The sequence below is a fragment of the Panthera tigris genome, chromosome X (genome assembly GCF_018350195.1).
Source record: "Panthera tigris isolate Pti1 chromosome X, P.tigris_Pti1_mat1.1, whole genome shotgun sequence".
In the NCBI taxonomy this organism is placed as follows: Eukaryota; Metazoa; Chordata; class Mammalia; order Carnivora; family Felidae; genus Panthera; species Panthera tigris.
The window spans coordinates 87,457,380-87,582,646 of record NC_056677.1 but is presented as its reverse complement, the minus strand read 5'-3'; the positions used below and the strand labels follow the sequence as shown (position 1 = coordinate 87,582,646).

General features: G+C 48.5%; 1 protein-coding gene across 1 annotated transcript; it reads right to left on the bottom strand.

Moving 5' to 3' along the window:
- Positions 1–12,327: 12,327 nt before the first annotated feature.
- Positions 12,328–97,737, bottom strand: FRMPD3 (FERM and PDZ domain containing 3). Its single transcript, XM_042974946.1, is given in 16 exon segments — positions 12,328–16,224; positions 17,829–18,146; positions 18,149–18,649; positions 34,082–34,226; positions 43,861–44,040; positions 45,710–45,799; positions 47,830–47,956; positions 48,286–48,422; positions 53,347–53,466; positions 54,850–54,981; positions 57,717–57,824; positions 62,241–62,345; positions 72,990–73,035; positions 76,597–76,699; positions 79,798–79,952; positions 97,590–97,737. Coding segments are annotated over 15 exon segments (5,280 nt in total). The 5' UTR covers positions 79,946–79,952; positions 97,590–97,737; the 3' UTR covers positions 12,328–13,204.
- Between the last annotated feature and the right edge of the window lie 27,530 nt (positions 97,738–125,267).

The window sequence follows — 125,267 nt, the reverse complement described above, 5'->3', positions numbered from 1 at the left end:
AAAAATAGAACGGACTTCAGAAATCATCTAGTCTCCTAGCTTCATCCTACATATGGTGAAACTAAGACCCAGAGATGCAAAGGGATTTGTCCAAGTGGCAAAGGCAGAAAATACTCAAAGCAGCATCCTAGCTTTGTTATTGCCATTTTCAGCAGTGTCCATGGAGGACCTCTCCTACTGACCCTGTGTCATACTTTTAAGAGTTCAGGAATTTAATGTAGGCCCAGGTGTATAGGGGTACTTGGAGAAGGAAGCAAACTTCAAGGCAGAATATTAGTAGTCTTCCATCATAGTTCATTCATCAAATATTTACTGAGTGCTTTATTGCATGCAAAGCACTGTGCTAGGCATTGAGGGGACTAGAAGGTATTAGGGCCCAAGGAATTCATCCATTCAATACATATTGAATACTTAAAAAAAATTTAATGTTTATTTTTGAAGGTGTATGCGCATGCATGTGAGTGGGGGAGAGGCAGAGAGAGTGGGGGACAGGACCCAATACAGGGCTCGAACTCATGAACCTTGATATCATGTCTTGAGCCAAAGTCAGATGCCGAACCGACTGAGCCACCCAGGTGCCCCAATTGAATACTTTTAATACTGTCCTGGGCACTGAGAATATGGCAGTAAGCAATCAAAAATCCCTGCTCTTGGGGTTCCTGGGTGGTTCAGTTGGTTAAGTGTCTGACTTCAGCTCAGGTCATGATCTCATGGTTCATGGGTTCGAGCCCCACATCGAGCTCTGTGCTGACAGCTCAGAACCTGGAGCCTGCTTCGGATTCTGTGTCTCCTTCTCTCTCTGCTCCTCCCCTGCTCATCCTCTGACTCTCTTTCAAAAATAAATAAACATTAAAAACTTTTTAAATAAATCCTGCTTTCATGGAGCTTACGTTCTTGAACAATAAATGTGTAAATAAAGACAATGCATAATATGTCAAATGGTGATAAGTGCTGTATAGGAAAATCAGGCAAGGAAGTGGGATAATGTGCCAGGATGGTGGTAAGGGAGAGGGAGAGTATAATTTTAAGTGGGATAGTCAGAGAAGGCCTATCTGGGAAGATAACATTTGAAGCAAAACCTGAAGGGGATAAAGGAATGAGCCATGTTGATATCTGGGACAAGCTGAGTGAAAAGCAGGTGCAAGGACCCCAAGGCAGGAGAGTGTCTAACTTGTTTGTGGAATAGTAAAATGGTTGGTGTGTCTGGTGCAGAGTGACTGTTGGGTCGGTGGGAGTGGGGCACACCTGTAAGAGAAAATATGGAAAATAAGGCCTGTGAGATAAGGGCGATTAGTGAGGGGCTGCTGATCATGGACCTTGTAGGAACTTGTAGGCCATTTTAAAGATTTCTGCATTTACTGAGTAAGGTGTTTTTGTTTTTGTTTTGTGTGTGTGTGTGTGTGTGTGTGTGTGTGTGTATGTGTGTTTTGACATGATCTGACTTCCCCTTTAAAAGGATCACCCCAGGGGCGCCTGGGTGGCTCAGATGGTTAAACATCTGACCCTTGGTTTCAGATCAGGTCATGATCTCATGGTTTCGTGAGTTCGAGCCCTGCACTGGGCTCTGTACTGGCAGCATGGAGCCTGCTTGGGATTCTCTGTCTCCCTTTCTCTCTGCCTCTCTCCTGCTCATGCTACCTCTGTCTTTTGAAAAATAAATGAATAAAAACTTTAAATAAATAAATAAATAAATAAATCACCTTAGCTGAGAATAGAGTGTAGGGGAAAAGATAGGAAGCAGGGAAACCAACAAGGGGTTGGTTTCTTAGTAGAGAAAATGAGACATTTATATAAATAACTATAAGCCACAGTACAATTTAATACACGACCATAGAGAAGCCTCTGCTGTGGCTTAGGGGTACTTAAGGGGTGCCTAAAATGCAGTGGTTCAAATAAGAAAGATAACTTCTCTCTTACATCACATGCTGGCCACTCTAGGCCAGTGGGAGAGTTATGCTCCATGCAAGGTCATAAGCACATCCACATTCCAGCTCATGTGAAGGAATAAAGAGGTCCAGGGAAGGGATTTCCTTTTAAGCAAGTCAGTTGGAATTTGTCCTTTTCACTTTCTGTCATATCCTTTTGACAAGAGCTTTGTCACATGGCAAGAGCTTAGTTGCAAGTCACACCTAACTGCAAGAAAGACTAGGAAATATCTTGTTAGGTGGCTTTGCACCTAGGCAGAAGAGGAAAATGGATTTTGGAGGTATAACTAGACATCAGCCATAAGATCCAAACAAAGTGATACGTGGACTCAGTGGTAAACGGTATCACTGCTGCATGGTGGAAGTACATGAGTTAGGCTGAGGAATGGGGAGGGTTTTGGGAAGAGGCTCTCCAGGCTTGAAGCACAAGTGAGGAAGCAGAGAAAGGTTTTAAGGAAAGGGAAGTAGGGGCATGTGGGTGGCTCAGTCGGTTGAGCATCGACTCTGGCTCAGGTCATGATCTCATGGTTCATGAGTTTGAGCCCCACATCAGGCTGCTCTGATGGCTGTGGAGCCTGCTTGGGATTCCCTGTCACCTTCGCTCTCTGCCCCTCCCCTGCTTGTTGAGACTTTATTGTTGAGGTACTATATTGAGACTTTATTCTGCAAGTGATGGGGGAGCTATCTTTCGGGATTAAGGGAATGACATGATCATAATTGTACTTTAAGTAAATTTATCTGTATAGGATGAATAATAGGGAAGAGTTTGGAGGCAGGCAAAGGAGGTTGGGAGGGTAAGTTAGGAATGTCCTCAATTGGGCCACTAGTTATAGGGTTTAACAAGAGGGTTGGGAGAAACGTTGTGAATCTCAACCTTTTGGAGATCACGGGCCCCTTCAAGAATTTTATGAACACTAGGGATCCTCTCTCCAGATAAAAGACCATAACTCTGGACCCATTAGATTAAAGCTCAAACACCCTCCTCACCGAAAGGGCCCCCTCCCTCTCCCACCCTGTAGGGCAGGTCTGGTTTTGCCTCCTTCTGAGACCCCTAGCCATTATAGGAGAATCTAAATTCATCCATATGTTTGCTCAGTCATTTCTTCTACAGGCATTTTTCTTGTGCAGCAACTATGGGCAAACTACAGCACTCAGCCTTTGGATTACAGAAATGAATAAAGCACAGCACTTCTCCTCATAGAGTTTTAAAGACTTAAAAATGACTACCTGAGTAGCAGACAGAGAAAGAAGACTTCATTCCCTCCTCCCAAACCCTGCAGGACTTCAAGAAAACAGTGGCAACAAAACCTTCCTTTCCAGGGCCTGCCACTTCAATCCCAGCACGTGGGATTTCCTGCCTCAGTTTCGACGAGCTTCCTTGTCTTCTTCAAGCAACCTTTCCTGCTGTTGCTAGGCATTAGCAGTTCTTTCAAAAGATTTTTCTCTTTTCTGTCTCTGGCCTATGTTCTGAGTTTTCCCTTGGGAGGCTAGTGTGACCCGTCCTCATCGTTCATACCCCACCTTCACTTTTTCAGCCAACTCCTCATTCAATGCCAAAGTGATGGCAGGTGGGTGTCTCACTTATAAGCATAGCAGAGGGCTTTAAAGGCCACTGTAAAGCACATCACATCTGTAGAGAATTCCCAGTGTGCTGTAGCCCCACTGAGTTCACCAGCTGGCCCTTCCATTGGGTCCTGAACTCCTGGACTCACATTCTCTGTGTCTTCAGTGAGCATGTAAGCTCTTTGAGGGCAGAGACCATGTATCTCCCATAGCCCCTAGCATAGACCCTTGGAGTGGATGCATTTTATTTTATTTATTTATTTTTGAGATATTTTTTAGTGTTTATTTATTTTTGAGAGAGAGACACAGAGTGCAAGTGGGAGAGGGGCAGAAAGAGAGGGAGACACAGAATCTGAAGCAGGTTCCAGGCTCTGAGCTGTCAGCACAGAGCCCGATATGGGGCTCAAACTCACAAACTGTGAGATCATGACCAGAGTCGAAGTCGGACACTTAACCGGCTGATCCACCCAGGTGCCCTGGAGTGGGTGCATTTTAAACACTCAAGGACTTGAACTGAAGATCTGGATTGGCACTGAAGATCAATTAGGAGGTGAGTATTCATGGCTTTTCAAAAGGATTTGATGTACGAGTACTTTGAATGAGGAAAGGATATATATGTAAATCATGATTTTATTACAAAAGTCTACCTGTTTTTAAGATTTATTCATTAAAAAATTTTTTTAAATGTTTATTTTTGAGAGAGAGAGAGAGAGGCAGAGAGCAAGCAGGGGAGGAGCAGAGAGAGAGAGACACACACAGAATTTGAAGCAGGCTCCAGGCTCTGAGCTGTCAGTACAGAGCCTGACACAGGGCTTGAACCCACGAACTGCAAGATCATGACCTGAGCCAAAGTGGGACGCTTAACTGATTGAGCCACACAGCCACCCCTAAGGTTTATTCATTTTTGAGAGAAAGAGAGTGCAAGTGGAGAAGGGGCAGAGAGATGGGGGTGGGGGGGGAAGAGGAGACAGAAGATCTGAAGTGGGCTCTGCACTGACAGCAGTGAGCCTGATGTGGGGCTCAAACTCACAAACCGTGAGATCATGACTTGAGCCGAGATCAAGAGTCAGCTGCTTAACCCACTGAGCCACCTAGGTGCCCCAACAAAAGTCTATCTTAAAACTAGTCCTGTTTCAGAAGATTTATCTCATAAAGCAAAGTCTGCTGTTTCACCTTAAGTAGGATTTGGTTGGACCCTTTAAATGCATTTTCTGCTAGGGTTCTCATGGCAGGTGGGTGTCTCATTTATAAACACAGAAGAGGGCTTTAAAGGTCACCTTTAAAGGTTTCCTGCTAATGCTGCCTTGATTGTTCAAAGTCAGCATCCCTGGAAGCTAGAATCATCTACAGATTTAAGAGATGGGAGACGTTAGCACCCCCCGCCCCCCGCAACCATCCCTTGGCAGAATGGCACTGGATAAAAACAGGCAGGGGCAAGTGGGCTCGTGGTTTGCTCTGGTGTTTAACTGCTATGAGCTTCGACGTCCTCCCGGTTTAATTACTGATTTGGGAAATGTTTGGGTGATGCTAGAAACACTTGCCTTTGTTTTTTAAAAGAAATGCTTACATAAAAGAATGTAGAAAAAATGTGCTTTTGAAAAGCTAATGGGCCCTCTAGTTCAACCCACTCGATTTACTTAGCAGGAACCTGATACTCAGAGGAAGTGAATGCCAAGGTCACACAGCTAGTTCTTGGAAGAGCTTCCAGTAGAACCAAAGTCTTCTGGCTCCTGGTGTACGGCTCTTGCTTGCAGCTCTGTGACAGACCAGGAAGCATGGGCTTGGGGCTGTGAAAACTGCAAGTCAAATCAAAGTCTTAGTTTCTGGTGTTCAGCAGGGGTAACGTCAGTCAATTTTCTACTTGGTTCTTTGAATTTTTTTCAGGTCCCTGGGGTCATTGTACAAATATTCATTCCTGCCATGCCAGGTTCAGAAAGGGTCAAGAATGTTGGTCCTTGCTCTCACTTTCCTACTAATTCCTCTGTCCTTGGTGGCCAAGAGTCCTGCAACTGTCATAGAACATTTCTTTTTGCCTATAAATCATACTAGAAAGCAGGAATTAATAGCCACTCCTAAGAAACTGCAAACCAGCTAGCCCATACTGCAGATTTATCCTCAGGGAGGGGCAGATGGCCTCCTTTGTTTACAAGTGGGCAAGCTGAGGAATTGAGTGATTTGGGTTCTAGAGAAGGCAAAGAGAACGGTGTTACCTCAATGGCTTGGCCACTCCCCACTGTCATAATCCCATAATTGAGAGAAGGGATTTCCAACAGCCATGTTACCAAGGTCACACAGCATGCATACCAATTAAAAGATCAGATTCATTGCATCCCTATTGGATATGACTATATGTAACATTGCAGGAAACCCTTAGGCATAAAACAAATTGCTGTATTTGTTAATCAGATGGCTTACAACCTAACATACGCTCATAATAATGGTTTTTGCTTGGGGAGAGGGAGTGAGGGAAGAGGTCATTTTGAAGGGAGGGTAAGCCTAGTGGGTTGTCAGCAAGTAGAGCATTGAGAAGCCAGAGGAACACATGAGGACCCAGGATGTCCTGGTGAGAAAGGGGTAGGGAGGGCCACCAAGGGGTGAGAAGTAAGGCCAACTTTGCCTCCTAAGCCATTTTTCCATGATCCTGGTAGCTGAACCATCCCCCTCCCCTGGGAGTCTTTGAAATTCATTTCTCTTGTTGCTGTCGGCATGATGCCATAGGTTGGCACACAGCTAGGGCAGAAGTGGGACACACAGGAACTAAACACTGGGCACAGCAGATAGAACTCCAAGCTGCCATTGGGTAGCTGGCTAAGAGTTTGGAGTTGAAAGCCCTTTCCTATGAGCTAAGCCTCAATGTTGAAGAAAAATCAGAAGTTCAAGCCTCCTTCAATTATAGCTGCTTCTAGCAAGGAGGAGAACAAAGACGGGATAGGAGGATGTCAGAGAAATGAATCAGGGAATTGGCCAAAGGCCAAGAACAGCCTTGGGTCCACCTGACCGTGTCCCTGCAGGACAGGGCTTCCGCACTGAAGTAGCAGGTGGGCTTCCCAATTTCAAAACGAAGGTCCAAGGGAGATGGGGCTCCTGCATATCCCTTTTGATGGGGACTGACCAGCAGATGGCTTTGACCAAGAAAAACCACGATTTGAAATAGGCAACCGGGCTTCTGGTTCCAGGCTCTTGGTGCAAGCTTAGTTTCCGGATCAATTGCAAAGGGGGCAGTTCCATTTGCTCTCATTAAGCTCATACAGCTAGGATGCAGGATTTTTATAGCTGGTTTTTCAGCACCACCTCATTAGTCCTCCAAGCCGTAGAGAGAGGCTGAAGACTCAGTCATCTTCATTTTAGAGAAGAGGCACAAAGAGGTAAAATGACTTGGACCTCATCATATGGCAAGTCAGCGGCCGTGCTGAAAATAGCACTGAGTCCTTATTCTGGGGAACCACTCCACTTAGCCCACACAGCCTCCCTGAATTCCTTGCTCATTGCAGGTGCCAAAATCTCAGGCTTGTAGGCAATCTGGCTCCCCTGTCTATTTTTGGGGCTGACCCTCTGCTAAAGGGTATAACAGGCAACATTGGAGGCAGGGGCTAGGAGGGAGGGAGGCTGACCCCACTTTGTCCTGGCATCCCATCCTGGCACCGTGTCATGCCAGGTCTCTTATTCCTGAAAAAGTGCCTGATCCCTACCTGTGTGCCCGGATTCACAGAGGCCAGTCCTGGATGTCCTACCCTCAGGGCCCATGCCAGCAGTTAGCTCACCTGATGGGCCTTGAGTGTGTCCAACATTTCCACCAAAGCATGTCTAGTGGTAGAGGATAGTGAACACTGTGTAGGTAGGCACGGGAATGTAGCCAGAAGTTTCAGACACAAGTCTCCAGTGTCTCTGAAATATGTTTTCTTTACAAGGCATGCAACTTTTGCATTCCTCTCCATATTTTTTTTAAAGTTTATTTATTTATTTTGAGAGAGGGAGAGAGATAAAGCACTAACAGGGGAAGGGCAGAGAGAGGGAGAGAGAGAATCCCAAGCAGGCTCCACGCTGTCAGACCAGAGTCTGGTACAGGACTCAATCTCACCAACCATGAGATCATGACCTGAGCCCAGATCAAGAGTTGGATGCTTAACTGACTGAGCCACCCAGGTGCTCCAAATGATATTTTCCTCTGGAATCTTTGAGAAAAATGCACATGCATATGGAATATGGGCCAAATCCCTGGGAGAATCAGATTGTAGTTTGAGGAGAATGGTGGTGGGGGGCGGGTGTTCCATAATTTTGATGGTAGTTTTTTGGACACACTGCTCTACCCACAAATTTCTATGCATAAATACCACTCCAACCCTCAGGTTCTGAGAGGCATGGGACACTAGGGAAGCCTGGCAAAGAGAGGTGAGGGGAGCAGGTGGGCTTGTGGTATCCCACACCTCACTCCTGAAAGTTACCAATGACCTGTTTGTTACCCACATGCTGCCTGGGTGCTGAACAGCATTTTTACAGGCCATCGTTTGATGAGTGCAGCTGCATCTGTGCCTCTGTTTTCAGGGGAACTGCCCCAAAGATGGGGCTGAGCTGAGTTCTATAGGGTAGCAGTTGAAAGCCTGAGTAGGTTTGAACACTGACCGGCTCACCACTTACCAGGTCTGTGACCTCGGGCTCGTGATTTAACCTCTGTAGGCCTTGGCTTTCTCCTCTGAGAAATGAATATGATCATAGTCTCTGTCTTTTAAGCTTTTTAAAAATATATGTATATTTTTAAGTAAGCTCTACACTGTCCTCGGGGTGAACTCACGGCCCTGAGATCAAAAGTCGCATGCTCCATCAACTGAGCCAGCTGCCCCTCATAGTCCCTCTCTCAAAGGATTGCTAGGGAAATTAAATGAGATCATGCATGTAAAGTACTTAGCACAGTGCCTGGCATATGGCAAGTGATCACACAGTTGTTTTTGCATATTTAAGGGCAGGGATCATCTTTTTGGTGTTGTAGAAGGCTCTCCACATAGTGCAGACTCCTATTCCTTTTAGCTGAAGCCATGAAAACAAGAATGAGGGGTCAACACCCAGAGGGAAAGACAGACATCACAGATAGGAGGGCTGGGGAGCTAAAACTAAGCTCCTTCCTACGTGGTGGGTCCAGAACCTACAGCTGGAAATGTCAGAGCATGCCCCCGTAATATTGGGAGTATGGGAAACACGCAAAGACTTGATGACATGGGTGAGAAGACTGGCCTCCATAATTCTCCTAACAGTGGCTTGCAGCAGGTCAGGTTGTTGGAAGAGACCTGCCTGGAATTCAACCCTTTTTTCTAGGGCCCAGAACTGAACCCTTGGTGGTTTATTTCCTCCTCTGACTCCATGGAGGACCTCCTCCTTGCTCCAGATGCACACCCACAGTCTGGCGTCCAGCCTACAGGATGGGGAATGGGATGCAATTCTTCCTCTCATCCTAGCTGCTGTTTGCAGGAATTTGAGCCTAAGATATACACTGATGCTTTTTCCCACCGCTGGTGGCTGATCTCCCCATGCCCCTTTGGCAGAAGGAGTTCTGGTTGAGGCAGGTCCTTTCAATTAATTTCTTTTGTTTTTAAGTTTTTAAATTGATTTTGACAGAGAGAGCGAGAGACAGCATGTGAGTGAGTGAGCAAGGAAGAGGCAGAGAAAGAGGGAGAGAGAGAGAATCCCAAGCAGGCTCCACACTGTCAGTACAGAGCCCATTGTGGAGCTTGATCTCATGAACTGTGAGATCATGACCTGAGCCAAAATCAAGAGTTGGTTGCTCAACTTAACTGAGCCACCCAGGCACAACCCCCCCCCCCCACCTTTTTAAATTTATTTTGAGAGAGAGAGAGAGAGAGAGCTTTCAATTCATTTCTGATGAAACTGCCTATTATCCATAGTGCTTTGACAACAGCTTGAAAAAAATGTGTCTCTGCCAAGACCATGGGCATCCTGGGTCCATGGCAACAGCATGAACCTATTTTCCTTTTTATAAAAAAAATTATTTAGAAAGAGAGTGTGCATGTGTGAGCATGAACTGGGAAGGGGCAGAGAGGGAGAGGGAGAGAGAGTATCCCAAGCAAGCTCCATGCTGTCAGCACAGAGCCTCATGCGGGGATTGATCCCACGAACTGTTAAGATCATGTGTAACCTGAGCAAAATCAAGATTCAGGCACATAACCGACTGAGCCACCCAGGCACCCCCATTTTCCTTTAACTGGCTGAAGCCAGAAAACAGGAGTTGGGCTCTGGGGACTCAGGTCTGGTAGGGGGTGGCTGAAGAGCACCAGCATCAGGCTCTGGCTCAGACCAAAGATGGCAAGTAGACCCTGGTGGAAAGATGGCCTCCCCCAGTGCTTCCGGATACTGCACAGAGGTCCTGGGTCCACAGAAAAGGAGACCACTGGTCACCTCAGGAGAGTTTCCAAAGCTTCCGGAAAGTAGTTTGTGAAAGTCCACTGAATTAATGGGACACTGGATGACTGACCTGATGTCTTCTTTGATAGGAGGCCAGGCTGTCCAGCCTCGTCGAGCTGCACTGGTCTGGATTAGCTATTTCCAGGGGCAGAGGGCCCTTTTCACGAGGTACAGAGGTCAGGGAAGGCTCTCTCGTGACGGTCATCTCATGCAACACTCACTCATTCTGCAAATCATTATTGAAGCCCTACATGCAGGGTACTATGTAGATGGGTTCCCAGGGTATAGAACCAGAAGGAGCTACCAGTGTGGTGCAGGGTGAGGGGGACCCCAAATTTCTGGACTGTCAAGTTAGGTAATTTTAAGTAGTAGTGAGTCTCACTTTACATTGGCACTGCCTTCCACTGAGTCCCGGCCTTGGGGTTGTGGGATACTATCCCTGGTGGGGAACTCCCAGAGGAGCTCTGTCACCGGGGCTAGGCCTGTCCCCCCTAGGGCCTCCTGAATGCAGAGGGGAGCTCTCGCTGCATTTTCTCTGGCTTTTCCTCTGTGCTCCACTCCCAAATCACTTGGGCCATGACCTGTGCAGACGTGAGAAGAGGGCCTGTGTCTAGTCTTTGGAAGTGATTATTCAGGGCCGCAGTACACAGTTGTATCATTTGTGTACCCGGCCAACAAGGCCAGTGGGGCTGGATGGAGCTGAGATGATGAAGCCATGTGCCCACAGGGCTAGCATCACCTAGAGGATGATTTTCTTTCTAATTCAACATGGGGGTGTGTATGGCAGGGCGAACATTTATCTAGTTGGCACAAACGTGCCTCATAGGCTAGTGGGGACCTGTGATTACCAGAAGAAAGTAAGAGAGCAGGAGAAGCAAAATCATTTCTCTCCATCAGGTAACCCTCTGAAAAGCCAGAGAGGCCAGCCCTGGTTAGGGTCCTGTTGCTCCTATCCTTTTGAAACACCTCCACCCCTACGATAAATTGCCAGTGGGCATCACAAGGGATTCACAGCAATAAGGCGGTCAAGCTACACTCTGAGGCAACTGGACACATTTCAGAGGAAGAGGCCCTATTTCCCAGTTCCACCCTGAGAGCTGGCCAGAAACCCTTCTGTCTGTTCCTTAACTCCCAGGCATACTCCCAGGTGTACTATGCACAGAGTGCACTGTGTTTCTGCGCCCCCCCCCCCAACCCCACCCCCTGCCTCCTTCATCTCTGAGGTCATGGCCAGGGTCAAGAGAAACGAGTACACAGTATTTCAATTCCAGTGACCACCGACAGGAGGCTTCTAAGCAAGGTCCTAAGCTCTCATCGCTCACTGGGGCTCAGGTAGAAGGGAGCAGAAGCTAGGGAGAGCTCTCAGCGAGTGGGGGTGCGCTACCAACAAGGAATTCAATGACACAAGGACACCCACAAAGAGGCACTGCAAAGACGTAGTGGGATAGTAAGATGAATAGATTTAATCATTCTTGTTTGAAAAACAAGACATAAATTAGTATATATATATATAATTTATATATTTTATGTAGTATATATACTATATACAGACATTAGAAAATGTGTCCTCTCCATGAGGCTGAGGGAGAGGTGAAGGATGGCGGTGAAATGACACAGGCAGGGCCTGAGTGGCAAAGGTGCAGGATCAAGAAGTTGGGAGAAGAGGAAGACCACGACAGCGCTCAGGCTTGTAGTGGTCACAGAGGGAAAGGGGTTCCCCACTGGCTGCATCTCTGGCCCATTAAACAACTTGGTCCTGTGGGAGGAAAAACAAGGAAGGGGGGTGCTGGCTCCTGCAGAAGGAGTTCCCCTCATCCTTGCCAGGAGAAATTACCACTCGGTGGTGGGGGGGAGGGGACTTTATTGCGCTGGGCAGGGGTTAAGCACAGTGTACATCTTTATAAAACTCACGTAAGAATGAGAGATTTCACACCGACCTCTCACGTAACGATGAAAGAGAGGCAGACACAGGGCACGAGCGTGTGGCAAACGGGAGGTATGGAGAGGTGGACAAGAAGCAATCTATACAGAAGAAACATTGGCTTTCTTTGTTCCCTACAGGGGGACCTTTGGTAGGGACTCCGTGTCTTCACTCCCAGGAAGGTTGTGGGGGAGGGGGAGGTGGGTGGCGGCAGCAGATGTGTGTCAAGGAGGATGCTAAACAGTGTGAATTCCCTTCCAGATGACTCCGGAGAGACAGACAGAGAGACAGACAGAGAGAGAGAGAGAGAGAGAGAGGTGCAGGACTGCACCAGGTAAGGCGCTCAGCTTCTTTTCTTAGAGAGACAAATCCACAGGGTCAATACACAGCCAAAAGCATATACTCAGGATTAACATATCACGCTAGCTTCCAGAAGTTTAAGATATAGTCATCGACACCCCCCCTCCCCCCACCCCCCTCCCCCCACCCCCCATCCCCAATCCGTAGCTAAGTCAAACTCCTAAGGACAGTCCGTCTGGTAGATGTTGAGAGAGGAACTGCACGCTTGTGGCAACAGCCCCTGTGCTGGGCCGGGCAGGCTCCGAGGCCTGCACTGGGTCTCCCCAGGGCAGACATTTTCACCAGGTACCTTACCCAGAACAAGTGGGGTGAACCCAGATGCTTGCTCCCTAGTGGACTGAGCCACCCTGCCCATTAGTGAGGGACAGGGCACTTTGGGGATGGCTGGTGTGGAGCTACTGGGCCTGGGGGTGAGGGCTCCCAAGCCTGCCAGCCTCTTGGGCTGGCTACAAACAGCCTGTGTGGCTGTTTTCTGCAGACCTGCCACCTGAGCACAGGCCCTCTAGGGTGGCTTCTGCCAAGTGAGTGTGAGCCCAGGGTGGGCGGGCACATCTGGGCCGAGTGCCCTTTCCCCTCCGCTGGGCGCTGTGCCCTGGTGCTACTGCCACTGCTCCCCAGAAGGGAGCAGATGCCAGGAGGAGCTCAAGGCCTGTGGGCCTGCCTGCTTCAGGCCCTGGCTCCCCGGGGCCCCAAAATGGAGCAGGAAGGTGGGCCTGATGTCACCTGTCAGCCCTAAAGAAGAGATAAAATACAGCTCTGCAGCAGGCAGGCAGAGTGACGAGGGGCCTTGGCCCTCACAGTGACGACCAGAGGCCAGGGAAGGGGTGAGGAAACCCAGGGTGGCAGCTGCCCGGAGCCCTCAGGGACAGCCTCAATCCGGGGAGTTTCCGCTCCCCAAAGACTGAAGGCTCTCGGACCCTGACTGGCCCAGTGGACACATACACTCACCACAAGATGCAAAGACCACAAAGCTTAAACCTGGGGCTGTGGTTGGGGAAAGGAGGGGCAGGCCTGGGCAGATGCCCTACTTGATAAGGGTTTTTAAGGAGCGGGTGAATGTGCTCATAACAGTCGCTGACGTTGGGGAGCCCGGTGGGTGCCCTGTGGCCGCCCCTATAGCTGCTGCCTGCTGCTGCTGCTGCTGTTGCTGCTGCTGCTGCTGCTGTTGCTGCTGCTGCTGCTGCTGGTTAAGGTTCCGGGTGGTGGACTCCTCAGCAGCACGCAGTAGGAAGGTGTAGTTCCTCACCACCTCTTCGACCTTGGCCAGCAGCTCTTGGCGCTGGGCCTCGGAGCGCACGATGAACACCAGCCGCACAAAGGTCTCGATGAGGCTGCTCAGCACCTGGAAGCTGCCCGTGATGGCTGCCAGCATGTGGGTCGGGCTCTTGTCCACGTTGGCCACGCGGCGGCAGGAGGCCCGGAGCTCCTTGAACTTGAGAGCCAGCTCGAGCTTGTACTCAGAGATCTGAGAGACGTAGGGCTTAGGGGCGCGGGCCTCGGGGCTGGCCACGCACTGCCGCAGGACCGTTAGCAGCTCATTGGTGTCCAGCCGGGCAGCCAGGAAACCATCAGGCAGGCCGTAGGCATGGGCCCGCAGGGCATTGATCTTGGCCAGGCTCCCCTCGAAGGTGGACACCCGGAGGTCAATCTCTTGGGTGCGGGCGGCCTCGGGGCTGCTGCTGCTGCAGGTGGCAGCATCTAGCACCTGCAGGGTCCTGCTCACCACGGGCACCACCTGCTCGTCCAGCTTCATGCCAGGCAGAATCTTCATTGGGATGGAGTAGGAGAGCTCGTCCTTGCCGTCACTGGCATCATCTGCCATATCGCACTTGCGGTAATAGAAGCAGTAGCGGATAGAGCAGCACTTGCTGCCCTCACTGTCCTCGTCCAGATCGGCAGGCTTCTGGTACACCTCTTCTGGCAGTGAGAATACTGCCATCTGTCTGGGGCCTTTGGTCTCAGGGGCGACCTGGACGTATGAGGGGTCTCCCAGGGTCGGTGACTCCAGTGACTTGTTTTTGGGACCCAGGCCTAAGGGGAGGCCTGCCTCTACCTCCTTGGCCTCCCTGGGCAGCATGCCCAGGGGTGGGTGTGGATAGATGTCCGAGGTCAGAGAGGCCCTGTCACCCTGGTCCAGTTCACTGATACTGTAGCGGCGCATCAGTTTCCTGTAGTTGGGAGCTCCCAGGCACTCACCCCCCGAGGCACACGTGGTCAGGCAGGACACACCGGTCTCGGGGTCCGATCGGCACTCTCGGGATTCCAGGCTGGTGGAGCGGATGCGCCCGACAGTGGTGGGGCTGCTGAGGCTCAGGCCTGGGCCAGCCTCTGGCTGCCTCTGGGTCTGGGTGACCCTGTCCCTCTCCCTCCCCCGGAGGCCAGGCACTGGCGTCTGGGGGGCCTGGGGCCGGCCCCCCCGGCAGATGCGCTTGCAGTCACAGCTGCGCCTCTGCTCACGGGACATGCCAGGCCCCTGCTGCACTGGGCTGCTGCGCAGCTGGCAGCTGCAGCGGCCTGGGGCTGGGGGTTGCAGGTACTCGGTGCCTGGCAGCTCCCCCTGGCTCGGCGGCTTTAGAAGTTCCTCTAGGAACTCTAGCTCATACTGCTTCACCTTCTGCAGCTGGGCCTGCCGCTCGTCGGTCTCCTTCTTCTGGCGAGTCGGAAAGGTGGCAGAGAATAAACTGCGGAGCCGGAAGGGCCCTCGGGATGATTTGGGCTTTGCGGGGCCCTCAGGGGCCGAGTGGGCTCCATCCAGGGTTGTTTCGAGCTTCCTGGAGGGCATGGTGCTCACCTGCCGGCTGGCAGCCTGGGGCCTCAGTGGGCTCTGGCCTCGAGGGTGGCAGCTGGGGCTCTGGCCTCGGGACTGGCTGCTGGGGCTGTGGCCTCGCAGCTGGCAGCTGGGGCTCTGTAGAGCCATGGCATAGCCGGCTCGGGGCACCAGGCTGGTCTCCTCGATCTTGCTGCTTTGGGGCATGCTCTCCAAATGCCCCTTCTCCCCCTGGCTGGAGACGGTGCCCAGCTTGTGCAGGGCAGGCTTAGCAGCCTCGGGCCCAGCCTTGCCTGCCACCTCCCCTATGCATGGCTTGCTCAGTGACTCTCGACTCGCTCGGGAAAGGTAGCTTTTAGGTGGGACACTCTGAACAGGTAGCCTGTCCTCTTGTGGGGAGAGATGCAGGCTGTCACCCCGGCTGCCTGCAGGCACCCTGGAGCCAGAGGAGACCTCTGGGCTCAGCTGCTGCTGGGAATTCCATGACGTCTCTGGAGCACTGGGGCTCATTTTGAACTTCAGATTCTTACTGGCACTACTGCTCATCATGCTAACTTCTGGCCTCCCCATGCTGGCCTCCAGCGTTCTCTCCCCACTGCTGGGAGGGTTCCCCAGGGCCCCACCAGGGGCAGGGAGGCTCTTAGTGTGAACCACCTGCTGTAGGGCAGCTGAGATGATAGCTGGGGTCACACTGCCTTTTGGGTCGAGGATAAGCTTGGGGCTCAACCTGACTTCTTTGGGAAGATTCTCCCTTAGCTCAGAGACCTGCTCGTCACTGAGGGATGGAGTGGCAGCCCTCAGTGACATCTCCAGGCCTGCCCTAGTGTGGCCAGGCCCTTTGTCTTCAGGAACTGGGGACAGCAGGCTCAGATTCTTCTGCTCACCAAGCTGTGGGGACAATGCTGGGTGCACTGCCAGGGCGTAGGTTCGCTCTCGCTGTGGTTGCGACTCCACCTGGGGCAGCTTCCTCCGAGCGCCAGGGGGGCCCGGACTCTGGCCTGTCACCGCTGGCTGCAGGGATGGGTTGGGATCTGGGCGCCCGAGAGAGTAAGGGGCCGTGAGTACAGCCTGGGCTGAACAGCTCTGGATCCGGAAGGGCAGGTCCTTGCGAGCCAGGAGGCTATCCTTGTTGAGGTGCTGGGCCAGGAAGTAGGTGGTGTTCTGGTGCTGCTTCATGGCCGACATCATCTCTGACATGTCTGTGAGCTCGGAAGAGTTGGTTTCGTGGCCTGAGTCCAGCGATGATTCAGGGGTGATTGTGGCCAGCACAATCAGACCTGGAGGGACAGGGAGAGGGCTTGCTGCACTTAGTCCAATCGAGTCCTTTTTCCAGCCATATGTAGAAAGTCTGTGGGGGCCAAGGGCAGCTAGCAGCATCTCAAGCTGGGGAAAGCCAGTCAGACCTGGGGGAGGTGGCAGGGGGCAGGGAGGAGGCAGTGGGAGGACGGTACTGGGCCGAGGGTGGGAGGAGTAAAGGGGAGGGGCAAAGGGAGGCAAGCTGGGAGTGAGCTTATAAAGGGCGGGAATCTGAAAAAGCAACAAAAGGGGCACCGAGAATATCTGCTGGGCAGTCTAAAGGCAAATTAACATGCACATCACATGCAGAACAACATGCTAATCATCACTATTTTTAGATTCAATAGCTAGGAAATGTTTGTTAATTGTCCTGAAGAGGGCTGGCAAAGCCACGTCCCTCTCTATCTGCCCTTGTCATTTGGCCAGTCCTTGCAGCTGAGGCCCTTTGGCCTGCACTTGTCCTCTCTCTGGCGACCATAGGGGCTTCTAGTCTGGGAGCAGTGAGGGCTTGGATCACCAGACTCGGGAGCCAAGAGACATGCTGGCCCCGGGGGGGCTAAACACATGGGAGCTGCCCAACACCAAGGATGATGCCCTTGCATACAGAAAATGTAGGGGTTGGTACTCTCCCTGGTCAGCCAGGCTGCCTCTGACCCCAATCTCTTCATCTTCTCTGTGCACACCTCCCCCCGCCTCACATGCCTTCTCTTGTGCTTTATTCCTCCCTGGGCCTTTTCTGTCGCTGTGGCATTTACCTGTTTTTTTTCTTTTTTTGAAGGTGTGTGTGTATGGAGGTGTGCATTGTGAATATGGGTGCATGTCTGACATGCATGCTGGTCTACAAGAAGCATTGTACGTGTGTCCATAAGAAGGACTGGCATGCATGTCGCATGGCTCTCCCACCAAATAATTACTAATAACAGCTACTACTTACGGATTGATGCTTATATGCTAGGCAGTGTTTTGCACGAATGATCTCATTTAATGCCCACAACAAACCTTACATGATATGGCTGTTGTTACCAAGCCCATTTGAAATGACAAAAGTGAGGCTCAGAGAGGGTAAAGTGCCTTGCCGAAGGTCACACTGAAAGTGAGTGAAGAAGCCAGAACTTGGGTGCATCTGACTGGGAGCTCATGCTCTTAGGCAAGATCAAGACCTCAGCCCTGAGCAGTGATGGCTTCTGGCTCCCCTGATCCTGGGTCACTAGGTGATTAGTTGGTCATTTTGTTTTTCTTCCAGTCATGTGCAAGGGAACTGTCTTCTAGATCTCTCACAATTTTGCTCTGATCCTCTATCCTGGCCTGGCTCCATAGCTATCACAGCCCCAATCCCTGGGGTCATCTGAAAGACATTTCCAGAGATGGAATGGTGAGAGCCAGAGCTCTAGCTGGAGCTGAGCAGCCGGCCCCTGATGCAGCATTGTTGATCGCCTGACCCTATCTGTGTTACCTCTGGCCATGCACTGCCCTGGCACACCACGATGACTTTAACCTCTGCTTGGGAAGAAGCAATATCACCTCATGGCCCTGCTTGGTCAGGAGAAGGAAAGGGAGGCAAGAGGGAGGAGGAACGGGCTATTACCTGCAGTCTGTGGGGGTGGGGGGTGTGGTCCATCCTCTGAGGCTGCCAGGGCTTCCAGAGCCTGCAGAGTGGACACCAGGGCATCATCTAGCTCCTGGGCATGATCTCGGACTGTCCGGGTCTGCACGCTGTCAATCAGTGTCACTGGAATCTCATCGTACAGGAGCCCACGCAGGTGGCGTCCTTGCTCCTGGCTCTGGACCGCCCGGCGCTTGGGGTCATCCTCATCAGAACTGTTGTCTCTGAAACCAGGAGGTGGGGCAGCAATGGCAGGCAACAGCAAAGTGCTCTCATCTTCCTCCTCCTCTTCCTCCTCGCTCCCGGGGGTGGAAGGGACATCAAGTCTACCATATTGTCATGAGAGGAGCCAGGCCTCCCACCTTTGGGAGGGCCCAGCTGCTCCTGGAGTTTGGCTTTGCAAGAGTCACAGTAGAAATTCAGGGCTTCAGCCCCAAGGGAATTGTCCAAGGTGTAGGACCGGGCCCTGCTAGCACAAGGCTCATGGTCTAGGCTGGCGGCATCAAAGTCATCAGGGATTACTTCGTAACCTTGGCCAGAGCTTTTGGATGTGGGGTCAGACTTGGTCCGGGGCCTGCTCTCCTCAAAGAAAATTAAGTTCTCATTGACATCCGTCCGGCTTTCCTGCTCCTTCCTTTGTTCCCGCATGTGGAGGTAGCAAAAGCTGACAAGCTCAGAGTCGGCAGGTGGGGGCGTGCAGCGGCTCGACTTCCTGGGGCTGGTGCCCACGCTGCCCACATAACTACTCTCCTTTTTCCCCAGGTGGCCCCCAGTGACAGGGCGGTAGGCGCTGTGCATGTAATCTAAACCCAGAAAGAGAATCAACAGATGAGCTGTGGTGCTGAGGACAGTGGCTGAGCTCCCTTGGTGTTTTTTGGTGTGCAACTGGATGGCAGGTAGTGACAGAGAGCATTACTTGGCTGCTAGAGATTAGGGAAAGGGGCAGCCACATTGCTGCCACCCCTGAGAGTAGAGTGAGTAGAATCGAGTGGCCTGGGCTGCTAACAGCCCCATCGCCTCTGAAATGGAAACTGGCATGGGGTGACCGGGGAAGGGCTGAGCACCTTGGTATCTGGATCCTGCTGGACTCTTACTTAACACGGGTGTGTCTGGTCTGAAAGTCAGCTGTAACCATACTTAAAGAAGTGTAATTTGTTTTATGTCCCCCCCAGAAGTGTCTCTGCTCCCGTCCCCACCTTTCCTAGAGCCTTTCCACCCCTTCCTCCCCCCTGCCCCTGCCAACCCAGTGTTCTGTTCCTCCTGTGTTATGTTGGATCTCTTCTAGCAGGAAGGAAATACATCCATCCGACAAGTTACTACTGCCTTAGTGGGAAGATGCCCGCACACAATGCCTGAAATTTGCATTTCAAAGAGGACTGTCAAGGAAGGACCCTAAAAGAATAAAGCTCTACTAGTAGTGTTCTGGGGCTTCTCTGAACATGTGAAGTATTTGGGAAATATGTGGGGATGTGCATCTGTGGGAGCAGGGTGGGGGGAGCATTCTTATGATTCCTCCAAACACATTACTTCTCTGTATTCACGCAGGGCCAGCCTGCCTGCTACACATACGTGGGGTAAAATGTTCTAGTCAACAGCTTTTAATGATGGTAGGTGTGCACATCTGAGAATTATCCATGGCGAATGCTTTTTCTCTAAATGGCTTCTTTCTCTCAGACTGTTTTGGGGGCCCTTCCCCATGTTATCTGTGAGAATGTACTCAGACAATGCCAATTCATTTTGTCATTGGCAGATAGAGAGGCAGATGGCAAGCAAGCACTAACTTCAGATAAAATCATCACACACGATTCCATTTAATCCTCACAGCAAGCCAGCAAGGCAGGTGCTGTCACTATCCCCGTTTATAGAGCAAGAAACTGATCCATTTGGTTATGTGACTTATCTAAGGTCACCTGAGTCCTAAATGTGGCCTGGATTTGAGCCCAGGTCTGCGGGACTATAAAGCCCATGGTTTTAACCATTGCCCTATCCTTCATTGTGGTGGTCGAGATGCTAGAAAAGAAACCTTCAAAATGCCTTTCCATTTCCAGTTTGACAGGGTCCGTGTGTCAGTATTGCTGTTTACTAGAGTTCACAACCGTCACAAAAGTGTGGTGCTGGCATCTCACAACAGAGCCCCAAAACACATGAAGCAAAACCTGACTGAATCAAAATGAGAAATTCAACAGCAATAACTGGACACTTCAATACCCCACCTTCAATAATGAGTAGAACAACTAAACAGAAGATCGACAAGGAAGTAAAGGACCCGGAAAACTATAAACTAAGTAGACATGAAAGACCGGACCTACGCCGGCTGACTCCATCTTGTTCTGTGTCCTCTACCTTGAGTGACTAGGTCCCCCACATGCCCCCTTTCCGGGAAAATCACAGAAACCTCAGACCACGCCTCCTCCCCTCGGGTAACCTCCCACTCACCCATTCAAACTTCCCGATCAAAACACGCCCAGCGACCTGCGTAACAGGACTCCGACCCTTCCCCAGCCAATCGGCCGAGGCCACGCCCCTTCCCCAGCCAATTGGCTGAGGCCACAGCCATTACCTCACCAACTGCCCCTAGAGCCCTATAAAACCTTTGTGCTTTTGAAACTCGTTTTCTCTCTCTGGTATCTCACCGCTGCGTCGGTGCAGGTAGGGGATTGAGCTCGAGCTAGCTCGAATAAAGGCTCTTTGCTCTTGCATCGGACTCGGCTCCCTGGTGGTCTTTGGGGATCAGGAATTCTGGGCATAACATTTGGGGGCTCGTCCTGGGTCCTCAAGACCCCCGAGGGACCCCCGACCCGGAGAGCCTGACTGGCCACAGTTAGTGTCTGTTCGTTCTGTCTTTTCTGTGTGAGCTCCTTTCTGAAATTCTGGTAGTGCCCGGCGTGGTCTAAGTGGACGCACTGGAGGACCACGGGCCGGGAGTTTCGGAAGACGTTCAGATCCTCCCTTCTGGAGGGATGTGGAATCCCCTCAAAGGTCTGAGATGGCGCGGGCGCTCCCGCTGGTCGGCGTGAGGCCGTCGTCTTTGGAGGGACGTGGAATCCCCTCATCGGTTTTGGAAGGACGTGGAATCCCCTCAAAGGTCTGAGACGAGGCAGGTCACTCCCGCCGGTCGGCGCAAGGCCGTCGTCTAGCTTTCAGTTTTGCTTCCATGGAGTTGGAAGACTTTCTAGGGGTCCTCTGTTTGTCTGTTTCTGTGTTTCTCTGTTTTGTTCTGTGGACTTACTGGACGGACATTATGGGGCAGACTCAGACTACTCCTCTAAGTATTATGATTGATCACTTTAAGGATGTGAGGGGAAGAGCTAACAACCTCAGTGTGGAAGTCCGAAAGGGTCGGTGGCAGGTTTTTTGTTCTAGTGAGTGGCCAGCTTTCAATGTCGGATGGCCACCAGAGGGGACCTTCGACCTCCCTACCATCGACCGAGTCAGGGGTATCATCTCTCGGCCTAAGACGGGTCATCCTGATCAGCTCCCTTACATTATCACTTAGCAGGACCTTGTAGAAGACCCACCCTCTTGGCTTAAGCCCTTCCTAGCCCCACTCCCTCCGGAGCCAAAACACATTCTTGCTTTGCAGGGGACAGAGAAGAAGGAAAACAAGAAAAGTCTTACCCAGCCTTCAACACCCCTCTACCCTGTCCTACAGGGGGGGACTGAAGAAGAATTAATTTTTCCTCCCCCAGATAACCCCCCTAGGATGCCGGAAGAACACCATCCTCCCCCTCTGGGGGAGGCAGACGCTGTTCCCAGAGCAGGAGGCGGAAACGCTCCAGTGGGAAGCCCGCCCTTTACCAGACAAAGGGCGCAGAGGGAGCAATCGGCCTCTGCCGCCAACTCCACTATTCTGCCCCTGCGAGCCACCGGACCCCCAGACGCGGAGGGGAATCAGCCCCATCACTATTGGCCTTTTGCCACTAGTGACCTCTACAATTGGAAAGCTCAGAATCCTAAGTTTTCCGAGAAACCGGCAGGGCTTATTGATTTATTAGACTCTATTCTTTTTACTCATCAGCCCACGTGGGACGATTGCCAGCAGCTTTTGCAGGTCCTGTTCACGACTGAAGAAAGAGAAAGAATCCTCAATGAGGCCTGAAAACTAGTTCCGGGCGCAGACGGGAATCCCACCACCAACCAGGCTCAGATAGATGCCTCCTTCCCCTTAACTCGGCCCCAGTGGGATTTCAACACGGCAGAAGGTAAGGAGAGGCTCCGGGTCTACTGCCAGACTCTAATGGGGGGTCTCCGAATGGCCGCTAGAAAGCCAACCAATTTGGCCAAGGTAGGAAATGTACAACAGGGAAAAGATGAACCTCCGGCTGCCTTTTTAGAATGGATCATGGAGGCATTCCGTACCTATACCCCCATGGATCCAGAGCCTCTGGAAAGCAAGGCAGCTGTTATCATGGCCTTTGTAAACCAATCGGCCATAGACATTAAGAGAAAATTACAGAAAATAAATAGACTAGGAGAAAAAAGTCTGCAGGACTTACTGGTGGTAGACGAAAAGGTATATAATAACCGGGAGCCTCCTGAGGACAAGCAGGCTCGCGCCATGGCGGCTGCCAGCAGTAAGCAGACTCGAGACCTGGCCAGAATACTACTAGCTACCACTGCTGACTTCCCCGAGGAACGAGACCGCCGCCTCCGGCAACTGGCAGATGACGCAAGAAAAGGTAAAGGAACCACCAAGGGGGGGAAGCAGAGGCTGCAGAAATATCAGTGTGCATACTGCAAGGAGATAGGGCATTGGGCCCAAGATTGTCCGAAAAGGGCCGGCGGGAAGGGAAGCAAGACTGATCCAGTAAAAGTCCTAGAGCTAGATGAACTGAGTGATTAGGGGAGTCGGGGTTTGGACCCTCTCCCCGAACCGAGGGTAACTCTTAAAGTGGAGGGGACCCCTGTTGACTTTCTCGTCGACACCAGAGCACAACATTCGGTCCTCTGCACCCCACAAGGAAAACTAGCCAGCAAGAAGTCCTGGGTACAAGGGGCAACTGGTATGAGCCAGTATTCATGGACTACCCGAAGAACAATAGATTTGGGGACGGGCCGGGTATCCCACTCCTTTATGGTAATACCAGAATGCCCCTACCCACTGTTAGGACAGGACTTACTGACCAAGATTGGAGCTCAGATAACTTTCAGACAAGGGGGGCCTCAGGTCACCGATGGCAAGGGCCACCCTATCCAGGTCCTGACCATGAAACTGGAGGATGAATACCGCCTCCACCAGGAGGCGCTCCCGAGAGAGGATAATATAGACAGATGGCTTCAAGAATTCCCCTCGGTTTGGGCAGAGACGGGGGGGATAGGACTAGCCACTCACAGGACCCTGGTCCTGGTCGAGCTCAAGCCAGGAGAAAGTCTGGTAAGGATCAAACAATACCCCATGTCTCAGGAGGCCCGGAAGGGGATCCAGCCACACATCCGGAGACTACAAAGCCTAGGGGTACTAGTTCCTTGCCAGTCTCCTGGGAACACCCCCCTACTGACGGTCAAAAAGCCTCACACAAATGACTACCGACCTGTACAAGACCTCCGGGAAGTAAATAAGAGGGTCGCGGACATACACCCAACTGTTCCCAACCCATATACTCTCTTGAGCTCCTTGGCGCCTTCCAGGGTCTGGTATACTATACTAGATTTAAAGGATGCCTTCTTCAGTCTGCCGCCTGCACCCCAGAGCCAACCCTTGTTCGCCTTCGAGTGGAATGATCCGGAGGAGGGCCAAAGTGGGCAACTCACCTGGACACAGCTACCTCAGGGATTCAAAAATTCGCCCACCATCTTCGACGAGGCACTACACGAGGACCTGGGTGAGTACAGAAGGGAGCACCCTGGCCTCACCCTCCCACAGTACGTAGATGACATCCTGATTGCTGCCGACATGGCCAAAGACTGTGAGCGAGGGACCCAGGACCTGCTGGCTACCCTGGGGGCCTTAGGGTACCGGGCATCCTCGAAGAAGGCTCAGATATGCAGGGAGAAGGTAAGTTACCTGGGATATATCCTGGAGGGCGGACAGCGGCGGTTATCAGATGCCAGAAAAGAAACTGTCCTAAAGATCCCTACTCCCACCTCCCGAAGAGAAGTGAGGGAATTCCTAGGATCAGCCGGCTACTGCCGCCTCTGGGTTCCAGGTTTTGCTGAAATTGCCAGGCCCCTATATGAAGCTACCAAAGAGGGGAAAACATTTAAATGGACTGAAAAAGAAGAAATTGCCTTTAATCGGTTAAAAAAGGCCCTCCTAAGTGCCCCAGCCCTGGGCCTACCAGACATTACGAAGCCCTTCCACCTCTTTGTAGACGAACATAAGGGAATAGCAAAAGGGGTTCTAACTCAAGCCTTAGGCCCCTGGAACCTCCTGGTGGCTTACCTGTCCAAGAAACTAGACCCAGTGGCTGCCGGCTGGCCGCCATGCCTAAAAATTATTGCGGCGACAGCACGCCTAGACAAGGACGCAGACAAACTTACCCTAGGACAGGAGATCTGGATCACGCCCCCACACACCATTACAGGGGTCCTGAAACAGCCTCCTGATAGATGGATGAGCAACACACGTATGACTCATTACCAGAGCCTCCTACTCAACCCTCCACGAGTGTGGTTCCACCCCAGTGCAGCCCTCAATCCTGCAACCCTGCTGCCCGACCCTGACCTAGGTGCTCTACTACATGACTGTGCGGGAATCCTGGAACAAGTACATGGATTCCAGAAGGACCTGACCGACCGGCCCCTCCCTGATGCCGAGGCTACTTGGTTCACTGATGGCAGAAGCTTTGTGCAAGACGGACACAGGTATGCGGGTGCAGCGGTGGTCACCGAAACGGACACTGTATGGGCGGAGGTTCTACCCTCCGGAACATCAGCCCAGTGAGCAGAGCTCATAGCCCTCACCAGGGCGCTGATGCTGGGAGCTGGAAAATGGCTTAACATCTACACAGACAGCCGTTATGCGTTTGCCACAGCTCATATTCATGGGGCAATTTATCAGGAGAGGGGGTTACTGACGGCAGAAGGACGGACTATAAAAAATAAGCAGGAGATACTTAACCTGCTTACGGCCTTATGGCTTCCTACCAAGCTAGCCGTTATCCACTGCCAAGGGCACCAGAAAGCTGATAACCCAGTAGCTAGAGGTAATCAAAAGGCTGACCAGGCAGCCAAGGCAGTAGCCCTTAACTTCAGTTCCCACCATGACCATACAACTGCCGGACCCAGGAGACCCACTTTTACCAGACCAGCCCAAATACTCCCAGGAGGAGTTATAGCAGATCAAGAAACTCCCCATGGCCCAGGAGATAAAGGGATGGTGGTATACACCTAACAAGGAGCTCGTGCTGCCAGACTGGCTCGGAGTCTCAATATTAGAGCACATGCATCGGTCTACTCACATGGGGGCTCGAAAATTAAAAGACTTAATCCGACATGCCAGAATCAACATTCACCAACAGGACACCAAAATAGAGCAAGTTGTATCTGCCTGCAAGACCTGCCAACTCACCAACGTGAGAGCCACATCAAATAAAAAAGGAACCAGGCTCAGAGGCACCAGACCGGGAGCCCAATGGGAAGTCGACTTCACTGAAGTCAAACCAAGAAAGTATGGTTATAAATATCTTTTAGTATTTAGAGACACCTTCTCTGGCTGGGTGGAGGCATACCCAACCAAGCATGAAACGGCTCAGACGGTGGCTAAGAAGCTACTAGAAGACATCTTACCCAGGTATGGTTTTCCTGCCATGGTAGGATCAGACAGTGGACCAGCTTTTATCTCACAGGTAACACAGGCAGTAGCAGTAGCCAAGGCAGTGGGGGAAAACTGGAAATTACATTGTGCTTATAGGCCCCAGAGCTCAGGACAGGTAGAAAGAATGAATAGAACCCTAAAAGAGACCCTTACCAAATTAACCATGGAGACTGGCGGGGACTGGGTGACTCTCCTACCGTATGCCCTTTACCAGGTTAGAAACACTCCTTACACTCTGGGTTTTACTCCCTACAAGATCATGTTTGGCAGGCCACCCCCTATTATTCCCAACCTTCTTGCTAAGTTTAAAGATCAAGAACTTTTTCTTTCCTTGAGAGGGCTCCAGAAGGCGCACGAGGACATTTGGCCACGCCTCCGTGCCATCTATGAGGCTGGCCCAACCCCGACACCTCATCAGTACAGGCCGGGAGACTGGGTCTACGTCAAGAGACACCACCAAGAGACCCTCGAGCCGCGCTGGAAGGGACCCTACATCGTGGTGCTGACAACCCCCACCGCTCTCAAAGTAGACGGCATCGTGACCTGAGTCCATCACACCCACGTTCGGCCAGCGGACCCCTCCTTGATCCGGAAGGACTTCGTCACGCGATGGGCTGTCAATCAGGACCAACACAACCCGCTCAAGCTCAAGCTACAGCGCATTTGACCCACCTAATATTGGTAACTCTGTTAACTCTGCTTGTCATTGCTCATGCTGCCGGTCCCCATGCCCCCCAAAACATTACCTGGAAGATCATAGACACCAGCTCAGGGACTGTGTGGGGGCCGTCCAACTAACGGTCCTCCGTACTCAGTACAAAATAGAAATGCAGCCGGTCCCATGATTGGGCCCGCAAGCTACATGACAAGGGGGGAATGAAAGAGCAGACCTACGCCGGCCGACTCCATCTTGTTCTGTGTCCTCCACCTTGAGTGACTATGTCCCCGACATGCCCCCTTCCCGGGAAAATCACAGAAACCTCAGACCACGCCTCCTCCCCTCGGGTAACCTCCCACTCACCCATTCAAACTTCCCGATCAAAACACGCCCAGCGACCTGTGTAACAGGACTCCGACCCTTCCCCAGCCAATTGGCTGAGGCCACAGCCATTACCTCACCAACTGCCCCTAGACCCCTATAAAACCTTTGTGCTTTTGAAACTCGTTTTCTCTCTCTGGTATCTCACCGCTGCGTCGGTGCAGGTAGGGGATTGAGCTCGAGCTAGCTCGAATAAAGGCTCTTTGCTCTTGCATCGGACTCGGCTCCCTGGTGGTCTTTGGAGGTCACGAATTCTGGGCATAACAGACATAGCAAAAAAAATCTACAGAACATGCCACCTAACAACAGCAGAATATACATTCTTCTCAAGTGCACCTAGAACATTCTCCAAGACAGGCCATATGTTAGGTCACAAAATAAGCTTCAATAAATTTAAAAGAAAGGAAATCATACAAAGTATGTGTTGGGGGGGGGCACAATGGAATTAGAAATCAATAATAGAATGCACTTTGGGAAACTCACAAATATGTGGACATTAAATAAAACATCCCTAAATAAACAATGGGTCAAAGAAGAAATCACAAGGTAAATTGGAAAATATTTTGAGATGAATGAAAATGAAGATACAACATACCCAAACTCATGGGATCTAGCTAAATTACTGTTTAGAGACACATTTATAGTTATAAACACATACATTAAAAAGGAAGAGATTTCACATCCATAGCCTAACCTTCCACCTTAAGAAACTTGCAAATGAGAAGCAAACCAAACCCAAAGCAAGCAGAAGGAAAGAAACAGTAAAGTTTAGAGGACAGAAAAACAATTGTGAAAATTGATGAAACTAAAAGTTGGTTCTTTGAAAAGATCAATAAAATTGACAAACATTTAGCTGTAGAGACCGACCAAAAAAAAGAGAAGATTCAAATTACTAAAATCAGGAATAAGAGGACCATCACTGCTGATTCTACAGATATGGACTTAATTATAAAAGAATATTTTAAGTAAGCTTATACCAAAAACATTAGATAACCTAAATGAAATGGACAAATACCTAGAAATATATGATCAAAACTGACTCAGGAAGACAGGAAACCCGAATAGGCCAATAACAAGAAAAATTGAGTTAGTAATTAAAAGTATCTACCCTAGGGCGCCTGGGTGGCTTAGTCAGTTAAGTGTCTGACTCCTGATTTCAGCTCAGGTTATTATCTCACAGTTCCATGAGTTTGAGCTCCATATGGGCTCTGTGCTGACAGCCCAGAGCCTGCTTGATATTCTCCCTCTTTCTCTGCCCCTCCTCTGCTCATACTCTAAAAATAAATAAATTAAACTTGAAAACAAGGTATTCATCCCACCCCTACTAAAAATAATGGCTTCACTGGAAAATTTTCCCAAATGCTCAAAGAATTTCTACAAATTCTTCAAAACCCTTCCAAAACACACACACACACACACACACACACACACACACACACAGAAGAGGGGGGAACACTTCACAACTCATTCTCTAACATCAATATTACCCTGGTATCAAAACCAGACAAAACATCACAAGAAAACTACAGAGCAATATTTCTTGTAAATACAGATACAAAGTTCCTCAACAAAATAGTAGCAATCTGAATCCAGCAACATATAAAAAGCATTATACACCATGACGAAATGGGATTTATTGCACGAATTCAAGGTTGGTTTAACATCCAAAAATCAATTAATGTGATACATCATGTTAATAGAATAGAGGACAAAAACCACATGATCATCTCAATAGACTCAGAAAAATAATTTGGCAAAAGATACCACCCTTTCATGAGAAAACTCAAAAAGCTAGAAATAAAAGGGAACTTCCTCAACATCATAAAGATTATCTATGAAAAACCCATGGCAAACATCATACCTGGTGGTAAAACACTGAAAGCTTTCCCCCTAACATCATAAAAAGTCCAGGACTTCTGTTTTAACCCTTCTATTCAACACTGTACTAGAAGGCTTAGCCAGGATAATTAGACAATAAAATGAAATATGAGGCATCCAGATCAGAAAGGAAAAGTAAAACTATCTCTATATGCAGATGACATGATCTTCTGTGGAAAAAATCCCAAGGAATCCACAAATTATTAGAGCTAATAAGCTCAGCAAGGTTGCATGATAAAGGACAGAACAAAAATTAACTGTATTGTTATATAGTAGCAATGAACAATCTGGTAATGAAATTAGGAAACAATTCTATTTATAACAGCACCAAAAAGAATAAAATAGGTATAAATTTAACAAAAGAAGTGCAGGACTTGTACAATGGAAACTGCAAACATTTCTGAAAGAAATTAAAGAAGGTTTAAATAAATGAAAAGACAGTCTATACTCATGGATTGGAAGACTCAATATTGTCAACATGAAAGTACTTCCCAAACTGATCTACAGATTCAACACAGCCCCTTATAAGAATCCCAATGGACTTTTTGTAGTAATTGACAAGGTAATTCAAAAGTTCATATGGAATCACAAAGGACACGGAATAACTAAAACAATCTTAAAAAAGAACAAGGTAGGCAGACCCACACTTCCTGATTGCAAAACTTAATACAAAGCAATGGTAATCAAGACAGTGTGGTACTGACTTAAGAATAAACACGTAGATCAATGGAATAGAATTGTGAGTCTAGAAATAAACCCTCATGTTTATGGTCAAATAGCCCAGTTTAAAAATGAGCAAAGGATGTGAATAGATAGCTCATGAAAGAAGATATACAAATGGCTAATAAATACATGAAAAGATATTCAACACCATCAGCTATGATAATGCAAATCAAAACCACGAGATACCTTTTCACATCCACTACAATGGATATATAAAAAAAAAAGATGGACAATAACAAGTGTTGGTGAGGATATGGTGAAATTGTATCCACCAACACTGTGGATGGTAATGTAAAATGGTGCAGTCCTGTTGGGAAACACTTTGGCAGTTTCTCAAAGTTAAACATAGAGTTACCATTTGACAAGCAATTCCACTCCTAGTTGTGTGCCAAAGAGAAACAAGAACATATGCGTCCATAAAAACTCATGCATAAAGGTTTATAACATTATTATTCATAATAGCCACAATGAAGGAAACCCAAATGCCCACCAACTGATGAATGGATACACATAATGTGGTCTATCTGCACAACGGAATATTTGGCTATAAAAAGAAACAAATACTGATATATGCTACAACACGAATGACCCTTGAAAACATTATGCTAAATGAAAAAAGCAAACCACATGAAGACTATATATTGTAGTATTCTTTTTATCCAAAATGTCCATGATAGGCAAAGCTATAGACCCAGAAAACCAGTTCATGCATGGCTGCTTAAGGCTGGGTGGTGATTAGGAAGGGACTAGGGGATGAGTGTTACGGGTACAGAGTTTGTTTTAGGAGGGGTCAAAAGTTCTAAAATTAAATTGTGGTAATGGGTACAAAGTCCTGTACGTATATTAAACATACTCAAAAACACTGAGTTGTGAAGTTTAAATGGGTGAATTTTCTGGCTTGGAAATTATTTCTCAATGAAGCTGTTTATATTCTTTAAAAAAAAAAAAAAAAGCACAGTGCTGGGCACAAAGTGAACTCTCAATTGTTATAAAAAGAGCCAAAAATGTGCTCTGTGCTTAAAAGAAATTTGTGAGTCTTCTCTCACATACTCCTGTCAAATCTCTACTGAGTTAGGTACTGTTATCTTCAGGTTGCAGATGAAGAAACAGACTCCGTTTATGGAATTTGTTCATGGCCACACAGCTAAGATATAGCAGAGCGGGGGCTAGAACCCAAGTCTCTATACCTTCAGGTTCTAAGCCCTTTCTGATTTCCATAGACCATGTTGCCCCTTTAAATATAGAGTCAATGTAATTATGTTGAGTGGGTTCAATTCAGGCCCTAGTAGCTGTATCCAGGGAACTCTGGATTGGCTGGGGGAATAATATGTAATGACCCTCTGAGCCTTGGTGAAGAAGCGCTCTAGGGCAGTGCTAAGCCACTAGCATGAAGTAGCAGTTCAGGTGGTTTCTACTCTCAGGCACTGTCCACAGGTCCTGGCCATGCACCAGGTGCTAACTTCCTATGAGCCAACTGAACAGTCAGCATAGCCAGCCTGGCAATAAGCTGACATCAGAGGTGGCTCCCAGGGGCATGTCCAATAAGTAGGTGGTGGCTCCTCTCTGACAAAGGCTGTAGGTCTAACACATCTCCCAACACCAGGCTGACAATGACTGTGATTTCCAGATCCAAGGAGCAGCACAGGGCCATGCGGAGGAGAAAATATGTCTGGAAAAGCCCAGACCTCCTCCAGACAGAAGGTTAGAAATGCAAGCAGAGCCAGGTGCGCTTGGCTGATGGTTAGAACAGCATGCCTCTCAGATTGCAAATCTGCTGTAAATTGCTCATCAGCTTTCCCCAAGGGGGATGTCCTAGTCTAGCTCTCTGTACTCAGCCACTCAGAAGATTGACTTTTAAAAAAATGCTTGCAAAGAACAGGATGGTGATCCAACTGGAGCTATGTTAAAAAATGTATGCAGTGTGTATACACACATACACATACACATAAATATATGCAGTGTGTGTGTACGCATGCATACATGCATAGAGTCAGTGCAACACTGAGTCAACCAGCTTTGACTGTCCTTTCTCCACTGTACTACCTTTGCACCTTTGTCAAAAAGCACTTGTCTATATATGTGTGGGTGTGTTTCAGAACATTTACTATACCAGACCACACTGCTTTCTAACCATGGGGGAAAAATCTGTGACTGTGGCTCCAACGGGGGCCCTGAAGCCTTATTTTCCTGGATTTCCCCATGATACGGGGGAGCTCGAGGCTGGAGAGAGATGGTTGCCCCTGGATCTCCCAACGGCCCAATACAGGTGAGAACTGGCATTTGCCTGAGACTTTCTCTAAGCTGTGTCTTTAAGCCCAGGTGCTGTTCTGTTGTGGCTGTGGAGTTTCCCCTATGTAAATCCAAAGGCACTTACTCTATTGATAATATCAGTTTAATCATCCGTCTGTATTCCCCGCACTAGACTGTAAGCTCTGTGAGGGCAAGGACCTGGTATATAATGAGTAACTGAGAAATAGTCTTTGGGTGAATGAGTGAAATACGTACTTTGGGGAAACTACTGATAAAGCCCAAGAGGTAATTCCTTCCCTTCCATGTCCCCATGTTCCTTTTTTTCTGGGCCTCCAAGTGAGAGGTGATGCTTTCTCTTTTGAGTTGCTGGTTAAACAAGCCTTTAAGCCTATCCAGCAGTGGGCCAAGAATACAGATCTGGACAGAGAGATCAGGCCCTAAGTGAGCTGGGGCTTTGGCCCTGAGGAAAAAGCCCAGATGAGGTTGGCAGGGTGCCTGTTTCCTATAGCCCTTTGCTAAATGACAACTGGGCACTGGGGCTTCTTTTCTGGGGTGAAAGTGAGGGCCCGTGGAGGAAACATATCTCAACGTTGTACCAGGAACTGATGGCCTGGCACTGTAACCTGGGTGGAGGGCTCCCCAGTGTGCACTCACAGTCCCCCCTTTCCCTTTCTTGGGGCCACGGGGTCAGATGCGCACACCAGCCCTCTACAAGCAGAGTACTTGGCGGTTGTTATCAACCCAGCACATAACAGTTCAAAAGGCCAAGTACTGGGCCCAGGCATGGACCCACACCCCTGGGGAGGTGAAGCGGTACAAACAAGGGAATACCATGGTGGTCCATCCAGCTCCTGCGTGGCGAAAGGCACTGTGTTAGAGGTAGCTGAGCCGCCATCATGCTGCAGGCCACAAGGGGGAAGCTCAGGAATCAGGGAGGGGCTCTAAAGCCATGCCTAGCACTTGTAGAAGCCTTCTTTCCAGGCTGCAACACCTTCCAGAGAATCCAATGAAATTGACTGGCCTTTGGCAAAGCCACAGGGATGCATCCCAGGGTATGTTCAGTGAGACTGAGGGGGAACAGGAACCCTGCGCCCTCACTTGGTGCCACTATCCCTGTGGAAAGAGAAATACTGAAGGACAGCGTTGGCTGATGGGGTGACAGAACCCTCTGGAAGGCAGGTGGGACTACAGAGTCATCTCTGGGGCCTTCTGAAAGTGGTTCCCCCAAAGGGCCCCTTCTTCCGCCTTCCCTTCTCCCTCTCTCTCCCCCTAACCAGCTCAGCCAAAGGTATAATTTACTTGGGAGTGATGCCAGGTGACATGGACAACACTAACACTGGTTTTGCCATCACTTGGCCATCCACAGGCTTGGTGATACGTATAGCTGTTCACTTCGGAGCTATTCTCCCTGGGGACATGCTGCAACATGGCCTCCTGGCTCCTTCTTATTCCTAGTCAGTCCCTTTGCTTCTCCATGTGGAGCCTCCTTCTATGCCTTGGGGTCACCCATCCTTTACCCAGTCTATGTTTGGGGGATTGCCTTCTAAGTCCCGTGGATAATGTTATAAGATGTCAACAAGGGCTTGTCATGATGTTTGCAAACAAGAAACGATGAGGTGACATGGTGTGGGGGGTTACACAGCTCTCTGGGAGCTGGGGCATCCATGGGGAGTGGGCTTCTACTCCCTAAAACTCCTTCATCTAGATGAGATGTGAGAACACTGCAGTTCTGGGCAGAGAAGAAATGGCCAACTGCAAGGCAAGTGGATGGAGAGGCTTTGGCATGTGAGGAGGGTGACTGCTAGGTGGTCAGTCTCAGCTTCCACCATGACGTTTGGGTGCCAGGGTTGGAGGAGTGCCTACCACATCTACGTGAGCCTTAGGTCTAATATGTGAAGCACCTGTTTCTCCTGCCGCTTTGGGTCCAGGGAGAATTATCTGGACTGGGCTGATCTTTCCCAAGGCCCCTGCTTGTGCTATCCCCAGGACAGCTCCGAGGGGTGGCTGCAGTGAGTTGTCTAACTGGGAAGCCTTGTGTTTGGAGGCTGTACTTGACCTTGTTCTTAATGGTCATCCCCTCATATCTCTAAGCCTCCTGCTGGACTGTACTCTGCACCTGCATTGAATTTCCTACCCCAGTCTCCCATGGCCTCTTTGGGCAGCTCTGTCGACCCCCCACTATGGTGAACAAAAGAAAGATTTTATCTTCACTTTCAACCTCCACTTTCCCTAAACCAGAACACCCATGCATCTCTCCCTAGATCACTGTACCTCTAAAGCTGTGCCTTAGATCCAGTGCGATTCTCTGATTCGTCCTGTTTATTCCTTATTCGCTATTTTTGTCTTACCTTCATTCACTGACTCAATCGCAATGTGTTGTCACAGGCATCCTTTGTGGGACAGGCCCATCTGAAGGCCAGCTGTCTTTCCCACTGGCTTGTGCTGGGGGGACCCAGTGGTATAGCGCTCGCTTCTGGGAAACTGGGTGCTGGTGGAATGGGGTGAGCCCTAAGGCAGCAAAGCTCCTCCCTCCATGTGTCCAGGGTGCAAAGGGCCTCTGGCATACTGAAAACTGAGGCTGAACCCTACCTGCCTTGATCATTGGAGGTGGAAGAGGCTGGCTGGCAGGCTTGGAGAAGACCATCTTCCTGGAGTCCAGCAGGAGACGGCAGTACCCCGCAATCAGGCAGGCAAAGTTGGTGGCTTCAGGCCACTCCATCAGCAGCACCAGAGGCTGCAGGAGAGATAAGAAGTAACATGAGGGTGTGGGAAGGAGCGGGGCAGATGCAGGTCTGGGAGGATAACATTGAAGAAAAGATGACTGGCAGAGGTATGGGAATCCTACTTTCTGAGCCCAAAATCAAGGTGTGTGGACTGACAGATCATTTCTTCTGATTTGAGAATCTATTTATACTAAACTCATACCCAGGTATCGAAATTAAATCAGCCTTTAATTACACATTTAATGAACTACCTTTACTGAAAAAAACCTAAAATTATGTAATATCATGTGTCTGTTGCGTGGCTGTATTTGTGTTTGTTGGGGCTTGGCAGATATGTGGGCCGGCTAGGGGAGGTGGGGTGAACCTGGGAGTCCTGGCTAGACTGGGGAACATCCCTGATGGAAAGTTCCTGAATGCACAAACTATCTCTAGCTCATCTCTATAACCCTCTCTGCCCAGAATAATTTTCCAGACAGGGACATTCTGTGCAGCAGTGTACCTTCGGGGCTCAGGCCTTTCTGGTTTGCAGCCCTGCTCAGACCTCCTTTCTCTTCCTTATTTTTTTTTAAATTTTAGAGAGAAAGCACACATGAGAGAGAGATTACACAGGGGAGAGGGGCAGAGAGAATCTCAAGCAGGCTCCATGCTCAGGGTGGAGCCCGATCTCATGACTGTGAGATCCTGAGCTGAGCAGAAATCGAATCTGATGCTAAACCAACTGAGTCACACAGGTGCCCTTCTCCCCTCTTTCCTAAGGTGTCCTCAAGATGCTAGCTGGTGTTCCCTAAAACAGTTCCTTGGTCAAGCACATGTGTGAAACACTGGGTCAAACAAAGCTATGCAGAGAGCTCAGTCCCTTTCAAATAGGAACATGCACTACAAAATGTCAAGAGGGGGGGTTTTAGGATTTCAACATTTCCAAATTATTTGACCAAAACCATCTATTTTCATAGAAGATCTTATGGTGGTAGGGTTGTAGTTTTTTTTTTTTTTTTTTTTTTTTTTTTTTTTTTTTTTTTGTAACCTACTTTGGGAAATACTAGCATACTCTGTTGACTTTTGTTTTTGTCCTTCAATCAGTCAAATTAAATCCTGGGGCTAACTGGTTGACTGTTTCAGAGATTTTGAACTGAAATATCAAAAAAAAAGAGACATAACCAAAAAAAATTAATACCTTTTTAAGAAACCCTCCCAATATCTGTATTATGATTTTGAAAGTGTGGCTTGAAAATAAGTTTGGGTCAGACTGAAGTCAGTCATGGGGGCATTCTGCTGGGATAGGGGAGAAAGACTGGCTGGAGAGGGAGCCATGGGGCCATGACTCACCTTGATTTTTGGGGGTTCCCAGACCAGGCATTAAGAGCTAAGAGAATTAGGATGGAGTGAATCCCTTCTCTGACCAGTAAGGTAGCTACAGCAACAGTCCAGATGAGAGGTGATTAGGTGGCCATAAAAAGGAAAATCATAGAAGACTTAGTTGAACTTGGTCACAACTGGAATAGCCTTCTTTGCCTGGATCATCACTTGGGGCACAATTCTGAATCCAAACCAGCTCACCTCTTAAATAAAGTTGCACAAGTTTTCTTTGCTGTCTCTCAGGATCCTGACATAGAGCTTAAGTTGAATATTTTGTAGTTTATACAGACCAGCGGTTGGCAAATTTTTTCTGTAAAGGGCTAGACAGCAAATACTTTAGGATACTTTAGGCCTTGTAGGCCATATACTCTGTTGCAATAACTTGGCTATTATAGTGTGAAAATAGCCATAGATAATCCATGAGCTAAACAGTGGGTGTGACAGGGTCCTAAGAAAACTTTATGTACAGAAATGAGTAGTGGGTCATGTTTAGTTTGATCTAGGAGTGAAGCTTCTTTCTAGCTAAATACAATTGTTCATTTTCATTTTCACACCTCCTATTTCATTTGCCAACAGTGATGCCCTTCTCCTTTGGAAATTCCCTCCGTTTCTGCTTCCGTGATGCTGGGTTCTGGTTCTGTAATTGCTGACCATCTCCATCTCTCTCTTTGGCTTGCTCTTCTTGTACAGCCTCCCCCAGATCACCATCTCCAGCCTATTTCCCTCTTGAACTCTTTTCCTATCTCACTGCTCCTACACTGCTATGTCTGTATCACACAGTCTTGTGCTGAGTTGAACCCTATCTTGAATTGTTTAGTTATTTTACATCCAATTACACTGCATGCCACGATAAGGCATTTGGATTTTACCCCACAGGCAATGAGTTAATGATGCTCCTAGAGAGCTCACTCAATGCCATCAGGAAGAAAAGGAACCATCTGTACACTGAGGATCAACTGACTCCTTTCTCCAGTGAGAAAGGGACCAGGCATGAGATGTTACCTTTGGGTCATTTTTTAAAAAGTTTTTATTTTAACTTCAGTTAGTTAACATACCCTTCAGGTCATTATTAAGAAGGGACAGAAGGAGTGTTTGTATTTCTAGTTAATGGACATTTCTTGGTCACAACAGAATGGTCAGCCTTGTGTACAACAAAGAAGAGACAGAAGGGGAATGGAATGGGGGAGGGGGAGAGTGCCTTGTCCCCTGCCACTAATGACAAAAGGATACACAGAGGTCTGGGTGTGGACAGCTGCTACCAACATTGCTATGAGGGCCCAAGACTCACTAGGCTTGCCTCAAGAGTGTTCACAGACATCATGGCCACTCCTGCTGCACAGCTTTATTTCAAGCCTGCATCATTTTCCTCTAATACCCAAACTTCTCGAGGTATCTGTGAATGGGTGACAAGTGTGCTGGGATCCTGAGCCCTCGGCCTCTGGGTCCTGTTGCCTCTGGCCACAAGCTGCTTCATCAGTTTGTTCTAGTAGGCCATACAAATTGTGGCACTTCTCATGATATGGAAAAGGTGGGGACACACTAACCTCAGGGCTTCCAGTAGCCTCCTGATTGGCCTTCCTGCCTCCAGTCTCTACCCACTTCACTCCACTTCACCTCCATATCGCTGCCTGGGTTTCTAAAACACGACTCTCCCGGGGTGCCTGGGTGGCTCAGTTGGGTAAGCATCTGACTCTTGGTTTTGACTCAGGTCAAGATCTCACAGTTTGTGGGTTCGAGCCCTGCCTAGGCTCCCCGCTGACAGCGTGCAGCCTGGTTGGGATTCTCTCTCTTCCTCTCTTTCTGCCCCTCCCCTGCTTGTGCTTTCTCTCTCTCTCTCAAAATAAATAAATAAACTTAAAACATGACTCTCCCTTAAAATTTTCAGTATCTCTTCACATAAAACCTACTGCCTTCTAGTGTTACACAAAACCCTTTAGGACCTGGACTCAATCTACAGCTCCAAGCATATCTCCCACTAGCTCTGCCTGTGCCCTCCTCCCATCCCTGTCCTGTTCTTTATGCTCCAGCAATGACACATTATTTACAGTTTTCCAGAGATGACATGTTCTTTTGCCACTTTCATATCTTAACCCATGCTGTTCTCTCTGGCTGAAATGCCCCCATGGCCCACTCTGCCCACCCAGCAAACTGCTACCTGCTGGTTGGATGACTCATGGACGGCATGGCCCACGGATAGATGCAGCCATTCATGCCAGCACAGGGCCCACACAAGTCCTGCCCTCATGGAGCTTATAATCTAACAGGAAATAAGACACAAACCAAATAACCATACAGATGAATAGGATTGGAAGGTGTGGTGAGCGCTTTGAAGGAAAAGTACAGACAGTTATCAGAACAGAGAATGTCCTAGATCGGTGTGTGTTGTGGGTGGGTGGGTGTGAACGTGTGCTCGTGTGACTCATTTGGCTTCTGAAGCTGGAGAGAGCTTCTTTGAGGAGAGGATGACATTCCATTTGACCAAAGTACAGGCTGATGGGCTTGACTGACTGATGGACAGACAGACAGTCAAGCTGGCTGCAGAGCAGTCTGACTCACTGATGCCCTGGCTGACAAATTGGCTGCAAGACAGGCAGAATGTCTGACATCCTGACTGGTTAGCTGCCCGGCTGCCTGGCTAATGGACAGATCAGAGACAGAGTGACTAACTGGCTGACTGACTTACCTGTCTGATTTCATTTCGGGTTCCCTCCCTATTTCTCACCCCAAATATAGCCTGGTGTGGATAATGAAACAGCACGAAGGCACAATCTTATGCAGAGAGGTCCAAGCACATCCCTAGCTGGCTCAGCACCGCACATCAGGAGTCAGTCCTCTGCGTGCCCACACAAGCCAACTGGGCCCCAGCATGGGCCAAAGGCAGCTTGTCAAAGGAGCACAGATGCGCTTTTTGCCAGCAGGGGTAAAAATCAAACCAAAGGCAGGCAAGCAAAGAGGTTGGATGGGTTTTCTTAGAAACCTTCAAAAACATTTTGTTTTAAATAGGATTTTAATGATCATGACATCTAATGTAATACTTGTCCCTACAGACAGCGCTAGAGCCATAAAGTTCAAACACGAGAATGGGAGACACACTGGGCCACGACAGATCCCTTGAGACATTCCTTTGATGGTTTCTTTCCCCCTTATGTGCTTTTGTGGTAATGGGGTATAGTAATGGCCCAGTGGTGCCTCAGTCCCAGACTACTGTCTTTTGGAGAAAGGTATTTGCATACTGCCTCTTGTTCACCCCACTAAGAGCAAGTAAGCAGAGTGAAAGCTAACGAAATGTGCCCAGGCCATCTTCAAATGCTAAAGGGGAAAAGGAGGATGGAGTTGGAGGCATGGCCAGCCAGGAGAAGGTAGAACAGGGTTTAATTTGATATGTTCCAGCCCCATCTTCTTCCTCAGGTGCTCAGGGTGTGCTGGGAGCTCAAAGGCCACTTCGGGATGCCGACTAGGGAGGGGACTGGCCTTGGGGTGGCCTCAGCTCACTGTAGCATCTCTGAAAACAGGAAAAAGATGGGAATCCAGTGATACAGAAGGGCAAGGGAATGAGGTGATGGTCCTTGAATCCCAAGGGACTAGTACATTAGGGTTCTTGCCTCCCTGGCCCTGGGGAAGGCTAATTGGGCATCACCAGCCAATTTGGAGGCAAGGCAGAATATCACTTTTTTAAAAAGTTTATTTTTGGAAGAGAGAGAGAGAGAAAGAGACAGGCAGAGAGAGAGAATCCCAAGCAGGTTCCATACTATCAGCACAGAGCCCAATGCCAGACTCAAACTCACAAACCATGAGATCATGACCTGAGCTGAAACCAAGAGTCGGACGCTTAACTGACTGAGATACCCAGGTGCCCCTAGGCAGAATATCACTTTAAGGCAGTGGTTCTCAAGCAGGCACACACTACAATTACCTGGGAAGCTTGAAAAACCTTTATACCCCAGCCTCACCCCCCCCCCCGGCCAAAATTCTGGTTTAAATGGTCTGAGAGGAGGGACCCAGGCACCAGTGGTTTTTAAATCTCCATACATGATTCTAACATGCAGTCAGAGCTGAGAACCACTGCTTTGAGTGAACAATCTTAGTTTCACTGGGCCCTTCAAGAATATTCCCAGAACAGAGCAGCATATCTAGGAGGAAATGAGCCAAGTCTGGTTTCTAACTTCCATATTCTTCAGTATACCTTATGCAGTGGCGTACTGGTAAGCGTTAAACAACCAGTTCAGTGAAGTCCTGTTTTGTAGTGTTGGCCTGTTTCCCTAGTGTATATACTCAAGCCATGGCCACTTCCAATTTATCGATGTGATGTTACTGAATGCAGAGTTGGGAGGGATACACCTGTTTGAGCTGGCTCCATCATGACACTGACCCTAAGGATAGACTCCTACTGAGCCCAGGGAAGCCATTCTCCAGTAGGAAGCTTCCCAGACCCTGTCCCCCCAAATCCTGCCCTTTGTTCACATATATGGAGAGAGGCACCACTCAGTAACCATAGGTATTGCTGATATGGAGTGCCTCCAGGAAGCTTCCTTAATCCCTGAGCCAGATTTAATTTTTCCCTCCTCTGTACTCTGATACGCTCTTGGTACCTCTTCTAATGGTACCTTCTTTGGTATGCCATGTATTAGCACACTTCTTTCTCTCCTACAGCACAGAAAGCTTCTTGAGGGCAAGGAGCCATATTTTTCTTTTCATTTCATGTTTGTATCTCCTATTGGGTTTAGCATGCTTCTTAGCAAAGGTAAGTTCTTATTGACTGTCAAATGGAAGCCTGGATCTTTTTTCTCCCTCAATCTTCCTCTTTTTCTCCCATCACCATATTGTCGACCATACCTATGCTGATTTATCTGCGAAAAGTATAAATACCATCCTGTCTATTTCATAGGGTACTGACCTGTAGTGATACACATAGCAGACATCTCTGATTACAGATGCATCTGATCTTAACAAAACTTGGGTGTGGGCAGAACATTTATCAGTCAAACTGTATCTTTAATGCAGGGTATGAGGGTTCCCTACTTGAAGGAATCTCACCTTTATGTTAGTTTCCTGTTGCTTCTGTAACAAATCAACCCAAACTCAGTGGCTTAAACAATACACATCTTTTCTCTTACAGTTCTGGAGGTCAGAAATCAGACTCGAGGGTCACTGGGTTAAAAATCAAGGGTAGACAGGGCTGCATCCCTTCTGGAGGCTCTAGGAGGGAATGGGTTTCCTTGCCTTTTCTAGCTTCTGGAGGCCACCCATATTCCTTGGCTCATGGCTCTCTCATCCATCTTCAAGGCCAACAAGGTTGGGCTGAGCCCTTCTCACATGACATGACATGACATGACATGACATGACATGACATCAATCACATCACATCACATCACATCACATCACATCACATCACATCACATCACATCACATCACATCACATCACTCTGACCTTCTCTTCTACCTCCCTCTTCTACTTATAAGGACCCTTGTGATTACACTGGGCCCACCTGGATAATCCAGACTAATCTCCCTCTCTTGAGGTCAGATGATTAATTCCACCTGCAACCCTAACCCACTCTCCCCCCCCCCCCCCCCCCCCCCCCCCCCCGCCTAATATAACAAGGCATATTCACAGGTTCTGGGGAATAGGGCATGGGCATGTTTGGGAGGGGGCCATTGTTCTGCCTAGCAGAAACATTCCAATGCAAAATGGATAATTCTCCTGTGTTTTTTTCATATGCATTGTATCTACCTGCTTAAAGGAGGGCATACCTGAACTATCCAACACCTGGCGCTTGCATCATCCACCTATCCATTTGCTGTTTCCCACTCAGCAAAGTGCAACCTTCTCCTAGCCCCACTCCATTCACCAACGTGATGCCCCGTTTATCCCATAATGTGGTCTCTCACCTCTCCTTTCACCCATGATTTGGACCCTCTGTGTGCTGCATGCCACGTGCATAACCCCGGTCTTCAGTGTACTCAGGATACAGGGAGCAGGCAATAAGGGTTAGGTATAATAAGACAGGTGCATTTCATGTGCAAGAGAGGAACATGTGTGGGCATATGGATGCACACGCTTAGTGATTCTGTATGTTTCACATTCACTCTTTTTCATTGCTGTCCCTCCAGCTCAGGCCCTGACCTTATCATTTCGCCTTGGCACTAGTGCCATGATCCCCTCCTCACCTCCCTGGCTTCACACTAGCCTTGCCTTTTCGAAGCTTTTACCCAGCTTGGTCTGCCCACCCCCAATCTCGCCAATCTTTTTTCTCTTTATCCTCCTCTCCAGCCAAGCAACTATGCTTATCCACCTGCACATATGGCTTGCTTATTTCCATGCTTGCTCTCTGCCTGTGAACACATCCCACTTCTCTCTGCTAATCCATGCCTATCACTTCAAGATCCAGCTTAAAACACTCTCTTGTGGGAAGCCAGTTCTGGTTAACCCCTTCCTATTCTTTTGTTCCATGTTCCACACCATACTTACCTGCAAAATTTACTTCCTATTAACTTTTCTTCATTGCTGTTTTGCTTTTGAAAAAAATAACAGGTTGAGTACTTACTATGTATCAGGCAATGTGCTAAGACTTTTTACCTACGTTTTCTCGCTTACTCCTGAACGACAGCCTTTGGAGATAGGCATTCCATGTTGCAGTTGAGGAAATCAGTGTTCAGAGAGGTTAAGACACTTTTTGAAGGCCACACAGCTTGGTAGGGTAGAGCTGGGATTTGAACCTGGTCTGTCTGATTCCAGAGCTCCATACATGTTCTGATGTTGTGTTATTAAGGCAGGTCATGTGTCTTTGTGAGTCTAGTCTCCCCAGTAAGAGTGTGGTCTCTCCTGGGCAGCATTCAGGCCCAGACCTGTGGCTGGATCGCTCCTAGAAATGAGAACAGTGCTCCTCACTCAGGCAATATCCACTGGCCCTGCTCAGCCTGGTGCCCCCCAGAGCTTTGGACCCAGAGGTCAGTGGTTCTCAAATCCAGCTATCCTACAGAATCACTTGGGGAACTGAAAAGTAGATAAATCCTGATGCCCAGGCTGCACCCTGATTAATTCAATCACAGTCTCTGGAAACAGGACTCAGGCATCTGAATTTTTAAAAAGCTCTCAAGGAAATTCTATTATGCAGCCAATGTTGACAATCACTTTTACAACATAGAAGACGACTCATTTGGAAAGCTATTTCTCTCTTTTAAAGTCCTTAAATTTCTCAGGAAGCCACATCTACCCTGCATGTCTTCTGTTCCTTCCTGTCCCTTCCCTATCTGTCCATTTGCTTTTTTACCCAACAACATCGGAGGAGGGCAGAGATCATTGGTTGAGGAAGTGGCCACAAGCCAATTAGATATCAGCTCCAGGCAGGTTCCTAAACCAATGGGAATACTAGGAATCACAGGTGGAAAAATTAACATAGTAAAGTTTTCTGGATTTCACAAAGACAAAAATAAATAATTTGCTCTTTTAGAAACAGCAAACACTCCATCTCTTAATCGCTAACAACATCTCCCTGTGGGAAATCCTTTAAGAAAGGAAAATTGCACCTCTTCTAATAGCTTCCGCCAGCTGGCAGGCAGGCCTGCCCCCACCCCCCGCCCACTGGTTACTGGGTGTTCAACATGAGAGCCATGGAGGGGGTGGCTGACCACGGCGGCCAGACTCTGCACAGGTAACAGTTCCTTGCCAGTCTGAAGGAGCTGATCTATGAGAAAAGTTCTAAGATTCCAGAAGAGCTGAACTTCGGGAGGTAAGATGTGGGTGAGGCTCGGCCTGTTCCCCATCTTCCCAGGCTTCCTTGGGTCTTGCCATATATTCAGATACCTCCTCCTCCATGATTGCAAGTGTGTATGCCTATGGCAGGGCTCCCCAACTGGTGTGCGCATATCTCTTCAGCCTCTGGGGAGGCCAGGCAGGGCCCAGAGAGGCCAGAGTCTGTGGGCTGGACTATTTATCCCACTGTTCCACATGAATATCATTTTCTATGTGTGCTGTGACACAAGAAAGATTGGGAAGCTACAACCTGGGGGTAGCTCTGAGTTCAATTCCCCTGCCCTCTGCTGAAGACCTCTTGTGGGTTGATCTGACACTTCCCAGCCTTCTCCAGCACTGGCTGACCCTAATGTGTGGTCAAGATAGCATGTCCCACAGGGTTGAGAAAGGAAAGAAAGATGAGCCTAAAGGGACCCTGGATCTGAACCACTTTAGAATCACCGGCTCTCACTGAAAAGGCTCAAGTGCTCTTTACTTGTTCCTGTGTTCCTAAGGCCTGTCCCTGGAGAGAAGTAGCTCCTCAAAGCTGGGCTTACCTTGGCATCCATGATGCTGGTCTCCACCCGGGCCACGCCCTGGTTCTCCCGGAACAGCTGGATCTTACTGATCTTGCTGAACTCGGACAGCACAGTGGTGAGGTTGGTTTTGAGGTCGATAACATGGCTGATGCCGTGACGGGGTCCCACCAGAAGAGTGGTGGCTGACTGCTTCTCATCCTGATACCCAAGCATGGAGGGCAGCATTCACCGAAAGGAGGGCAGAGGAGGCGGCCGATGAGGCGGGAGGAAATAGAAAACAGGCATTGAACTGGTTCTGCTGGGAGGTCTGGAAATATCTGAGGCTTAGTGCCAGGACAGGAGGACAACCTCAAGGGAAAAATGGTCTGGGATGCTTCTGTCCCCAGGGCAGGGCCCCAGGTCACTGGTCTAAATGGACACCTTAGCCTCCACAATAGGCTGAGTGAGGTGGTCAGTGGCAAGGCTGGCTCTAGCAAAATTGTGAGCTTTGTTTTTAAAGCTCTGCAGCATCTTCTTCCTACCAATCTCCAGGGACTTTCCATTTGCTGCTACAGGTCACTCGCAATCCCCCCCACCCAGTGCTCTACCTGAACAGGTGGTATCCTGTTTTCCTCTTTACCTCCCCACCCAAGAGCCACTTAAACTCGCGCTTCCCACCTAATGCCAAAAGCAAAACTGCCATTCACTCTGCCTAAGGTGTTAAGGAGTTGATTGGGTGCTTAATATCAGGGTTGGGGTGGGGAGTGTAGCTTCCCTAAGAAGCTACTTGCCTTTTAACTGGCACTCCAGCAGTCTTAACCCAAAGGAATGGCGGAATGGCCTCAGTGGCAGAGGCGATGTGAGGGGGTGGGGGGTGTAGAGGGAGGGGGCAGTAGGCTTTCAGGGATCTGCAAATCCAAGTATGTAAATGTCTACCTCCGCACCTGGTGGGCTGGATTCCCTTAAGTGGTCCTGACAGGATGCTGGGCACCATCAAGCCTCGGCCCTCTGCTGGCCCATTCCCTGGAATTAGCATCACCCCAAGGAACCTCTTTACGTCTGCTCTAGACACTTTGATAAGCAGTTTTCCAGGCAGTGTGCCCCACAAACATGACAGCATGTTCCCCAGAGCATGACAAGCACCTGGATCCAGTCCGCAAAATGATTTGAATTTCCTTTCACCACAGCTCACTAGGGTGAATTAGCCTGGGCCACAGGTTGGGGGGGTACCAGCTGTGCCCCGTTATAGAGAGGGGTGTTACTGCAGTGGGGGCCCTGGGCAGGTAGGGGGAAGTACACAGACTCAGAAAGCCTGGGGGGGGGGGCACATCAGGCCCACCGCCAGTGTTTGTATGGTCCAGAAACTAAGAATGCGTTTTACATTTTTAAATGGTTGGAAAAAACTCAAAAGAACCATATTTTGTACCATGTGAAAATCACATGAAAATCAAATTTCAGTGCCCATAAAGAGATATTGGAATACAGCCATGCTCATTTGTTTATGCACTGTCTATGGCTCTATTTGCACTACAATGGTGGCTAAATAGTTGGGACAGAGACCTGGGTGGCCTGCAAAGCCTAAAATAGGTACTAACTAGCTCTTTATGCAGGAGGTTTGCTGACCCCTGAAATTGAGGAAAGGGGATGCAGAAGGGTCATGGAGGGATATCGTAAACAAATATGGCCTCCTACTTTACCATTTTACCAGAGGCAGGACCAGAATACCATGGGAAGGGAGAGGGAGAAAGAGGAGGAAGAGGCAGGAAGGTTTTTGGAAGTATTTGCTGACAGAGAATGCCACCCTAAAGCTGTAGTGGAGTCTCTCCTGCCCCCGACCCAAGCACAAGTGCACACGAGGGGTTCCCTCCCGACCACTGCCCTCACTGACCAGGCCCACAGTGTTGAACAAAACGCCCGTGAAGGTCGGAAGTTCATTCAGAATTCGAAGATACTGGAGCTTTGCCTGAATTGCAGAGCCCTGTGGAAACAACCCATCCAGAAACATAAGAAGCCTGAGTTGCACAGGAAAAGTAAACTTGTGTTCTCAGGAAGGAGAGTCAACATCTTAGGACAGGCACTAGTCAGACTAGTCAGCAAGCCACACTGGGAGTGTGAGGACACCCTCGGAAAAACTGCTGGAAGGTTCCAGTTTGGACAACTCTAGTATCCCGTCTCCCTGTCTAAACCTTTCTCCTACCTCCTGATCCTTGGGCCTTCAAAACCCAGCTTACTCGTTTTGTTCTTGGGATAATCCTAACACCTCTCCCTAACTCTTGACACCCTGCCTCATCTATATCTCTGTCCTGAGATCCCCTATTGCCACCTTGGTACTTGCCATCCCCAGCCAGGGGTCTTTCCTCTGCCATTCCCTCATAGAAAAGTCTCTATCAGTGGTACCAGCTTCCTCCAGGCATTAGAGCCAGAAACCTGTGTCACACTGGGCTCCTCCCTCGTCCTCTCACCTCAGGACCACCAGCCATCAGATCACCTTGATTGTACCTCCTAACTTCCTTTCCAGACTATCCATACTCCAATCACTCAACCCCTCCACACTGCTGTTAAGGGCAGAAGCCTAAAACATAAGTGTCATCAGATCAGCTACCTGCTTAAATCCTTCAGTGGCTCCCTGATGACCTCAAGATGAAGTACAGCCCTTCCCCATGGCATACAAGGTGCTCCAGCACACAACTGGCTCCTGCCAGCTTCTCTGGCCTTCTCTCTTGTCCCCCTCCCCAGGCATGTTTCCTTGCACTCTCTGTACTTGCTTATTGCTGAACTATTTGCATTTCTTTCCATGCACAATGTTCTCTTATATCCCTGGGGCTTGGTACAGATGGATCTATCTGCCTGCCTGGGAAAGTCTTCCTCCCCCCTACCTCCCCCTCATCTAGATAAACCCCTATCTGTCAAGACCCAGCTCTGGCATCAAATGCACCCATTTCTGGCCTTTTCTACCTCCCTAAGTCTGGGCTGGGTGTTCCTCCTCCTCCGTGTTTCCAGGGCCCCCACGCCTGTTGCATCATGTTGTGACTGACTGTCGCACTGTGCTGTGACTGTTGTGTTTCCCCACTAGCCTGTGCCTGACTTGAGGGCGGAGAGCAGGCAGGCCTTCTTCATCTTTCTGTCTCCAGCCCAAGTAGTGGGGGTCCTCAAAAAAAAATGTTTGCTGAGGAGATGGCTGGGAGCACTGATGTTCTCCCTCTGGGAAGAAAAAAACGATTTGATTAAATATGCACAGCAAGGTAGGAATGGCTTAACTCTCTAGGGAAATTTGCATCTTAAAAGAGAAGCTAGTTGGTGATACAAGGAATCCAGAATGGGTAGAATATATGGGGGCGACTGTGTCCTGTGTCTACATCTGTGTGCTGATTCTAGTGCCTTTCACCACCCTCCAGCCTCCTGGGCAGGAAGCACCAGCAGACTGGGAAGGGCCTGGGACCTTCAGGTCTAGAGGGGCAGGGGGTGGGAGTCCCTCAGAGGGCATTTGAGAATGTGTAGGAGAGCAGGGCAGTGACGTGAGCCTTCCATAGGCTGCCCAGTTACCCATTCTCCAGGTCAGGCCTTGTTGTACCAGGCTGTGCTTCCATCTCCCAGAATTCCCTATGGCAGGACTGATGAATTAGAAAGCTAATGAGGAATGGAGCAGTCATTTCCGTGGAAAACGTGCCTCCCCAGTGTCCAGTGCTGTCCACACAGCAGGTGCTCAATCAGCACTGACTAAATGGGTGGAATGATCCGAGAATTGCCTCCTCCTGCATCCTGGTCCCTTTGCCTTGAGGATCCTGGGCTCTCTCAGTGACTTGCCCCTGAGCTGTCTCTGGAAGTGGCTCAGGTTTGGGGAAAATCCCTCTCCATAATCATTGCCCATATCCAGCCAAGCTGTCTGTGCACCCAACTCAAAAACAGTGGGGAGGGTCCCCAGGAGGCCAGGCCTGCTGGGAAACCACACAGGAGACCCCCACATTCACTAGGGCCTGAGGAGGGCACCCAATGGATGACACTGGGTACCTTGGTGCCGCTGGAAGGATGTGTCTGGTGGGCCTTCAGTTGCTGAGAGAGAGATTTCCGGAAGTTCTTCTCTTTGATGCCCTGTAGGAGGGAGGGGGGAAGAAAGGGTTCCAGACCCCATTCCTTCCTAAAAGCAGAAGAAAAGCAAGAAATTAGTGAGAGAGACATAAAGTGGGGCAGAGAAAGCAAGATAGCAAGGCAGGAATTGGATCTAAGAGTCAGAGGGAGGGAAGGAACCTGCGAGAAAAAGAGAGATGGGGGCAGGAGAATCACATTGGCCATAGTTCTCTAGCAGAAGCTATAGCTCAAAGGCATCACAGTCTAGGTGTGAGGAATTCCAATTCTCACTCCCACCCCAGGCTCTCTGTTCCAGAAAAGCATAGCACAGCTCAACCATTGCACTTTCTCCCTCTATAGTGATTTGCCACCTTCCTGAAGGGCCCTGGCAGAACTCACTCCACATTCTTGAGCGAGATCTTCTGACTAGGTCGAGTGGCTGAGACGGTGATATAGATGTGGAGGGCAGCAAGACCCAAAAGCATCTCCGGCTTGGGGTCCATTCCAAAGCGTTCTCGGATAACATCATTCCGACTCTGCAGGAGAGGGCAGTCCAAACCTATCAGTTTAAAAAGATGTTCCCTTCCCCCCCACCTTGCCCCTGATCTACTCCCTTGAGTCCCAGAAAAAAATCATGGTGTCAAGTAAGACATCCTAGGTAAAGGGGAGGAGGAGTTTTCTGCCCTTGGGGAAAAGGCAACAGAGGGACCTTAAGTCTCGGGGACACTATTTGCCTCATCCACCAGATACTGGACAGGCTTCTCAATGATAGATACATACAATGGCTAGGCACAAATGGGCAGAACACCTAGGTCACTGCAAAAGTGACACATGGCACCACTCTCTTTCCTTCCTCCTGTTATAAGAGGCCTTCCTGCCTTTTCTTGGAGGCCTAAATGCATTCCCCAGTCATACAGGGATCCTCTACTAGCTCAGATGGTAATAAAGAGAGACCCTGGGAAGAGTTCTCCATAGGGCTCTAACCCAAAAGCCCAGGATGAGACATGGATTGCAGGGATGGGACAGATATTCCATTCCTTGGGGTCTGAAGGTCAAAAGCAACAATGAGTCACTCTTCCCTATGTTATCCTAAAGGGGGTCCCCTGGAGCTACTGGATAAGGGTATGACAGCCCCCAAACCCTGAGAATTAGAGTCCTAGCTATTGATGATTCAGCCTTGATTAGACCAGTTGCTCATTTTGTTGAGGTTAAACCAGGATGAACTAAGGTACTAGGGAGCCACAGTGGTAGCACTACAGCATAGGAGAGAGTGGAAAAGGAATGCTTCATCCATGATCATTTATGTAGAAAATCCAATGGAATCTATAAAATACCTATTAAAACTAACAAGTTAGCAAGGTTGCAGGATATAAGAGCAACATATATAAACCAATTGCATTTCTACATGCTTATGACAAACAATTGGAAATTCAAATTAAAAGTCAAAACCATTTACAGTAGCATCAAAAATATGATATAATTAGGGATAAATCTGTAAAAATAAGTGAAAGACATGTACACTGAAAACTAGAAAATACTGATGAGAAAAATTAAAGAAGACCCAAATAAATACAGAAATATACTTTGTTCATGGGTCAGAAGACCCAGTAAGATGTCAATTCTCCCCAATCTGATCTATAGATTCAATATGATCTCAATTAAAATCACAGCAGATTTTTGGTAGAAATTGACAAGTTAATTCTAAAATTCAATGCAAAGGACCTAGAATGACCAAAGAGTGTTCTTCTTTGAGAACAAAGCTAGAAGATAAACACTACCTGATTTTAAGATTCATAGAGCTACAATAATCAAGAGTGTGATGTCGGCATAAAAATAGACAAGTAGATCAATAAAGAGTTCTGAAACAGACCCACACATATATAGACAAGTGCTTTTTGACAAAGGTGCAAAGGTACTACAGTGGAAAATAACAGTCTTTTTAACAAATGGTCCAGTCACAGCTGGATATATCCATAATACAAAAAAAAGAAAAAAAGAAAAAATTTGATCACTAACTTGTACTGCCTAAAAAAATTATGTCAACATGGACCACAGACCTAAATGTAAAAACTAAAATGATAAAACTTCTAGAAAAAAAATAGGAGAAAATCTCTGTGACCTTGAGATTTTATAGATATGACATCACGAGCATGATCCATAAAAGCATTATCTGTCAGAGAACAAATTGAGAAATTGGACTTCATCAAAATACAAACACTTGCTCTGTGAAAGACACTGTTTAGAGACTGAAAAGAGAAGCCACAGACTGGGAGAAAAAACATATCCAACAAGCAACTCATATCCAGGATATATGAGGAAGTCTCATAACTCACTACTGAGAAGACAAATAAGTCCAGTAAAAAAGCAGGCAAAAGATTTGAAAAGACACTTCAGTAAAAAAGATGCGTGTTGGCAAACAAGCACACAAAAAGATGTTCAACATCACTAGTCACTGGGAAAGTGCAAGTTGAGATACCACCGAGATGCCACTGCATACTATTAAAATGCCTAAAAACTGGGGCACCTGGGTGGCTCAGTCGGTTAAGTGTCCGACTTCAGCTCAGGTCATGATCTCACAGTTTGTGAGTTTGAGCCCCACGTCGGGCTCTGTGCTGACAGCTCAGAGCCTGGAGCCTGCTTCGGATTCTGTGTCTCCTCCTCTCTCTGCCCCTCCCCTGCTCATGCTCTGTCTCTCAATAATCAATAAACTTAAAAAAAATTTTTTTAAATGCCTAAAAACAATACCAACAATACCAAGTGCTGATGAGGATGTGGAGAAACTGGAACTCTCATACATGGCTGGTGGGAATGTAGAAAATGGTACCACCACTTGGGAAAACAGTATTGGAGTTTCTTTTTAAAAAAAATTAAAGAGAGACAGATCTGCTGTACGATCAAACCATTCCATTCTTAGGTATTTGCCCAAGAAAAAAGGGAGCATGTGCCATACAAAGACTTGTGCATGAATGTTTGTAGAAGCTTTGTTTGTAGTAGCCAAAACCTGGAAACAACCCCAATGTCCATCAGCAGGTGAACTGATAAAAACATTTTGGTACATCCATACTGTGGAATACCACTCAACAATGAACAGGAATGGGGTCATGGTACACACAAAAACAAGGATAGGTCTCAAAATCATACTTGGTGAAAGAAGCCAGACCAAAATAAATGTACAGACTGTATGATCTCATTTATATAAAACTCTAGAAAATGCAAGGCAATCTATAGTGACAGAAATCAGGTCAGTGGTTGCCTGGGAATAGGGGGTGGTGAATTACACAAAAGCCTGAGCAAACTTTTGGGGGCAACAGATATGTTCAATATCTTGATTGTGATGATGGTTTCATAGATATAAACATATGTCAAAAACTATCAAGTTGTTATTTTAAATATGTGCAGTTTAGGGGAGCCTGGGTGGCTCAGTCGGTTGGGTGTCTGACTTCGGCTCAGGTCATGATCTCACAGCTCGTGAGTTCGAGCCCCGCGTCGGACTCTGTGCTGACAGCTCAGAGCCTGGAGTCTGCTTCGGATTCTGTGTTTCCCTCTCTCTCTCTACCCCTCCTCCGCTCATGCTCTGTCTCTGTCTCAAAAATAAATAAACATTAAAAAAATTGTTAAAAATATGTGCAGTTTGTATATCAATGAGACTTCCATAAGGCTGTTCAATATAAAAAAGAAGGAATTACAGGTGAAGTCCATATTATCACGAAGGGGAGAGAGAGGGTGGACATGGTCTTGACACTAGATTCCAAAATCATTGGAATTAAAAATGACTCCCAGGAGAAGAAATTTAAGGCCAAAAGAAATGACAACTAACCTTATAAAATTCATAGAGGAACCACAACTCATCGCCCCCTAGAGCACTGGTTTGGGAGCCCAAGGTTGTTTGAGAAATGTTCCCAACATTTTAGATAGCTAGAAGGGCAACGATGATGTTTCACAGCACATCTGCAGGTGTCGCTCTCACAGACATCATCAGAGATGAGTTTTGAGCCTACTTTTCTCTTCTCATCAAGCACTCTGTATGTTCCATGGGCACCTAAAACTCAATACATCCCCAAAATGAACTCCTCTTTTTCCCAAACCCACTCTACCTGTATTCCTTAACTTGGAGAATGATACCACCTCCACTAGACACTCATTGAGTCTAAGACCATTGATTTTCCCTTTTAATTATATCTTGAATCCCACCCCACCCCATCCATCACTGCCCTGGTTCTGGTCCCCATCATCTCTCCTCTGGATAACCGTAATAGCTCCCTAGCTGGTGTACTTCCTCAGCACTATGTAACCTTTCAAATTTGCTCATCTGACTAGGTTACTCTCCCTTCAACATTTCTGTACCCCCACCCTACAGCAGAATTTCTTTACCCTGGCTACACATTCAAATCACTTGAGGGATTTAGAAAATATTAATGTTTTGATTTGGTCTTGGGTGGAGCAGAACTTTTTCTTTTTTCCAAACCTTCCCAGATAATTCTAATGTGCAGCTACAGTGAAGACCCACTACCCTAAAACAGTGGTTCCCAAACTCCAATGGGCATCGGAATCCCTTGGAGAGCTTGTTAAAACACAGGTCTAAATCACTTTGAAGCCTGTGCCTGTCACGACGTGTCAAGCCCTTCACCATCTGCTTCCCGTCTCTCCCATTTCATTTCTTATTGCTCCTTACCTCACATTCTGAACTCCAGGTAAATAAGTTGCTCATAGTTGTCTCATCAGAGCATGCTGTTTCATGCCACCAAGACTTTATAGCTGCAAGTCCCTTTGCCTAGAATGTGCCCCCTCCACTCCACGTCTGTACACAGCAAACTTCTACTCGTCCTTCAAGGCTAAGAGCATGCATGTATTGCTTCCTCTGTGAAGCCTCCACTATCCTCCATCCAAGAAGAGTTGGCAAACTGCCTCCTCCTGGCTGCTCCGACTGACACTGCACCCTGCCATCATTACAGGACTGTCCCACTGTTTTAGATTTACTTGTGCGTATGTCTGTCTATGAGATCCAGAGAGCTAGGACAATTTATTGTTTACCTTGATTGGCAGCACCTAGCACAGGGCCTGCTCCAGAGTCAGTGTTCAGCAAATGTTTCTGGATGAACTGAATTCGGAATCATCTCCTTAATGGAGCTAGGCATTGGGGGTTGGGCCACCCTGTTACCCAAATGAGCTCAGTAAACCTTGGGATCCTGTGATGTTGACAGAATTCCTTGGGTTGCTTGCTCCTGAAAAACTGATGAGATCTGTCTAGACAGAGAGACAGGACTTGAGCCACAGCCGGCTCCAGTCACCAGGCTAAACAACTTGGCCATTGCCTACGATGGTAGCAGAAAAGGAAAGGGCCTTCAGGGCTACCTGGAGGTTGGAATAAGTTACATAGCGACTTCACAGTGATGGCAGAACAGCCTGACTGCTTGTTAGTCCACTGGTCTGTCTGTCTGTTTATCCCCAATCAGATTCTACCTGGATGTACAGGTACTCAAAAGCAGCAGGATCCCGGCGCAACAGTTCCACAGGGTCTTTGGGAAAGAAGCTTATTCGGAAGAGGCATTTCATTCCTTGATAGTGTGTCCGCTGTACGACCTGAACACCAGGATGAGAGGTGGGAGAAAAAGACACCTGGGAATCAGTAGCTGTAGCAAAGAGAGCCAGCAGGGTGACTCCTCAACGTGGGGCTTGGGATGGAGGTTGGGTGCTGCTTATCATGGTCTCCCACCTGGCCCTTTGCAATTATCCTCAGAGGAAAGGTCTTGCCCACCCCTCTGGTCCAAGGGGACTAGAATTTTTGAATCACTTAACCAGGACATGGCCTTCATCAACAATTGGGTCTAAGGCCCAAGACAAGAGGTGGGAAGAGAGGGTTCCTGGGAACTTCTCTCTTTTCTCACTGTGGGGCCAATGCCTTTACCTTGCAGAGTGGCTCAGCTGCAAGCAGGGTACATTGCTGATTAAAAGCCAAACCAAAGATTTAAAATCCCATTTGGAGGTACAGGTGAAACAAGTTGGTAATATATTGGTAATTGCTGAAGCTGCCTTGGGTAACGAGGATTCATTATACAATTCCTTCTACTTATGTGTATGTTTGAGATTTTTTTTTGTAATAAAAAAGTTTAAAATCCCATTTGGCAAAAGAGACCAATTGGATTCAAAACGCCTCTTGAGAGGCTGGAGGTGCTTAGGCCCCCCTTCCAAGCTACTAATCTTCCCTTCACAGGTGGGAATGTAGGAGGAGTCTCTGGACTGCATTTGGCTGAGAGCTAAACTTGAAGAATTTCTCTTTCATAAAATCCTTTCATTTTTGTGTGTGTCTGATTTTGATTTTTACTATGCTTCCATGTAGGCATTTCCTCCCCAACTGTCCCTCTCCAATTCCTTCCCTCCCTCTCTGGGAACACTGGTTGGCCCTGGTTGGCCTCTCTGACTCTTCTTGGTGATTTGCCGTTGGTGAAGTGCTAGCCAGCTTCCCCAGTCTCTCTCTCTCTCTCTCTCCTACTCTGCCTTGGAAGTTGATGTGGGTGACATGCTGCCCATTCTGGGCCCCACTCAGCCCATTCTCAGCCCACACTTGTCCTGGCCTTAGTGGTCTCAGTACGCTCCACTTGTTGACCTTTTCATATTAAAGCCTTCATCTGAAGGCCAAGTTTCCTCTGAGGCAGGGCTTCCAGGACACAGGATGGTTGACACTGCTGTTCATGTTAGCATTCCGGGAGCCCTGCAGTGACCCACCACCTCACACCTTCCCCACTAGAGACCAGGACTAACAATCTTCATGCCCTTCTTATGTCATGAGGAATATCATTGAAAGCCTGCTGGATGTGGTTAGTATAGACCTCACTGTGAACCGTAACTTCTGGGATCCGGCTGAGCAAATTGTTTTGAATTTTCCAGAAAGAGAGTGCCTGGAGTCCTCTTCTCTAGTAGAGGCCACATGCAAAGTTCTCAAGCCAGGCTAAAGGAGTTACTTACATAAGCCAGGGGTTGCTTGTCCTGGAGAAGCAGGAACTTGTGGTTCTGTTCTGGCCCGGCATACTCAAGGACAAGAGCAAAGTGCTCAATGTACCTCAGGGAAAGACGGTCCTGTAATGTCACAATCACATCCTGTGGAAGAGAAAAGAAGAGCCTTGAGAGGGAGATACATTCCAGTTCTAAGCCACTCTCAGCACCAAACATGGAAGAGGGAGATGGAGCACCAAGAAAGATGGTCCTGGGGAGGGGGCTAAGGCTAGGGAAGTGGCCAGAGACACAGGCCTTTATAGTGGCCCACGCGTTCTCCAGGATAAGTAGAGTGACCCATGAGTACTTGGGCCCTGGGGAACACCAAAGGGTGCAGGGGGTAGAGGAAGGTGTTTCTGAACTTGGCCCAGCCAGGCATATGACAAAAGAAGCTCATGTCCCTCCCTCCCTCCTTTTCTCCTTCCATTCAACAACACATTTTCTGAGTGCTTACTAAGCAAGCCATTGAATAAGGAAGACACTGTGCTGGTTCTTCCCTCACCTTACATAAGTCAGAATGTTCACTGTAGTTTGTTTATCAACTCTTTACTTAAGAATTAACAAGACCATGAGCCACAATTATGTGATTAAAAAGTAGAATATTTCTGGATTCATAATCTAAATTGAATGACTCGAGTTACTGGCAGGATGTTCATTTTTGATCGTTGCTGGCTTTCAGAGACAATCAATTTGGCAACTTGAGAAATGTGTCCACGCAGAGAAACTATGTCACGTGTCTTGTGTACAGTCATAAATCTGACTCCTTCTGGGCTCTGTCTGCTCTGCTACCCTACTTTTAATATTAGGATGTCTGGAAACATATCCTTGGGGGCTGCCCAAATGTCAGTTTTGAGACTTCTGCCATCTATTTGCTGGGACTTCAGCACACCACAGGGCTTCAGTATGATTGTTCGTGGAGTCAGCACGGCTCAGCCCCCCAAAGGCCAGAAGGAAGCAGGCTTGGGAACGTGAAGCTCCCTTACAGCCGGGGTTGCCAAACAAGCCCCTCAGTGAACAGGAAATGATGCTTTGCTATTCAGATGTTAGGCTGGAAACTGGTGGGTACTTGAGAGTATCTCTTTGTATCATACAAGCAGTCACAGAGGCGCCAGTGTTGCTGGAGCTCTGGCAGGGACAAATGGGGTTTTCTTTGCAGTTTGGCTGCATTTGGGATTGTGGATGGCCAAGCTGGCGACTGCCAACTGGTGTTAGAAGTGTAACAGCTCCCATGCCAGGCTGTTAATTCACCCAGGTACCTCTCAGGGACAAATGGCTTGCAGCCTGTCCAAGTTCCAATGAATAGCCAGTGTACCTTCCCTGAGGTCAGGGTGAGATCACAAGCCAGGGGACACTGCTGGCCTCGAAGGCTGGGACTACCTGGAAGCAACAACAGCGGTGTCATTGTGAGGTAGGAGAATGCTCGAAGAAGCCTCCAAGGGGGAAAAAAGAGGAGTAAATGTTCAGTGCAGAGGCAGGTCTCCAAAGGGCATACCGACCCATGAATGAACACCAAGAAGGATTCCAACACAGAGAGATATCCACATCTGGATGCGGGGCATCTGGACACCCCTCTGTGGCCTAGTTGTATTTCAATGTCCCTCCCATATGCTGAGACCTTCAATGGGCAAGAGACCATCCCAGGAGACCCTAAGAAGTATGTTTCAGTCCTATGCTTTCAGGGAACCAACCAGGCTGAAGCCTTTCAAAGAGACTCCAGTTCCATCAACACGGGTTAGGCCCAGTGTTTTGTGACTTGGGTGCTGCCGGCACTTTGGGCAGGACAATTCTTCATCTTTAGGGACTGCCTCACTCCCTGCAAGACACTTAGCATCTCTGACCCAGAGACACTCAATGCCAGCAGCACACCAAATCATGGGACGACCCCACATCCCCTCAGATATTCCCAAAAGCTGTCTGGGAGAGAAGTGCCAATTCTGACCACCTGATAATTCCTCTCAGGGAAGTTTCTTGGCCCCGGGGTTTCTTTGTTTATAGAATTGTCTTGGCCTCAGCATGGGGACCTCGGGACACCTGTGAGCCAAGGTGGGTTTTCTGGGCAGATGCTATTCCATTGGTTGTATGGAAATTCATTCTGGGGATGGCATTATCTTTCTGGAAGGAGTCCAGAAAAAGCAGGAGGTGGTTATTTCTGTCCCAGATAAGAGTTGAACATGGGGGTTAATCGTTTCATTGCCTTTGCTCCTCAGCACTAAGGGAATCGCTACAACTTTTAGATGGCTGGCTGAGCTCTTAAGAATCACAGCTCAGTAATTTTTCTTCCTATGAAAGGAAGAGCCAAGGGGCCTATGGCTGGACGTTTCAAATCTTGGTTCAGTGCTTAAGATCTGGTTCTTATTTAAAAAGCAAAGCATGGCTAAGCTAATCTCCCAAGAGATTGTGTTTGTTGATTTCTGTGTGTAAATGTGTGTAGATGTTATTGTAGCAATATAAATCACTTTCGCTTTATAAATGGTTTAATGATCTTCAAACTTCTTAGCTCCTAAGAGTCTTGAAGGGCCCGGTGGACACAAAGCAATCCACTAGTAGGTGTGTACACACACATGCACCCATGCTTCTGTGCATATGTGCGTACATGTGCGCACACACACACACACACACACACACACACACACAGCTGGGCACTCAAATTCTCCCCTCCCCCAACACCCTCATCTGAGGGCTGTGTGTTCTTGCAGACTGGTCCTCCCAGAAGCTGAAGCTCAAAGGCCACCTTGCTCCAGACGCAACTCTGTGCAGACTCAGATAAACCCAGGAACCAGCAGCTCTGTGTGCTCCAGAGAGGGCAAATGTTGACCCAAGACAGGACACTCTGTATGTACCTTAACAGTGGTCCGGCCATCAAACGTGAATGATTTGATCTGCCCATTTTCTAAGAAAACCTTCAGGACGTTGGGGATGAGGAGAAGAGCTTCTTTCTTCATCATTTTCTGTGAATAGGCAGGGAAAGGCCAAGGAGAGGGGCTCATTTAGAAGGCAGAGGGAAGCCAGAGGAGGGGTATAAGTAGGAAGAGAAGGGAGCGAGAGAAGGAGACGGGGAGCCAAAGATACGGAAGGACAGAGGGACAGAGGAGAGAACAGATCAATGATCATGTCACATGCAGACCAGAACCAAATGTTCCAAGAAGACACTGGGCCATATCAAAAGTTTACCTTTCATTTGATGTCACAGCCCACCCCATTCTACCATGGCTCCCAGTTCCACAGCTTTGAGTGGTGCTTGGTCCATAGAGACCATCACTAAAGACCAGATGGAAGGCCTCCTTAGGAGCCCCCCTCACTGGCCTGCTCTTATATCCTGACACTTCCCTTTCTGCCAGACTCTTCACACACTGAGGTCACTTCAACATCCATGCCTTTGTTCTGCCCTTCCCTGTCCCCCATGATCTTCTACGTCCTTTCTGACCTGGACCTGCCTATTTCTCCAGAGTCATGTCTCGCTGGTGCAGGTACCCATCCTGCTCTTTCACACCTCCTTACGTCTGACAATTCATCATTCAGGGACTGTGTCACTCCCTGCAGGGTACTTAGCATCTCTGACCATGAGACACTAAATGCCAATAGCATGCCAAATTGTCAGGATAACCCAAAACATCCTTAGACATTTCCAAAAGCTCTGTGAGAGTGGGAAGTATTGACCTTGATTGAGAACCTCTGGTAAAGCCGCTTTTTTTAATATTTATTTATTTGGGGGCAGTGCAAGTGGGAAAGGGTCAGAGAGAGGGGGACACAGGATCTGAAGTGGGCTCTGTGCTGACAGACTGACAGCAGTGAACCCAATGTGGGGTTTGAACTCATGCACCATGGATCATGACCTGAGCCAAAGTCAGATGCTCAAGCAACTGACCCACCAGGTGCCCCAAAGCCCATTTTTGAACACCTGATATCTTCTTAGCAAAAGTTTTCTTGGCCCAGGTGTTTATTTGTAGGGTGCTAAAAGGTAAATAAATATTTGTGGTGGGTTTTTTTTGTTTATTTTTAAAGTTTATTTATTTTGAGATGGAGAGTGTGTGCGAGCAGCAGAAGGGTAGAGACAGAGGTATAGAGAGAAAGAATCCCAAGCAGGCTCCGAGCTGCCAGCACAGAGCCCGATGCAGGGCTTGAACCCATGAACTGTGATATCGTGACCTGAGCCTAAGTCAGAAGCTTAACCAACTGAGCCACTCAGGCGCCCCTCAATATTTGTTAAATAAAGACTGTTCTCTCTGCCTTTCCCTTTCCCTCCTTGGCAAACTCCTACTCATCCTTCAAAACCTGGCTTAAATACAAATTCTGTAAAGTCTTGTCCCAACTCTTCAGGTGCTTGGACCTGGTATTCCCACGTGTTCCTACAGCAACGTATACATACTTCTCTCAATGTTCTTAGCATATTTTTGAAGAATGTTGGTCTCTCACAAATGGTGAACTTAGAGCACATCCATGTCCTATTCAATCTTTGTAATTCCGACATTGAGCAGAGTTCCTGGCATACAGTTGGTGCTCAATGAATGGCTGCTGAATATATGAGTAATAGGTGCTTAATATGTGCTTACTTGAATGATTAGAATCATCTGGAGAACCCAACCATTTCCCGGGGCCATCACCAGTTCTATAGGAACTGAAAAGCTGCATAAGATGGTTGGATTCCTTAATTCAGTGGGCATTCACTGAGCCTCTAGTATATGCCCAGCACTATGCTAAGCCCCATGAGACCCAGGCAGAAATAGAGGGCTGGGTCTGGTCTTACACTCTTGTGAACACCCACACGAATCCATTAGAGAACAATTGTAAAACCGAAAAAAAAAACAACAGGTATAAGATAGTTAAAGTTTCCTAGGTGAGGCGACTTAGATTTTGATTTCAAAGGAGATGGTAGGTGTAGACTATTAAGAGAGGCTAGAAGAGGGACAGTCCAGACCTAGGGACCGTCATGGACAGCATGGAAAAATGATCAAGCAAGTCCTCCTGGGTCAGGGTATGATTGGTGGTGGTGGGGGGCCAGGAGTCAAATCGTGGTAGGAAGTGATGGGGTATAAAGTTGGGAAAGTGTGACTCCCTGGTTCTCTCACTGATCCTGAGATGCCTTGCTCCTACCAAGCCCTGAGGCCCTGGATCCCCAGGCTGATGACAGTCGGCAGTGGCAGGTTTTATTTAGCACACTGGGGTTGGACTCAGATAATTACTTAATTGATTTTGCTTAAAAATAGAGTTGGCTAGGAACGCCCACGGGATTTATTTTTGCTCTGGCTGCTTACTAAAGCCCTGGAACACCAAGGCAAAGGGATGATAGGACAGCCCAGAGTCACCTGGGCCTGGAGTTCCCTAGGTCCCAACCAATGGTGAGGCTGCTAGGGTCCATACTGGTGTCGTGGGAGGTAGGGGTTGTTGTGACATCAGGTAATTTCCTGAGTACAGCAGAGTGGGAAGATTGATGTCTCTCTCTCTCTCTCTCTCTCTCTCTCTCTCTCTCTCTCTCTCTCAGACAAGAGCCCCAAACTGTGCCTGGTGGTCGGTCCAGGAGCGACAGAAGTAACCCTGGGTGGGTCCTAGATACTCCAGGGCCTTTGCTTTCAGGTTGGTCTGGAGTGGGGGCTTGATCCTACCTGTGGATAGCTGAGACTTATGGAGAGGGGGGTCATAGTGTAGCAAGGAGAGAGTGGGGAGGGGAGAGTGGAAGGGAGAGGAAGAGATGGGAGGAAAAAGGGGGAGGTGGTAGGGAGGTTTTCATTGGGTAGCCAGGTCTTGATTGATTACTCTGTAATGCTGAGATGGGATAGTCTGTGCTTTGCAAATCCAATTTGCGTTGGCTCTGGGTTTTCAAGGGTTCAGGGCACAAATGTCTCTTTTGTGGCTCGGACCTAAGGGTGTTCTTCATTGTGGTCTGTAGGGACTAGATACTGTTGCCTCGTCTCTCTGCTCACCACCCCCCACTTCTTTTTAACCTCTTCTGCTACGACTGATATGGAGTCCAGCCTCCAATTACTTGACGGCTTACCCAGTGGGACCCTGTAGGCTCCGAGGCTTTTCAGCCTTCCTTGAACAGGGATGGAAGAAGGCCTAGGCTGAGTCTGGGGATGAGTGTTGGGGAAAAGGACATGGAAGACACTTGTATCCTCTATCCCATCTTCTGAGTGGCACTGCTTCAAAGAACTACAGAAGTGCCTGGCGCCCCACTGATTTCCCCACTCAGGCTGGGCCTGCTGGCTTTTCTCAAGTGCAGCTGTGCCTCCGTACATAAATGCCACAGGCCCCCTGAGAGCCCTGCCTGCAAAAGCCTGCAAAAGCACACAAATGCCTGTTAGCTCTGGCTCTGTCCACCCGCACCTGGATATCACCGACTTCTGCAGACTCCTGGGTGGCTCTGGCCATAATCCATGACTGCTTAACACATATCTCTCTGCTCTCCATCCACCTCTTCTCATTTGCTTATCTGGAGCAGACAGCTCGGCTCATGTAAACCCCATACAGCAGTGAGAAAGACTGCAGGCTGGCCAAGACTCTCCCAGTTGGGCAGCTACATAGCATGGGCTGTCAAGCATCACCTGTTCCTTGAAACCATACCACCCAATGGGGGATTCTATGTATCTCAATCTGAACTACTTGTCCCCCGCCCTGCCCCAACATCACCCACTGGTATCCAGTGGCAGGGAACAGGTGTTCATTTTCCATGCCATGTGGTACTGGGCACACAGCAGGTGCCTAATAAAAGTTTTGTGATGGGGGGGCACGTGGGTGGCTCAGTCAGCTGAGCATCCAACTTCGGCTCAGGGCATGATCTTGCGTCGGCCAGCTGCTGTCAGCACAGAGCCTGCATCAGATTTCTGTCCCCCCCACTCTGCCCTTCCCTGCTTACATGCTCTCTCTCTCAAAAATAAATAAATCTTAAAAAAAAAAAAAGCTTCGTGACAATGAGAGTCTGTATCATTTCCCATAGGCTGCTTCACTAGTCAAGACGTGCCATTGCAGGATTACTTTAATGCGAAGACAGCTCAATTACACCAGGCACTCTTGCTCCAGATCTTCAGAAAACCACCACCTCTTTCTGGCTTCTATTAAATAGCCCGAAGATGTTTGTGGAGCACTTGTTCTGAGTGGAAGCTATCATGCCAGGGACAGCAATTTCTCTAAGCACCATGAGGGGCCTGAGTGAAGTGATACAGGTTCCTTCATCCCACAGTGCCCAGGGCTCTTCTGGATGCCACGTTCTCCTATCTTACAACCAGCCTGGAGCCCTGTGGTCCTCCCTCTCCCCTCCAGCCCTTTCATAATGCCGCCCACTCTCGAGTACCTGCTCCAAAGCCAGACCTCCGCGGTCAGGCTGATTCTAGCCAAGGGCCAAGGACAGGGAGCTGAAAAGCTGCACTTACTGCCTCTGTTTCTCCAACTGCCACCTGCTCAGAAAATCGGACCTTCGCAGGATTCGATCTCAGCCTGGCCTTCTTTGCAGCGCTGATGAAGGCAGATTTGGGGGACTGGAAAAAGAACAGAGGGCTGATGAGTTCTCTATCCCTGGGAAAAACCTGACCTTTGCCTGGAGTTAAGATGTCTCAGTACGGGCATGCTTTGCCTTACTGATCAATAAGTCAATAAATACGTATTGATTCCCTACTAGGTGCAAGGCGATGTGCTAAGTGCTTCCTTCTATGATTGGTGTGTTCTGAAAAAGCTGGGCATGAATTGAATTTGGGTAGATTGAATCCCATTATTAACACTCTGGGCCTAGTGGAGTTTGCCAAAATCCTTTAGCAATAACATCCATTGAATTATTATATGTTTGGTTTGCTTAACGTGAGATATACCTAAATGGTGGTTTTTATCACATCTGAATACGAGCATCTCGAAGGATTTACAGAAATGACCTTATTCATCTCCCAGATATGCCCTGCCCCTAGGAAGAAGATTATAGAAAATGATTCAAGGAAATGCACGAGTCTACATGAGGGGAACCCTCATGTCTTCAGGAGCCTTTAATCATTCATGTGACAAGTTTAGGGAGGACCGACTATGTGCCAGGCACTGTTCCAGGTGATGAGGGGTTCAGCAGTGAACAACACAAAGCTCCCTGGCCTCAAAGAACATCCATCTAGCAGGAACAGACTGACAATAAACAAATGAATATCTTTTAGGTAGCAAATAAGGACTGTGAGGAAAAATCAAGCAGGGTGAAGGACTATACAAGAGACTGTATGAGTGATGGTAGGAGTGATGGGGGTATTATTTTAGTCAGGATGTGCAGGGAAGACCTCACACAGGAGGTGATGTTGAAGCAGAGACCCGAAGCAAGTGAGGGAGAGCCAGCCATGAGAATATGTGGAGAAAAAGAGCCAGCCATAAGGATATGTGGAGAAAAAGCCTCCTGGGCAGAAAGAATATTATAGGCTCAGAGGTGGGATTGGGGTGCATGAGGAACAGCAAGGGAGTCCAGTGTGGCCGGAGCAGAATGATGGGGGTGGAGGTGGAGGGGTATGCTCAGAGAGGCAGTTGAGCACTGGGTCATGTAGGGCCTGGTCAGCCATGGCGAGAACTTTGGATTTCACTCCACTGGAGGGTTACACCCAAAGTAGTGAGACTAGTTCAGTGTGTCCTGTAATAATACAGCTAAAATGGGATGGAGGCTAGGGCTAGGGTAGTAATAATGGGAGCTTATGAAAAGTGAGTTAATTTTGGATAGATTCTGAAGATAGAACCAAGACGATATGTTGACGGATTGGATGTGGGAGGTGAGAAAAAAGAGAGGAATCAACTAGAAGAATGGAGTTGCCACTTACTAAGATGAGGAAGACCATGGTGGGAATCAGGTTTGGGGCTCCTTCAAACCACCTCCCCTACCAGCTCGGTCATGGAGCCTGTGTGTTCCACAATCAAGAATCCCTTCTGAAGGGCCCTGCCAGCTGGTAAGGCAATACATGAAGCTATTTTCTGCCATTTACGCTGCATTTGAATTTCATTTACCAGAGCAGCCACAGGAGGGCGGGACCCTAAGATAAAGACACACCAGAAACAAATGTCCTTATCAGGTCTTGGGCCCTTGTCTCAGCTGTGTTCTCTTCCTGAGCCAGCAATCTCATTCCCTACAGAGGGCAGTTTGCAGAAGGCCACCTGTTCAACCCAAGTCCAGTAGGACCTCAGGCAGTGGGTCTTGGTCCTGGCTGTGTGGCAGAAATAGTGGAATGGCTTTTAAAACCCCTAATGCCCGGGCCCCACCCTAGACCAATGACATCAAATTCCTGGGGATGAGGTCCAGGTATTGGTAATTTTTTTTTTTTAATTTCCAATGATTTCAAAATGCAGCTAAGGTTGCACGAACCACTGAGCTAAAGGAACCTTAGGCTTCCCGTCTTGAGGCACAGACATAGTTTGTTGGCAGCAGACGATATAGCACAACAAAATCCAGGGCTGGAGATCGTTGCAGAAGGTGATTACAGTATTGATTGTTCATGGGAGTCAAGAAATGCCTTTGTGTGTTGCATAGCTTAGTGCTTAAATCCTGGGCAGGGGCTGCAGGCTTCAGCAGGAGCAAAAGAGAAGGGGCAAGAGAGAAAGATCTGTGGCTATGTTCAGGGAGACTCCACAGCAGTCCAAATTTCCACCTGAGGTGCCACAGACGGGAGGCAGGTGAAATCTTTGTTTCTACCCGACAGTCACGTCCTCCTTTCTCTATAATCATCTGTGATGGCATGCCTTTGTGCAGTGTGGAACGAGGCATCTCCAGAGGCCTGAATGGGCCATGTGGTCCACCCTTCATTTTCACACGTGAAGCGGAGGCCTGGGAAGAGGATATGGTTTACTGCAAGTACCAAAATAATTTGGTAGTAGAGCTGAAACTAGAACCCAGATTTCCCGAGTCTTGGGTTGGCGATTATTCCCCACAGCCAGCTGAAGCTGGGTATCCTTTCCTTTTTTTTAATGAATATAATTTATTGTCAAATTGGGTTACATACAACACCCAGTGCTCAGCCCAACAAGTGCCTTCCTCAATGCCATTCACCCATTTTCCCCTCTCTCCCCCATACACTCTCAGTTTGTTCTCTGTACTTAAGAGTCTCTTGTGGTTTGCCCACCTCCCTCTCTGTAACTATTTTTTCCCCTTCCCTTCCCCCATGGTCTTCTGTTATGTTTCTCAAGATCCACATATGAGTGAAAACATATGATAGCTGTCCTTCTCTGACTTATTTCACTCAGCATACCTTCCAGTTCCATCCACATTGCTGCAAATGGCATGATTTCATTCTTTCTCATTGCCAAGTAGTCTTCCATTGTATATATAAACCACATCTTCTTTATCCATTCATCAGTTGATGGACATTTAGGCTCTTTCCATAATTTGGCTATTGTTGAAAGTGCTGCTCTAAACATTGGGGTACAAGTGCCCCTATGCATCAGCACTCCTGTATCCCGGGGGTAAACTCCTAGTAGTACTATTGCTGGGTCATAGGGTAGTTCTATTTTTAGTTTTTTGAGGAACCTCCACACTGTTTTACAGAGCGACTTCAGGATCTTTCATCCAGTGGCTCTGGTTTGACTTTTGAGCATATGAAGAACCGCAACTGGTACCTTTCTGTGTCTTCGCCTATGGTGAGGGAATGACTCCTTGAGGTCTTTACCAAAAGTCCCAGATTGGATCCTGTCCTACAGATACCACTATAAACAAAAGACTTATATATTTATAGGAGCAAAATCATGAAGGAGGAAGTGGAATGGCCCATTCTTTTCAGGGATTATAATCATTTCCGGTGTCTGTGGTAGAGCTATTTTCAGCTTGTTCATGCCTCATTTTTTATTGACCCTTGTCCTGTCAGTCTCTAAGAATCCATCCTATTCTCAGTCTTCAGCCTTGATCACTGATGGTGACTCACTCATTGCCAGCTGGGCTCTGCTACATGTCACAGAGTCATAGCTAGCCTTATGCTTCAACACAGGTGACGTCTGCCTTGCAGTGTGATACACCTTGCAGGTGCTCTCAAAGGTCTCCCTGCTCCAAACATCTTCGAAGCTCAGCTACAGGGACTGAAGATCTTAATGCTAGGGTCACTCCTTTGAATTTAAATATTAAGAGTTAGGGGGGTGCCTGGGTGGCTCAGTTGGTTGGGCGTCCAACTCTTGATTTCGGCCCAGGTGATGATCTCATGGTTTGTGAGTATGAGCCCCACATTGGGCTCTGTGCTGACAGTGTGGAGCCTGCTTGGGATTCTCTCTCCCTCTCTGTCCCTCCCCTGCTGACTCTCTCCCTCTCTCTTAAAATAAATAAATAAAAACTTAAGAAAATATTGAGAATGGGGAAGGCCCTGATCAAAATGCCAATGTGGTACCAGGGAGGAGTAATGAACATAATTCAGGGGTCAGCAGACTACAGCCTGCATGGGCCAAATCCTGCCCACCACCTGTTTTTGTAAATAAAACTTTATTGGAATACAGCTGTGATCTTCACTTATGTATTACTGTCTGTGGTTGCTTTTGCAACTATCATGTATGGTCTACAAAGCTTACAATATTTACTATACAGCCCTTTACAGAAAGTTTGCTGATTCCTGCACTAACTCATTAGCATGCACTCACCCACTGTTTCTAAAACTTTCCTGACAATAAGAATCACTGGGGAGTGCTTGCTAAACCACAGATTTCTAGGCCCACACCAGACTTAAAAAGTTGGAATCTCTAAGAACATAAGGCACAGAATTTATATTGTTGAAAATGTCCTAACCCATTAAGCATAGATTAATTGAGTACCTTAAAGCTGGGACATCTGAGCTCTTCACTGACCCCATTTTTCCTTCAAGCAGTCGGGAGTGTCATTTTGCAACAGGCACCCTTGCTGGCTAAAATGAATTTTGACTTGAAACGTGGGACTGGAATTACTAAGCACCTCTGGGGCCACTGTGAAGCCCCTCGAAGCAAATATGAAGCCAGCAGCTTGGTGGAATAAGCAATAGAGGAGAGAGTCTGCCTCTCCCCCAGGACTTCATTCAGCAGCTGGTGACGATTTGATTTTTTTTTAATTTCATGGCTCTATTAATACAGATTTCAGGGTTGTGTTCAAAGTCAGGTATATGGCCCAACATCTTGGTGTACGATAGGGCCCTACTTTGATTTTGAGAGGTTCCCGAAGGTCTGACAGCCTCTCAATTCTCCTTTCTGCTGGCTCATTGGCTCCTTTCACCTGAGCCTACTTAGAAGCACTTCCCATAGCACTGTGGGAGTCTGGGACAATGGAGGGCCATCCTGGTTTCACTGGACTACTGATAAGGGACCCAGGGTCTTCCTGCACTTGGTGCCTGGAGGTGAACATGGCCTTTCTCCAGCTTCCAAAGTCCCCTGCAAGCCACACATGACCCTTATTCCCCATCGATGGCCTCGTCAGGTGGTTCTGCCCCCAGTTCCCTGGGCACATTGTGCTGTTTCCCACTTTTGCCTGCCCTGTAGCATCCCCCCTGCTTAGCTAAATGCCATCTCTAAAGCCCAGCTCAAATTCTGCCTTGGTCTTGAATTCTTCCCCGATTCCTTCAGTCCCCTCCCTGGATTTCCTATAGTACTCCTTGGTAATCCATACTGCCAGCGTTCACCTCCTCAACCAGGTTGTAAAAGAAGAGATGGAATTTTATATTACTATGTCTACCCCTAGCACCAAGCATAGAGTAGGCACAGAATAAGAGCTAGTAGTTGACTGCTAAAGTTCATAATGAATTAGTTCAACAATTTTAGCAAATATGGTTTGAGGACCTACCATCTGCTAAGCATTATACCTCAAGAAGCTCTGTGGAAAACCAGTTCTTCTGCAGTAGGTGCCCATTATTTTGGCCTTTTTTTCTGGGCATGTGGCCCCAAGCAAACGGGATCCTGGCTTGTTGGGTACAGGGAAGTCTTCAGTACCATAACACTAGAGTTTCATTTGAAGGGACTGTCTACTTTCTTTATCTAGGTCACAACAAAGTACTTTTAAAATATTTATTGAGGACACACCATGTGCCAAGGTCTAAGGGTACCAAAATTAATACATATTTAGTCAATCATGGGGATAGTTGGTCACTTGAAGATTAAGGAACACCCTTAAATACATATAGGCTTAATAAGTGGCTATCTAATGCAGTACAGTTTGAGGGGCCCTGGGAATGGACCGCTGTGACCACTCCCCTCAAATACCCCCATGGTCTGCCATCATAAAAGTCACTTCATTAAAAGAAAAATGTCATCTGAAAGAGTTCTTATTACATCAGTAGTTCTTGATATGTACCTTGGCTACATAAGAATCATTTCAGAAGCCTTTTCAAAAGACAAAAACTTGGGTCCCATCCCCAAAGCTTCTAATTCAATTGGTAAGAGCTAGAAGCTGAGCATCAATAGTTTTTTTTTAATTTTTTAACATTTATTCATTTTTGAGACAGAGAGAGAGCATGAATGGGGGAAGGTCAGAGAGAGGGAGACACAGAATCTGAAACAGGCTGCAGGTTCTGAGCTGTCAGCACAGAGCCCGACGCGGGCCTCGAACTCATGGACCGCGAGATCGTGACCTGAGCCGAAGTCAGACGCCCAACCGACCGAGCCACCCAGGTGCCCTGAGCATCAATAGTTTTAAGAGCCTCTCAGGTGGTTCTAATGTATAGCCAGAGTCAAGAACCACCCTCATCAGCCAAGGAATGTACAAGTTGGAAGGAACCTTAGAGGTATAAAGATTCCTGGGCCACATGCTGGACCTACTGGGAAACTGTCTTCTAGAAGAAGTGGGAATCAAGCTTGAACAAGATGAGAGTTTGGTAAGAGGCAGCAGTCTCCACGCAACCATAAGACGTTGAGTACTGTGGACTCAGTACTATGTTCTGTGATGCAGGGGCTACCACGCTGAACATATGCTGGGGGTTGTCAATAAACTTTTATTATAACTTGAGAGAGAAGATTCTCTTTCTCAGTCCATTTTTGTGACTCATGGTAGTTACGTTTTATAAACTCACCTCGAACACTGAACTAATGAATACTGAACAGTTGCTCCTTAGGGGAAATATGTGTGTGTGTGTGTGTGTGTGTGTGTGTGTGTGTGTGTGTGTACCTCACATAGATTATGATTTATAATTCTAAAAACAACTCATCCTGGTAGCTTCTATTTTCTTTATTTCACTAGGAGAAAATGAGGTTCTGAAGTGTTAAGTGACTTGCCTGAGGCCGCTCCACTAACAGGTGCCAGAGTTAGGATTCAAATCCCATCCAACTGTTCTACAGACTGAGCTTCTTGCACTACATTGCACTGCTCCCTGCCATCTCTATATTCTGGATACCTCTGTGTGACAGCTGAAACAAGATGGCAGTGCGTTGCCTTATTTGACCTCAACTGGAAATGTGTGCATTGGGAGACTCAAATGTTTTCATGTTCTTCACATGTCTGCAAATGACCAGGAAAGCACTGTGGGTATTGATTCTAGGGTTACAAATACATTAGAAGGAGTAGGTGAATTTGCAAATACAGAATCTGCAAATAATGAGGGTTGATTGTACACATACGTAAGGCTGACCTTCAGTTGGGATACACTGGTATGGCCATACCTGTTGTAAAATATTCAGGGTTTCTTTCACACTGATTGGTAAGTAACCACTGCCCTAAGCTTCCTGGGTGCCACCTGACCTCTCCCCTGGAACCTCTTTACAAATGGTCAACTGAACAGTTAATGCCTGGCGCAGTTAGGAGGTCTCCAAGACTCTGGCTGGCTTACATTCTGATCGAATGGCTCCTACTGTACAGGTTAATTGTTTTGACTATCACCACTGTGTGTATGTGCTCATGTCTCTGCTCTAAGGGTTTAGAAAGCACGAGGCCAATACTAGAGTGTAAGCTCTATGAGGGTAGGAACCACGTCTTTCCCATGTACTGCTATGTTCCCAGTTTAGAAGAGCATCTGGAACAGTAGACATTCAATAAATGCTTGCTGAATGGATGAACAAATGAGACTCTCATTGAGGTTAGTCAGGCAAAGGTGTTTGGAAAGGTCTCAAGCCAGGTCTTAAAGGAAACAGACATGTACTAGAAGAGGTGCAGACTAGTACGAGGACAGAAGCCTGCAGGGTAGTAAGAACTAAGATATGTACCAGGAGGAGAAGGAAAGCAGCCTGGTCATAGCAAAGAGGCCATGGGATAGGACAGTGGGGACATGAGAACTAGAGGGCAAAGGGGTGTTAGGAGCACTGGGATGAGAGATGGAACAGAGGTGGAGGGAGTGTTAGGCTCTTCATTCTGCACCAAAGGTTGGACACTTGAGTTTAGTTTAGGCTGCTGTGATGGCTGGAAGCTGGGTTTCCCTTATTCCTTCTTTGGCAGGTTCCGGGTGCTGGGGGATACGGCAGTGAACAAAACACAGTCCCTATCCTTGAGGAGCCAACATTCTAACAAGATATATATCATACACACACACACACACACACACACACACACACACATATATATATATATATATATATATATACACACACACACACATGATATTTAATGGGAATGTAAAATGGTACAGCCACTCCAGAAAATAGTTTGGCAGCTTACTAATAAACATACACTTAATGTATCAACCCAGCAGTCACACTTTTGGGCATCTGTCCCAGAGAAATAAAAACTTATGCTCACAAAAAAAACCTGTACATGGATGTTTATAGCAGCTTTATTAGTATTAGCTGCAAACTGGAAATAGCCCAGATGTCCTTCATTGGATGGATGACTAAACAATCTGTGGGACATCCACACCATGGACTACTACTCAGCAATAAAAAGGAACGCACTACTGACACTGGCAACGACTTGGATGAATCTCAAGGGCATTGTGCTGAGTTAAGAAAGCCAATCCCAATGATTAAATACTATATTATCCCACTTACATAATATTTTTAATTTTCATTTTATTTTAGCGAGGAGAGTGTGAGTGGGGGAGAGGGGCAGGGGGGCAGAGGGGCAGAGAGGCAGAGGGAGAGAGAGAGAGAGAGAGACAGAGACAGAGACAGAGACAGAGAGACAGAGACAGAGAGAGAGAGAGAGAGAGAGAGGATCTTAAGCAGGCTCCACACCCAGTGCGGAGCCCGACGCGAGACTTGATCTTATGACTGTGAGATCATGACCTTAGCTGAAATCAAGAGCCAGACGCTAAACCGACTGAGCCACCCAGGCACCCCTATATAGTATTTTTGAAATGATATAATTACAGATATGGAGAACAGATTAGTGGTTGATGGGGATTGGGGTTGGTGGGGGTGAGTGGGTTTGGCTGTAAAAGGGCAGTGTGAGGGGTCCTTTTAGTGATAGGAATGTCCAGTATCTTGACTGTGCTGGTGGATATATGAACCAACAGACAGACTGACACTGAACCATACACACACGTTGTATTGGTGTCAATGTCCCAGTTTTGATATGGTATTTTAGTTATGTAAGATGCAACCCTTGGGAGAAATAGGGTCAAAGGTACACAGGGATGTCTGTACTGGCTTCATGACTTCCTGTGAATCTACAATTATTCCCAAATAAAAAGTTAAAAAATATAATATTTTAGTACTGATGAAAAAAATTATGCAGTATCAGCAGATAGTCACAGGTCAATGCTACCTTAAAAAGGGTAGTCAAGGAAGGCTTCTATAAGGAGATGGCATTTGAGGAGATCGAACTAACAAAGTAACCCACAATGGGTCCCTAACCAGAGAGATAAAACACAACAAGCATAGTTTTTGGGGAGAACTTGTAGCCATTTCATGACAGGAGACTGGAGAGTGGGGAATGACTGCCCACTGCCCACCAGGCAATTGTACCTGTGCAGTAAGGTAGGGAGGAAGGGGTCTATCAGTTACATCCACTGAGGGGTAGAACATGTCTGCCCAGAGATACAGGAGAATTGCAATTGAGAAAGGCCTATTTGCCAGGGAGCATGTATGGGGTGGGGGAGAGAGAGAGAGAATATGAACGTGCATGCATAAATGTGTGTGTGTGAAGTTCACACTGACACAGAAGATGGCTGGGGGCCATGGGGAGAGGCAGTTGGAGCCAGAGCTTGATTTGAACTCTCTCCAACACATGAGCCCATGCTCTGCGCCTGCGCACCATCCCTGTCTTTGCACAGAAACGTTGTCTCTGGAAACTCTTTCCCTCTGTCTCTTCCTGGGGAATCCTGCCCCAATCTCTAGAGGTCCATATCAGATGCAGCTTCCTCTGTGAAGGTTCTCCTGATTTCATGCCCCCCACCCCAACAGGTGTGACCTCTCCTGTGGCCATGGGGGTGGGACATCAGTGCTGGAGGGCAGGGGAGTGTTGGGGGACTGAGAAGGGACAACTAGGCCTGGAGGTGGAAGAAAGGCTCTGAGTTTTGCATATAAGAGTTTTACACCCGGGTCTGTGTATTTAAGTTAAGATTACTGTAAGAATGTAACCTAAGAATGGACACTGGGCCTTCTACATCCAACTCTTGAGGAGAGGGGCTTGGGATTTTTACTTTTAATAAGCACTCCTGTGACTATTATGATCAGTCGAGTTTGGAAAACACTGTTCTAGTCTAAACCCCTCAATCTGTAGATGGGGAAACAGGTTCAGAAAAGGAAACTGACCCACCCAAGGTCACACAGCCAGTTAGTGACTGTGCCAGGACAAAGATGAACCTGTTTGTCCAACTGTACTTTCCCACCAACTTCATATTAAATTCCCCACATTCAGTGCTGGGTCTCATACATTGTAGGCCGTTTAGTAAATACGGGTATGGATGCATGGATGGATGGATGGATGGATGGATGAGGCTAGCTAGCTAGCACCCACCATAGGCAAGGACTTCATGGGGGTTGGACACTGGACAGGTAAATTTTGATGGGACACAGCCAAAAAAGAGGGAGAAAATCTGTCTGGGACTGGGGGGCAGTGAGCGGTCTAAGTGAGGTAAAGCACAAGGCACAGGGCAGAACATAGCACTGTGTGACCTTTCAGAATTCAAGCCTTGAATGTGAAAGTAGATAAGATGTTCAGAAGGTATGCTTTCAGGTCACTCCTAAATCTCCGGCTCACAACATGTTGATTCTGGGATGTCCCTCCACCCGCCCTCCCATCACTGTCACTTTCCAATATGGGATTCTCTCATCTCAATCAGGAGGAAGGGCAGATGGCAAAGAGGCTCACTCACCTGATGAGTGTTCAGAACTGTAAGAACGATGAATTCCTTAGCGCTCCTACAGAGAGAAGAAGGAACAGGAGAGCAGTGTATCATGCACCAGGTATTCATCTGGCACAAGAAGCAACACCAGAATTTTCCCCTGGGCTGCATTTAGGGATATGGATTAGGCCAGAGGGCGCTCTGATTTTCTGCCTGGCTGCCTTGCCTCCCATCATTTGTGGCGGCCGATGTAAACTATCCATATAGGCTCACGCAGGCATCTGTAGATGGTATTACCATTATCTCTGGGGCTTTCATTTTTCAGGCCTTCTTTTTATATTCCTTCTCATATTCTCTCTGTAGAAATCCCCAAACTTTAGGAGCAATTTTAGCTGTAGAAAATTCTCAAGGAAAACTAAAGGCCTGAATTATGGAACTCAAAGGGCACACAGTCTGAGTCCCGGGAACCATGTACCATGATTATTGGCAATTTGGTATTTAAGCAAGAGGAGAAATTCAAAGGAAAAACCCAAAGGAGGTCATTTGGTTATCTTGACTCATACTCAGCAGAATTGTGTTAATTGAAGGACCAAAAACTAAGAGCCAGGGAGCAAGAGATGGAAGCAAGACTCTCCAGATAGCAAATATTCAAAAGGGTGAAGAATTTGAAACTCTTCCTTATGTCAATGATCAGACAGTCCATGAGGTATGAAAATTCTCTCCCGGGAATACATAATCCTTCAAAATAGCTGGAAGAAATGGAAAGAGTTTGCCTTGAAGGAATGTCCCCTCTCCTTGCTGGGCTTTTTCATATGTTTCTGGGGGAAAAAGGTATTCAAGAAGCAGAGTCAAGACCACTTGGTTCTAGGTATTCAAGAAAGGCCAAGCCCCCCTCCCCATGCAAGGACTTGGAACTTGGAGAGGCAGAGTCCAGGCATGGATCAACTCCAGGGTCTGAGGAACTCCGGGGAGAAGGAAGGAGTTGTGTTCCAGAAAACACCACAGAAAAATCGGTCTCTTGAACAGGGTAGGGCAGAGTGTAAGTTGGATTATGTGATGGGCCTGCCCCAGCCCCTGCCACATTTCCCCATTTCATGGGGGAACAAAGCCAAAGTCCTTACAGTGGCTACAACTCTACCCCTCTTTACCCCACTTCCTATAGTGGCTTCTCCCCTGTTCCCCAAACACGCCAGATACACTCCTGCCTCAGGGCCTTTGCACTGGCTCTTCTCTCTCTGACACCCTCACTCCTTAAAATATTTCTTCAGTTTTTACCTTCTCACTGGCAAGGCTATTTAATTTTTTAATTCTTTTAAATGTTTATTTATTTTTGAGAAAGAGAGAGAGAGAGAGACAGAGCGCACGTGGGGGAGGGGTAGAGAGAGAGGGAGACACAGAATCTGAAGCAGGCTCCAGGCTCTGAGCTGACAGCAGACAGCCCGACAGGGTGCTTGAACCCACAAACTATGAGATCATGACCTGAGCGGAAGTTGGACACTTAACCGGCTGGGCCACCCAGGTGCCCTCTGGCCAGGCATCAGCATCCATGTGCCCAGCACTACCGGATCCTGTTTGCCCTGATCCACTTTCTACTTTTCAATAACCTTCACCAATTTCCAGCATACTGTACAATTACACATTTATCATGTTTATTGTTAAGGTATATCTCCTTCCACTAGCGTGTAAACTCCAATGGGATTTTTATCTTATTCATTGCTGTGTATTCAGTGCCTAGAACAGTGCCTGGTGCAGAGCAGACACTTGTTAACAAATATTCATTGAAGGAATGAAATAATAAAAATCTGCTAGCTCCCGAGGTCATCAAATAAGTGAGCTCTGTCTTGATCCCAAAGGAGCTCTGGACTCCTTCACAAAATGGGGCTGCCTGTTCTAGGGTGCAAAGATATTCATTGGAAGCAAAGCAAGGACTTCTGGAGGGCCAGGCTGAAAGAACCCCAACATGTCCTCATGGGGTTGAAAGGACTTACCCAATTTTGGTGTGGTGGTGGAGGGTGAAGGGTGGAATGGGGCGGGGGGATGCAATGGACAACTGAACTTGGAGAAGAGACAAACTAAATGTCATTAGAGACCAGATGTATTCCAAGATATGAGCTGGAGGGGAGCCTGTCAAGGAAGGCCTGCTCTGGACTTCAGGAGGGGGTATTCCAAGTGCCTCCAGAGCTTGTGAGAGGGTGTTGTCCCATATACAAGTGCTAGGTCTGCCTTTGAAGGGGAGGGAGGGGCTCTGGCGAACAAGAAAGATGAGTGGGACAAAAAACATTCTAAACCAGGAGGGCTTGAAGGAGATGGAGGCAGACATAGAGTAGACTACACAAGGCACAGAGAGAGGTGGGGGGAGGCACATGGTTCCATTTGGGAGGAGACAGCCAAGGTCACCAAAAATGAAGACAACCCATGCAATTTAGAGCCTTTATCCTTTAAGGTATCCTTTAGAACACCTCTATCCTTTTATTCCTTATAAATACATCTATGCAAGGGGGCATGTGGGTGGTGTGTATGTGTGCATGTGGTGGGAGTATAAGGTAGGGGAGTGTGTACAGTGTGTGTATGTGTGTGTGTGTTATGTGGTATGCATGGTTTGTGTGTGGGATGTGTGTGTGGTATGTGGTATGCACGGTGTGTGTGTTGTATGTAGTGTGCATGGTTTGTGTGTGTGGTACATGGTGTGCCTGGTGTGTGTGTGTGTGTGTGTGTGTGTGTGTGTGTGTGTGTCATGTGGTAGGCATGGCTTGTGTGTGGGATGTGTGTGTGGTATGTGTTATGTATGGTGTGTGTGTGGTATGTGGTATATGATGTGCATGGTGTGTGCGGTATGTAGAGTCCATGGTTTGTCTAGGGTGTGTGTGTGATATGTGGTGTGCATGGTGGTGTAAGGTGTGTGTGTATGGTTTGTGTTATGCATGGTGTGTGTGCATGGTATGTGGTGTGCATGGTGTGTGTGGCATGTGGTATGCATGGTTTGTGTAGGGCATGTGTATATGGTATGTAGTGTTCATGGTTTGTGTGTGTGTGTGTATGTGTGTGTGTGTGTGTGTGTGCATGTGTGGTGTGGTATGCATGGTATGCATGTATGGTATGTGTAGGGGTGAGGAAGGGGAAACGCCAACATGATCACTCCCATGTACAGATGGTTGTGGTCCCCCTGGTACTCTTTTCTCTCTCTCACTTGCCCCCATCTGTGGAGGGCACTAACAGGTCACACACACAGTGAGCAAAATACACAATGCGAGGTTCCCTTCCCAAATCCATCGGCCAGAGATTCAGATTTTCTTTTCCTTTGGGGAGGGCATGGAGAGGTGAGAAACAATGTCTTGCTCACACTGTGCTTATCTCAGAATGTTCTTTTAATGGCTTGTTTGGTTCTCATTGCTCAACTGGTCTGTCCCACTGCACAGTAAGTCAAACACCAAGGGGTTCGGGTGAGGGCTGTGGTAAGGTGGAGGGACGTGAGGTGAGCTCTTGCAGGTGAGCTCTTGCAGGGCTTCTGGCTAGGGCTTCTCTGCCTGAAGAGCTTCCCTCTCAGGGCCAGAGGACTGTGGGAGCCCATATTCCACCGGTGGGACAGGGGAGGGGTCAGTGCTCAGCTACCTGCCAAGGCCCAAGAGGCCCCTGTTACCTGATAAGTTCTATGAACCTCTCCCTGGGGGCTTCACTCACGTCCTCCTCATTAATAGCCACAATCTGGTCACCAGCCAGGAGCTTGTCCTCAGAGGGGCCTCCTGCAGAGGAGAGGAGAGAGGCATGAGGGCTTGGAGCCACTGCTGGGAAAGCGCAGGTCTGGGTGGGAGTCGCCAGTGCCTGAAGGAGCTGAAGCGGGTCCTGAAGCATGTAGGAAACCGCGCGCTGCAATGGCTGGTGGTAGGGGTATTGTTCATGCCACTGCTGCCTGTGCCAGACACAGGGCAGAAGACTGAAGAACAAGTATAGCGTGGACCTCCTGTGGCTGGGAGTGGTGTGCTAGCAGAAGGTCCCAAGCCCAGGCCTGGCCCTCAGACAAGGTTAATAAATGTGCTTTCTTGGCCTGGTTCTAAAGAGGGACACGGATTTCCCTTTCACCAGGAGGGATCAGCTGAGGCCTGAGGAATGACGTCCAGGCTACCGACACTGGTATAGGTGAAGGGAGGTATGAGAAGGAATCTTCTTACCTGAGCAACATTCATACTCACTGGTCTGGAATGATTTAGGCATTCACCTGCCTGAAGAGAGGGGGATGGACTAAAAGACCCCCAAAGGGTTTATTTTCTTTCATCTCTGAGAGATGCTGCTCTTTAGTAAATAAGGGAACAAGCACAGACCCTAAATCACAGGTAGTCAGAAATTTGCTTTCTCTCCTTCCCATCTCTACTGCCGAGATTAAGAAGCCAGACTTGTCTAAGGACCCTACCTCCTTGGTTGGAGTAAAGGGTGGGGGGTAGAGGGGTGCCACAGGGTGCATTGCCTCTGGTGTTTAGCCAAGATCAAGGAGAAAAGCTTTTCAGAGATTCAGCTGGAATGAGAAGTCAGGCCTAGCCCCACTCAAACCCAAAAGAAATATTTACTGATGTGTCCCACTCTCAAACCAGCCTTGACTCTTGTTTGTGTCTGCTGCAAAGGGCAGAATCCCAACTGTTCCCTCTCTCTACAAAGAAGTGTGCTGTGCAAATTCCAGAAGCATGAACATACAAAACAACTCTGTCACTTGAGCATGGCCCAATGGCTCAGGAGCATGGGGCCTGTGTGCTGAGGGTGGCTATGTGGCTCGACGAGCAAACTCACCACTCCAGCTGCACTGGCCCTCAACCCACTAGGCCAAGTCTCCTGATGGCACAGTGGCTTCAAGAGCAGGGAACAGGGTGGTGCAGCCAGTCCAATCCGAACTCCAATTCCAAATCTGCAATTCACTGGCTGTGTGACCTTGCACGAGACATTTAATCTCTGTGAGTCTCTCTTTCCTCATTTGTAAAATGGGAAAATAACAGTGACTACACATCACAAGAACGTTGGGAGGATGAAGGAGATGATGAATGTACAGCGCTTAAAAAACTGTTGATCGATGTTGGTAAGAATTCGATAAATGGGAGTTATTATCCTCCAAAGGGGAGATCCCTTCAACTCATTTCATTCCTTCTACCTACTTCTGACAAAATGCCAGTCTTTTCGTAGAGGCCACTTATTCCTCCCTCCCTCCCTTCCCTCCTTTTAATGGAAGAGGTCCTCATGGAACTCAACTCTCCTGCTCTCATGGATGGTTTGTTGGCTTGCTCAATAGTGATTGTTTCTCTATAGGATGCTCCTTGTCTTGTATCTTATCATCTCAAGTACAGAACCAAAAAGTCCTCTGTGTGTGAGAGCCACCGGAGCCACCGGAGCTGTTTAGAAACAGCTCTCTAAATCAGCCCACATCTTTAGAGAACTGTGCCTGCCAACCCCATGACTTTCTGTGGCTCTTGCCTGTGGCTTTCCTTCTCTCCACTCCTCCAACTCTGCCTCTTCATTTTCATACGGCTTGAAGCCGACTGCCTTTTCTAGGCTTAGGGGCTTCCTTCAGCCCTGTAAATCCCGTCTCCTTTGAAGTTAAAAGCAGGGGCTCCTGGTGGTCTGTTACTCAGTTTTTTTTTTCTGATTCCTCCTACCCAGGACAGATTTGATTTCTGATCAGAGACTCAAAAGCCTTTCCACCAAACTGCATGACTGACTTGGGAGCCTTAGGTCAGCCACGAACTCCTGTACTGAATTGTTTACTTTTTATTTTTTTCTCTATGCCCTCTAGTTGAAAAGGGAGCTTACAAAAATCTTTTTCTTTTCCTTTGAGGATTGCAAAATTCATCAAATTTCTGCTAGACCAGTTTGTACTCCGGCTGCTCCTCTTGACTGAGCGAGAAACTGTTGTAAACATCCAAAGCCTCAGGCCCAGCAAGCCAGGAATAAAGCTTCTTTCTGTCTTTTCTGTCAATGCCTAGCAGATGTGGAACAAAACAGTGCTTGGGCCATTTCCCATCTCATTCATGATGGCAGGATTCCACAGTTCAGGTGGGGCTTTCCCTTGTTTTGCCCCATATGGTCCCATTCAAGCCCTGCTTCTCCCGTGTGGCATCAGACAGGCCCAGGGTCAAGTCCTGACTCTGCTGTTTCCTCCGCGAGTGCCCCTGGACAGGTCATTTCCTTTCCTCTATGCCTCAGTTTCCTCATTTGCAAAATGGGAATGACTACTTACCTTGCAGGCTTGGCTGTGAGGATTAAGCAAGATGATGAAAGCACAAAATGGGTTCTTAATCAATGGTGGCTGCTGTTACTGCCACTGTGGTATTTGGAGATTTCACTCTCCTCTCCCCTTCTCTCCCACCTATGGCCTGTATCCTGATTCCAGTCTTCAAGGGCTGACCTTTTTCATGACTGTGTAGCAGTCTCCACAGCCTGATGGCTAGATTCTTGGGGACATGAACTGTGTCCTATACTTTCCCTATAGTCTTGCTGCGCTTAGAGTAGGCAATTTATAAATACTTGTTGAATTCACTTGAATAGGTATTTCTCATCCAAAGGCAGTCTGGCTCTTTTACAAAGGTTCTATGCAAAGGGAGGCTTTATTAAGAATGAGGTCCTACCCTACTAAACCATCAACTGTGGCCTCTGTCTAGGCCCCAGGCAGCCTCCATGGCTTGCGTCAATCACTCTCAAAGCCCAGCTCCCTCACACGGTTATTAGTTGGCAAGTCTTTGCCCACTCTTTGTGAATTCCTGGGGAATACAACAGTGAGCTGGGGAGCTCTGCTCTTTGGGAAGATGAGTGGGTGCTGGGGGATAGGATCCAGGGCCAGGGGGACACTCTGAAGAACACCTACCTGGCCTCACAGACCGCACCACCACAGGCCGCTCACTGCCAGCCACGAAGCCAAAGCCATATATAGGGTCTCGGTGAATGGTCACTTGTCGCAGTGTCTCGGCTGGCAGCTGCTCACATTCCATATCATTTGCGCTCTCTTCCTGCATCACATGACTGAGGGAAGGGGAAGATGGGAGCAAAACAAGACGCAAAGGCGACTAAGCCTCAGAGCCAGCTGGGAGGGACACTGGTTAGGGTGCTGGCCATGGCATCTGAGAGTTCACACGTTTAGCTTCCTGCGTCCTGTGGAACCAGCAGAGGCAATGGCGGCCTCATATCTCAGGCTGAAGAAAGACACGTCTAGAAAGGAAAAGCCACTGTCTACAGGGCCAGAGCCAACAGAAAAAAGCTGTTGGCACAGAACTTGACATTAGAGTCAGCCCTTTCCTCCAACATATGGGGACTCTCTAGAAGGAGCGTAAATGCAAATATGTTATTATGAAAGTTAACCAGCATTGCCCACTAAGTTGGCTAGTAACTCCCGAAGGGAAACCAAAACCTTGAGGAAGGGACCACCAAACAGGCAAGTAAGTGGGGAAGGGAAGCAAAGTCATTTCAGAATACACCTTCATGAAGTCCTTGTGCAATTATAAACTTTAATATCCCTTAGACCATATATAAGAATAAACTATTTAGATGGCATACACAAACAAATGAGCTAATGCTGAGGACCATCACTGTACACAATTGTACATAATGCCAACTTATTTCAGTTAATGGGACAACTGGAAAATGGCTCCTATGGGCAAGCAGGGGAGCTGTGTATTGTGGCTGCCAGAGAGAACCCCAATGAGCCGGGAGAAGAAAAATCACCACCCCAATACCTGTGAGAGACTGCAGATGGCTCTCCCGATGCCCACAAATGAAGTCGTTGAAGCTTAGGAAAATTTCACAAGGACTTCAGGAAGGTTCTACAGCAAGGGCCAGGGTGAAGCGGACTGCAAGCAAAGATGGGTCTGAGCACAGTCTTTGAGTGAAGAGCCCTGAGGGGTGAGGGCATGGGGACCATGGAGCTTGTGAGAGGGCACTGGGTGCCAGGCGCAGGGAAGGAGGTAAAAAGGGGAAGAATGGCCAACAGGCAGGGCAGGTGGAGGTGGAATAGAAGACAACAGAGTCAAGAGACTCAAAACCTTACCTCCCTGCCTCGGCACCGCTCAGCCCCCAGGCTTTCTGGTCTAACAAATGGGATTGAGTTCCCTAGTCCCACTGTGTGTATGCTCAAAAATTCAGATTCCAGGCAGGGCCCTTCTGAACAAGATACAGAAGGGCAAGAGATAATTAATCAAACTAGTATACGGTTTGTAAAAGAAGTGGGAGGTTCTGACACCATGAGGGGGATTGTTGGCAGGCTAGGAATACCAAATTCCTCAGTTGCAAATGGTTTCAAGTGAGTTGGTTGTTTATCAGGACACAAATTCGATACTGAGACTTGAGGACTATTTATCAGGGGGTGGGAGATTTAGAGTAATTGCACAAAAGGAAAATTCACAGTCTTGGGACCTTTGTCTCTCTCATAGAAGAACTCAGGAAGGAAGACAGACCATGGCTTACTTAAGTCCAGTCACATCAACACTGGCTGCACCCAAGCTGGCTTGGGGTGTGTCTGTCGGGGTACCCCTTACGGAGGCAGAAGGGGCTGGTCAGGATGAGGTCAGGCCTCCTGAAGGTAAATTCAGAAACTGGCTCCTTCCCTCTCATGCTGGTAAGACAAGTGGTCATTTTTCAATGGAAAGTCATTCAGAAGCTGGAACATGGCTGGCCGGTATCCTAGATAGGCACCCCTGAAGGACAGGGCCTTGATGAGGGTGGCCTCAGGCTGGTACCTCTCTCATTTCTGCTCCTGGTGGCAGGCAGGAGCTCGGCCTTGAAGGGAGCCAGAGAACATCTTTCTGCGGCTGCCATCTTGCCTCACCCCTGGGGCTGCTTCCGAAATGAGCCCTTTGCTTCCTGTCTCCAATCTCATTGACACTGAACGAGCTTCTTCTTGGGGGTGACACCGGCTCATTTCTGACATGAACAACAGCTAGGGCAGGCCAGAGGATGAGAGCCTGTGGGGCTGTGCAGCCTGTGGGGTGGGGAGCAGGGACACTTGCCAGAAAGATCCAGGCACAAGTGGAAGTGCTCGGTACACTGTCCTGAGCTCAGGGCCCCCTGGCCACTGCAGCCTCAGTTTTGCTGCCTTTTTCTTTTTCTGAAGCTGGGCACACTTTAGTCTCCCATTGGGCCAGAGGCACAGCCAATAATGATGCAGATAAACACTCCTGGAACCAGAGGAACCAATAAGCTAAGAGCCTTTTGTGACACAAGTGTTTTTGCTTTACTGTTTTGACTCATGTGAATCCATCAACAAGTATTTATTGAGTGCCTACTCAGAGCTTCGAGGGACACAGGAGTTACAGATCTCTTCTGCCCTCAAAGAGCTTCCAATCTAGCGTGGGGAGGAAAGAGAGATGAACTCTGAACAATTAGAGTGGTAACTGAGAATACCATAGAAAGTCCATAATTAAGGTCTAACATGTGTGTTCAGAGAAGGGGGTAGAGAAGCCACAGAGAGCCCCATGGAGGAGGCAGGAAGTGTGCTGGATGGCCAGGAAAGGGCAGTGATGGGAAGGGAGACAAGATGCCGAGCTCTGTCCACAGGCGCCTCCATGTTTCCCCAAGGAACCCAACAGCTTCTCCCACAGCCGCAGAAGTGTCTCTGGGTATGTCTAAAACACATTCGTCCCCAGGCTGTCCCTAACTGAGCTGGGCTAACTGTCCCTAACTAGATCCTCCCCTGAATCTGCAAGCAGCCCTTTCCTCACCTGCGCCTTCCCAAGTGTCTCTGGTCAGGGAAGACACACCTCCGTTAACAGCCCAGAAGGCCATTTTACAATGCAAATGGAAGTTGTCCCTTCCCTCCTGGGGTTTGCATCTTTCAGTGACTAGAGCTCAGTCTCTCTGAAATTTGCTAAGTGCCTGGAGACTTGGGAGTGACAATGCAGGCAACCAGTGACAGATGAGAGGAGCTCAGCTGTCCACGGAGCACGTGACTTCCCTCCTGGGGGGAAAAAGGCAATTTACCTTTGAAAGATGTTTGGGTTTTGGTCCCTCAAACAGGGCAACCCTGAGCAAAATGATGAAGCAGCCAGAGCTTGTGGCCCTCCCCCGCCCCAGCTTTGTTTCTGGGACCTGCTATGTTCTGTTGTTTGCCCCTGCACATGCAATGCCTTTATTCTGATCCCTTTGTGCCCAAGGCCTCTAAAGGTGTCCCTGCACCCCACTCCAGTGACCTGGGTAAAAGCCTCGCCTTTCTCTTCTGCCTAACAATAATGACACTTTATAGCCAAGTGGTTCTTTTCATTTTTACACCCATTACCTCATCTGAGAAAAGGTGCTTTCACATCCATTATCTCCTCCCAGTCTCTAACTATCCTGCCAAATAGGCTTGGTGACTGCTCCTCCTCCATCCCAGCCTCCAGGCTAAGTGACCCATGGAGGCTAAGCACATTAGCAGCCCAGCTGGAGCCAAATCTCTCGGAGGGGGCCCACAATCCTGGCACCCCCACCCACAGCCACTCAGGGTTCTGGACCCTCTGGCTGTTCAGTCTTCACCACAGGGCTGGCCCAAGCCCGTGGCCAGCAGCACCCCATGTCCTGGCTGAGTCTGGAAGGCCCGCCCACGTCCTAATTAACATGTCTCTGATCCTGTTCACTCAGCGTTGCTGGGAGAATGAAATGAGATAATGGCTACAGAAGCACTTTGGAAGGTTAAACGCATCACGCAGATGTAGAGGTGGTGATATTACTGGTAGCCTCTTTCGGGGTGGCTGGAGGAGCAAGGGGAAGGGAGCTGCAGATAAACTTCACCGGCTTCACACCAAACCCAGGCCCTTCCCCCAGCAACTTCTTGCCGGCAAGAGGCCACCCCACGATGGACTCTGTCTCCTCATTTCCCAGGCAGCTCTTTTCCTGGTCCAACTATCAGCTGACTTGGCTCTCTGTGGACGCCCTGACACCAGTTCCTCTGTGGGCTAAACAGATCCCTCCTGCCATCCAGAGAGAGACTGGTAGCTGGAGTTCCTACTGTCAACTGTTGCTAGGCAGGACATGGCTAAAGGACAAGAGAACTGAGAAGATGGATTGATTCTGAGCTAATGCTCTTTGCCTGACACTTCTGGGCAGGAAGATAGAAATGTAACAGCTAGATTCCCAGGCATCAGCTTTTAGTTCTCCATCCCTCCTTGCCTTTAGCTCCCTTTTCTTTGTTTGGTTGGCTCCTTGGAAAGTCTTGTCCCTCCCCTCACAACTGGTAGGATTTGGAGCCTTGTGGGGCCAATTAGCTGTCTGATTCCAATCACAGGAGCCTGACTCTCCCAGACGCTCCAGAGATCCAGCATGGCAGCTGGGTCCCCAGGAGATGCCATCTATTCCTCGTGTTGAGGATGGGAGCCCCATCCCTGGGGCTCTGAAGCAGCTGCTCTGGGAGTCCTCTTGTAAGGAGCTTGGACACAAACTCTTCTTTTAAAGGAGGCCTTGCTTTGGCTAGCTGCTTCTTACTCCAGCAATGCTGCTCAAATTCGAATGTGCATACGAATCACCTAGGGGCATTGCCAGAATGATTCTGATGCAGTAGGTCTGGAGTAGGGTCTGAGATTCTAGCAAATTCCAGGGTGGTGCCCATGCTGTCGGTCCACAGACCACACTTGGAGAAACAAGGATCTTAAAGATCACTATTCTCAGACAATGGGAAGGCCACAATCAGGAGGGAGGACTGAGGTGCTTTTATTCCATTGGGTTATGGCATTGAAGGCCCCAGTTAGAATACAAATGCTTTCTTGAACACATAAAGTCATGCCAACAAAGGACTCACTGGCTGAATCCAATTTATCCCAGAAGAAAATAGGGAAGGCTCTAAATGGATATGAAGTAAGACAAGTAAGGTTGCATTAGGGAAAAGGAGAGAAAGATCTGGATAGATTAGGCACTACTTAGCCCTACTGAAGAGTTTGGTCAGCAGAAGGACAGCCTGAGTACGCGAGACATCTGGGACTAAGGCGAGGAACACGAAGAAAGAGCGGACAGTGCAGAAAACAACAGCCGCCATTTACTGAGGACTCACTATGCACCAGGCACTGTCCAACAACCTCTAAGGAGGCAGTATTACTGCCACTTTACAGACAAGGAAACTGAGATTTAGGAGGAGAGATTAAGCAACTTGTTCCGGTACATATACCTGTACACACTGTGGTGGGACCACAATGTTAACCCACGTCTGTGGGACTCCAGGGCTAATCTTCCTACATCGTTTCTTTTCTTTTCTTTTTTTTAAGTTTATTTATTTATTTTGAGAGAGAGAGAGAGCATGCACATGCATGTGGGTAAGGGCCAGAGAGACAGGGAGAGAGAGAATCCCAAACAGGGATGTGGGATTTGACACGGGGGCTCAAACCCATGAACCTTGAGTTCATGACCTGAGCCGAAATCAACAGTCAGCTCAACCTACTGACCCACCCAGGTGCCCCTCCTACACCATTTCTGCCAAGAACCTGTGGACTGAGCAGATGCCCAGCAGGCAACGAGGAGACAGGGTGGGAGGCTTCAGCAGACTGCTTCTATGCAAGTAAATGGAGATGCATCCCTATGCTGTCTTGTCAAAGCAGCCTCCCTTGAGTCACCTCATCAGAGGGGACACATTGTGGAGACCCAGGCCTCAGAACTGACTTCCCATACACCTCTGAGTCCACCCTCCCCTACAGGAGACTCAGCTCATAAGGCCCCACGTGCCTGTTAATTTCGGTCATCACCAGAAAGATGTCCACTCACCTCTGGTAACCCCTCAGAACCCAGACTCTCCTCCCCACAGTGGTCTATTTGTACACTAATGCCACTCTTCTCCCTTCCAACCCTTCCATTTTGCCCTCTGGAGCACAGCAAATTCTCCGATGTTGTCAATTTCTTCTCTGAAAGTACCCTTCACCTCCTCTCCCAATGAAGGTCTGATTTATTCCTTGAGGACATCACTTGCCCACCAGCCCTCTCAAATGGAAGCTGGGTTTTTTTTTTTTTCATGCTCAAAACTCAAGACCTTCAAGACCTGCATGTGGGGTAGGTGTCCTCCGTGCTTGCCAATGTCACCTTTGAGCCACTACTCCTCTTTCCTTTTGCAAAAAATCCTGCTCCTTTGAGGAACACGCCTGCCACCCACCCCTACCACCTTTTCTGCCCCGCCATTGCTATCTACAACTTCCCGCATAGTCCCCCCACATTCACTGAGGACTTCGGTTCCTGGTCACGTGTGATCTTCCCATCTACTCCAATTCTTATTTTATTGTGGTAAGATATACATGAAATTGACCATTTTAATCATTTTTAAGCATACAGTTCAGTGGCATCAATTTTATCACATTGTTGTGCAACCATCCCCACCATCTATCTCCAGAACTTTCTCATCATGCCAGAGTGAAACTCTGGACCCAGTAAACACCAACTCCCCATTCCCCTCTCCCCGTCAGAACCTAGCAACTACCATTTTACTTTCCGTATCTATGGATTTGCCTGTTTTAGGAAGCCATGTAAGTGGACTCCTACAACATTTGGCCCTTTCTAATTGGCTTATCTCACCTAGCATAATGTCTTCAAAATTCATCTGTATGAGAGCATGGGTTGGAATTCTCTTCCTTTTAAAGTTTAAATAATACTCCATGTGTATGTGTGTGGTACATCTTATTTATGTGTCAATGGACAGTTGGGTTGTTTCCACCTTTTGGCTATTATGAATAAAGCTGCCAGTGAGCATGAGTGCATAGTTATCTGTTTGAGTCCTTGCCTTCCTGTCTTTTGGGTATATACCTACAAGTGGAATTGCTGGGTCATATGGTAATTCTATGTTGAATTTTTTTAAAGGAATTGCTCTATCATTTTCTACAGTGACTGCACCATTTTACATTGTTTTTTAAAAGATTTTTTAATGTTTATTTTTGAAGACACGCACACACACACACACACACACACAGAGAGAGAGAGAGAGAGAGAGAGAGAGAGAGAGAGAGAGAGAGAGAGAGAAAGCAGGGGAGGAGAGAATCCCAAGCAGGCTCCAAGCTGCCAGTGCACAGCCCAACATGGGGCTCGAACTCACAAACCATGAAATCATGACCTGAGCCAAGATCAAGAGTCAGATGCCTGAGCCACCCAGGTGCTTTGCACCATTTTACGTTCTTAACCACAATGCAAAATCTGATTTCCCCACATCCCTGTCAACACTTGTTAGTATTTTCTGTTTTTCTTTTTTGATAACCACAATCCAAATGGCTGTGCCCACTGCATACTCTTGATATCATTGTTAGTGAATTGAACATACACATGGCTATGGGGAGGCCTTCAGCAACTGCTTCCCCCACTTCACTCGGTTCCTCGCTCTATCGTCACACCTAGACTTTGGGTGGTCATCAGATACTGCACCACCTCCCCAGTCTCCCTCGCCAACCTGCCATTTGCTCCTATCCCATTTATCCTGGCTGTTTACCTCCCACGGGACTCCCACTGCAGAAATAACTAGAAGCGTCATGATCACTTGTTCACTTCCCACTTGGGATTCCCTTTTCCTAGAAATCTCTTCTTCCATTCTTTGTGTTCCATTCAGGTCTCAGCTTAAATGTCACCTCCTCAGAGACGCTTTCCTGAAACCTTTCTCCTATTTACTTTCTTTTTTTTTCCCCTTAAGTTTCTTTATTTTGAGAGAGACAGAGACAGCAAGAATCGGGGAGGGGCAGAGAGAGAGGGAGACAGAGAATCCCAAGCCAGCTCTGTACTGTCAGCACGGAGCCTGACGCGCTGCTTGAATCCATGAACCCTCGAGATCATGACCTGAGCTTAACTGACTAAGCCACCCAGGCACCCCTCCCATATTTACTTTCTTACTGTCCTTGAAGCTCCCTCTTATCTTTGTTTCCCTTCATGTCCAAATTAGAGCTCCTGGTTTACCATTATGACCATTCTCTTGCACCTGCCTTTAACTCCCTTATTTCCTTGTCTTTCACTATTCTTGCCATGCAAAACCTCATTCCTCAATGACCTCAACCATATGCATTCTCTGTGCCTGCATCCAAGTACCTGAAGGCAGTTGGAGAAAAAAACACATGGTGGAGTCCAAGGCTTTCACTTTATATTCACGGTCTCAAACCTGGTGTGGGCCCACAGTACTGTCTGGCCACCACTTTCTCACTCTCTAAAGTGATTATTTCATAATTCCTCCTCTTTGCTCAATCTTCTGCATCTCTCCATTGGTCCCAACATGCCTCAGCTGATGACCTTGTCCGTATGTGATTGAGGAAACACAAACCATCAAGTGAGAGCTCCATCCCTCATCTTACCGTCACCGAGTCTATACTCCACCCCGCCTACAGTTGTACCCCTTATTCCTTTTCTCCTCCAATTAAAATGGAGTATGTTTCTTTTCTTCTACTAATGGCACATCTCTTCATTTATGCTCTGGTACCATCCCCTCTCATCTTCTCAAGGATTTTGCTCCTTTGGTCATTCAATCTCTTCCGTAACTCATCAATCTCTCCGCCTCTCTAGAATCATGCTAGCATGCTGATGGAAATAGCCCATCCTTAAGAGAAAAAACTGAAACCACCTCCCTCCATGCCACAGTCCTCTTACACTGTCCCTTTGTCCTGCTCCCTATCACAGAAAAACTGCTCAAGAGTTTTCCACACATATTGTCTCCACTTTGACATCTTCCCCTTGCTCCTCAATCCATTATAATCTGGCTTCCACATCCATCACTCCATAGAGTTGCTCTTGTTAGGGTCATCAATGGCCTTCAAGGTCAACTCTCAGTTTTTATCTTACTCAACCTCTCATTGGCTTTGGACAGAGTTGGCCATTCCCTTGAAGTACTGTCTCTTGACTTCTGTGATGGTCTCCTGAGTCTCCAACAACCTCTCTGCCCACTTTTTTTTCTTCGTCTCTTTGGTGGGCTTTTCCTCCGCTACTGAATCACTAGATATTGCCATTCTTCCCAACTCAGTCTCAGGCCTTCCCTTCTCTGCTCTCTTTCCAGGTGGTCTCCTCAGTCCCCTGGCTTTTAAAAAATTTTTTTTAATCTTTATTTTTTTTTTGAGAGAGAGAGAGAGAGAGAGAGAACAAGCAGTAGAGGGGCAGAGAGAGAGGGAGACACAGAATCTGAAGCAGGCTCCAGGCTCCAAGCTGTCAGCACAGAGCCCAATGTGGGGCCTGAACTCATGAACTGCGAGATCATGACCTGAGCCGAAGTCAGATGCTTAACTGACTGAGCCACACAGGCGCCCCTCCTCAGTCCCCTGGCTTTAAATACAACCTGTATGCACACAATCCCAAATTTGTATTCTACTCACACCTCTTCTGTGAGCTCCCAAATTCTTATATTCCAATGATCTGTTCTGTCATCTCTGCTTTTATGTCTCACAGAGTTCTCAAACTTAACATGTCCAAAACTGAACTCTTGACTCCCCTTCCTGCAGCCCCCCCCACCCAGTCTAGGCCTCTCTCAGCTTTCCCCATCTCAGTACATGGCACCATCATCTCTTTAATAACTCGAGCCAGAAACCTTGGAGTCATTCTTGAGTCCTGTCCCTCCCTTTCCATCACCACTCCCCCTCCCACCCCCAACAGCAAATCCCTTGGTAAGTCTTGGTCGCTGTTCCTTCTCAATCTGACCAACACTCTCCATCTCCACGGCTATCACCCTGTTCAAGTGACTATCATCCGTCCCCTGGATTGCTGCAGACACCTCCGTCCTGGTCTCCCTGAGGCCACAGTTGCCTCCACTTCAGTCTGGTCTCTATAGATAATGCAAAGTCCAAATCAGATCCTGCTGCTCTCCTCCTGCTCAAAACCCTGCACATGTCTCCCACTACAAGTGAATACCATCCAAATTCTTCCTTCATGGCCTGCGAGAGACCCTGTGTGATCTCCTCCTGTCCTCCTTGCCAAACCCTTCTTAAGCTATTCTTACTCTTGCCTGGTACAATCTGGCCCCACTGGTGTTTTTTTCCATTTCTGAACACATCAAGTTCTCTGCCACCTCAAGGCCCTCCCACTTGGCATTCCTTTTTCACCTGGAAAATTCTTTTCCCATTCTCCACATGGTTGATCTTTCACCCTTCAGGTCCCCACTTAAGTATCGCCTCCTCACAGAGGCCAGAAGCCTTCCCTGAGAACTCTGCCTTGGTCATCCCCATCACTACAGCCTGTTTATTTCCCTCAGGAGTCTCATCACGATATATATTCATTTATGTGGTTATTTGTCTAGAAACTCCATAAGAGTATTGACTGTGTCTCTTTTGTTCAACATGGCATTTCTACCACCTAGTATGGTACCTGGCACATTGCAGGTGATTAATAAATATTTTCTAAATGGATTGATGGATGCCTGGGTAGGAGTGATTCTGAGGCATACAAATTATGATCCCTAGGCCACTCCATGCAATTCATTATCAAATGCCTACTGGTTCTGTCTCAGCCTGTGAAAGACAGGTTTCTGGATGGGGAGTCTGGCTGGTGGGAGAAACCCCTCAACATCTCTGGCCAAATACAAAGGTGGGGAGCAAATGGAGTGAATGGAAAAGTATAGGAGAGCTACGATCTAAGAAGAAATGGAAGCTGGCATGGCTCCAGTCCTTTTAGGGGTATGAGGGTGAGAAATCTAACATTTATTCCTTCTCAGGAAAAGAATGTTTCTTTAAAGGGCAAATAATTCTTTCAGAACAGCCAGGGGCCTGGAGGTCGGACAGGATGGCTTTGGATAGCCCTTCCCACTCCTAGCAGTCTCCTACTGGGTAGAAGATCCGGTTTTTTTTTTTTTTAAAGTTTATTTGAGAGAGAGCAGAAATGGGGAGGTGCAGAGAGAGAGAGAGAGAGTGACAGAGACAGAGACAGAGAGAGACAGAGAGACAGAGAGAGAATCCCAACCGAGCTCAGTGCTGCCAGTGAGGAGCCCGACCTGGGGCTCGAACTCATGAGCCTTGAGATCATGACCTGAGCCGAAGTCAGATGCTTAACCAACTGAACCACCCAGGCACCCCAGATCTGGTTATTTTCTGAGGGCTGCCTCCCTATTACCATCCAGTTCTTCATGGCCCTGCAACTTCCTCCTCAGCTGAGCCTGAAGAGGCATCTTCTAGAAAACCTGCTTGTGTCTGGATTCATTTTCTGGTTGTCCAAACAGTTGCTGTTCCCCAGTGGGCTGGGATGGAGAACACCTGTCACCTGTTCTAGCAGGTCACAGGGGGAAGGTAGAGAGCCAGAGGCTATCTGTCCTTCCACAAATACCTGGAAGCCTGGAGTCACCTCACAAAAGACCAATGCTCAGATGATGCCTCTGAGCAGATGCTGCAGAGGACCCTCTGGGAAGCCACCCCCCTGCTCCTCCTTACTTCTCCCCTCAGGGGCTACACATCCAATAGACTCAGACATGTTGTCTAATGGGCCTAGATACCCTCATAAACCCTTCCTTCTGGGGCTGCTAGCCCAGTGACAGATGTGAGGACTGTACCAGATGTGAGGCTGATGCCATATGGCACTGTGGGTCACAAGGTCTGAAGCTGCTGCCACTGAGCTGTGGGAGTTAGCAAGGAGATCCTTGTATTTTAGCCCCTGCTCACTTGTCACTGGCAGAGGCAGGGAGGGTGAACAGGAGCAAGAAAATATTCACGGAAGCTTAAAGGAGGGGTCACATCACTCCAGAGAGCCCTGGGCACCCCTGATCCCACCTTCCATGTACCACACCAAGTATTTCTCGAGGGAGGCAGAGGCAGAGATCAAGCCAGAGGGGGAGAGAGAGAGGAATGGAGGGGAAGATAGCTGAGTGGGAAAGGGGGCCAGACAGAGCTGGGGTGGGGGCATGACAAGAGGCAGAGAAAAACACAGAAGTAGAGATGTGAGACAAGAGGAGGGCCTCAGAGACAGTGAAGGACAAAGGACAGGCTTGAGGAAGATGAGGCCAACAGAGAACCCATGGCCACCAACTCCACCAACTTATATTAGCTCTTTGGGGGCCACTCCAATGCCTCACCTGCTCTCTAAATGCCCTTGGGCCACTCCCAGCTCTGCCTTCAGTCTCCTGCAGCTGCAAAAGGGTCACATGCCAATCAGAGCCTTCTGATATGGGACTTGGGGTGGTCAAGCTCTTTGGGAAGGGGCACTGTGGTTATGCCATACTGACACCACGATGGCCCTCCCCATTTCACAGATAGGGACGTGGTGAGCAAGGGCACATCTGAAACAGCCTGAGGAAGACACCTGGGGTGCCATCCTGACCTGGGTTGATCCCCCAGCCACCAGAGGCTGTATTCTTCTTGGGAAAGAGAATGAGATCAAGAGGAGAAAATAGGGAGGGGAGAGAATTCCTTAAGCTGGGAGGGAATGGTCATAATGGGAAAAGTGGAGTTGGCATGGAAGGGAGCAGCAGGCCTGAATTCTTCCCCTCAATGAACACATCTCTCGGAGGCCAGGCTGGGTTTCAGTGCTCTGGCACAGAATGCTAAGCCAGGAGAGGGTCCCTGGCCACCCAGATCTCTCTCTCCTCTTGGATCCTAGCCTCTAGTCTGCCAAGGACTGAACTGTAAACAAGGCTTGGAGGCTGGATAGGGGGAGCAGGTGTGGGCAGGAGCTGCTGGAAACATCCCAACAAGTAGCTGCCTTTAGCAGCCAAAGATCCAGGGCTCAAATAGCACCCCTCTGGGGGCTGCCTGGCAGGCTCTGGCTATACAGGGCTCCCAGCAAAGCCTCCTGAAGCCAAACAAGGGCCTACTCGGCTGGCTGGCTGTGCAGTCTCCCTCCTATCCGTGAGGCTGTCAGGCATTGACAGCCTGGGCCACCATCTTAGGATGCCCCCAGCTCTTGACTCTGGTCAAACAGCCGAATCTCAGAGTTGGCAGGGACCTTGGAAGTTATTTACTTCACCCTTGTCCACCCTCTGCTGACTTCCAGAAGCAGCAGGGGAAGGTTTTCTAGAGGAGGGGCCATATTTGGGCCAGTCCAGAGGGAGGGCACTGAGAGCAGGCCTGGAGACAGAAGGGAGCAGGGGGGTTATGGCAGGGGCACGGAGATAACAGCCTGAGTGAGGGAGGGGGTGCCAGGAGAGGTTAGCTAGGAAGCGGGAAGTTGAGAGGTTTACTCTCCCTCTTCCTCTCTCTCATGTCTGGTTCTGCTGGGGCAAGAGGTCTTCTCCCCAGTGGCCCCTTGGGGAGCTTATGAGGAGATGGGCAGGCCAGTCTAGACATTCCTGGAGAGAGAAAGGCATATCTATCCCATGGCTTTGCCGAGATGCCCATCTGCCCCCTCCTTGCCTGACACGATGCAGGTGGAACCTGAAGCTCAGGCACCATGCCCAGCAGGCACCAGGCTGACCTTTGGTGAGGGAGAAGACAGGAGCAATCCTCGGCTTCCTCCCTGTGCTCTATCTTCAAGATGTCCATCCAGGAGTACCCAGGTGGGGGCAGTGCAGAAATCAGGCCAAGAGCAACTCCACAAAAGAGGTTATGTGAGCAGAGGACTGATAAAATCATATCACCCTCTCTGGAGGTGTCCAGAGATGCCAAATACAGCTTCAGGCTGAGACCCCTTCTCTCCTGCCTGATTGCATCTTTCTGCTGAGAGAGAAGAACAAATTATAAGGTCTTTCCTAAAGAAAAGGAAGATCCTGGGGCACCTGGGTGGCTCAGTCAGTTGAGCATCTGACTTTGGCTTGGGTCGTGATCTCACAGTTCATGAGTTTGAGCCCTGCATCAGGCTCACTGCTGTCAGCAGTCGGATCCTCTGTCCCCCTCTCTCTCTGCCCCTCCCCCGTGTGTGTGTGTGTGTGTGTGTGTGTGTTCTCTCTCTCTCTCTCTCTCTCTCTTTCTCTCTCAAAAATAAATAAACATTAAAAAAAGAAAAGGAAGCTCTCATGGAATCAGAAAAGGGAGAGGGAGGTTGGTGGACTCTCTACCTAAGAATAAAAGCCAAGGGCAAGGGCAAGTGCTGAGTTAACTATATCAGACAGCATGAGTTAGCACGCAAACACTCTGCACCTCACCTGTGTTGTTTGTTTGGTGAGGGGGTGCTGTCTGTTTCCTGGAGGTGAAGGGCAGTAAATTTGCAAACTTCTAAGGGCTTGTGGGCTTGTCTCTGGGTGGAGGTGGGGGTGGTAAGGAGATCGCACCCTACTCTCCAACCAGACTTGGGGGAGACAAAATCCTAGGGGATCCTGAGAACTTGCAGGCTCTCTCCTCAGCAACACAGATTCAACGATGGACCCCAGACTTGACTGACTAAGGTAGAAAACCAGACCCAGGCATTTCAGAAAGAACCAAGAAGGGTAAGGAAAAAAGGCGTGTGTGCGTGTGTGCGTGTGTGTGTGTGTGTGTGCGCGCGCGCGCGTGTATAGCTTTTTTGCCTAACCCTCAGTTACCCAGAACATTCTATTAACCATAAAAGCCCTTCCCCAAGCATTCAAGTTTTGGCATTACAGTGTATTTGTATTTTTTTCAGTGATTAAAATCTGCAGAGCTGGGACTTGATTGTAGAATAATGCTAGTTCGCTCCTATCTCCTTGCTTGTAAGGGGAACAATAGCAGAGACCCTTGCGTGAGTCACGGGCTCCCTCCACCAGAATTTAGATGCATTCATTCATGCATTTATTCATATATGCAACAAAAATTTACCAGGTACCTCCTATGTGCCAGACATGGTGCTGGGTACTGGCGATATGAAGATAAAACAGGCCCCATCTCTCCCTTTCAGAGAGTCTGTGGTCTGAGGTGGGAGCAGGTGTGTGAACAAACATGAAACCATGTGTCACCTGGAACCACAAGGGGCAGCAGAGGATGTTATGAGAGCTCCGGAGGAGGGCCCATTCCCCACCACCCCCATGACTTCCAGCAGACGCCCCTCCCCGCCCCCCCAACTAAGCTGAGTGGTGAAGGTGAATAGGAGTCCGCAGATGGTCAAGGCGAAGGACCTTCCAGGAAAGGAATGTCAAGTGTGACAGCAAACGAATAATAGGAACGGGGGAAACCTCTAGGTGTTTAAGCCTCTGCAATGAAAAGAAGAAATAATGGAACAAATTCAGGCAAAACTGAAGGGAATCTTCAATTTCTGGTTGCAGGAATGAGGGCAGAGGACTTGCGCTACCTACTGGCTCCTTTCACGTGGCCTCGGAGATGTGGCGCTGCACTCAGGGAGGCCACACTGATGACTAGAGACACAGCCCAGCGCTGGGGTTACCAGCCATACATCTACACACTGCCCAAAAGCTACACATGGAAGGCCCCCCTCTCACAACAGAGAAAGAAAAGGGAACGGTAGCTTGCCAGCAGATGCACTGAGATGCATCCACAGTAATGGAGACCAAAATCACAAAGCTCACATGCCCTAGTATGGCCATACTGAAGAAGGCCCACTGAAGCCAGCTCTATTTATTGGGCCAGGGCCAGGGCCAGTGGTGGGGTCCCCCCGCAGGGCCACATGTGAAGCAGAAGAGCCCCTCCCCTTGGGACCCGGCCACATTCTGTTCACCCCAAGGGGACCATCCTGGGGGTAGGAGGGCTGACTATCAATAGGACAGCAATAAGACTACTCAAGCGTTAGCAGTATTTCTTACTACTGAAATCCTGGCCAAGACACAAGCCCCCTCTCCTTCCCCAGGAGGTGGAAAGATGGCTTTGCTCAGCATTGCAAGCAAGGCTCTAAAAACTTTTCAGAAAATAATTCCTAGCAGAGGTACTCAGATAGAGCCATAATGTTGGATTAACAACTCCAAGCCAGCAGACCAGACACTTGTCTAATTAATAAAACTTATAAAGCAGAACAACTTCTTGATGTTGCAGGCATGGCACTTAGTACAACAACAAAACCCAAATCCACACAGAATGCTGCATGTTTTCTGGGAAGCCCTTTCTTCTACAACTTGTACGATCCCTTTGTTCATGCAAACGGGGGCTGAGGAAAGGAGGGAACAACGGTGCAGAGCTCTGGGCAACTGGCTGGGGAGGGCACAGCTCAAGGGGCCCAGCTCAGGTAGGTGATGAGGGAACGTCTGCCTCTTGAACAAACCTGCCAAAGGTTAGCTCCAGCCTGGGGTGTGGGCTGGAATCCCAATTCTGTGACAGGTTACTCAATCTCCTGAGTCTCAGTTCCCTCATCTGTAAAATGGGGCTCATGATAGTACCTACTTAAAAGTATCTCTGTGAAGATTAAATATACAAAGTGAGTGCTCCATCGATAATGGCTATTAGCAATGATTATGATCTTTGTTCTATTTAGGCACTTACTAACAGGACCCACTGTCCTGTTACAGCCCACTGGGTTTGCCTTTCTCCACAGAATGTAATGAAGGTGGTTCAAGTCCGTTTGGACCTTGGGCTCTAACTTCCGATCTACAGAATAAACAAGCTTTTTCTGTAGGGAAAACAAACCATTCTACAACTTCATTAAAGCCAATTTCTCACAACATTTCTCATGGCTAACAGCGGGGGGGGGGGGGTGGAGATCCCATCTCTGCTTCTCCCCTGCTGTGGGACCTTGGGCTTGTCCATCTCTCAGTTTCCATCACTTCAATTTCCTCATCTGTAAAATGGTGCTAATGTGAGGATCTACCTCGCAGCTTTGTTGTGAAGATTAAATATACTACATGTGCTAGGCACACAGAAAGCCCCAAGTGAGTGCCAGCTACTGTTCTTCTTGTACACAGACTCTTACTGCTACCTAAAAGCTTGTTAGCCCAATGCTTGGCACAAAAGCAATGTGCCTACTGTGATCATCAGTGCTCTCAGCAAAGGAGAGTGACTGGGGGCAGAGGAGCAGAAGGGAGATGGGGGTCTTTTCTGAGCAGGAGACTAAGTGACTTAGGATGAACTCACCTTTGTGATCTCAGCCATCCGCCCCTCCCTCCCCCGCCCTTGAATTTTACACAGCTCAGGAAAAGAAAGTGACAGGTATGCCCCGGCATTTCCCGATTTGCTAAGGTTTCTACAAGTAATGCACCATCTGATAGGGTGGTCTTGTTTCTAAGTCCCGCGATGCTGCGTGAACGCTGAGACCATTCCAGGGCAGCAGGGCAGGCAAGCCAGGGCGGCTGGGCCCTGGGGAAGCTGGGGCCCGGGGTGGGGGTTGTGTGTGGGGGGGTGCAGGCGTCTCGAAGCCCGGGAGCTGGGGCTCCTCGCCCAGGGGGTGGGGGATGGGCGTAGCGGGCGGCGGGGAGGGTAGGGCCCGGGCCCCAGGAGGGGTCACCTCTGTCTCCCCTCGCCAACGACTGCCTCCCGGCTTCCCGCTCTCCCTGCTCCTGCTCTCCCTCCTTGCTCCCCGCCGCTCCAGCGGAAAACTTCCCGCTCACGCCGCCACTTTTCCACGGCATCCAAACCCTCAGCCCCGCGCATCTCGTCTTCCAGTTCCCTCGCAGGCGGTGCGGCGAAGGGGCCCGCGGCGGCCCGACGCCCGGAATGGCTCCTTGGGGGCTCGGGGCTCCCAGCCGGGCGGACGGAGGTCGGCTCCCGACGCGCCAACTCCGTCCACCGACTGCGGGCGCCGAGGGGGCGCGCACCCAGGCCCAGGGGCCCGTGCCCGCACCGCGCGGAGTCACTCGGAGGGGTCGGGGGCGGGGGCCGGGGGTGCGGGGGGGCGCGGGGCAGGCACTCGGCTGCCGACCTCCCAAATCCCCCAGACTCCAGCCTCGGCGGCCGGGTGCCCCGCTTTCTGGCCTCCTCCCAGGCGAGCCCGACCCCCGGCCGCTCGGAGCGCCGTACTTACTGTCGGAGCCCTCTCCAGGCCGGGGTTGGGCTGCTGCCCGGCCCCGGGAACCCCGTCGCCGTCTCCCCTTCGCGCTGCCCCCGGCTGTGCCCCGCGCCGACCGGAGCGACAGCGGTGTCTGTAGAAAGAGAAAGATCACGACTGCCTTAGAAACCCAGCCCCTGCTGTGACCAGAATCTTAAAGAAGGAGGCGACTGGCTCGGCCCCAGAGCCGCGGCTGAGGTGGCGAACTAGCGAGGCCGCTGGTAAACACGGCGTCTGCTGCCTCGCGCCCGCCCCACAGTCGGCCGCGGAGGAGCCCCCGCCTCCCGTCCCCCCTGGCCGGGCCCCCGCGGGGGAGCCGGGGAGGGGCCGTGCGGATAATCCAGCGAGCACTCGGTGCCGGTCCCCGGGCTTCACATCCATTCTCTTACCCCAGCATCCTCCCCAGCTGACAGAAATTAAAACCGACGTCCAGGGAAGCAAAGCAAATCATCCCAGATACGCGGGCTAAGCAGTAAGTGGTGGGGCCCGGCTTCGACCCCAGTGGGATCTCAGATTCCGCTGCTGCCAGCCTCAGGAGCCACTTCGTGCTGCTGCAAAGCAACATTTGAATACCCGCGTCTCCACCTCCCGTGTCCCCATTTCTCTGACAGCACTGGGGACGAGTGGCAACTCCAGGCCAGTTTGCTGATGAGGGTGGAGATGGGGACCTCAGGAGGCTGGATACTGACTGCAGTGCCTAGTGCCATGGAGTGGCCATCCCTCTTTACCCCAGACCATTCACCTACTATGTGCCAGGCCTTGTGGGACACACAAGAAGGTACAGAAGATTAGTCTTGGTCCAGGTGCCATACAGGAGGCAGGCACTGAGCCTGTGACGTCTGTCTGTGTTATGCTAGAAGGATCAAGTGGGGGGAGGTGCAGAGGCCCTAAAGGAGCTCAGAGACCCCTCCCACAGCAGAACCTCAGGGAGCCTCTGGCGGGGACATGGGGAGAGAAGAGGCTCACAGGGACAGGGTGGGGAGGGTGATATTCCTATAGGGCTGATCTGACTCCTTCCTGGTCCTGGAGTCAGGGTCCACACCACTCATTCCTCTTTATTTTTATTTTATTTTATTTTATTTTTTCAATATATGAAATTTATTGTTAAATTGGTTTCCATACAACACCCAGTGCTCATCCCAAAAGATGCCCTCCTCAATACCCATCACCCACCCTCCCCTCCCTCCCACCCCCCATCAACCCTCAGTTTGTTCTCAGTTTTTAACAGTCTCTTATGCTTTGGCTCTGTCCCACTCTAACCTCTTTTTTTTTTCCCTTCCCCTCCCCCATGGGTTTCTGTTAAGTTTCTCAGGATCCACCTAAGAGTGAAAACATATGGTATCTGTCTTTCTCTCTATGGCTTATTTCACTTAGCATCACACTCTCCAGTTCCATCCATGTTGCTACAAAGGGCCATATTTCGTTCTTTCTCATTGCCATGTAGTACTCCATTGTGTATATAAACCACAATTTCTTTACCCATTCATCAGTTGATGGACATTTAGGCTCTTTCCACAATTTGGCTATTGTTGAGAGTGCTGCTATAAACATTGGAGTACAAGTGCCCCTATGCATCAGTACTCCTGTATCCCTTGGGTAAATTCCTAGCAGTGCTACTGCTGGGTCATAGGGTAGGTCTATTTTTAATTTTCTGAGGAACATCCACACTGCTTTCCAGAGTGGCTGCACCAATTTGCATTCCCACCAACAGTGCAAGAAGGTTCCCGTTTCTCCACATCCTCTCCAGCATCTATAGTCTCCTGATTTGTTCATTTTGGCCACTCTGACTGGCGTGAGGTGATAATCTGAGTGTGGTTTTGATTTCTATTTCCCTGATAAGGAGCGACGTTGAGCATCTTTTCATGTGCCTGTTGGCCATCCGGATGTCTTCTTTAGAGAAGTGTCTATTCATGTTTTCTGCCCATTTCTTCACTGGGTTATTTGTTTTTCGGGTGTGGAGTTTGGTGAGCTCTTTATAGATTTTGGATACTAGCCCTTTGTCCGATATGTCATTTGCAAATATCTTTTCCCATTCCGTTGGTTGCCTTTTAGTTTTGTTGGTTGTTTCCTTTGCTGTGCAGAAGCTTTTTATCTTCATAAGGTCCCAGTAATTCATTTTTGCTTTTAATTCCCTTGCCTTTGGGGATGTGTCGAGTAAGAAATTGCTATGGCTGAGGTCAGAGAGGTCTTTTCCTGCTTTCTCCTCTAGGGTTTTGATGGTTTCCTGTCTCACATTCAGGTCCTTTATCCATTTTGAGTTTATTTTTGTGAATGGTGTGAGAAAGTGGTCTAGTTTCATTCTTCTGCATGTTGCTGTCCAGTTCTCCCAGCACCATTTGTTAAAGAGACTGCAATTGCACCAAGAAGCATAAAATACCTAGGAATAAATCTAACCAAAGATGTAAAAGATCTGTATGCTGAAAACTATAGAAAGCTTATGAAGGTAATTGAAGAAGATATAAAGAAATGGAAAGACATTCCCTGCTCATGGATTGGAAGAATAAATATTGTCAAAATGTCAATACTACCCAAAGCTATCTACATATTCAATGCAATCCCAATCAAAATTGCACCAGCATTCTTCTCGAAGCTAGAACAAGCAATTCTAAAATTCATATGGAACCACAAAAGGCCCTGAATAGCCAAAGTAATTTTGAAGAAGAAGACCAAAGCAGGAGGCATCACAATCCCAGACTTTAGCCTCTACTACAAAGCTGTCATCATCAAGACAGCATGGTATTGGCACAAAAACAGACACATAGACCAATGGAATAGAATAGAAACCCCAGAACTAGACCCACAAACGTATGGCGAACTAATCTTTGACAAAGCAGGAAAGAACACTCATTCCTCTTTAAAGTGTAAGTAGAAGGACACCTGTGTGGCTCAGAGGGTTAAGCGTCTGACTTTGGCTCAGGTCATGATCTCATGGTTGGTGGGTTGGTGCATTGGAGCTCTGTGCTGACAGCTCTTGGAGCCTGGAGCCTGCTTGGGATTCTGTGTCTCCCTCTCTGCCCCTCCCCAACTCGCGCTCTTTTTCTGTCTCTCTCAAAAAATAAATAAACATTAAAAAAATGTATGAAGTGTGAGTAGAAAGCAGCCTGTGGGGAGATTAAGCTTTGTGGCTTCCCTATGGGAGCTACCCTTATCTTCCTGCCTTGACAATGACATCTGTGAAATGGGAAAGATCTCTTACTCCTTCCTTTCTGGTCAAAATGATGAAACAACCCAGTATTCCTGCCCTTCCATTCTGATCATTAAAAAATGAGCAGTTTGTATTCCCCCCTGCCTTGTTCCTGCTTATCCATTCAGTCATTCGTTCAGCAAATATTTATTAGCATCTATCATGTGCCAGGCACCATGCTGGGTGCTGGGCACTTCCATGATTCTGTGGGGGCGTCCGCACACATGGGAAGTGGAAAGCACACAGTACTGCAAGTTAGGAAACATATTTTAAGTCCCAGCCCTTTGGCTAAATAGCTGTGTGACCCTGGATGAGTCATGTATCCTTTTGAGGCCTCAGTTTTCTTGTTGGTCAAACAGGGATAATAACACCTTCCTGCCCTAATTCATGGGGGTGTTTGTGAGGCTCAGTGGACAAAATGGATGTGAAGGAGCTTTGAAAAGTATAAAGCCACCAGACAAATGTCAGGGATTAGTCCATCTCTGAGGTGGGAAGGGGGCTGCTGGGAAGTAAAGCTTAGAAGAATTCCTGGCTGACTTTCCCAAATTCATTGCACTGAATTCCATCTTCCCTGAATCACCGATCCTCACCTGGGCAGGAGTCTCTGCTCTGTGAAATATCATCTTCCCTCAGCAGTGCCCATGACACTCAGGTTAGTGATGGCCTGGCCTTAAGCCAGGGAGATTGTTTGGGGGGACTTGAGTGGTCCCAGGGGACAGTCTTGGCTCTGGGTCTCTAATTCCTGGCAACCCTAGCATCCCCCCTTCCCCCCGCCCACCACCAGAGCCCACCGAACCCGGCACTGTACATGTCTGGGTGGAAACCACTTGAGGCCTCCAGCAACACCCCTTTAGGAAGCAAGAGACTTATATCAGACAGCAGAAGGTGGCCTTGAGGGTGGCAGATACTCTCTTTGGGGGGATGTTAGGGGTTCTGGCTTTGCCTGGCTGGCTGAGATGTACAACAGAACTAGTGAAGTCTCTGGGAGGGTCTTCAGCTGTCTCAGCACACCCCAGCAAGCCCCGCACCCCAAATAGACCTACAATCTAAATTACAACACTATGCTAATCACCAAAGTTCCGGAAGCACTTTCCCCTACCTCTTGCTACCCCCAAGTAAACACATACTTAAAGGAAACACAGGGTCTTGCCAGGCAAACCCTTTCCAGACAAATATGCTAGCCTCTTTCCTTCCTCTCCCTCCTTCCCACCAGACTGTCACCCTGATGCCCCTTTGATAATTAAGTGCTACAACTAATGGGGGACATGGGCACCATGGCTGGCCAAGCCTAGGGCTGCATTGCACAGCTCTGGAGCCAAACCAGAATGGAAGTCAGAGGCAGCAACAGAAAGGAGCCTAGCCTTGGGCCAGGGCACCTTCAGCAGGTCCCTGGGGGGGGGGGGGGTAGGTGCCAAACAGGCAGACTCCACACCTAACTTCCCTTGGCAGTCTTGGAGCCCATCCCTCTTGCAGCTGAGGCTCCTCTCAATGTCTTCATAGATTCCCTTGTCACATCCATCTCGCCCAGGCTGCCCCTCTTAATAAAGTGCCCCCCGCGGCCACTCCAGACAGCCTGATGTTATCCTTACTCACCTGTCCTTCTCCCCAGAGTGGGCCAGTGATTCAGGCCCCTCGGGTTACAGTACTGTCTCCCGGGAAAATGACTCCTTGGGCACCCAAGCCAGGCTGATGGATGCTTTGGGTGTGGGTGTATCAAATACTCCTCTGCCCCACTCAGGGTGGCCTGGGCCCTGGATTCAGATCCTCACCCTGAGTCCCCATGTCTACCTCAGCCTGCATCTTCTCCCTCCTCCCCTCCCCCCCCCCCCCGCCCCCCGGCCACCTGCTGCTGCTCTCCCTGAGCTGTATAACCTGAGTTAAATTTACAAAGTCTTTCTCTCCGGGACTGTCAATAAATCCCACACCTATATCCCCCAGAAAGACTGGAAAGCTTCAAGATCCAAAGTAAAGAATCACCGATGGTGAAATTTCAGGCACAGTGACAGGCAATTGAGGAGACCTATTTGATCACATCATGTTTACCTATGGGTATGGTTGGCCCTGAGGATATTCTGGCATCTTCCCTTGACGATAATGAAGACTTGGAATAATAGCAAAGAAAGCAATAGAAAATACACCAGGCTGGGAGCAGGGACATCTTGCTGCTCATCCCAGCTCTGGAGCTAATTAGATGTATGGCCCTACACTTTCCCTCTCTAGATCTCATTTTATCCTTAAGTTGAAAGAGAGCAGATTTTAGTGTCCCTTCCTATTCTGTCAGGCTCAGATTCTAGGCTAAATAGCACTGAAATAGACTGATGTTTCCTCCAGAATGGGCCCTCATTCGAGAACATCGGGCATGGCATTGCGTACGCATGGAAGCTAGACAGGTATGAAGGGTTGCCACTATGGGCATGACCCAGGCACTGCTATTCAACAATGCAGCCAGCGTCTGACCCACCTTGGCTGGGGGACAAAGGGAGAATTTGTTCACTGCCCCCACCCCAGCTTGCAGACAGGAACCCTCAAATCCCCAGCAGTAGCTCTCTGCATGTTAATCCCCTATGACCTCCAGGACTGATTCCAGCTGCCCCAGGATCAGGGCTGACATTACCAGTGAACACCTGTACCACCATCACACTTACTCAGATTTTACATTTGTGACTTAATGATCATTAAACAGCTGCTGCCTCAACTCCCCATCCCCTGCCCCCTGCAGTGCCTTCCAACTGTCCCCACCTCCTTCTGATCCAGCAACCAGAGGGTTAATGCCTGGTTAGTAGGGGCCCTCTAGAATGCTGCTCTAGTTCTAGGGGCTGTTCATCCTTCCTGGTCAGTGCCTGAGCCATACAGGCAATACAATATTTTTCTCATTACTATTTATTTTGAGAGAGAGAGAGTGCGCGCGTGAATGAGCATGCGTGCGCAAGTGGGGGAGGGTCAGAGAGAGAGGGAAACAGACTATCTGAAGCAGGCTCTGCGCTGACAGGCTGACAGGGGTGAGCCTGATGTGGGGCTTGAACCCACGAACCACAAGATCACGACCTGAGCCAAAGTCAGACGCTCAACTGACTGAGCCACCCAGCCAGGATTTTGGTTTAGTCCAATGTCCCTCCCCCTTTCCAGACCATTTCTCTATGAAGATTTGTCAAGGGCTTCCTGAATTGACATATGCTCCACTCCTTGCCTCTGAGTCAGGTGGGTCCTGGTTGTTCCAGAGAAGAAAGAAAAAGCAGCAAGAAGTGGAGGGTCTGGCCCTATAGTTAGTAGCAGCTTCCCTGGTGACCCTCTCTGCCTTGTGGTCTTGGATCCAGTTACCATAGGATGAAGCCAAATGTATTGAGGTTGGAGGGACCCTTCCTCCTACTATTACCTGAAGGGGGCACTGATTCTGTACCCGTCACTGGTTTCCCTTCACCAGACACTCTCAGATGCCCCTGCCTGATCCCCAGGCCTACTTGGGGTACTCACCACATTTTCTTCCCCTCCGTGGCTGACCCCTTCTCTTCTCTTAGCCAGAGCAAGCCTCCCTACCACTGAAACCCCCCCTCACTTGGCCCCTGTCTCCCCTCCCTGTGCCATTCTTCTTCCTTCCCCCTGCCAAGGCCTAGCTGCTCCAATGGGTGCTCTGCCCCTGCGGTGCGAATGTTCTGTTCTTGCTGGGCCCTCTATTAATTTGCTTGCATTTGGAGCTGCTTTGTTAATGTGTGTGGCCTTTTCTCGATGTGTACTGCTGCTTCCCGCTGCCTCTGTTACCTCTCCACCCACACCCTCCTTAACCTTGTAATAACGGGCCCTCCCCTGTGGAGAGTGGGTTAGGCTTTTTCAAAGGCCTTTCTTGTACATGCTTTAGTGGTTCGGTACATCCTCACAACCACTAAGGAAACACAGAAGGTGTTGATTACTGAGCCCCGTGGGACCAGAGAAGAAACTGGGGCTCCCAGAGGTGAGAAGGCCAGTCTACCTGGATGGATACTGTGCGATGGCTGAGAAGGTCATGGCTGTTCCCCATAGTACCCCACACGTTTATGCCATTCATTGTGGACACTGCCCTCTGAGGCCCCAACCAAGTCCCCAGAAAAGTGCACATGTGCACACACGCCCATATACAGTTTTGCTTAAGATTGTGTGAGGGGTCTCAGAGTCTCTGAAGGTCAGGCCTCCGCATCAGTATTTTTTTTAAAGCTGCTCAAGTGTTTCTAATTTGCATCCAAGGGGGAGAGTCACAGCTTGAAAGGAAGATGAGGTTGTAAAAGCTTTAGCAGCCAAGAGCTTTCTTAAGAACCTTGGGTATCCGCAGAAAGAACTGAAGGTAGGCTGGCATGTGAACAATGGCCTAGCTTCCCTGCCTCAGTTGCCTCCTTTCTGCCTGAAGGAAATCATTCTATACACCTTCTCAGCCCCTCCCCAGGCCTGGAATGGCATGGTAAATCAGTCAGCACCCAGTATGCTGTGTTAAAGGGTAGAAATAAAGAAATGCGTCCCCCTCCCCATATGTATACACATTGGCCAATCACTGTGTTTTAAGCATAGCCTTAGAATCTTCTGCCAGCAAGGGTGGAGCTAAATTCCCTGAGTAAGGCAGGGAGCCTCTCTGGAGGTGAAGGACAGAGACTTTCCTGTCAATCACCTAGAAAGAGATATTCCTCAGGTAAAAGACTGGAACTCCCAAGGAATAATAATCATCCCAACAGGTATTTCACTTATATTACCTCACTTAATCTTCATACTCACCCCATGGCATAGGCAGTGGTATTACCCCTATTTTACATATTAGAGAGTCCAGGGTCCAGAGGTCAAGTTACTTGCCACAAGGTCACCTGGCTGCAAGTGTGTTTTGTTTGGCCTGCATGGTGTTTTCAAAAAAAATTTTTGATTCATTGCTAACATTTAAAAATCCTCAGATTCCATGTAAGAATCTGGATTTCTGGCTATCTGGCATCCCTGGGCCTTTAAAGTCCCACCTGGCCATGATCAGCTGGAGCTAAGTAGAAGTGCCTCTTCTGGATGAGGGATGGGATCTCTCCAGGTCACCCATGTCCCCACCACTGCTTCTGTACCCTAGCCAGGGGGCCAGGTGTCAGTTGCCATTCAAAATCATTCTTGTCCGGCTGTGGTGCTGTTTTTATTAACAGAATAATAAAGACGAGAACGAAACATTTCTTGGGCACACATCTGATCTTGCCCTGGTGAATACATTCACTCCTTTGTGTCTGGCCCAGGAGGCATCTGAGCATATGATCCCTTCACCCCATTCCTCTCCACTGCCTCTTCAATGTGAGAGGAGGGAAGGCCAGGCACTTATTTGGGAGGGCACTTGTAGGTGGCTGGGACTATAGGTGGCCTCTGGCCCATGGAGGTTGGCTGAGAGGAAGGTCCAGGGGCCTGGGCAGTCAAAGATGACTGAATGATACTTTCTAGGGCAAACTGTCTAGACTAGCTTTCTGGCCCTTATCTGTGAAATGGGCATAATGGTAATAATAGTACCATGCCTAACCTTGTGGAGTTATTATTAGGATTAAATGAGTATATGTGTACATATACATTTAGAATAACACCTGGCTCAGAGAAAGTGCTCAACAAATGTTGGCATCCCTTTTGTCATCCCCTAGCCTTTAATATATGGTTTTGGGGGCACCTGGGTGGCTCAGTCGGTTGAACATCCGACTTCAGCTCAGGTCATAATCTCACAGCTTGTCAGTTTGAGCTCCAGGTTGGGTTCTGTGCTGACAGCTCAGAGCCTGGAGCCTGCTTCAGATTCTATGTCTCCCTCTCTCTCTCTGCCCCTTCCGCACTAGCACTCTGTCTCTGTCTGTCTGTCTGTCTGTCTCTCTCAAAAATAAACATTAAAAAATTTAATATATGGTTTTGTCTGAAAAGTTTCAACCTGGTCTGAACAATACCGTGGAGTATTAAAAGACCCCTGTGATGGGTCAATGTTACAGGGGAAGGTGAATCTTATGGATGCTTCTTCCCTGCTGAAAAGGTCTCCTTCTAGGGCCAATCGTGGAAGTTATGGGTGACATTTTATTAAGGAAGATGGTATTTCCTTCTCTAGGGAGAAGGCAGTCTTACCCTGCTTGTGGGGACTGCACAAAGTTCTTTCATAGTTCCACACTTGCTCTTTCTTTACCCAGAATGCCCTCCACCACCTTGTCTACCTGGCAACCGCTTACACATCTTTCTGGCCTCAGCTCAAGTCACCTTTTCTGGGACACCCTCTCTGAGCCTGATCTGCCTTCCCAGACAGAGCTGATTTAAAAGTCTACCCTCCCTTAGAATGTGAGCTTGCTGGGGGGCAGGGCAAGGCATATATCTTGCCCACTGTATTCCCAGTGTCCAGCACAAGTATAGGTACTCAGGAAATGCTGATTGACGGGGATGTTGGAAAGTGAAAGTTTCAAGAGGACATCATCGCAGCCACATTTTCTGGGGCTCTCTGGCTCCCTGTAGACCTCCTAAATCTGCTTCTGTGTGCACCGCCCCCCCGCCTCGCCCCAGCCACTGAGTTCTTCAAACCCACATCACAAATTCTCTATGCCCTCCCCAGGATTATTATAAGGTTCACCTGTGGGGTAGGTGGATGTGCTGTTTTTAGAGCCTTCCCCAACTTTCAGCATGCCCTTGTTCCTTTGAATAGCCTCTCACTGTGATGGACTAACAGGCTTCCATCCCCAAGGCTGTTCAGGGTGTCCCCAAAGCATTGGGCACTTCCTGGGCAGATCCGTCCTGAGCATCAAAACTGAGATATTTCACATCCTTATTCCCTTCAGGCCCGCTGTCCCACTAGGTCTTTCTTCCCAGGCAGCATATTTGAATATCTGATAACTCTGTCCAAAGGGGATTTCCAGCCCCAGGGGATTTCCAGCCCCAGGGGATTTCCAGCCCCAGGAGGCTAGCTGGGAGGTATTTCCAGGTGAGAGGGATTCCAGTGCCCCTTCAGTCACACCTCACAGCCTGTTGCCTAAGTCAGGAGGGGATTTTTCTCACTTTGTTGTAAGTACGGGTCTTTCGTGGGGGAGCGGGCCAGTACAACTGGGGTAAGTTTTGTATCATCCACCCTGCCTCTCCCCCCATTCACAGTAACTGGGCACAGCCATGGAAACCTCCTGGCTCTGCTCAGCAGTCTTCTCCTTCCACGCCCACCCGATGTGGTCCCTGTCACCATGTCCTACCCCAGTGCAATGTCCCTGCCCTGGTGCCTCTACATGATCTGAGTTCCTTTGCCAGGAGTAACTTGCCTGTGCACAAAAACAACTTGAGAGCCATTAAGGGGAAAGAGCATCTTTCAGAAAAGCCAGATGATTTTAAAGCATTAATGGATACCTTTGCGATCCTGTCTCAGGAGGAGGTAATGTCTTGTAAGCTGGCACTGGGTCAAAGACTGCTCGGCACAACAGCCCTCCAACCCTGAAAGCACATGCCCTAGGACCCAGGATGTTCCAGAAGAGCCCACTAAGACCTAGCAAGCAGTGAGAAAACCTAGGATGTGCGTTCTCACAGAGTGCTGGTCCCAATGCCACATGCGCACACACAGGCACACGTGCACGCACCCCCAGAGACACAGACAGGGCCACACGTTGGCACAAAAACACCACCCACACTCTTGCTATAAGACCCACATGTGATTTGCCAACAAATTGCAAATTAACCTCCTGGTGAACAGATTAATGGTATTCATGGTAATTTACACTCCAAGTTTCATAGCAACAGACTCTGAGCATTCTGGTTGCATAAGAATTCAAGGATTTTCAAGTTCCTGGAGACATTGTAGTAATTAACCTGATAAGCCTATGCAAATTAGCCCCAATTTGACACTATCATTTTTGAATCCAATATCCAGGGTATTTGCCCAGAAGGTTGCCCATCGCCGCTCCGGCTCGTTGGCTTGAGGTGCTAAACTGACAGATGCCGGTTTGTATTTGTCTATGCAAATAACACCCCAAAGCAGAACTCCCCATAAGGTCCAGGAAAGGGCTGGACAGGTTCAAATTGTCCACTTGCATGATGACAAGAATGAAGTCAAGGCTTCCAGGAGAAATGAGAAAGGGGCCCCAGCCAATTCATACAAGACTGACAGAGCTATCTTTTTAAGATCCTTGGTTTGAGAACAAAAATTCCTGACTTGCACAAGAGTTGGAGCTTCCCACCTGAAGGTCAAGAAGAAGAGGCCTCCCTGTGACATGTTGCCAAGTGCCACTGGGGTTTTTTGTCTTTCCAGAAAGATCAGCTTCCTAAAATAAAACCGAAAGCTGGGGTTCCCTATTCTTCCCTGGGAAGGTTTAATTGGCTCAATTGCCCATTTTGAGCAAAAAATCACAGACGGTACTCAACTCTCATCAAATCAGTCAGCCTATGGGCACAGCTTGCATGCTCTCTCCATGGGTGGACTGGTTCCTGTCTAATCATGTTTAGCTTCAGGGGGTGACCACTTCTCCTCACCCCACTCCCCACATTGAGCTCCATCCCTGACTTTCTTCTTTTTGATCCCTTGAACCATCAGGCCTCACTGGACCCCCTGATTAATCTGCCCTGTTCTTCCAGCTCTGTAGGGCATAGCAATCTAGCACCATGGCGGACAGTACCTGTACTCACTGGTTACCCACCACTCTCAGCTCAGCTACCCACAGTTGGTTGCTGTTAGTGCTGCAGCCCCACAGATTGTCTCAGAAACAGCTTTCTGGAGTCCCCATCTGGGGGTGGCAGATGAGCAGAGAAATATCACAGAGAAAAGGCTCCGGTCACCTAGACCCAATCTGCCACTAATGGGCTACTATCTGGAACTCAGAATTCTCTGGAATGCAAGGCCAAATAGGGTGAAGAACAGAGCAGCCTCACCACTCTCCAAGAGCTAACACTCAGAGATGACAAAACACTTTAAACTTACAGGGCAATTCGGTAATAACTATCTTTGTCTGTTTTCCTGAGCAACCTTTAGCTAAGTTGGGATTTCAGAAGTGTTGAAAGGCTTCCTGTGCAGCTGCTGGCTTCCTCTCTGAATGTGTGCATTGAGTCACCATTCCAAGATGGACACCCTCCCTCTTGTCTACCTTCCCAGTCTCACCATGCCTATGCCCCTATTCACCCAGTGGTCAACCCTTCTTCTTTGACTGTCAAAACCACTTAGTGTCTACCATACCGGCTCCCAGAACTATGGATCCAGGACCCTGGAGACTGCAGAGCACTGCAGGGGGGATGCATATCCGTACACTATGAAGCATCACCTGTGGCTATGTCAATCAATAGCCAATGATGATAATGATGATAATGACGATGATGATGATGACGACAACGACAATGATGATGACAGTTCCCATTTGAGGAGCATTTACTACGTGGCAGACTCTTTACATGAGCTTGACATGCAGTATCTCATTGAATCTTTGTAATAACTCTATGAACTTGGTATATCACTAGCCCTGCTTTGCAGACAAGGACACTAAAACAAAGGCTTAAGCAACTTGCTCAATATCACAGAGGTAATAAGTGGCAACACCAGAAATCAAACCCTGGCTGACAGGTGCCAGAGACTAGACATTTAAGCACTATCCTAAAACATCTCACACATGTATGTATTGCTATATTCCAAACATTAGGCAGGTGTCACAATGATTAACAAAATCCATTTTAAAATATCATACGTTTATATTAGTTTGTGGTCATTCTGTGTTTCTCAATCAATGGATACAAAGAGTAAGTAAAACTGATGTCAAGAGAGGTCCACCATATGGTTCCTTGATTTCAGCCAGATTGAGAACCATGGGCATTTTGTGCGTGGAGTACTCCCTGTGTCCTCTCACCTACAAAGGTACTCATTCTCTTATATGTTCACCTTTGGTTTTATTTTATTTCATTATTTTTTTAATTTTTTAACTTTTTAATTTTATTTTTGAGAGAAGTGGGGGGCGCAGCAGAGGGGGAGGGAGGAAGAGAATCCCAAGCAGGCTATATGTTCATCGTGGAGCCCGACATGGGGCTCAGTCTCATGACCCCAAGATCATGACCTGAGCTGAAATCAAGAGTCTGATGCTTAACTGACTGTGCCACCCAGGCACCTCACCTTTGGTTTTATCTCAAAGAATCTATGTATCTCTGTAGATACAATACAGGTGGGAAGCCATGTTTAAAGCTATCTGCATATTTCATCATTCATTCAACAGATACTTATTGAGCTCCTACTATGTGCTAGACATGGTTTCTAGACACCAGGGATACTGTAGTGAACAAAATAGATACAAATTCCCATCCTCATGGAGCCTGTATTCCAATGACAATACACAGACAAACAGGTGAAATTATTGATATTTTAGGGAATGATAAGTGCTTTGGAGAAAAATGAAGAAAGTAAGGGGATACAGTTTCTGGATGAGTGTTTGCAACATTAAAGAGGGTTATCAGGGGACTCCTCAGTGCTCTTCAACCGAGCAAAGACTTGAAGGAAGAGAGGGAGGGAGCTCTATAGCTATCTGGGGGAAGAATCTGTTAGGCACAAGGAAAAACATGTGTAAGGCCTAGGGACAGAGTGTGTCTGGAGTGACCAAGGACTGTGAAGGAGGCCCAGTGCTGCTGGAAGTTTGTCTGTGAGAATACAAATGAATAGCTGTGTGTGTAGAGGTGGATCCAGGAGTGGGCTCTGTCATTAGATCTCTGGGTGGTTTATGAGGGCCACCTTAACCTTGGTCAGCTTGCAAGGCTAGCTCTAGGCAAAATTATAAGGCAAATGCACATTCTGCCACTCCTCAACTCCCTGGTCATTTTGCTTCAGAAGCCCATTTGCCCCCTCAGAATTCAAAGCCTTTCCAATACTCCCTGCCATCAAAGCGAGTCCCCCAGCCTGAGGAATAAAGAACACAACTTGGGAGCCCCCCAGATCTGGGCTGGCCTCATGGTTCCACCTCTTACTAGCTGTGACTTTTTTGGGGTAAGTCACCTACTTCTCCAAGCGTCAATTGCCTTATTTTTAAAATGGAGGGGTGCCTGGGTAACTCAGTCGGTTGAACGTCCAACTCTTGATTTCAGCTCAGGTCATGATCCTAGGGTCATAGGATTGAGCCCCATATCAGGCTCCATGCTGAGCACAAAGCCTGCTTAAGATTCTCTCTCTTAGGGCGCCTGGGTGGCTCAGTCAATTAAGCACCTGACTTTGGCTCAGGTCATGATTTCGAGGTTCATGAGTTCAAGTCTCACATCAGGCTCTGTGCTGACAGCTCAGAGTCTGGAGCCTGCTGTGGATTCTGTGTCTCCCTCTCTCTCTGCCCCTCCCCTGCTCAAACTCTGTCTCTCTCTCAAAAATAAACATTTAAAAAACATTTTTTACTAAACAAATAAAAATAAAAAAGGATTATCTTTCTCTTTCCCTCTGCACCTCTCCCTCATGCATACTCTCTCTATAGCTCTCTCTCTAAAATAAAAAATATATATTTTTTTATTTTTAAAAAAATTTTAACATTTATTTATTTTTGAGAGACAGAGACAGAGCATGAGCAGAGGAAGGGCAGACAGAGAAGGAGACACAGAATCCGAAGTAGGCTCCAGGCTCTGAATCGTCAGCACAGAGCCTGACACGGGGCTCGAACTCACAAACCACGAAATCATGACCTGAGCTGAAGTCAGATGCTTAACCGACTGAGCTACCAAGGCGCCCCCAAAAAGATTTTTTTTAATGGAGAAGTAAGGTTTTATGAGGATTAAATGAGATACTGCATGTAAAATGCTGAGCTGAGTGCCTGGCACGTAGTAAACACTCAGGAAATGGTAGCTGCGATTATTCATTCACACCCAGGCATATAGTATAGAGAACAATCTGTGTGCCTTTCCTTAAAAGGCCTATGGGTTTCTTGCAAAGAAAATTCTTGAATATATCAATGATAGATCATCAGTAAAGAGAAAAAAAAATCAAGTAGAATCACTATCGTGGGGAGTGTCCTACATTTTTAACCCACAAATGGGCATTTGTAACGTGAGGGAGGTTGGGATGAACACTGGCATCAATGGGTACCTTTTCTGGGTGGGTCTGCATTTATCTTTAAACCGATGGGGGCTCTAAACAGTAGCGCTCCCAGCATCACTGAGCAACTGGGAAATTCAGATGAAGCCTCGGATCTTCTGAACCAGCATAGAGAGGTGTTTCCAGAGTCCAATTCCCTCTTACTCTGTTGCTTCTGCCCCGGGCAGGAGGGCGGGGGAGATCAGAGTGATGGTTTCAAACCCAGAGTGCAAAACCTCTGGGGTCACAGGCCCTCCAGCCTGAGGGCCTAATGGTGTATGTCTTCTCCACTCCCACACATCCCTACATGCCATCCTGCTGCTCACATCACCTCTTCCTGTACTCTGGGCAGACAGTCTTGGCCAGCCATGGAGAGTGGTCACTGACAAGGTGCTGACTGCCGACTGCCAACTGCTGGGAGCTTTGCCCTGGGGGCCACCAACCAGAGCTTGGGCATGGCAGCACCTTGCTCTACAGTATGGTTGCCTCCTGGACAAATTTCTTGCAAATCAAATTTTCACATATCAAAGACTATTTTCCATTTAACTTTTAACATAAAATTGGAGATGTGTTTCTCCGAGGAGAAAAAAAAAATGGAGCCCCGAGACTTAATAAAAATCACGTTTATGAACGCCATGCAGGAATACACTTGAAAATCACACATGTGAATGGAAAAAAAAAATGAGAGTTTTCTTATAAAATATTAACAATGCCCCCAAATGAGTCGCCAGATTGGAATACAAAATAGCTAGCATTTTTGTAATGTTTGGCACAACAGCTTAAATGCCTGAAAGAAAAAGGATGGCAGCTTAAGTGAACATAATACACCGGACCAAAAAGTTGCCCAGCTTTTATACAATTGCCTTTCTAATGTTCTATAGCAGGGGACCAACCATGCAGCATTCTTTAGAGGTTCGGATCCTGAGCTGCTGGGTTTCAGAAACGAACATGTTGATCTGGGCCAGAGAACAGAACAAACCAGCAGAACTGTGGTACTGCTTTAAAATGCCCCCAGGAAATGAGTTAATTGGGGAAATGAGTTAATTGGGGTCATGGGAAGACTTTCTGGTAACACAAGGCTTGGAAGACCCGAAAACTCCTGTAAAATGAGTCTTTGGGTACCATATAATGAATCAGCTCCCCAATTTCTAAATGCTGTTTTGGCTAATGTCTTTCTGTGCAGTCTCTAGACAGTGAGAAATTCCTATGAAGGCCTTTCTAGCCTTAGTCTCTCCCTCAAAGTATGTTGTGGGGAACACAAGTCACAGAAGAGGCCCCAAAAAGTGTTCTACTGACAAAAAAAAGTTGAGAAATGGAGGGTACTTGGAATCAGCACTTCTCAAAATTTAAGGATTGTGATCTAAGGATGCCGATTGGAACTTGGAAAGTGTGGGACAGAGGTCTGAGACTGTACATTTCCAGCAAGCTCCCAGGTGATGCCGATGCTGCAATCCTTGGATCATACTTTGGGTGGCAAGATTCTAAATGTCCTCTTGGGGACTCATGATTCCCACTAGTATGTTAAGGGCTCTGAGAAACCCTGTAGTAAAGTTCAGCTTATCAAACCCAGCATTTGTCAAACTCATTTGTACTCAGAAACCCTTTTTCTCTCCATGGTACCTATTAATCTTCACACACAGGGTACTGTGGCAGCCGATTTGGGAAGTGCTGCTCAAGCTAATAGTGCTCTACCTGGAGTGACTTTGCATCATCTGAGAAGTATACATTGTGGGTCATGGCCACAGACCTCATCTAGGGCTACTTAATAGCCCTGCACAGACAAAGGAATGCCAGGGCTATGAATTGCTGTTGGTTTTCAGGCTCCGAGCTCAACGAGAGCAAAATGCCATAAAGCTCTATTTGCCATCCTTCCATACCCACTCTTTTCCAAAATGCTTTACAACCTTCATGTGGCTTGAGCTGAAATGAAAGCAGGAAAAAACGGGGAGATTTGGAGCAGAGAGGGAAAGGTATTTTCAAAAGGGGAATGAAATGGGGTGATAAGAAAATAACACTGAGAGTAGACAGGAGGTAAGGGACTCAGGGGTTAGCTGAGGCAAGGAGGAAGAAGGAGGCATCAACAAGAGATGCTAGTGGGCAGGTTGCCCTGGAGGTGCAATGAGGAGAAAATAAACACTGTGTAAAATCAGACCTGGTAGAATGAGGAGGAGAAAACACAAAGGCCTCTGCTACATATTTTCCCCAAAGTTCTGCTGTACAAAGTGTTTGGCCGGGAGGCCCTCTCTGGGCAGATTTCTCATGCTCATGGCATTGGCTACCTGATTGAAGGGTCTGGGGTGTCGGCTCATGTAGAAGGGCGTCTGCTCATGCTCATAGTGATCTGCTACTCCAAGAGTCCCTACCCCCAGTTGGCAGATGGATCTGAGAGAGCTCTCCAATTATCAGAAGCCAGTGGCAGACAGTGCTCCCAAACTGGAAAACACAGGAAAGGCAGGTACCCCCTGACGTGGGAGGCTGTACTGCACAGGAGCTCAGGTTCTGCAATCAGACAGAGTCAGCGTACCCACACCCTTGCTCTGCTACAACACTAGCTGAAAAACCTCAGTTTTCTCTTTGCTAAAATAGGGCTAAGAATGGGATTAATCTCACTGCAATATGGCGAGAAAAGATTAGGGGATGGTTAGGACAGTGCCTGACACATAATAAGAACTCAATAGCTATTTTTTAAAAATTGGGGGGGGGGCGCAGGCACCTGGGTGGCTTAGTCGGTTGGGCATCCGACTTGGGCTCAGGACATGATCTCACGGCTTGTGAGTTCGAGCCCCTCGTTGGGTTCTGTGCTGATGGCTCAGAACCTGGAGCCTGCTTCAGATTCTGTGTCTCCCTCTCTCTCTACCCCTCCCCCACTCACGCTCTGTCTCTTGCTCTCTCTCTCTCAAAAATAAGTAAACATTAAAAAAATTAAATGTGCCATCGGCACAGAGTCCGACGTGGGGCTTGAACTTATGGACCTCAAGATCATGACCTGAGCCAAAGTCAGATGCTCAACTGACTGAGCCACCCAGGTGCCCCAAGAACTCAATAACTACGAACTGCAGTTAATATTGTTTCTTTTTATTATTGTTAAAAGCAGCGCTTGGCACAAAGAAGGTGTTTGAAAAATGATCACTGATATGATGACAGGATGACAATGATCATGATGATGAGGTTGTTATTGATGATGAGGGAGCTTGCTTTCCCTGCTTTGGCGGTTAGCACCAGGAGGCAGTGAGTTTTGAAAGGCTTTGGGGTCAAACAGTCCTGGGTTTGAATTCCAGCTCTGCTACCAAGTCGGATGTGAGCAGCAGTCTTCCCAGTTGTAAAATGGGGATGAGGACTCTAGTTACCTCACCATTGTCAGGACAGAATGAGATGATGCATGTGAAATGATGAGCTTGGTGCCTGGGGTATCCTAAGCACTGACAGGTGTTAGCCAGCTAGCTAGTGATCCAGTGTCTGAGAACTTGACCAAGCCCTGGGAAGCAAAGTTTCAGGAGTCAAGGTACCCTCACAGTCCAGTCTGGGAATCACAGACAGGCCTATCAAAGGCTTACACACACACGAAGTGCCTTTTAAACATTAACATATCACATACATAAAAAGGAAATAATGTGTTCAGGCCCATATACAGAAAGCCACCTGTTTGCTGAGGACAATTTCCAGTGCATAGAAACTCCTGACTCAGAGCTTAGTGTTTGGTTGGTTTGTTGGTTTATTTTTTGAATAGTGCCTTTTAGGAGTGCCTGGGTGGCTCAGTCGGTTGACTTTGGCTCAGGTCATGATCTCGCGGTCCATAAATTCAAGCCCCACATCTGGCTCTGTGCTGACAGCTCAGAGCCTGGAGCCTGCTTTGCATTCTGTGTCTCCTCTCTGCCCCTCCCTGGCTCGTGCTCTGTCTGTCTCTCTCAAAGATAGATAAACATTTAAAAAAATTTAAATACTGCCTTTTAGTTCAAAAAGAGGAGCTCAAAGAAGAAATTACTAGAACTCACTAGACTATAAGTACCAGGCACATGGGTTTAGGTCACCACCAAATCCAAAGCACCTAAGCCCAGTGGCTGGCAGGTAATGATGTCCAGTAAATGTCCACTGAATAAAATGTCATATGTTTGTCTCAAAGTGTTTTTGTAGTGACAGTATATATTCTTTTAGGTCATACATCAGGGATGCTTTTCTCTGCACTTGGGAAAGTCCTGTGAGTCTGCAAACGGGCCAAATTTGAATATTAGCCATAAGGGCTGGACGCCCACAAGTACACAAAGACTCCCTCAAGTGGATACACAGACAGCCACTCTTCAAATGCTTTGCCAACTTCTGGCCTCCCCTGCAAGATGTGGGCCCTGCTTCTTTGGATGGAAATAGCAGAGCTTGCTTCTGTGATAGTTCTCTGAGCCCGTGGGGCTAGACTGATGAGGCCATCCGGGGTCCTTGACAAAACCATGTGGATCTTGGGAGAAATTTCAACCATCTCACCGGCTGGCACTAGCATCCCTCTTAAGGGGAGAACTGCGACTGTCTTTAGGGAAAGATTTTGATAAGTGGCTTGCCTTGACAGCCTGGGTAGGCAGGCGCCAAGGCAACAGAGGAGAAAGCATAACGCTGTGTGGTGAAAATGAACAGAACTTTGGGTTGTGAGGGAACAGACAGGAGAGGAGTAAACAGAGGCAAGAGAGGGGAACGGGAACAGGATGAGAGGGTAGAGTCTGGCTGGGAAAATGACCAAGGATTCCTTAGGTCTGGGATCCCTGACCTCACATTTTACATTGTCTGTGCTGCTGTGAGTGAACTCCCTGTCCCCCTAAAGCCCTTCTACCCACAATTCCTTGGGAGAATGGTTATTTGTGGGGGGAAGGGAGAATTAAGGAAGAGGGCAAGCTCCACATTTTGGTTGGCATGACAAGATGCAACAAGTGGAATGTCTAAGCCAGCACTCCTAATGCTGGCTGCCTATTAGAATCACACGAGATTCTCTGAGATGCCCCAGGGGCCTCCCCTCACTAGTTTGTGGAAGGGTCTGGCATCAAAGCTTCTAAAAGCTCCCCAAGTGATTCTGAATGAGCAACCAAGGTGTAGGTTGTTCCACTGGTATAGATGGAACTCCTTCAGGAGAACTGGGTGCTTGCAGCCTAGGGTTGGAGGAACCAGAAGGGTAGCCTTCCCCAGGGATGCGGAGATATGGAAGGGCATGGATCTTGAAGGAATCTTATTTCCCTCTTCAGGGCATGGGAGAACACATGGACACCCAGATTACAGGGATAACGGGTGCCAGTTGTCTGCTTTCTTCCCTGGGCCACCCAGTCCTCTCTCCCTGGCTGAGCAATTATAACTCCCAACCCAGCTCATTATGCTCCACCTTGTTGCGAACATATCCTCATTCCCCTTCCCTTCAGGTGTCGTTTGCCCTGGATCCCGTTTATTTGTAAACCTGCTTTTGACAGGTAGGAGCCAATGAATCTGATATATGAAAACTTCTCTCAGACCAGAAAAGGACAAAAACAAAAACAAAAAAACAAATGTACATCTTAACAAGGGTCTTCGGAGGACAGTGACCTGACACACAGTTAATAATTTTCAGGGATGATGGCAAAGCAGGGAGGACGTCTTGTGTGGTTGGAAGGGAGCTGTGGAGGCTTTCAAAGCACATCACGTGGGTAGATGGTTACCCATGCAGCTGATTACTGGAGATCCACATCTGAGAACTATCTGGACTGGCCAGGCCCATTCTTTGGGTGTGACTGGAGATGGCACCCAGGGAAGGTCCCAGCCTATTGCGGCCTCATGGGGCTCTTCTCACATCCAGCCACCAGTGTCTTCCCCCCTCCTCCTCCACTGGCCCTTCTAGCTCTCTACTACCTCCAACATTTTATGCAGCTCTGAATAAAAGAAGCTTTACAGGCCATGCTACCCTGTTAAAAGCTCACTCCATCATGGACAAAGCAGGAGTCAGCATTTCAGGGGCAGTTTAGCTGGAGCCAGAGAAGGTAAAGGTAGAGAATGGTAGATTGCAGGTGCCAATTCCTGGGTTTTATAGGCCCCGGCCTGAGGGGTGGATCATCCTGTCATACCTCCTGAAGCTAAATGTGACAAATGAGTGCTCTTTGGTGGGAAAACCATTAAGCAAGATACAATCAAGGAGGAATTGTTCTCTTTCCTCTGTTCCCCTCCCTCCACCTCTGTCCTCCATACTGGAACAACAGCTTGAGATAAGTCGAGGCTTTCAAAGACCCTGAGGTCCCAGGGGCTACCTGTTGGCAGTGGTCATGGCTCCCCCGGGGTAGGAGCTTGAATTGAGCAGGCTACAAACTCTAAATCAGAAGGAGACTTGTTAATCTGCTGAACCCCTTCCTTCACAGAATTTGGATTCTTTGCTTACTGAACACACAACTAGGGTACTTTTTTAAAACCTAGTAAACCAATTAAATTTAGAAGGAGCCTGTAGATTTTCTAAGCTACTGAACAAAATTTAAGTAGCCACTACATCTGAGCGGGACTAAACATTGAATCTGGTTCAGGAACTTTCTCCAGGGCTGGTAGACGCTTGTTTGGGAACTCTCTTCTCTGTCTCAACCTTCTCTCCTGCATTCCCCATCTTCCCTGCCTAGCCCCCCCCCCCCCCCCCCCCCCCCCCCCCCCCCCCCCGCCAAGAAAACCCCAACTGAAAAGTTCCTGCAGTGAAGCCCCTGCAGAGACCCACCCAGTCTCTGCAGATCACATTCCTGAAAAAGAACTGCCTCACCAGCAGGGGAACCCAAGCTCCATGGCATTTCTCAGAAACTCTTCCAATTGCAGGGTGCCTTCCCCTTTCCTTCCCCCTCACCAAATTACTTGGTTGGCTTAGACCACTGGCATGACTAAATTGCAACATTCTCCCAGGCTGTGTGGTTCTTTCCAAGAGAGTTCAAAGAACCGGGAAGCAGGCATTTCCGACTGCGAGCTAACTGATCTGGGGTTCCCTCCTCTTTATAACCCTCGCATCTTGGCATGACCAGATCTTTGGCCTTTGAAATTAGCTAACAATATCCTTTGGGATTTGCACCCACCTCTGGGGAGCGGACTGAGCTGTGAGAAGTCCCGGCACTGGAGGGGAGTTGCTGAAGCAGGCACTGGGAAACCAGAGAAGCAGCAGAGGAACCATAGAGAGGACTCTACGAAGCCTGGCTCCTGTCCAGTATCCATTCAGAGGTGGACTCGCCCTGGTTTGACGGGTCTCTTGGTACCCCTGGATGGGCATCCCAGCCTTCTGACCTGGCCCTGGTCCTGGCTCTAAGACCCAGAACCCGACTGCCACTGCTCCGTGTCTCCATCCCCCCGGGGATCTTCCTGGCCAGGACCCACACCTGGCTCCCTGCCCCCCCTCCTCCCACCCAGGGGAGCCAGCTGGAGCCAGCGATGCCCATGACCATGCAGCTTGTGGGGCAGGAGATTGATGGCAAGCCCTACGCTTTCTTTCCCCACCCCTTCTTCCACTGTCTGGCTCCTTCCAGCTCTGGGATTTGGAGAGGAGGGGGGAGGCAGAGAGGGAAACCGCTTAGCTGTCTCATCCACATTCTTCTTGATTCAAGGGCTTTTGCTAGTCCTCACTTGAAGGGGCTCAGCCGAGAAGATGCTGGCCTCCCTCTTAGAGTGGACAGGCTTCGGGGAACCTGCCTCCCTCCCTGTCACCTCCCGTCTGGCTGGCCCAGTGCTGGTCCTGACCTGAGGCCCCTTTCTTCCCCAGCAGCACTCTGCTGGGCGGTTTGTTTCAGGCCCATCTGGCACCGTAATCCACTGGCCTCTGGGAAGGCCCAGTGAGTTCATTTGGAAGCCTTGGGCCTGTGTGGTCCAGGAGGGGGGAGGGGACACTTTAAGCCTAGCCAGAGGGAGCTATTCTGATCCCAAGGACCAACCTGCCCCCCCCCCTTCCTCCTCACGCCTCAGAGGCGTGTTCAGAGCCTGTTCTTGGCCCTGCCACAGCCTTTCCCCTGCAGCCCAAGGAGAACACGCTCAGGTGGCTGGTGGGGTCTTGACACGGCACTAGGTGGACATGATGGAACTCTCTGGCTGAGAGCCCTCCCTCCACCCCCTCCCCCTGCTGGCATCCTCCCTGCCTACCCTGCATGTGTGTTCCTTTGCAGTGAAAAGCACCAACAGCAGGCTTCCATCTAGACCAGCAGGCAGGGAGCTAGAACAAGCTGCTGTGCTCCAGGCGAGTCCTCTGTCCCCCCCCCCCCACCGCCACCAACCCCGTCCGCCCCCGCATCACGGCCCCTACCCAGCCTAGGGGATGTGTTCTAGCTTTGACAGCTGACTACAGAGGGGCAGCTGGGAGGGCAGGACACAGAAAACAGGGGACACAGCAGTCAGTGTCACGATTCAGACAAACAGTTGGCACCAGGCTACCAGGAAGGGAGCAGACATCCAAGATATGGATGGTGAGCCAAACAGGTGGGCAGAGCATAGGGGCAGAAAATACAGGGCTGAGAGAGCTCCAAAACCTGCAAGTCTTCGTGGGGTGGGCCCCAGGCTCCAAGAGACCTACCTTACTGGAGTTCCCGCCCTCATGCTCAGAAGGTGGCTGGCAAGAACAAAAAGTCTGGGATGAGGAGGTATGCAGGGAGGGAGAGAACCTCAGTGGGGAAGCCTAGGAGTCTAAGGATGGGTCACCATGGAGCACAGGAGCCCATGGATGATGGCAGCCTGAGCCACAAGTAGTTATTCTGTGCCTTTGTATAAAAAGGTTAGAAAAAGCTACTCCTTCTTGGTGAATGCAGCCCCGTGAAGAGTATGGCTTTGTTAGATGAAAAACCTACCCCTTCATCCAAGTGGACTCAGTCCTGCACCACGGCACATGGTTTGAGGAGCAGAGCTGGGCTGGATTTCTGCCACTACTTACCTCCTTGGCTAAACACCTTTATGTAGTTTGCAACCTGCACAACTGTGTTTGGTAGCCCTTACTGCAGCAAATAACTCTCCTCCTTCTTCACACTGAAGTACAGGGAGACTGAGCTGCTGAAAGCCTTGACTCCATTCCATCCTCATTGGCTTAGAAGCAAAGAAAGGGCTGGGTCTCTGGACAGGTATGATGGTAGGTAAACCCAGCTTGTGGAACCAGACCAGCAGGAAGCCCACTGTGAGGTTGAGGTGGAGATGTCTTTTCCTTTCTGAGGGAGTTATTTTCCAGGTCCTTCTGCCCATCAAGGACTTTGCGACTTTTTGATTTTACTGTGATTTATTCTGGCATGAACATAATACTCATGTTTTTTGTATCTCCCAACCTGTCCCTTGGACCCCCCTCCCCAAAAGCCCCCACTTAACCTCCCACTTAACTGCCCTGCCCACTGGCATCACTAGTCCTATGTAAGGAAACTCTTTACGGACCCTGTTCCCTCATGCTGTGCTCTCAAGTGGAAACTGGGCTATATTAGGGTGACAGTGATCCTCAGTTTCCCTATATATACCTTGGGGACAGATCAAGGTCCCTTCCCATCTGAGGTTCTGTGACTCTGAAAAGCCTGTATCACTTCTGCCCCAAGGTTTGCTCCCTGGCTCTGCCTCTCCACCAAACCAATGAAGGACCATGCCGCTCTGAAAGTTGGGGTAGGAAAAAAATACGGGGTCCAGGGCATTAGCTGGTGACCCCTGTGCTCAGCGTCACAGGTAAGAGGAGCTGGTCCAGATACAGCACAGATCAAGAGCCTCAGATGGAGACCAAGGGGGATGGCCCAGTCTGTAGTCTGCCAGCGGCTACTTACTAACAAGCACTTCACTGACATTGTCTTCATTTCAGAGCAGCCTTTCCAGTAAGCCTCTGCTGACAAAGGAGAGGGAGGGGGAGCAGTCTGGAGACAGAGTGAGGACCTACTGGAGCTTGGCCTGACTCCAGAGCATGGCCACCTTGCTGGGTAAGACAGGGAGGGAGGAGGGGCAAGCCTCTTCCAAGACTGGGTTTCTGTCAGTGCCACCTCGCAAAGATGTTTGAGAGAAAAAGAACTCTCGGCTCATGGGTTTTTGCTTGCCAGCACAATGTGTTATGATCCATAAAAAAGGACTGGCTTAGGACTCAGGGGCTCTACCTGGACTAATGAACTGGGTGACCTTGGGTAAGTCCCTTCCCCTTGCCGAGTCTCCATTTCCTTAGGTGTAAAATTAGGAAGGAAATTGAACTAGTAAATAATCTCTAACATTTTACCCTATCCTCATCTATCCAATCTCCCACCTGCGTTACATTCATTTGTTCTGACGACACCGTATCGGCCTTGCTCACAGCCTGATTTCTTTTAGTCCCAGGCTCCATTAGTTTGGAATATGGCTATCAAACATGACATGGAAGGAGATCCAATTTTCCAAAGGCTGAAGCCCCAGAGACTCAGGAGAGGAAGTGAGAGCTCACCAAGGATTCATTTCAACCTGTTCTTTTCCAGACCAGCTTGCTCCCCACCCCCACCCCCCACCTTAGGCCCCACTACTTGCTCAGGCTCATGTGTGCTCACCCTCTTGCTCATTCTCTCTCTCTCTCCCTCTCTCACTTGCTTGCTCTTGCTCTCCGTGGCTTGCTCCATTCTCTTGGTGGCATTTATCCTTTATGGTGATTAATGTAGACACCAGGCAAATGCTGGCCAAAGGAAAATACAAATTAAGTCCCTGTTCCTTTCCCTTGTGCCCTGGGAGGGTCAGTCAAAGCTCTTCTGTCTGTTGAAGAGGGATGAGGCCCTGGTGGGGCTGAATCTGGGCAGGTCCAGCAAGGCAATAGCAGAGACAAAGTGATCCCCACAAATTACAGCTCATCACGTGGTTTCAGGGGGGCAATCCTCACCCTAAGGGCTCTGTTGAGTTCTGAAATGATCCTTAGGCCCTGCCAGCAGTGAGATGTATGGCACCTTCATACTTCAGACAAGAACATCTGGAGGGCCGCAGAACTGGGGCAGAGCCTCCTCTTCCCTCTCATCAGCAAAGGCTCAAATGAGGAATAGAACACATGTAGGTAGGGCTGGGTGACTGAATCACAAGGTCCTTCCTTTTGATTACTCCTCTCACCAAACCCTGAAGCACCAAGCCCTTACGGGCCACCTTACAGAGAGCCCTTCTGACCCTCACCTAGAGGATGTGCAGTTGATGAGATTTCGAGATTGCAGCTGGGTGGCACAAAGCCAACCCAAACAAACTGATGACATTTTCAGCAACTTCTATTTCTCTTCTTCATTCCATCATGGAGGTCTCCTGACCATCACCATGGGCCACAGGAGTATGAGGCACAAACTGGTCAGTCAGCCCCAGAATAACATGGCGCTCTTGAGATACCCCTAACTGTAAGCTGTCTCATGTTGCAACCGAAGGTCCCTTCATGTAACAACTTTCCTATAACCCACCCCAGGTAACATCCTGAGTAGACAACTGGCTCAGCTCCGTCATCTTACCTGTCAACTGACCATTAGTGGCCAACCACACAACACTCCATCCGTTGCCTCCTTTCCATCATGTGTTCCAATCTCCCACATGCCCTTTGGGCCCATGCCTCATCTTTGGTACAATCTTTGGCTAATATAGACAGCCATGTGTCCATTTCTCCATAAGCCTGCTCATATGAAGAGTTTCTTTTATTCCCTATGCTCTATTATGAATATGTTCAAATATACAGAGCTGCTAAAGTAGCCTTAAAAACAATACAATAATCACCTTCACATTCAACACCTAGAATCAACATTTGTTAATATTTTTGCTTTAACTCTGTGGGTATGTTTATACATTTTTTTATCGTGGCAAATTATAACATAAAATTACCATTTTAACTGTTTTTTAATATTCACTTATTTTTGAATGAGAAAGAGAGAGAGAGTGTGTGCTCAAGTTGGGGAGGGGCAGAGAGAGAGGGAGACACAGAATCTGAAGCAGGCTCCAGGCTCTGAGCTGTCAGCACAGAGCCTGATGCAGGACTCAAATTCACAAACTGTGAGATCATGACCTGAGCTGAAGTCAGACGCTTAACCAACTGAGTCACTGAGGCACCCCACCATTTTAACCATTTTTAAGTGTACAATTCAGTGGCATGAAGTACATTCACCAATGTCCACCACCAATATCCATCTTTATCATCCCAAACTTTTCATCACCCCAAACAGAATCTCTGTACCCACTAAATACTAACTCCCCATCCTCCCCAGCCCCTATTCGTATCTTTTCAAATGTTGTATCATTTTAAAGCTTCAAACATCATGACGCTTCACCCCTGAATACTTCCATCATTCACCTCCTAAAAATTAGAACATTCCAATATATCCACAATGCCATTCTCACAATGAAGACAATTAATCTACTACCCAGTTGTCAGGGTCTTCTTAAATAAACAAAGGTTTCTACATGTAAAATGAGGGGCATGAGTCACATCTAGTCACTTCATAAACTATGAAGTGCTGTATAAATGTGAGATATTAATAACCTTATTAGATGATCTTGTAAATTTGTTTCAGCTCTGAAATTCAATTAGTATTTATCATTTTCCAAAGGGTTC